The following is a 121896-nucleotide window of genomic DNA, read 5'->3' on the forward strand; positions in this document are numbered from 1 at the left end:
TTGGGAGAAGTCTCCAGAGCACTCTCCTTGAAAGCTTCCAGGAGACTCAGCGGCAGGCAGGTGGGGAGGTCTGCCACCACCCTGTTCCGCTTCCCCTTGGGGTCCTGCAAGGGGCTGGCCGGCACCCCCCAGAAGGGGTCGGTGTCCCCCAGCATCACCTCTGCCAGGCTCTCCTTGCAGCAGCTGCCCTCCACCACGTACTCAGAGAGGTCGGGGAGCTCCTGGAGGAAGGCGGTCCAGCCAGGGCTGTCAGAGATGTCGGAGGCAGTGTCAAGCCAGGCCAGCATTTGGTTGTCGGTGGTGTCCTCTGCCTGCTCAGGAAAGGCCATGGAGAAGGCGGATGGCCACTGCTGGGGCAGATGCACGGGCTTCCCTGGAGCTGGCCCTGCAGCTGAGAAACTCCAGGCGCCTCCTCCAGCCTCCAGGCTTCCTCCCTCCAAGCAATTCCAGGGGCTCCTCCTGGGCTTCCTCTGAGATGTCTTGGGGCTGCCCCGAGCCAGCTCTGTCCTGAGGGCGAAGCTGGGCAGTCTGGCAGCAGGACACGGGGGGGACGCTCCTTTTATCCTGCCCCGCAGCATTGTGACTGCTGCGTTGCCGGGTGTGGGCACTGTGACATGGGGCCCCCCCTGCGCAGCCCCGCCTGCCGCAGCCCTGCCTGCCGCCCCTCTGCCCAGCATCCTTCGGAGGAAGGCCTTTGGGGGGCTGGCCCCAAGGCATCCCCGTATGCCCAGGAGGCCCAGGGGGCTCTCCCTGCCCTTGGTGGCCATGCGCTGGGCACAGCTGCTGGGCGGTCCCGACGCCTCCTCTGCCCCTCAGCTCCCAGGGACAAAGCCAGTGCTGCTGCTCTTCTCTCCGGCCAGGGCAGAAACCCACCGTGTGGCCCAGTGACCCCCCTACCCGCCGTGCCCTCTCTGCGCCAGAGCCAGCGGCCATGAGGCTATGCAGTGGGGAGGACGGGGGACTTGATCTGGGGGAGACAAACCCTTGCCCAGAGGCGCAGCAAGGCTGGTTTCGGCAGCCGCAGCCCGAGCGGAACCGGAGCCAGAGGCTGGGCTGGACGGTGCCAACGGAGCGCCATGGAAACAGCAGAGGCTTTGGAAAAGGAGGGAGCGGGGGTTACCCTGGGGTGGTGGAGATGTTGCTCCTTTTCAGGCCCAGAACACCGGGGTCCGTGCCCAAAGCACGGCGAGGCAAATGGCGACGCTTCCCAACTGTAAAGGCAGCCCCTGGCTGCTGGGGCTGTCACATCCCCTTTTCCCCATGAAACCAAGTTGCGCAGGCAGCCATCTTTATGGGGTGAAAAACATGTTCAGCTGCAGAGCTCATTTGTGACTGTAACCTTTCCGAGATTTTTTTTTCAATTCCTAAAAGAAACTGTGAAAAACAATCTTCTGGCACACGTGTTGCCAATCGGCAGTGGGTAAGAAAAACTCCTCTACACACAGTGAGATCAGTAGAGACGTCCTTTATTAACGATGCGCACCGGGGACATGGGATCCTTCCCCAAGATGTCCGCCTGCACGTTGCAGTCAACAAATATTTATACATTAAATTCATACAGATTCAGTCTATACAATGCATATTCAATTTCATCCTCTCAATGATTGGTTCTTCTTCTCTCGCTTCTGATGCAAATTAGCACGCAGCCTCTGTCGTGGTCTTCTATTGTTCCCTTGTGAGTAGGGGGTATAATTTGGGTAGGTGGTCCGTGAGTCGGAGGTCTCAACCACTCCTCAAATTGACCGTGTTTGGTCAAGGAACATGTCCTTGGCTCGTAGGCTCTTGGCTTGTACCTCCTTTGGTCACGATTCAAAGATTGGAGCTCCCACCCACCACCCCTGGGCAGCGGGAACCATCATAAATCCTGTCTAGCAGACACCTTGGACTGCAACACGTTATCCTTGTTTCTAACCACTAACAGATCATTGGTTAATAAACACCTTAGGTCAGGGACTTTATGCTAGCAGCATTGGCAATACAAATTTTATTTTACATTTGATCATTTATTCCATTTGAGACTTATTTTCCCAAAATAATCATTAGTCTCTCCTACTAATATCCACTAATTCAGATTCTTGATATTCAAATCAAGACGGGAAAAGTAAGGGGATTTCCAAGCAGTATCACTGGTGCACGGCAGGTTTCAAGTTTCTCTGGTTTTTAAACTGTAACCACCTGGTGAGGTTTCTGTGGTTACGAGGCTCAAAACACACACTTCTAACATCCTAAATCTGGGGATTTCTGCAGCACCATCAGCTGTGCTCTCCTGCAGGGCACTCTCAGGACCATCACACCTGGAGTGAGAACAGGACCTGCTCCAAGTTCAGTTTGTGCCAACTCTGCAAAACAAGCTGCGTGACCGGCTGAGGGGATACAGGGGACATGCAGAGGGGGGTATGGGGGCTAATGTTTGAATGTGCTGTCCACTCGTCACTCATAGCCAGGAGGATGAGGGACGAGGCTACTGCCTGTCTACACGTGGGAGAAGATGCTTACCTAATATTGTTGATTTATTAATTGATTTATAAAATTTCTTGAGTTTATTTTGATTCTTGTAGCTTCTGCACGGGTGTGTTTCTGGAGGTCTAAATACTTGGACTCAGTGCCTGTGAACTGGATGTGGTGAAATCTGGTATTTTCAGATCTGATGGCTGAGTTTCCTGGATTTCTGGATGGGAGTTCAAGTTGACTGTGTTTATCCTTGTGGAGGAGGGGTTGCTTGGGTTTTTGGAAAGGCATGGTGCTGGCTGTTTTTATTCCTAGCAGCCTCTGTCTGATAGGGGGCCAGATAGAAAATATACTTTGTACCTGAACATATATTAATAGGGAGCTATATAGAAAATGCTAAAACTATTGAAACTTGCTTTCTCTAGAACTAACACGCATGTAAGTAAACAATTAATCACTAACGCCTGCAAGCCGCCTGAGGAGGAGGCCGGAATGCTTGAGAAAGAAGCTGATAAGGGAAACAGAAAGGACAGAAACAAGGACATAATTCATGGCTCAAAGGTGTCAAAGGCAGGAGGAGCTAAGGGCTAAGGAGGGCTCGCTAACATCCATCTCTAAACAAGAACAAAGAGGAGATAGCCAGGTGTGCACACAAGGACAGACCAGGCTGAAACCGGTCTGGGACTGCAAGCTCAGCCAAATTAGAGATTCCAGGGGAGAGGCGAGGAGTACACAGCGAGGAAGACCTATGGCCTTCATCCCTGAAGACCCCTGCCCAGAACCACCAGGAGGAACTGTGCAAGCGCCCCGAGGAGGAGCCCGAGGCGGAGATTATGGAAATGGAGTGACAGGAAGGAACTGCCTTTTCGGGGACAGATCATGAATATGTACAGGCGTTTCGAAATAGGTGATGTTTTAACTGTATAAATCCTGGACAAGCGGCCACGGTGGGTATGCCCGTGTGTGGTGGAGCGATCCCCCGTGCATCTGCGCGCAATAAACACACCAACTGTGTAACCTTGCAGGTTGTAGAGTCTTTTCTGCACGTCATGTGTCACTTTCCTTATTATCATTTAAAAAAAAACCAAACCCAAACAGGACTTGCTTATTGATGATCATGAAAGGGACTTAGCCCGGCATTGGCTACGAGCTGCCGTTCAGGACTGCCAGGAACTGCCCCCCCAAGCCCCTCCCAGCTGTGAGTGAGCGCAGGTCTCACTGCTGCAAGCTGGGTTGCCCCTGGGGTAACAATGCACGGGCCCAGTGAGGGCAGAGCTCACTTGCCCTGAGGAGGAGCAGGGGGACAAGGGGAAGGAAGCCAGTGCCTTCTGCCGGGCGAGAGGGTGGCATTTCCCAGCACCCACTGCACTGGAGAGCTGGAGCAGACACTGGCAGCAGCACTGAGCTTGCAGGTACTGCAGGAGTTCAGAAGACAGGTCAGCTTCAAAGTGCCCGTGAGGTGGAAGAAGGGTCTGAGCTGAGATGTGCTGTGCTTCCTCCCCCGTTGCTGAGAAGCTCGGAGCATGAACCTGTCCCCCCGTCTCCCCTGTCCTGGCTCATGTACATAGAAGAGAGGTTGGCAGAGCAGACTTTGGGGGCTGCTAATGCTGCTGCCTCTGAACTCCGAGGGGGAGAGAAAATCAGATGAGGAGGGAAGAAGAATGGCCTGAGGCGAACTGCAGAGGAAGTCAAGCACCAAGTAAACCAACAGCCCCACTCTTAAAGCCAGCCCTCTGCTGTGTTTCACCACGGCAGGGATTCCAACAGCACAACCTTTTACCTTGAAGATTCTTTTTTCTTAGATGACTAAAATAAGGTAATCTACCTCAGCTGTTTGATGGATTTTTCACTGACAGCTGAGGATTTGAAACCCTCCTCTAAACTACAGAGCACTGAACTAATAAACTGCTGCTTGAAAGTGGAAATGGGAAAAAGATTAGAAAAGGCTCCGATCGATTAACACTGTGTTGTAGCGCGGTGCTCGACTGCCTTGAGTCATCCATGCCAAGGTGTGAGGCAATGGATGAAGGTTCACAAAGCCTGAATGCTGCCTACAGCAAGGAATCACAGAACTAATTCAGCTCTTTACAAGGTGCTTGTGCCTGGGGCAGCGACAGCCCCAGACGAGCGCTCGCTTGGGGGGGGGGGGGGGGGCAGGAGTTTGGGGAGCACAAGGGGGACCCAGCATTCCCATGTCCTGGAGGTACCTACAAACCGGACGGAGCAGCCGCTCAGAACGGGGATTTATTCCCACCCCACGCAGCCAGCACTCCACCAGAGTGCAGTACAGCTCGGGGTCAGCTGGGAATATCACACTCCACGGCTTGGCCCAAGAATGCCCAAGTTTCACCATCGATCCTTTGGGCACGATGACCCCACTCACAGAGGGGGAACCGGCCCACGCCCGGTGCCCCGACCCTGCAACCACTCACCGACGGGTGAGGGCTTGCTCACGGACAGAATCTGCGGGGTCTCCACTCACCTAAGGCCCCCGGGGGGTGAGGGCCCTCAGCCCCGGGCAGCGTCCTCGGGCACGTCCCAGCCCCCGGGAGAGTCCCTGGCCGCAGCCCTGCTGCTCCCCGGAGGCCCGGAGTGGCTCCCAGCACCTCTTGGTTGGGCTCCGGCTGCGCCCCCTCGGCTCGGGCTGGGGTCAGCTCTCATGTGCTGGGGCCAAGTGCCAAAACCGTGAGGTAAACGCCATGATCAGATCTTACCGGCTGAACTCCGATCGTTGTCTTTGGCAAGTCCCTGTCAATGTTGGCTCTTTGCCAGGGCGGGTGCATCTGCCACAACCCACCCATGACCACAGCCGTTACTCAACTGGTTTCCTGGGAGCGGTTGTGCAGCCACCTCTTGCCTCCAGCGTTAAAAGCGAGCGTGACCTCGGGGAGCTTTCGTGCTCGCTGTGGATCGTCATTCCTCAATTATCCTTCTGTCCAACACGGACAGAACAAGTTTCAAGGGGGTGCACTCTACCGTTAACAGGTTTCAGTACTGCACGCCTACTCTGGCTTATTACAATACAAATTACAATAATCATAACTGCAGTCACCTAGTAAAATCCAAACATTCCAAAACTTTCCCCGACCCATTAGTCCCTGGTACAGCAACAACTGCCTCCCAGCCTTTTACCACTTTCTTCATTTCGTTGCTCTGATCCCGAGGTGGCATCGATACATCTCGGATGTGGATGCAGCCCTGTTCCACACACTCCTTCTCCTTTGGTCACACAGCATTGTGTTCCACTGAGCACCACACTCGGCTGTTGCCCTGGGAATGTTGAAACGCAGGGTAGTGCCATTCCAGTCCCCACCCCACGGTGTCATGAGCAGGTAGGAAGGAATAAGTTCATCGCTCAGGTGAATCCCACTGGCATTTTTGCCACCACATGGTCATCCAGGTCCTGGTTGTCACCATGGCCAGCAGGGACACCAGGGCAATCGCTGTCCCTGTAAGACAACACGGCTGGCCTCAGCTTGGAAACTGGGCTTCAGGGTTAGAAGTCAGGGATTATCCACCGGCACCAATACGGTGGATTTCCCACTCCCATCCAGGGCTTCCCAGGCAAATATGCCTCTGGGTTTCGCCAGGGTCATGGGCACAATGCCGAGGGAGGGCAGCCTCACCACTACAGGTTGGCCCACGTATGTCCACAGTGTCCCTTTTATCATCTGGTACAGGGGCGATGCCCATTAATGGTCCCATAGGACAAAACGCTCAAATTTTGGGGTTTCCATGACGCCCCCAGCGGTTCTTGTCAATAAAGACCGCCTGTGGTGGCTGTACATCCCAGTTACGGTGTCAGACATCGGCACATCTTTCAATCAAACCACGGGTTCACTCGCCTGCATGGTCAGCCTGAGTATGAGACCGTGGATGAACACCCACCTGATGCCCTCCCCTCGAGCCCAGTGCTGCACCGCTGTGGCCATAAAGTGTGGCCCATTGTCACTTCGGATGCACTCAGGAGTGGGTAAAATACTAAACCACTTTCTCTGTGCTTGCCCTGCCTGGTCTCCAGAGGCAGTTCTAACAGCTGTAGCCACGGTCAGTCCACACACCACCTCCACTGCTACCAAGAGAGATCCCTTTCCATGCGATGGCTGCAAAGGACTAGTACAACCATCTCTTCTTTTACGGAAATCATAAAAACCAGGTCCTTACCACCCAAAGCGGCCACCCACCAACAGGCGGCCGCCTGTATTGCTGTTACCATTGAGGGTACCCTCGGGATGGAGCTGTCAGGGACGGGCTATTACCAGTCAGTTTGCTATAACCATTAATTTGACACCACCATCCATCAGGCTTACGGACTGGCCAGACTGGAGCGTTACGGGGTGAATGGGTGCAGCTTATGGTCTTTCTCTTCTCCAGGTCTCCAGTCCCTTTGGTGATGCCCTGCTTGGCTGCGGCTGGCAGCGGACCCTGAGCCGTGCCGGGCACGTTCGACTGCGGCAGCGCAGGAGCGAGCTGCAGGGGCCTGATCCACCCCCAGCTCCCGAAACCCCAACGCTGAGAAAAAATGTGGATTAGAAGGAGAGATGTTAATGCCATGTGCGGAGGAAAAGGAGAAAAAGGAAAAGAAACATCTGCCTGGATGTTGGGGGGTGACGAACAAGAGGATGGGCAGTTGCGAGTCCCTTCTTCTCCTCCCCCATGTGACCCCAGTCCAAAGGGGAAGAGAGGCAGGAAAACCCAGACAGAGCAGAAAGGACAGAGAAGAAATGGGGAGTTCGGGGCTGTTTCAAGCGGCACTAGAGGGCACTCAGCACACACACACCCCCCCCACAGGTGCCGCTGAGCCAGGCTGCCGGGGTGGACGCTGCGGCATCTTTGTTTCTCCCATTCCTGCACCCCCAAAATCTGGTTATAGTCCCACCTGCACCCCCAAGTCCAGTTAAATCCCCCACCCTGCACCCCTAAATATGGTTAACTCCACAACTTGCACCCCCAAACCAGGGTGTATCTCTCATCCTGCACCCCCACATCCATGGGTGCCTTGGTGCTGGGGGACCACCCAGGCAGGGTGAGACACAAAAGATGACGCGGAGGCCACGGCCTCGCAGGACGCAGCGTTTATTGTTGGCAGGGGAAACTGAGGCACGGGGACGTGGACAGACCTGTGTCCCACCCCCTGCCACCCCAGCCCGGGGGATGCACCCGTGCCTCAGCAGGCAGGGCCACTGCCCCCTTGGGTTAAATAGCTTAAAAAACAACCAACCAAACCAAAACAAGCCCAAACAAAAAAAAAAAAAAAAAAAAAGGAGATTTTAAGGGAAATAAAAGGGTGAGAAGCCCCAGAGCTCAGTGGGGACCAAGGCCGGGGCTCCCAGGAGCCTTGCAGGGGAAACTGAGGCACGCGGCGGTGTCACGGCCAGCACCCCACGGGATGCGGCACCACACCTTCCCTGAAAGCCTGTTTAGTGTTAAACTGGGCAGACCGGAGGCTGCTGGCTGGACCTCCTCAGAACTAGCCCTTGGGGTGGGGTCTGCCCCACGGTCAAGGGGAAACTGAGGCACGGGGTGGGAGGAAAAGTCAGTCCCTCATCCCTGCAAATGGGATCCTACTTTGCTGTCAGCAGGGGAAACTGAGGCACGGACTCATCCTCCACCTCTCCAAGGTGCCCCAAACCAGCTCTCAACTGGAGAAACTGAGGCACGGACCTACTGGTGCTCCCCCCCCAAAACCCCAGCCCTGCTCAGCAGGGGAAACCAAGTCACGGATCCACCTCCCCCTCCCCTCCCCGCCCCCTCCCCCAACAACTCCAGCAGCCCCACTTCTCCCAGTCGCGCCTTGGAGTGCTCCCCCCAGCCCCGGCTGGTTTTGGGGCTCGGGTGGGGGTGACCCCTCGCCGCGGAGGGCCGGGCCGGCGGCTGCCACTCGCCGTAACGCCCCCGCCCGCCCCCCGAACACCCCCGGCCCGGCCGCGTTGGGCGGGGGCAGGTTCGGGCCGCGGAGGCGAGCGGAGAGGCGGGGCGGGGGCCGCAGAAGGGGCGGTGCCGGCGGCGGGGGCGGTGGTCGCGGCAGAGGGTCTGGGCAGGGCGGGGCAGGGCCCGCACCGGGCGCTCGGGGGCGGCTTCTTCGCCCCGCGACGGCCCGCGGCCACCTCCGCGCGTGCCAGGCGCCGCCGGAGGGCACCGGCGGGACCGGGGGGGGGGGGGGGGGCGGGGGGGCTGGTGGTTGCCCCCCCCGGCGCGGTTTCTCCTCCCTCACGAGCGGGGGGCAAGTGCCAAACGGGCTACTGAGCCCTGCGATCAGGCTTTTGCAGCCGAGGCCGGTTGGTGGGGGGTTGGCCGCGCTGGGATGACCTGATCTCCGCCACACTTTGGCAACCCCTGGCCGCTGCCGGGGCTTTTCAGGGCAGGGCCACGAGCCACAGCGGGGGATCGGTGAAACCCCCCACTCGATCGCTCTTCCCTTCCGACCAAAGCTCCGGTCATACCGCCGTGTGGGGGGCTGCTCCAGGCGCAGTGATTTGCCACAGGAGAGTAAAATTATTTTGGACGTTGATACAACGGGGAGGAGTCGGTCCAGCTCGGCAGTCAGGAGCGCTGACCAGGATGATGCTGGACTCCCAGTTCATGGGCAGCGTGTGAGCAACCACGCTCAGCTCAGGGTGGGCACTTGCATCATTTAAAGGTCAGGCTCGCTGAAACACTTCCCTGAACTGAAGCCGCACTGGGTTGTGCCCTAAAAACCCCCGGGACCGCCCAGCTGCACCAACCCCAGGCGTCTCCACCGGCACGCCGTTCCTTGCAGGCTGGCCCGCTCCTGCCAGCGCAAGCCCCGATCCCTGCTGGCTCCTCGGGACGAGGCGGGTCACCCCGCTGCCGCCAGCAGCACCTGCCCCAGCAGCGGGGCCATGTGCCCAAACCTGGTGTTTCCCCGGCCATGGAAGTGCAGCTGGAGTGAGGGCCGAGGGCCAGCGGGGACTGCCAGCGCTCACGACACCCCTCTCGTCCGAAGGGTCTTTGCTGGGGCAGTGCTGAGGGACAGGCTCTACTTAGACCATGCACAAGGTGTATTTATTTTTAATCAACTTCCTTGCTGACAGGTGCACACTTCAGTGAGAAAAGATCATTAAACAGCTTTCTGTACCACGGAAGTCTAACCATGCAAAAGAAAGATTATTCTGTTTTTCCCGGAAGAAAACATAAACTCCGAAAACAAGTCTCAGCACTGAAAGCAAATTATTAATTTAATAGCACTGTAAAACCAGATCACAAAACCACACATGCAAGACATACGATTAGGATGTCTAACTTGGAGCCTCTTTCCCTTGAGAATCAAGACAAAAACAATTTCACTGGAACGGATGGGTTATTTCTGTTACAGCAGCAGTATTTGGACAAGGCAGGTGTTACCATTCTTACAGCTACAAAAGCAGGGCCCTTCAGGCTTGACAGCTCCCCACTACTGTTAAGGCCAGAGGACAAGTTCATAGAAACCTCTAAATTGGGCATTACAAGAACTAAAAACCCTCAGATGTGTGATTTTCCCCCTATGCCTATGCAGAAGAATCAAAGCCCAGACAGTGACCATCAGAAACAGCAACCGCATTAAACAAGACTTCGTGAGGAATTTGTGAAGTAAAATTCTTCACCTTTTTTTTTTTTTTTTTTTCTTTTGGCAGTATACAAAGAGCCAAACCAAACCAAACCTCAACAGACTTATTTTGAGACCTGACTCTAAGACCTTAAAGTAAAATCAATTATTTTTTCCATTCTCTTTTTTTTTCTTCTTTATTTTAATTTTGCAAGCAAAGGCCTGTAACGTTACACGAACAATCCCTTTTCGATGTGACATCACGTGGCTATGTACTTCCCAGACTAATGCTCAGGAGCAACCACAGCTCAAACACCACCCCGGGGTTTTGTTGGGTTGGTTTGTTTTCAAAAACATTTTATATTCCTCTCCGGTAAGAAAACAACAACAACTTGCCTGGGGTCCTGTGATCAAAACCCCCAAAATTCTGCCAGTGACACAGGGCTCGGAGCCAGGTATTCATCTGATGGCTGTTCCTGTCTCTTCCCTCGTCACTCCCTGCAACTGGAAGGAAAGGAGAACACTACTTGTGTTCCTGATCCCTTCACCACTCCTCCCAAGACCCTGAAGTCTCTCTTGATTGCCCTTGGACTTCTGGTTACAACTTCATCGCTGCCTACCTGGAAAATCAATCCCGGATAATGTACAGGGTACTAACGGATAGGCACACCCTAGGCCATCCCCCCCCCCCCCCCCCCCCCCCAATACTTATAGTCACGCGAATTGGTGGGGTGAATTTCTGTTAGGCCATGATGCTGAATTTAAAGCAATCACTTAGACGTAAAATACAACTGTAACAGGCAGAAAATGTTCACCTCACTCTACAATGTTCCAGTAATTTAACCTTTGAAAGACAAGGAAGAGATAAATCACCATTGTTCCACCAAGTGAAAATCCAATGACCTATTTTCTGATGATACAAGGTAAGCACCAGACTGCAGTACTGTAATTCTTAAAGTTATCTTTTCAGGGAAACGGTCAGTATTTCTCCGCCCTCACTGAAGAGGGTATTTCAAGCAAGAGTTCATGCAGACAGCTGCAGTGCACAACCATCTGCATCAACAACTCAGCAGCCTTTTGCCACCTTACCCACTGTTTTCTATCACCTAAAACTGTTAGCTGTCCCGCCCTTTTCACCAGCAGGGCGGGACTGCAACATTTCCTGACTGCAACAGATCCAAGACGTTCACAAAACGTACCTCCTCAGGGGACACCACATGGGTGACTCTGACAGGAAAGGGATCTCCTGGAACAGGTAGCGGTGGCAACAGGTACGAAGGCAAACCAGGAACGTCTTCTTCGAGTAGCTCCTAGACCAAGAGAGGTTTTGGTCAGGCATCATGTTTAGTAACAAAATGGAAACTAGCTTTGGGATGATTCCTGGCACAAAGGAGTTATCTGAGAATGTAACCAGCATGTCTTTGACGAAAAAGATATTAATCAACATTTCCAACAAAAACTTAAGCTAAAAGATAACAGAAGAGAACTAGTTAATTAACACTTTTAAAATAGAAAGCATCTATCTTTGAAATGGTCCTAACACACTGTCTTGCTAACTTGGCTGCTGTTAATTCAAAGTGCACTGAATATGGCATTCCCTTTAAAGAGAGAAAATATTTAGAAAGAAAAACAAAGATAACAGCAATTTACCTGCACGGATTAACCCGAATGCCGTGCCCAAGGCTACTGCAGTTTGCCAGAGCAAGCTATCCCTTACGAGAAAGGCAAAGGATAATTTGACTCCTTAGCCGCCAGCATCATCCCACGTTCAAAACAGATCACAGACTTTGCAGGGTACAGATACCCATTGTCTGGGCAGCACAGCACGCTCCGGTCTGTCGTCTTCTAGACCCTCATATTGTACAGGTTCAGCTCTACGTGCCGTGCGCTCACTTGGCTCAGGACAAAATCAACCTTGGCACATTCCATTATGCCTTTAAAGTAAGGATGGATAGCACATAGCTCAGCTGGACCATAGCTCCGGGGTACAGCTCCTGTCCTCTCTCGTACTTTAATGTCATACGTAACAAAAGGCACAACTTCTCTGAAATAATTTTATTTTTTACACATCTACTTGAACAGTTTTCATTCTGCCCAAAACAAAAAGTGGAAGCAATCAGATACCGATAACTGCAAAATAAAACAGCTTAAAAACCCCAACAAACCCATCTTGATAAATACCGGTAAAGAAAGGACATCTAACTAGATCACAGACACACACAAAGTGCCAGATTTCTGCCAAACCACCAGGAATATTGTGACGGGCCACCTGACTGCACCTGGCTCTGAAGATTCCTCTGAAATTCCTGCTTGTTCCCAACAGAGCACTGCACATCGCCCAGCCGGGCACCTTGGTCACCTCTCGTGCGCGTCTTTGAAAGAAAAACTGCCCTCGCAGCTCTGCTGTTGTGTTACCAGCCCTTCCTCGCTGCCAGCAGGGTGCTTACTGCCAGATCTGCCACACCGGGGCGTGGACAGCCCAGTTGCAAACACTGACCCTAAAAAGGTGTCCTGCCAAGACCTCTCAAGGAGCTACCCGTTTCAAACGGCTGTCCCTCTGCCTTTCCGCCTTTGTGCCTGTTCTTGAAACACCTGAAAAGGCCTCACATTCCTTAATGCATCTTTGAAGCCACAGCCAACCCCCTGAATGTTTAATAGATAATTCACACATCACCTAACACTGCACACTTAATAAGGCAACACAGGAGCGCTTTTCAGCACGAGGAATTCAATCCAAAGAAAGCAAAGGGCAGGCTGCAGGGCAGCGTGTCACCTCGTACCTCCTTCACCACACGCAAAGCTTTGGTCATGAGCAGCCTACATGAGCCCAGCCAGTAGGCTGAGGCATTAAAGACGTCTTTAGGGTGAGGAAGATCGAAGTGACAGTCCGGCAAGTCTCAGATTCTGTACTTCCCCGACACGGACAGGGTACCGTAGACTTCCCTCTCCTGTTGACAAAAGGAAAGCAGAAAGGGCTTTCTACCCAGGTGTCTGCAGAACGCCTTTCCACTGGACTTGTTGCGAACATCCGCCACAGAACAGGTCTTCTTGGTGTCACAGATGGCGGGACCCACGACCCACACAGCTGGCCTTCAGCATACGGCCACAGTCACGTGACAGCCCCGTCCTTCATCCAGGCCTGGCCTGATAAATTTCTAACAAGGAAACAACAGCTCAGGGGATCGGGCAGGTCTTTCAGTCGTACAGATCACCGGTTCCAGAGGGAATTAACTGCCTGTGTAAAAGTGGGGAACAGGGACAGGAGGAATAAGCCTTCCTGCAAGCCGCAGGGCCCAACCACCTCGCAGTCCCAGTGCTGGGATCTGCAACGCTGCCGGCAGTGCTGCAACACCAACTGCAGCATCTGCTCTCCTACCGTGGAAGTCCACGTGGAATCAGAGGAGAAGGAACCAGCCCTTTGCACGCTGCTGCTTCTGCCTAAAGGGTTCTCCCTCTGCCTGAGGAGACGCTGGTCCCTCCTAGAACGGCTGGTGGCTGAACAGCTCCTGGTGAGGCTGGAAGCGCTCAGACGACTACAAGTCAGTCCCATCACAAACGGCTGTGCGTCAAGTCTGTTCAGCACGGCCTTGGCTGTCATTCAGAAGGCAGGGGCTCACTGAATGAACGTGCCCAGGGTGTCAACAGCAGTTTGAAGCGCAGCTCTCCTCCGACCCGAGCTGACGGACTGTTCCAAAAGCCAGCATTGCCATTTCCAGGGGCAGATTACAAGGGACCAGGCTGGCCAAGGGCTCGCTCAGATCATGAGCTTAAAACCTGCAGACCTCAAGTACCTCCCTATGGAGGGGCTGACAGGCAGCGCGGTTAAATACAAAAACAGGCTGTAGGAGGAACTGGGGACTTATTTTGGCTCAGACGCTTGGAAAGGGTTTGTCGTCAACTGCTGTAGAAAAAGTAATTCTAGAAATGATGGTTAGCTAAACCTCAGCTCAGAACAGAGATTAAAAACTTGTCTGTCAAATGAAGCAAGGTCACAGTCCCCCAGGCCTGAATCTAGGAGCACAAGGCAGCACCTGCACCTACGCGTATGCACACAAAGACACGTTCACGTGCACACGTTCACCCAGAACGAGACTCGCTGCCGTGAGCTCACCATGCCCGGGGTTCTGGGGTGCTCTCCAACACCCTACTGCCTGCCAGGGAATCTCCTGGCTAATGACTAAGCTGGGATGGTGCTACGGTAACAAAGACCAGCTCCTGAACTCGCCTGTCAGCTCAGCAGAAGCGCATCTCGCAGACAGGAACACACTCTGAAGCAAGACACCGGTGTAGCGGGCTCTGCATAAGCAGCTCATTACCACTGTTAACAGCACGACAACACTCCCAGAACAGACCACAGTCCTTACCAGGTTACCTACCCGAAAACACGCATGTGAAGCAAGGAAGTAAAGTTACTATAAAATAATAACATGGGTAATGGCTGTACTTTACATAGTAACGGTATCCTTCAGCCAACGCAGCGTAGCAGCTGGCTTGTGAGGATGGAGGGCTGCTGAGCCTCTCTGCAGCTAAACCCAGAGCTGATCGCGGCTGAACATTCTCAGAGCTGCAGGCTTCCCCCTTCTGCTGTTCCCGAGGCTCTGCTCCCGGAACCAGCTCGAGCTCTGGACGCCTTGCCCTTTTCTGGTCCACAAATGAACACCTCCAACACTCATTTTCTTACACATTCTTCTGAACCGCTTATTTCTGGATCGGGTCTGCTTAACGCTACATGCCTTGCGGAGAGCATTCCGGGCTTTCCGAACGCTCCTTGCTTACAACCGCCTTACGCAGCTTGGTGGCTGTTTTCCAAATTTCATTTTTGTTCTAAGGGTACAATCCCATTTCAAGACAGTTTGCAGAAAGTCGCGTGTCACGTGCTGACTTTACCAAAACGCAACAAGAGACTGATTCACCATTGGGGTTTCACCGTTACTCAGTTCTAACGCACGCTGAGAGATTCTTCTAACTGCATCACTGCCATGCACGCCACGATTACATCAGCAGTGACAGCAGCGTCCTCTGAAGGGGAAAACGATCCTCTGAAGCAGAGACGAGCAACTGAGCAGTCTTTTTAATGTCAGAGGGACAGCAGCAAGAGACACACCTACACACACAAAAAAGCTCACCAGCTTTGTTATGTCCTGACCCTCTTCAGCAACACAGAACTTCTGACGTGCCATGAAGGAAGAAAGCGACGTTCCACCAAAACACAGGCTGACGGACAATTTGCCCCACGGGTTATCTGGTAATTCCTACTTACACAGGACAAAGTAAGATTAGAACAGGCACAGTGTGACTGAGGTTTTAGAAACAGCGACCCGGAAGTTCCAACCTGTCAGTCCTACGCGCGCCCCACTCATTCGCCAACAGGATGAAACCCCCAAGGATGGTCGTTAACATCAGGTAACGACACAAATGGGAACGTGCCCGTCCCTGGAACGGCAGCCCCGACCACTCGGTCCAACACCTAAACACCATCCCACGTTCGCTCACTCAGCGATAAACCCTTCTCTTCCACAATATACCATTAGAAATTAAATTATCTGAAACTGCAGGTTTTCAGACAATACAGATTATCTGTTTCCCTGTAGTGTCATACGTTAATTTAAGCATGTCCATACTCGATTACGCCCAATTTTAATAACTTAAAATTGAATTGACAAGAATTTATGCTGTTGGTAGGTAGGTTGCTTGTCAGAACGACAACACAGAATACAAACAGCACCATAAAGCATTTTTGACCTCTAAAGGACGCATTTCAGGCCTGAAAATTATAACAAAGGTAAAGTCACGGGAGAAAACTTTAGTTTGGGATTTTGACCTGTCTACGCAACACATTTACTGCTGTACTCCTTCACCTATTATTCCTGATGCAAGTTAAAAGGAAATTAAAGCAAGATAACAGAAAGTAAGCCTCATTCCACACCCGTGAATACATTAAGCTACCTGAACATGGATTTCAACCTCCTCATGTGTAAGTAGTTCTTGAAGGCAATCCACTGCACCTTGCTGCCAAAAGCTGCCGATCTGTTGGGTGAAAGCAAGAAATCGCCACACGTTAAGACGCTGACACTAAGCCCCACACCATCCTCAACACAGGGGCATGAAAATAGGCGACTATCATTGAAAAACTTGGTTGAAAACACCCATCACTGGTTTGAGTTGTCTACAACAGTTTAAACGTTACCTGCTCTTTGGGACACTAAAACTTTCCGTGTGACAAAGCCCACCAGCCAGTTCAGATGTTGAAGTGGCTTAGAAAGAGATGCTGCTTGCCAAGGCTGACCTTTACCCCAGGCATAACAAGGTCTGTGCGCACAATCACCCAAAGCCGAACCCAAAGACACAGAATTACACTCGGAGATAACAGACAACAGGAAACACAGGACACTTTAAAGACTTCTGTGTTTCCCTGCAATATCTGTCTGCGGCCCAACCCACAGGCCGATAAGCCTGTCTGTCTGAATCTATCCGTTGAACTGCTCCCAGCAATAAAAAGGTTTTCTTTAAGAACAAGTTCAAAAGTGACCCAGTCGTTTCAGTAATTCACCTTTACTAAATGCACCATTCAAATGGGACTAAGGTGTGATGACACCCGAGAACGTTGTTTACATACCAATTACCGACTAACAAAACCCCTAAACCACTCACTCCCATGAGCTGAGCAGCGGTAACAGAGGGTTTCCCTCACAGCTACCTGCAGAATGACAGAAACGTTTTTGCAGGACTTGAAGACTGACAATTTTCTGGCTATTCTGCATTAAGAAATCCAGGCCCCCCTTCTTCTCGCTGCTACTGCAAAACAAACTACCACTCCTGAGTATCATCCTGCCAACTACCGCAGCGTCCCCTCTCACAAAGATTTAATTCCAAGGACAGCTGCTTCTGAAGCACGGTCACTTCATAAAGTAATCCAGCAGCTCCTGGTAAAAGCCTCCCTTGCTGAAACCATCCTCCAGCTGTTCTCCCCATCCTTGCAGGCAAGAAAACACGCCAGCAACTAGCCTCAACCTTGGTGGGACTCAACAGCGTATCAGTTTGAGTAACTACCAGCTAAAACCTCTTCCAAGTCACCGTTGCTCACCGGTACTGTCTTGTGGAGCTCACAGGGTATGCAAAACGCAGGAACACCAGCATACAGTGCGGCTGGATACAGAAGACACGGAATAACCCTCTCCATGTAACCATGGTCTATGTACTGCACCTATAGGAAAAGAAAAGCTTTCCTGAAATAATTCAGTCAAGTTTACTCAGAGAACGCGTTCATTGACAGCATTCACTTCTCTGGGGGAAGAAATAACGGTCTGCTGAGAGCAGGTGATGTGATGAGGTGGAAATGAAGGAAAGGATTAAAAAACCGCTATGGCAGGTCAGAAGTTCACTTTCCAAACTTGTCTTGCAAGAGACCCCACGTGTTGTGCAATAACCCACAGCAGTTTAGAAGTGAAAGACATAAAGAATGCGTGAACCAGGCTGGAGTCAGACTTGCAAATCTACGTTGAAAGAGGGCAAGCAGACTCAAGAGTTTAGGTAGGATTAACTGCTCATTCGAAAAAGGAGCTCTGTACCTGTGCAGCAGAAAGCATTCAAAACACACAGCCAGCCCCGACTCTCTGGGTGGGGGGAAGCTAAACCCAAGTATTTTCAAAGCGTTCCACACATGGTAACAACAACAGCAAAAGAAGAAAAAACCTGCAAGGGATTACTTACAGGGGATCAAGGGGAGCTTTTTACTTAAGAACATTTATCATCACCAGGAAAACTAGGGGAAAGATCGTGACAACTGAGATAGGTACGTAGAATTCATCTTTAACAGAAACGTTAACATCCGGACAGTTACCACACTTTTAAGCAGAATGAGCATCTGGAAAGTCAGGTCAGCTGAATGAAAAAAAGGTGTGATCATAAACTGACGGTAGACGACTGGATTATTTGCCTTTTTTTTTTTTTTTTTAAAACCATACACGTGCGCCTGTTCATACGCACATGCCCCCTCCCCCCATATAATCAAACTTACCTGGAGATAGGCACTGCTGAGTCCTACAACTCTACCTCGATACCACATGGCATCTGGTCCTCTTACAACACAAGCTTCTCCCTTTGCCCAGCAGTAGGGTCGCAGAAGACCAAGGCACTGGAAGTTACTTCGTATGTCAGTCATCAATTGGTTTAGTGCCGTTTCTGGGGGTGGGGGGAGGAGTAAAAAAAATCAATTCAAAACAGTCTATAACATAGTAGTGCAAATGATTTCAATCACCAAATCCCAGCAGATTCAGGTGAAGACCTGTATAAACAGAAACCACACGTGCTGCTCCAAAGAATATTTTCCAACACTGACACAATCTGTATGTTCGACGTCCAGCATATGCAAACACGCTACTGCTCAAAACAAAAAGCAAACTGCATTTCCAATTGGGAAGCCATTAGTATTTCTGGACTCTCATCTCAGAGAAGGAGAGTCTGTAAATTTTGCAATCGACACCTTGACAGCACTAGTACAAGAGCCTCTCCATGAGCAATGCAACAGATTGCCAGAGACAGCAGCAGAACACCATGAACCACCACCAAACACACATCCAGACGACCCTCTGGAAACCGGGAAACTGGTTACTGAGCTCACGCGGAAAGGGGAAAGTCCAGCAGTAGCTGAGAACCAGGCTAACTCCCAAGCATCTTTAGGCCTGCACCTTCCTCAACAGCGGCAAAACGTACCACCAGCTCCGTGTTCCAAAGCCAAGCACTCGTGGCTGCACCCCAGACTGCCCAGAGAAACATTGTCAAACACATTTGACATTTTTGTCTGCTGCCTGAGCAGCAGTTGCTGATCCTGGGAAGGGAATGCCAGGCCTGTGAGGTCATTGTGCCCCGGACAGAGCAAGGACGAGAGCTGAGCAACTTGTTCATCTGGCAGAAAACAGCAAAAGGATAAGAGATGCTGGTATCTGCTTCTCCCTTCTAGAAACCTTGTGGGGGGAGATAACAGCCAAAGGAGGGAGCCTTGCCGGAGGCAAGAGGGCTCTGTTTGTCTCACGAGTGCTGTGCTGTTCTCCGGTGCCAGGGACGAGCCTGAGAACCGTAATCAAGAAGGATCGATCAGCATCGATGGAGCCAAGAAGAGGCGGAGATACAGAGGAGGAGCAAGGGCTGCTGCTGGGCATAAAAAAGGGCTCCTCAGCACCCGAACTTTGGAAGCTCCCCCCACCAAGGGTCATGACGATCGTTAGGACCGGCAGGATGCTGCCTGGACCTGGGACCATAGGGACGCCTTGGACCCGTGGTGGTAGCTATCCATCTCTGTCCTCTTTTCACTTTACTTTCTCCTTTCCTTTCACCCTCTTTCCCTATCGCACACTACTTTATGGGCAAACAATAAAGTATGCTGGTGACTGGCTAATTATTTGAAAGAGCTCCAGGCCATATTTATTACTTCCTTACCAAGCAGCCAGCAGACACCTCATATAAAACGAGAACAACAGAAAGCAGGTCAGGGAGTTTCATCTCCCGAACCAGGACTCTTTGTCTGGGAAGACATTCTGCTCTACAAGCAGAGGAAGAATGACGTGTTACACACAGATAATTACTGTTTGATCCCCAAACTGCACAAGTAAAACACAGTTGAATTATTGATGAAATGAGCCTTCAGTGTACATGAAAGCATAAAGCGTAAATATTGCCTGAACTGCCAGAAGTTGAGCTGTCTGAAAAATACCAAAAAACATGGGGAAACGGGAGACTGAACCTCCCCCCCTTCTGTCTGCTCGTAATGCAGCAAAAGAGAAACCACAAGATCAAGTTGGTATTCAGCTGCTCGGCCAACAGGAAGGGAAAGTGCCTGTCACAGACCCCTGATAGCGTCACCTTGACAAAAGCTCCTCCACTGGGTGACACTGGGGTATCATCTCTAATCTGGTACAGTCAGTCAGGAAGGGCTCTGAGAGATGCACGGCCAGATTGGAATGCATCCTGTCTGATAGAGAGGAAAATGAAATATGAAGACAATTCATTCATTTACAGCCCGAGCAAGGAAACCCACCAACTCACATTAAATGCTGGTAACACCAGCAAGGATACAGTCACAATTATAATCTCAGCCATAAACAAACATACTGTCATTCAAAATTTCTTAGCGACGTACAATTACAAATAACATGTTATAATGACCCATGAGATTTCCAATCAACAGAATCGCTGTTAAGCTCCATCAGAGAGGCCACACAGAGTAACTCATTGTATCTTTCCATTTTGCATAGTTAAGACCAGAATGAACTACAACTGTTAAAAGAGAACAACAATCATTTATTAACATACAGCCGAATAATACCAGTCCAGTTTGGAAAACAGGGAGTACATTTATGTGACATTCTAAGTTACTCTGAAGCAATAGGAAAAACCGGCCTCACCACAAGAATGGGACAGCCCTACACACATGGACATACAGAGTTGATTTTTTTTTTAACAGAACAGAGTCTAATTCTGTGTTTAATTAAAAATACCTATTGATGTGCATAGGTATATGTGTGTGCACACACACACCCACAGGGTAGACTTTTATCATCTCTATTGTGTAGCAGAAAATGGTGCTATTCACACCTGCCCATGGTTTCCAATGACACCCAAGGGTTCTCAGTACCTCTGAAAAGATGCTAAAGTCTCCAGGGAATTCAAGTTTGTGAGAAAAGATGAACCACTTACTTCCCTAAGCTTTCAACCTGTCCCAGGCAGGCTGAAAACCAGTAGCTGTGCGCTATCCCACCGGAGGGCTCTAACGGCTGGAAGGCTCACACGAGAACAGCACTGCCGCAGGAGCGGGATTCTGGCTCCAGTACTGAGGGAGCACGTTGCAGGGCTTTCCCTTGAGCTCGCTGCTGGATGCTGGGTGTCCCAGGAACACAATTCGTTGGCTTTGCAATACGCAGCACCAGGGACTCCACACGATACTGCACAACAGGTTGGATACAGTCACTGTAATTTCAGAAATGCAGAGTAAACACGGCTGTATCCAACTGTGCGAGTACACACTCACATTTCCTGAACTTAAAGCACAGACAACCAGTTTTCCAAAATAAACAGCCACACTCTCACTTTTAAGGTACATTTTCTATCACATACAGTGGAACTTTTCCATGTGTTTCCTCATCATTTAGCCCTAATAACTGAAAATCAAGTACTTCTAATTTTTACCTATGGAAAAATAAACACCCAACAGGCTGCAACAACATGTGCGGATGGCCATGCTGCAGTCAGGGAACAAGCGTTTACTGAACTGTATTTTTGTTGGACTTGCAGAACACTGAAGAAAACACAGTATAACATGCAGCTGGTGACCATTTTCCCGGTCATCATTGCAGGAATGAGGCACTGCATTATGATTTCAACATCTGGGAAAACAGAGAAATGACACGGGAGCTGTGTCAGCTGGTAATTGTGCCTCCAAGCTTTTAACCGTGAGGAGTAACTAGAACGTGCTTTGCAGCAAGAGAACTAAGGGAAGAATCCAAGTTAGCCCAGTTCAAAAGTCTGCTGCTTTGCTCTGGGTATCGTGCTTTCTGCCTGAGGATGCCACAAGTAGTATAGGAAGCATAAAAACCCAAAAGTTTAAGAACTGTCACCTTGTTCGAGACATCACAAAATGTTGCATGTGGAGGTAGCAACATGAGAAAAACCAGCCCTATTTATTTATTATTCAATGCTTTAGTAAGGCTTTAAAAGCACTGATAGCCAGGTATTCACTGTGTCTATTCACAAGAAAAACCAAAGTAGCTGAAAATTACACACATGGATGGCAAAGGACTGAAAATCCCAAAATATCAAAGAACAGCCCCATGTAATCCTGATTCTGTTCTTTGTAAGCAACTCAATCACGGCTCCAAAGCCCTCTGCCTGACGCACTACATATTCAAGTATTGTACTGAATGGCTTCGGTCTAATTTCTTTAACTCTGACGTTATCAATGAACTCAGAGAACCAACAGCTTTAACCAGACCCTGCTACCTCACAAACAGGTTGGGGTTTGAAAGTGTAGCTCTGCAGCAGCATGAGCTGCTGCTGCTGCCTTGCACTAAGTTGTGTCCAGTGCTGAGCTCAGGTGTGTGATGAGGTGCTCAGGGACTGGATCTGGCAAGAGCGAGGGGTTTGGGTTGGTTTTGTTTTCTTTTTTCTAGTGTTCAGCAAGTTCTTCAGTCATCTGACTAATAATCCCTAGGTCTATGACCATCTCCCTCTTAGATTTGTTTAGTCTACTATGGAATATTCAAGATAGCTTAATAAAATAAAAGAAAAAAACACCTTTGAAAAAGGTCTTGTAAAACTTTCAACACTGAGGAAGAGCTGAAAACTTGTTTTTAGTTTTGATTCCATTAATTTCTACTACGTGGAAATGACTCAGGTATTCCTTCTTGTCATTGAAGACAACAGAATGAGTTAAAAAAATTTCAACAAAACAAGGAACAAAATCTGAAATACAAACTAGTTGGATAAACCTATTTTAATGCAGGTTTATTAAATGCAATTCTTCTGTCACAGAACAGATTGACAGAACAGTCGAGGTTGGAAGGAGCTTCTGGAGGCCATCTAGTCCAACCTCCCTGCTCAAAGCCTATGACCTCGTCTAGTCTTTCAGTTGGCTTTGGATTTTTTAAATTTGACTCCAGTTTCTACACAAAGGTATGTTTCACAAATTCATTTTCACAAACATATGATTTTTGTGTATAGGAACTGATGTGTTTTGCTAACCCGTTGGAGCACGGGTGGAAGGAGCCATCCCCCGTGCTGCCCGGCACCGTAATACAGAATCCCTGCTTAATAACACTGAGTTGTCAGTGAGTTTTCTTTGAGTCAGTTACAGCACTGCTTCAGCAAATGCTTCCCAGGCTCTGGAGGTGAAGTGGCCTCATGAAAAACTCAGTTTGGGTAAACATCAAGATTTTAACTATGCAGAGGCAAATTAAGCTTCAAAACACACATTTAAAGAGATACACAGACGCACAAGTCAGCAGAGCGTGTGATTCTGTGATTTTTCTGAACACAAATGGCACTAAACACATGACTAAAACTTTCTTAAAACATATACTTAAACCAAAAAATGGCCCAAGTTTCAGATGCTCAAATGCCTACAACTTCTACAGCCTAAACTTAAGAACATAATAGGTGTAGAACAAGGCTTGAATTTTCCAAATTTGCCAGAAGTAGGGAGGTACTGAGAAGCTACTATAAGCTGTCTTAAAACAAGAATTTTCACCATAGTGAAAAAAACCCCACTGAAACGCAAAATCCAAACCAGTCTGTTTTTTTTTATGGGGTTCTTTTGGTTGGTTGGTTGGTTTTGGTTGTGGTTTTTGGGTTTGGTTCATTTGTTGGCTGCATTTTTAAATGACAATCAAGTTGAGGACATCAATACCAAGTACAAAAAAAACCCCGCAAACCACCCCCTCTCCCCACTCCCTCTCCCGTAAGTAGAAGTAGGATGAGTTGCCTCCTCTTGTTGTCCCACAAATCCAACTCTTCTACAATCCTTTCCTCCATGTATCTAAAGTATAAAACGAGCTCGATCTTGTTTAAAAAGCAGTGACCATCGAGACAGAACACAAAGGCTTACAGCACCGTCAAGACTCAACGGTTGAAACCGTTTCCTCAGTTGCAAGTCGTGCCATCCCCTTACCACTATGTACCTCCCAGAAACAGTACTTTCCCCTTCTCTCACAGAGGAAAATAAATTCTAGATTGGAAGGTAAAAAAGAACGGGGGGCGGGGGGGGTGTTTGAAGCGGGTAAGCAGAAGCCTCAGCTCTGACCACGGAGGCGAACATGAGGTTTATCACTCACGACGCTGCTCCTGGATCCCACGCTGCCACCGGGAAGGCGAACTCACCCGGGAAAGTCGAGTTTCAGATTGATTTCTGCCCGAGGGAAGGAACCGCAGGGAGATCCTGCCTACGTCAGCTCCCCAGCCACATCCCCCACGGCGCCACACGAGCCTCCCCAGCTCGCGCGCTCCGTTTTGAGATGAAAAACAGCTAAAAAGGAGCTACAAGGCGCTGGCCCAAGGGCACCTCCTACCTGCCAGCTCTGCAGCCTCGTCAGAGGGGGGGGTCAGGCCCCAAGCCCCGGCAGTGGCCGATGACCCTGTGCCCGATCGCGGCTTTGTCTCGGAGCCGCGCGTGCCTCCCGCCCGCCGCCCCGCGAGCGCGTTCATCGCCGCAGCGGGGACCGAAGGCGGAAGCAACCGGCGGGACGCTCGCAGCCCCGGGACCGTTGTCCCGCAGGCGCCGGCACGGCGGGAGACGCGGCCCGGACGCGCCCGCCCTCCCCCGGGCAGCGGAGGGGCCGCCCCGGCCCCGCCCCCCGACCCCCCCCGCCCCGGGCCGCCCTCCCCGCGCCGCGCCGGCGCCTGCGCTCTTGCGCCGCTCGCACTTGCGGTGAGAGCCCGGGGGAAGAGGCGCTGCCGGGGCCGCCTCGCCGTCCGGCGGCGGGGCCGGCGCTGCGGCTGCCGCGACACCAGCCCCGGCCCGGGCCGAGGGAGCTGCAGCCCCGCGGCCGGGAGGCCTCTCCCGGCGGGAGCGCCGCTGCGGGGCCCCGGAGGGGAGCGAGGTAACGCGGCGTCCGCCCGCGGGGCCTCCGGTCCCGCTCTCTGCGTCCCTGCCGCCGGGCCCGCTCCCCTTCCCTGGCCGCCCCGTGCCTTCGGAGAGCCGCCTGCCGGGGACGGCCGCGGCGGGGTGGAGGTGAGAGGGTTTCATCTCGGCGCTGCCGGGGGGGGAGGCAGGGAGGGAAGTGCTTGACGGCCCTTGCCGTAACTGCAGACCGTGGGGGCTGGGAGCTGAACTGGGAAGCCGCAGCTTTCGGGACTTGTCACCTTGGCCGTGACGCCGTACTCGAGGTCACCTCGCCGGGAAGCGAGGGAGGGCAGAGCTGAATCGTTGGACTCGGAGATGCGGTTGTGTTTAACTGAAGCAAAATGACAATCAATGCCCCTGGTTGTGCTTTCTTACAGCACACAGTGGGTTTTCCTTAGGAGAACCCTCGCTGTTGAAAGCTGTGGGAACGGAGCCGATAGTTTTGAATTCAGGTGGCGTCTTAAGTGGCAAATAAGTATGTTCCATGGGAAGATAATGTTCTAGCTTTTGGCTTTGTAGGTGAGGTAAAAATTTCAGCTGTTGAGCTGCAGCAGGCACAGTTCTCTGTAGCTTCAGTAATGCCAGTGTCAGTAACCCTTGCTGCTTGTCGGCGTGAGTTTTGAGGGGAGATGGTATTTTACTTGGTATGAAGGACTCAACACCGTTTTACTGTCTGCAGTCCCAATTTGATGCTCTGTTGACCATTCGCAGTGTGTTCAGAAGCGTTCTTAGCCTCACCTTCCTTCAGAGAAGTCCTCTCTGATGTCTCTGGTGTACCTACTGTTCTACAGTTTCCCAAACCTCAACCCAAATCAAAAGGCAGTACCTAGGAATTGTTCCCTTTTGGGTGGAGTTTCTAAACAGTTTTGTGTAGGTGCCTCCAGCAAAGAAGATAAAAATAGCCATTTCAGTTTCTAGGTGCTTTGCCTGAAGTTTCTGCAAAGCTTTAAGCTCGCTCACATCAATCAGTGAGGCTTTAGAATTATCTCTTGTTTTGTTTTGTGGTTTTGTTTGGATTTTTTTAAACACAACTTTTCCTGTGTCCCTTGAAACAACTCTCCTGGTAGAGGTGGAGGGGGAAGGACTGGGAAAAGTCATGGCTCAGGGGTGACGTAGCCAGGCACGCTGCTGGATGCAAACTCTAACGGACTGAGGCCCGTGGACTGCAATTAGACAGCCCAAACTGCTACAGCCCCCAAAGGTGTTCCTGGTGCTTCTGAGTGTGGCTGTGCTCGAGGCAGGAGTGTTCGGCCTTCCTGTGAACCGCCAGTTGAGCCCTGTGTTTGAGGGTGCTGTAACACTGGGTAGTATGATGACTTGGGGAACTTTTCTGCCCAGTTAGAATCCCACAACTTTGCAAAGGCATTAACTTTTGTAATTACGTCTTTTTTTACGAGGTGCTTGGTGGAGGAGGAGAAGCTGAGCCTGGAAAGCTGTGGCTGAGCAACCCCGAGGCGATACTTACGGACTGGTCCCACGTGTGGGATTGGAGAGACGGGAGCAGGTCAGTTAACAAACACCTCCATCTCGGGGGGACATGAAACAAGCTTTTTTTGGCAATGAAGGGGGAGAGGAATGGCTAGCTTCATCTAACTAGAGACAGGCTGATTCAAAGTGTGAAAGTCTCCTCGAAAACAAAGAACCCTGAAGTAGTGGAGAACTTGCTGTGCTTCAGAAGGTTTGGTTAAAATTTAGGCACTCACGAATAAGAACCTCTAAATACCTGTAGCCTGTGCACGTAAATACAATGTAGGCAGAGAAGTTTCTTGGAAAAGCTTTAGACCTCTACCGTGCTTTACCAGTTCAGCAGTGTCAGCAACTGGGGATTTTAAAAGCTCTGATTCTCAGATCAGAGTTCACGGTACAGGTTTCTGGGTGTGCGCTGTGTGTTTTATTCTGGCAGAAGAACAGGCCTGTATGCTGTGACCCCTGCGGTACCTTGTGGGTGTAGCTATCAGTACACCTTCAAGGTGAAGAGTGTGTGTATGTCCAGAGAACCCAGTTATTTCCAGGCCCACCTAGTTTCCTGGAGGATGGTGAGGACTGTGCAAGGACTGAGCTGTGAACGGAAGGAGTTTGCCATCAGCTGAAGTAAAGGTCTGCGGGGTTGTTTTGTGATTAGGAAAGATAATTGGCTGCTGGTCTTCCAGTTCCTCGAGCCCCTTGCTTCTGTCAGGAAAAAGGGCAGCTCTCTGGTACAAGACCAGTTGTGCTGGTGGGTTGCTGGGGAGGTGTTCAAACCAGGGCTCGCTTGCCAAGGGCAACGTCAGGTGGTGAAGAGGGAGACCCCCGGGTCCGAGTTGCCGGGGCCAGGAGCAGCAGTCGGTCTCTGCCCAGACTTCTGGAATGCCGTGGGGACAGGTTTGCTCGTGCCAGGCTGGGGTCTGTTAGATACAGCCTGGGCTCAGCCACGGGGAGTGGAATTTCGGGGTGGGATTACTGTGCAGCACAGGGGGGCACAAATTCCTGTGTTTTCATCTCCCCCTTTAGCGTAAGACTTAAGTTTTTATACGGTGCTGACTCAGCAGCCTATTTCAGCAGCTTAGAATTAGGAAAGGTTGTTTCACAATTAAAGCCACTGAATTTCGTGCTGCTAGTCAGAAGCTGGAGATGTGAAGTAATTCGAATTCAGATGTTTCATGTGGCTGTAAATGATTCCTGGGTTGTCACCTGGGGGGTCAGTCTGTGGGCGCGGGGGTGGAGGCGGCACAGCAGGAGGTGTGTTCCTGCGGGGCGGGTGGCGAAGGGGTGAGCGTGCGAGGGGAGACCTCTGGGCGTAGTCACAAGGGAGACTTGTGCAGGACGTGCAAAGTGGGGGTTTTATGGTGGTCCTACGCTAGCGTGGTACAAACTGCCTACAACGGCGGGCACTGGTGCTGCGCTGCAGAAGGGAACGTCCTAACCCCTGGCCCGTGTTGCCCCCGAGACTTCCTCAGGTCACATCCCACTTCTTCGTTGCCCCTTCCCCATGGGCTCAGGGTTACAGTCTTCCCGTGTCTCAAGTGTGTTTCTGACCGTCAGAACAAATTTCTAACGGGTTTAATATTTAGGAAAATGAATGTAATACTTATTGTAGTTTACTCATGCATTAATTACCGAGTTGGAAAAAAAGCCGTGTTCTTTGAGATGTGAGCCGTGTTCAGCGTCCTTGTTGTGATCCATTTTATACTCACGTTGTGTAATGCTGACCTTGGGGATGAAGGTATTTCTGCGTGTTTTATTGACTTACATCTTGAAAGTGAGGTGTTGATATGTACATTAGATGTTAGGCAAGACAAAAACATAATAAAAAAGCACAGTAATGGTATCTTTCCTCTCACCCAGTTATTATGGTAGAGCAGGTTTTTTTTGTTGGGGTTTTTGTTGTTGTTGGTGGTGGGTTGGGTTTTTTTGTATTTAGAATGGTCTGTCTGTTCCTGTTTAGACACAGAGGCATGTGAGATGTTAAAGCTGTTGTGACCTGATGCATCTACAGCTCCAAATTAAGTGGATGAGTGGGTTAATTGATACAATATTGAAACAGAGGAGCCTATTTTATTGTAGTTCTGATTTTGCATACATACGAGATATGATGTAATAATATTTATGCAATGCATGCGTAACTATTCATTATTAAAAACTGTAGAGCCTGAGGTTGTCTGGCAGGTATCAGGCTTTCTGTGTGTGTGAGGTTAACTCCTTCAGGCTCATTTTCTTTTAAGAAAATGTTTAGGCTCTGCCATATCACGAATGCGGCATCACAAAGTAAAGAGTGAAGTAGTTTAGTTGTCCAGCTGTTAGAAACACAGTAGGAAATCCCTGGCTTCTCAAGCCGTAAACTGTGATATGAGTTTGCATAATACAGGCGTTTCTAATTTGTCTTGGTTAGAGAAGACACTTCACTATAGTCTGCAAAGGAAGTGTGATTTGGCCATTTTCTATCTGTTTCCACGTGAAACTTTTTAATGGCTTTTTTTGCTTTCTATACCTTTAGTGATGATTGCTAATAAGTTTCAAGAACTTCTTATTACATCTGTGTTATTTTTTTTTTTTTTTAAAAGAGATAAATGTAATTCTGTCTCTTTTCAGAGGTCTTGGACCCACGCAGTCATTGTCAGAAGTCCTGTAGGTGACTTCAGAGAGGCACCTATCCAATTATTTGCTTGAGGGTTGAAATACAGAAGGAAATCAAGTGTAATCGCCTGTGTCTACGCTGACATTTTCTTTGAGGAGAAAGAAATAGCAGAAACAACTTCTAACCTGCTGTACAAGAGAGCGGAGTGTCCTTCCTGTTTGGCTCGCAGGCAGCGCGATGCTTGTCTTCCCTGGAGTTGGTAGGGATCAGAACGACCCTTTCTCACGGGGTCTGACGTGCGTGTCTTGCCTGCAGGAAGGCGCTCAGCTGCCGGGCTGCCTGCCTGCCAGCCACCCACCCTGCCTGTACAGGCTGCTGCTCCTGTGGCGTGGGGAGCTCTGCACCAGCCTCCGTCTGTGTCAGGCTGGGTGTCCAGGCTGGGCAGCTCCTGGGGAGTCAGGGTCAGCCCAGGCTCCTCGTTCCACCTGCGCAGTGAAGGGGCGGATGGGCACGTGGAAGCGGCTGATGCGGAGGTTCAGAAGCCGAACGTCCAGCAGCGCTGCAGCTCGTGGCTAGTGCCAGCTGTGGGCGCTGGCTCTGAAGCTGCCTACCTAGTCTTTCTGCCTCTTCTTCTGGAGGGGTTGTGCTCAGCGAGGTGTATGAACAAGGCCTGCCAGTGTTCTTCTCTCTGAGGGCTTTTGTGTGCTCCTGTGCTCAGCCATCGGTTTGTAAAGGTTTGCTGGTACAATCTAGGAAGTTAAAGTGGTTTGTGCTGTGGTGGTTGGGGGAAGTGAAACCCTGACATTTAATTGAAAATGGTGAAAGGATCAGCTCCTCGAATGGACCGTGCTGGCACTAAGGTTTGACAACTTCTGTAGGTCTTTTGAAGGAGAAATCTCGTTGCATTTGGCAAGACTATGGGCGTCCTCTCTTGATGTCCTGCATCTTTACGTAGTAAGAGCTTGAAAGGCAAGGCATCAAACTTTTGTTTGAACCCAAAAATCCGCCTACGATTTTCTGTTGTTCTGTAAAATACAGAGAGTAAAATTTTGACTACAGCAGCAAAGTGAAGTGAAGCACCACTAGAATTCATGTTTGAATGCATCTTAGCTGGTTGAGCCGTTTTATTCCATTTTAGCCCTTCGGTGCTTGGAGCAGACTGGCTTGTCTGTTGACACAGTGACTTGGACAAAAGTGTAATTTCAGAAATGCTGTAACGCTGCCGTGGTGGTAATACAATGAAAGCAGAGTTAAATTCATGCTTTGAGGTGTAAGGTTGTCGGTATTATTTGATGCGGTAGCCTTTGTATCTCTAAAGGAGTCTCACAATGTTGCTGCTTATATATAGAAACAATAGCTTGTAATTCACTAGACAATGCTGAACTATGAAACAAAATTTCGTTACCTTCTAAGGCAGTATTTCCTTTCAACACACAAAAAAAACCCTTTGAGAAATTGCAAGGCCTGTTTATTAGAGTAAAATCATAATGAAAATGGGGTTTTCTGTTTACATACGGCCTTTTGTTTAATTAGTGATTCTTGAATTGTTCTTGTTGCTAACTTGGGGTGTATGGAGGTATCAAAGTTTTGATTTATTTCCTGCCAGCTCTTGGCCATTTCAAGCTCTTGAGTCTTTCCTCAAGATTTCCGTGACTGCTTCAAAATGAGTATGTGACTGTTCAGTTGGGCGTTTCTGTCAGGTGCTTATTCAATTGCAGGAAGACAGAACCAAGCTGTAAATCCAGCCGTAAAGAAATCAGGGGGAGACTAGATGTCATGTTAGGGGAGACATTAATAAACGAGCCGACGTTGCTAAATTATTGCTTTGCTTAACAAGCCTGAGTGCAAAGCAGCTGAGGACACTGAGAGTAAACAGCATACAAGATACCTGTTGGTGTGTGGTGAGTGTTGTAAAACAGATAGGTGAAGTGTTTTTAAAAATCAGAATTCTGATTTGAGGCTGCCACGTGACAAATTTTACAGAAATAGGTACATGTTTTAAAATTGCATTTGAAGGGTGTTAGCCTGAGAAATGTGTGTTCAGTTGACAGGAGGGCCTTTGGAGAAGGCAGATTAGGAATTTACCTAAGAGAAAGCAACGTGTAATTTGAGGAATATTATAACTGCTGTCCTTAACTGCCACCTTATGTATTTGTCTCTTTTTGAAGGGTTTTGTGTTTTACATTATGAAATCACTGATCCAAGAATGAATCTTACTTCAGGGCAGCACAAACACTCAGCCGAAGAGGAGGATGTTCTGAAGTCACTCTTGCGTGCTTTTGATGGCGAGTTTTTCTGAGGCTAGGTCTGATTCAGAGTAGGGGTTTGCAGTCAGCAAAATCTGAATGCATTTCAGGTAGGGGTCTAAGTTTGGTGGCTTCTCCTTGGTTTTCTGAGAGGGGAAAAAAGCAGAGGCAAGTGCTCCAGCTCTAATCCGGCTCCCTTCTAGCAGCAGTAGCTCTGGTCTGGCTCAGTGAGGGGGCCTGCTTCTCTTCTTTCCTCTGTTCTTCCCTTCCCTCCCCTGGCTGGGCTGTGTATCTGATGCCATCCAAGTGTCTGTCTCTCCTCCACTGCTGCTCACTTGAGAAGGAACGAGCTCATGGCAGGAACTCACTGCTTTCTACACTCAGCGCGGGAGTAACTTTTTGTTTCCCACAGTGCTCGTGCCCCGTAGCCTCCTTGGTTCACTGTCCCAGTGCTCACGGCCCGGCATCGTTCCAGTTGCCGTCACTTCCCGTGTTCCGTTTTTCAGAAGTGGGCACTTCTTGTCACCAGCCTTCCAGTCCCTTCTGCGGTTTCATAGGGAGGGGCTGAGGCTGCAAAGCGGATACAGGCATTGTGGTGCGGCTTATGCCTCTGCCTTCCTTTCTCACACCCTCTCCCAAACTACCCTAGCGTCCAGCTCCGGACAGGGGGTTATTCTGCGGGCTGCAGCGTGGCCTCGCAGATTGTCGGCATCGTACAGTGTAGCTCCGCTTCCAGCACACCATTTCTGCGCCTCGCACGGGCAGGCTTCTCGTGCTTCTGAAGAGCTCTTTGGAAAATAGCCTCCTGTCCTTTTGTTTCTCTTTTTTCTCCAGAGGTTTATAGCTTCTGTGAGCTGTGAATAGGGCTGGAGTAGGACTGAGGAATTGGAGACCGTGTAGTTATTCTGAGATTGTTTTCAGTGTTGGAATTTTGTCAGTGATGAGATGGGAGGTCATTAGCCTCTACCTTCCCTGGTTCTTAAAAGGATGTGTTGTCTGGTGTGTCGTGGGGGTGTTTTTTGGAGAACCTTCTCCTTTTTTGAGGCGTTTGTTCCATACTTTGTATAGATTGCCTGCTGAGTTGTTTGAGCAATGAGAGGCTGCCTGAATAGACTGCGAGATTCAGCTCTGCTGGCATGAAACTCCTTCAGTAGCAAATTTAGTACCCATCTGTGGTACCGTATATACAGCTTGCTTTAGTTCTGTTTCTTGAATAAACCTTAAAATACTGTGAGAAAATCGATGTTCTAGAATGCAGATATTGCTTTCATAACCGTTCTTCGGTTTGCCACTGTGGGTCACCTCTTGATCAAGTCACTGAATATAGTTGTGCTTTTGTAATTCAACCAAAAAACCACATGTATAACTGACACTGCATGCTTAGAACTCCATCAGCTGCAGACTTCAAAGCGTTTCACAAAGTAGCTGCATCTATACTGGGTCTAACATATAACTTGGGACTGATGTTTATGATCAGTGCCCCTGGAAGCAGGCTAACAGCTTATGTCTCTCAGCCACAACTTCCAGTTCTGTCACATACTTCTTAAGGGTGCTCTTTGGCTGCTTGTTGAAACATCTTCTTTTTCAGGGTGTAAAGTGAACCTCCTCAAAATAACATGCTGGCCTGAAAACAGTTGTCTGTCTTATGTTGTCTCTCTCTGTACAGCCTGTTTGTGTGTCCGGGTGAACACAGTCGCATCCAAATGGTGTGGAAAGGTTGCCAAGTAGCTGTCTTGAAGTTGATGACCCTGCAGCTGTAAAAGTTACTGGCAGGTTTTGGCACTGTTAGTGAAAACTGATTTAGATTTGAAAAGCAGAAGAAAAGAAAGAGATTAACTCCAGAGACCATGTCAGCTTGGGTTTGTTCCTCAGTGACAGGTTCTTTTCCTGAAACTTGCAGAGAAAGTAGGAGCAGACCCTGCTTATTTCCATCCCAGTTGTGCCTCTGTGCTGTTTGCTGCCTAAACCAGTGTGTGCTACAGCAAGGCTGTATGTCCTGTTTCAGGTGCAATATCAGTACGCGGTACCCAGTGGGAATGTTGAAAGGGCTGTGGGATGTTGCAGCTAATCCATAATGCTTGGCATTGCTCCTCAGGGGAGGTTTGCAATACAAGTTTTCTGAGTTGTGTATGATGAGATGTACAATGAGTCTTTCCTTTTGTGTTTGAAACTGCCGAGGTGGGTTTCTGTGTAGCACAGTTCTGGTTAAGCAGTGGGAACTGGAAACTGATTCGGGCCTCACTTCTGCGGGTCCTGCCTTCAGATCAGTAATGAACACGTTTTTATTGCTGCCACCCCTATTATATTTGTCATCCAGTGGAGGAGGTTGTTTTCTGGAGTTCTCGATACAGCAGCTTTTGTATTTGCTTTTAAAAAGCTGTATATTTAACCTAGCTAAAATGTTACAAAAGACTTTCATCACAGATGGATCTTGCTTCATGTTCTTGTGTGGTTTTATCCGTTGACCGTTAAGCATTCACATTTGTAAGCAGTGAAACCCAGTGTAGTGTCTCTAGGAAACTGAGAGAGATTACAGGCAGTTTCTTACATTGAGGTAAAATGAAGCTGGTTTTATAAATACTTGGTATCAACTATTTTGACTTCTGGGCTGTTTGAATTAGCTTTGTAGTACTGAGGCTTAATCATCTTTACTGTTAGGTGTAAATTGCAGCAGGAAAACCAACCCAGTTCTGCTGTGAGTATTATCTGTTCCTCTGTTTCCTACCACAGAAGTGGGTTTTTTACCCTCAGATTAATGTTCAGGTTGGAAGGGACCTCTAGAGATCATTTAGTTAGTCCAAGCGCCCTGCTCCCATCAGGGTCACCTAGACCAGCTCCAGGGATGGAAACGCCACAACCTGTCTGGGTAAGTTCCAGTGTTTGACCACCCTCATAGAAAAACAAAACAAACAGCAAGAGGGGGAAAAAAAAAAAAATAAAAGAAAGAAAGAAACCAAACCCACCCCAAACTTCCTTTTTAAGTTTCTTGTGTTTCCAGTTGTGCCTGTTGCCTCTTGTCCGTTCACTGGGCACCACTTGGGTGAGTCAGACCCACTCTTTTTTACTGCTTCCCATCAGGTTTTTATACGCATCAATAAGATTCTTTCCCGCCACCCCCAGTCCTTCTTGAGGCTACAAAATCCTGGCTCACACAGCCTTCCCTTGTATGTCCGATGCTCCAAGCCCTTAATTAAGGGCTCCAGTATGTCCGTGTTTGCCTTGTACTGGGGAGCCTAGACCTGAGCCCAGCACTCCAGATGTGTCTCACCAGTGCTGAGCAGAGGGAAAGGGTCACGTCCCCCGACCTGCTGGTGCTCTTCCTAATGCAGCCCGGGACACTGTTGGCCGCCTTTGTGGCCGAGGTGCGTTGCTGGCTGCTTCACCCAGGACCCCGGGTCCTGTTCTGCAGAGCTGCTTTCCAGACAGTCTGCCTCCAGCCCGCAGTGAGGGACGGGGTTATTCCTCCCCACGTGAGGACTTTGCATTTCCCCTTGTAGGGCTTCAGGAGATTCCTCTCTGCCCGTTTCTCCGGCCTGCCGAGGTCCTGCTGAATGTCAGCACCACCCTCTGGTGTGTAAGGCACTCCTCCAAATGTTATCATCTGCAGACCTGCTGAGGGTACACCTGTTCGCTGTCCAGGCCGTTAATGAAGGTGTTCAGCAATATTGGCCTCAGTGTTGACCTCTGGAGCACCACTAGTGACTGGCCTCTGTGTTGCATTACCGCAAGGCTGCTTCTCCTCACTTCAGTTTCATTTCTCTCTCCGCTGCATAACAGCCAAATCTGGTTTAGAGCTCTCCAGGGTGTGTTTTGTTGTTACCTCTTCCTTTTTTTAACATGCCGTCCTCTGGGGTGAACGTGTACGCGCTGCATTTCATTTCTGATTACAGCAAGGCTTGTTCTGTAGCTTTTAGAAAACTTTTATGTAGATATCTTGGGTATGGTATGACTAAAGTAATAGTGACAAATCCTGAGTCTGTATTTTCTGATTTTTGATGGTATGTATTACCTGAACAGAAAACACAGGAATGATCTAAAATAACTGAATATAAGTCGTCATTTGACTAAGAAGGTGTTCTGTACCAGAAATACAGTTTTAAATTGTCCCATGTTTTCTTTACTTCAGAAGAGTGGCATATGTTGTGCATAAAGTAATTTAACTTGCCATGGTAATTCAGGTCATTCTTTATTATGTTTTTTTTTTAATGGATGCTTCTTAAGGAATTTGTGCATTCACATGTATGTTTGTGAACCTGCAATGCCCATGCAGAGATGGATTTAGTACCTTTACAGTCTAGATTTCTGGTTTGAGTCTGGTGCTTGAAACACCCCCAAAACCCACCAACAAAACCGCCCACCATAGGATAGATGGGAAGAACAGACTAAAGCTCTGCTAAGGATTTAGAGGTTGTGCCAGCATGTCAGGTTTTGGTGAGCTTGTGTTCTTATGCCAGCAGTTGGAAAACTAATCAAGGAAATAAATAGTCATTTTTAACCACAGCTATATTAAAGATGAAAGACTTAAGAACAGAAACGAGTTGGTTTAGACAGTGTAATGGTGAATAGTCCTCACTCCAAAAGAATTCTGTTCTCTATAAAAGGAGGAATTAAAAGGTGTAGGAAGAGTGATATGTTACGAAAACAGATGGCATGGCAATATTGTTAGTCGTCATTTTGAAGTGAAATTTTGTAGGAGGGATTGCCCGAGTGGACAAACAGGAGGAGGGGAGGATGTGTTGAAAGGAAGGCTGGGAGTGGAAAGGGAGATGCAGAGCATGTGAGGTGAGCTGGGGGGGAGGGTAGGGGGGGCTGGAGGAAGAGAGTGCTGAGAGCCAGGGCTGCAGAAAATGCTGAGTGGGAGTTGCAACAACAGGGACCAGTGATCCAAGGTGCTCCCTTTTGGTTTCGCTTGCTTTGGTTCACGGGGCTGACTCATCCCCTGGAATTTCTTATCTCCAGACTTGTGGAAGTAGATGAAGTGTTAGGTGAGGTTGATTGCTCTGTGCAGTGGGAGAGGAGAGAAGGAGAACAAAGTCCCCCTGGCTGAGAAGTGTCCAAGAGGTGTTGAACATAGTGGAGAACTACAGTGTTCTCGTGAGCACTGTGCAGTTTGTGAGCACGTTTTGTGTTGCCTGCTTTCGTGAAAATTTGGGTGGTTATATTTAGGTTAAGGGATGTGAAAATGTAAATAAAATGGATTCCAAATATCTAGTGTTCATCTTCCCCGTGTATCAGCAGAAATAAACTAAAACCAGCCAGACTTCAAGCCTGACTGCAGGGTGGTGCGTGCACAAGAAAATACTTTTGCTGGCGGAGAAAGCTTGGTGGAGCTGCCTAATCTAGGTGCCTATGTGGCAGATTTAAAAAACAGAACAAAACACAAACACAGTGAGAAACAGGTCACTTCTTCAACTGATCATCTCTTCTTTAGGCTCAGGAGGCTTTCTGTAGCCTGTTTGTTTGTCATGTTCTTCAGTTGCTTCCATAAATACCTTACTTGTTTTGTGGGAGCTTGAGTTGTTGAAAGAAAACCTTAGCAACATCTGATTCTTTCCAAGATAGTCTTTGGCTTTTTCAGAATGTCATTCTCTTGTGGAAACCACTAGCAATGCGATATTTTAATTTTATTAATAATCTGGTTTCTGTCAATAGTCATCTGTCTCGTAGTAAACCATTTAATTTCACTGGATGTTTGAATTCTGTAGTTTCTAAAGGTTGAGCGGTTCCATTTTTTTACTTGTAGTACCCTCATGACCAGGGACTTGGTATTTTGATAGCAGAACATTGACGGCGAGAGGCCGAAGCTTATACATTTGACAATAAAATTGTGGAGATAAAATGGTGATGGAAAAGTAACAGTAGATCAGAGTGGCGTTGGCCAAAGACCCTTTAGTAAGAAGTCGGTTTAGGAGAAACCTTGGCGACTAAGATAGCAGCATAATGCTTTTATTATCTGAAGATAGATAACTTGGTGTAGAAGGGTCAGGAGAAGCACAAGTAATGCTTAAAACTGAGTAGATCAAAACTTTGGCCGTTTTTACAGCTGCTTTGCAGCAGCCATCAGTTGAAACTGGAAGCTTGGTCATACAGTTGAATCTGCACCTGCCTCGAAGGTGGATGGCTGAGTTTTCAAATCCAGTAGCTTGCATTATTTTTCTTTTATGTTTCGTTAATAATCCTAGATGTTTCGTGGTGTGCAATAGTGAACAGGAGTTTCCTAGTGCGAGGGTTTGAGGCAGCAGCCGTCACACGGCGTAAATGTTGCTTTCTGAAGCCGTCTGATTTCATTGGGCTTGTTTGGACAAAGGCACGGTGTGGCTATTTGTGAGTGCCTTTAGACTAGAAAGTCACTTAGAATTGTGGGGCAGGGGGAAGCAGAGGGGAAAGCCTGATGCGATTTATTTGCTGAGCTGAGGAGGGCTGGGGGGTGTTTTGGTTCAGGTTTTTTCTTCTGGAGGTCGACTCAGTCTGTTGTCCTCAAATGACTGAGTTCTTTGTTAGCACTAATGGAGGTTTGAGTTGTTCTGGAGCTGAAAGTAGTTTACTGTTTCAGAGTATTTTGTGATCTGCCTGTGGATGCTGCGATGAGTAACTAAAGAAGGGCAGGGGATTTTCTACCAGTTATGTGTCCTGAAATACTGCACACACTGAAGCTCTGCAGAGGAATTCTGCTGTTTCAGCTCCTCAAACCAGGGTACTGCTAGCACTAGAGGTAGTGTATTCATGTGAGGATTATGTTCTGGAGTTGTCTGTGTTAACAGAGACCTTGATCCCTGGCTATTGACCAGTAGCAGCCACAATAACAGGATGAATGTGTCCAAAATGTCACATTTAAATATTTTTGTTAGCTTGCCGTTGTTGTAGGAAATCATGTATTAGATCTATCTTTTTGTTTTAAGACAGTTTCTTAATAGTTGAGACATGATTCAAATTTCAAGGGGCAATCCTTCCGTTGGGTGCAAGGAAGTTTGTCAGGAGATGATCTGCCTGGTCTGGCTCCATAACATCGAGAACGTGGTTTTTCAAAAGTATAGAATGATCACAATTCCTATAAAATCAGTGTATGTCTGGCTGCCTCCAGGAGTTCCACCCTTAATCCTTTTTTCCTAGAAATACGCTACAAATGTTTTTAGTTAGAAACAATAATTGGAGCCCTGCATTTTTCTAATGCATAATTGTCAAGGAGAGTTACTTATTTGTAGGAGAGAAGCAGCAGAACCCACGGTCTCATTTGTGAGTCGTGTATGGGCTTAAGTTTTTAGTTCTTCAGGATGGTAACTTTTAAGTGATTGCTGTTGTTCATGCAGTCATAACTTCAGGGTTTTGTCTCCCCCACAACTCCCCAGTTCATGTCCTGAACAGAGTTTTGTACCTCAAGACCTGAAAACCTCCTAATAGCAAGAGTAATCAAAAGGCTTGCCGTGTCAAACCCCTGCCCTTTTAAGCAATATCTCTGTTGTTGGGTGCTTTTACTGGAGTTATTTGAAATTGGATTAAACTCTCTCCAGAGGATGATTCCTTCACGTTGGCCTTTCCAGACTGTGTTCAGATTGAAAGCTGAGAATTGTGTGCAGAACCTTTGCAAAGGCTCTTGATTTTTTTCTTGCTTTTAATTCTACTCCTGCAAAGAAATTGTTTTCAGTGTTTATCGCCCATACAGACTGCCTGACTGCATTTGTGTCTGAGTGCCACGTATGCAGTTAGCGAATGATTTTAAAAAATTTAAAATATTTGAGCAATTCTTAATTTGGTATTTTAGATGTGGAATATAGAGCGAGGGATTGGATGACCTGTACAGGGTCGCGAGGGGTTTGAAGGGGGGTTCGTCCTCCTTTTCTTGCCTTTAGGTGCCTTAATCACAAGACCATCATTTAAGATAACAGTGTGCAGCAGTGCTTCTAAGAAACCCTCACCAGATCTGTGCCTTTGTGCTGTAACGCTGTGTGCAGATTTGTACAGCTAAACTGATGGGCAATAGGCTGGAAACAGGCGCTGTAGAATTGCATTGAAAAGTCATCAAACCAAAGGTGTTATTAAAAGGTTGTATTTTGAGGGCAGCCAAAGATGTCCGTGTTCATCAATTTCAGCTTGATTTCGTTAAAGTTTATGCTTTTTTCATCATGTGTTAAGAACAACTTTGAGTATTCTGTACTGGTAAATGATTTCCAAGACTCACAGCATAGCATTTTGGTTTTTGAAGATTAAAGTTTTGACTGTGCTGTGTCTTGTAATGGTTTTGAACCGTATTCAGATACAAGTCTGCATACGTGCTGGTGCACTTCCACTTTCTGCAAGAACTGTTGGAAGGAGAGTCCCTGACACAGCTTAGCTCACACAGTTCCTTTCTTTTTTTTTTAAAAAAAAAAGCGCCAAACAAAGCCAAGCCAAACCCTGGACAGGGAAACTTGGCAGACAGTCATACTGGAAAATAATAAACAGGCCTCTGCCAGGAGTGTTTGAATTTGTTACATTTGTCTGGTCGGGACTCGTAGCTGCTTAGAAATCTCTGAATAGCAACAGAGGAGGCAGAGGAACAATTTTTCTACAGGCATAGGGTTGAAATGATTCTTATTTGGAAGTCTGCCTTTGTCATCAAAGAGCTAGAAATATAGTGGGTTTTTCTCTTAAAGGTGGTTTTTGTTTTGGTTTGGTTTTTTTTTCTGAAGAAATGAAAATGAAGTTTGCTGGAGCATTCATTTTAGAACAGGACAGTGCAGAAACACCCCGGTGACACTGCTGAATGAGTTTCTGACCAAAGCCACGACAAAATAAATAGCCTGACCTGTGGTTTTAGATCTCAAGGTCTTCTGGTGGTTTCGATGGCAATTCTTTTCTGCTTTTCCTAGAAATAAAGGAATTCTTTGTCTCTTAAAGGGCTAGAGCCCCAGGGATTTGAATGGCCAGCTTCTCTGTAGAGTTGCACAAGCCTTAGTCTTACTTTCCTTCAATAGGAGGTTTTCAGGTGGTTGTCCCAGCCACAGCCATCACTATTAATACTATGCTGTGGCGGTCACCTGTGTGAGAAGTTCCTGTTGGTTTGTGCTTTGCTCTCAATGCACTTTGTGTTTATTTTACTTTTGATATACTCAAGTTAATTGGCCAGGACTTGCAATAATCAGTCAAGTGTTGGCCTTAACTATGCAAAATACTTTTAAAGCACAGATTTTTATTCCTGGTTACAGTCTGTTTATTTCAGTTGTCCCAAGTGTTGGAATGACCACTGGAAGAGTAAGTGTTGACTGAAGAGCAGTCTGATGGTTAGGGTGTGAGAGTTCAGATTTTGGTTTTTCCATCAATTTCTACTGAGGCTTTGGAAAATGCTTCTAATATCGATACAAATGTCAAATGAAGTAAAGTCCTAATTTATAATTTGGCACAGTGCTGCACTGGTAATCTGATCTGAATGATTTGAATCTACTTTATAGCATTTTCCCTTCTTGGTCTAATTACAAATGAAAAATAGATCCTTTTCTTCATCGTCCTGAACTTTGCTCTCAATACTTCCAGGTTCTTTTGTTCTGGATGCCTGAACAAGTTTGTGTGTGTCAGTTCTTTCTTAAACTCATTGTTAGTAACCTCATCGTTATTGTTCAAAGGATTGAATGAAACCTTTCTCTCAAAAGGACCGGGAGCCAGGACAGCAAAATAATAAAATTGGCTAGAACAAAAGTGATGCCATTAGTACTGGAAATAAAATGCAAATACTTCCAAATCTGAAACACGAGAACGGGAATAGTTGTGTTCTGTGGTACTGGTGTTCACAGAGAGTTTTCCAGTCTCAAACTAGAGCCTCTAGTTAAGTAGTACTCTGACTGCTTTACAAAACTGAGTGTGTCCTGACAACCTTTTTATTTTGAGAGACAGTTGCAACTTTATAGTTCAAGAGCCCCAAAACATTTTACTAGTTAGTGATCTTTGTGGACTGTGAGTTCACTGCAGCGATAACTCTCCAACCGACCTCGGGGACAAAAAACTTGGAGGTATGATTTGTCAGTGTACTTCTGAACTTGTACAACTTCTTGATCTGTCTCCTGACACTGGATGATTAGCATGAAGTTGTTGCACGGCTTCAGAAAGACAGCCTGTCTTTTCAGTTCTTGGAAATGTCAGTGATAGTTTCTGAGGAAGACTTAAGTGCTCTTTTGAGCTGTGTCTTCACTAAGCAATGAGCAGTAGGGCTGTTGCAAAGTGTATCACACCATTGACGTTAACACCCTGCGTGCTTTCGGATCTGGTCACGTCCAGTGACTTTAGGAAAAGTCATAGCTTGGAGTTCAAGTGCATTCCTTACTCAAGCTTGTCATGACGGGGCACGTAAGCTGACATAATGTGCCGGTAAAAGCTCTTAGAGCATCTCACTACAAAAAGTAGAATATACCACTAGAGGCACATGGCTGAACAAAACCAGTATGGAAGGTGCAGAATCACTGAATGGTGTTTTACAAGGTTCACCTGGGTCTTCAGATTTGGTTGTTAATCTTTGGAGTTCTCCATAGGGTAACCAGCTGCAAGGGTATCTAAACACACGGGTATAAAGCAAAGTCTGTTTTGAAAGAGATCGAGACAATCACTTCTCTGACAATGAACAGGAAAATATATTCAGTAGCTTCTAGTCCTCTCTTTTTTTCTTTTAGGGCTAGCTTCTACTATGCCAGTAGCTGTAGCATGGGAAAACAATGGTTTGGGCAGATTACCATTTGTGTATTCTGCCATCAGCGGAAAAAAAAAGACCTAATTAATGCTTATTTCTGTAAGCCCTTGGGTAAAAAGCAATAAAACCACTACAGAAAACCAACTAGTAGGGAATAAACTGGCTTCAAATGTTTACTTTGTAATAGCTTCATCAAAAGTTATATTCATATGCATAAAATGCATGAAACTACCTCTCATGGCTAATCTATAGTGTTATCCCCAAGTTTTACCTGTTACTGTGATAAGGAGACTTTGTCCTGTTCACTTACAAAGTGTAGAGTGTCCTGGGAGTTAAACAGATTGTATTTTGTTTAGTTTTATCCCCTCTCCATTGCACCTTCCTTTGGCAACTATTTAGTCCAAAAAGTCTCCAGTGTGCTTTATGGTTTTTGGTTTTTTCCAGATTTGTACTACCCCGGCTTTTGTACAGAAACCCTTAGTCCCCATGGACCTTTGAGTAACGCAGTGAGATGTCTGTGTTTTGTTTGGATGTTGTTATTTCAGGTGTCAGGTTGTACTGAGGAGCTTAATGAAGTCCTCTGGGTATCTTAAATGTAGGAAGTCCTCTGTTCTTTATTAAAGCTCTGTTATTAAATATGGAGCCTTTAAACAGATAACAGATAAAAAGCGAGGACTTACTTTGATCCGACTAAATGATGATGATGGTGGTTATTATTTTTTTTCTCAGTGCATTGGAAATGCAAGTTCTCTTCCATTCTTTAAGCAGTCCTGTTGCTTTTGATGATCCATTCCACTCAAAGGCTTAATACAGTAAGATTTGAAATATTTGTAGTGAACTTGTGTAGCTATTTGATTCCTTTTTCTGAACATGGTGATCAGTAGCCATAAATTTTCACAACCTGAATCAATGAAGTTCTGTTGGTGGAACTTTGTGTGCAGATTTGTGTAATACATGCTGTTCCTTGCCATCTTCAATTTAAGCAGGATTTTGTGTAAAGCCAAACTTCTTAGAATAATAGCAGCAATCCCAGGGGACATAAAAGAAAGTATCTTGGGAACAGAGGTAGACCTGTGTTTTTGATTTTGTTTTCAAATGAGAACCAGTTCTGTAGTTGTAGTTGCCAGGAAACATTCAACACCAAAACCAAGTCAATCCAGTAATACACTGTCTGCTTGAGCTGTCAGAGAGCTTAAAACAATAGCTCTGAGGTATGAACTGACCCATTCTTAAAACTGTGCCAGTAGTGATCATAGAATCATGGAATCATTAGGCTGGAGTAGACCTCTAAGATCATCAAGTCCAACCGTTGACCTAACACCACCATGCGCACTAAACCATGTCTAGAAGCACTACATCAACACGATTTTGAACACCTCCAAGGCTGGTGACTCCACCACTTCCCTCGGCAGCCTGTCCCAATGCTGGATAACCCTTTCGGTAAAGAAATTTATCCTGATGTCCAATCTAAACCTCCCTGGAGCAACATAGAAGAATCATTTTGGTTGGAAAAGACCTTTAAGATCATCAGGTCCAACCGTTATCCTAACACTACCAAGCCCACCACTAAACCAGGACCCTGAGCACCACATGGGTGCGTCTTTGAACACCTCCAGGGATGGTGACTCCACCACCTCCCTGGGCAGCCTGTTCCAATGTCTGACCACTCTTTCAGTAAAGAAAATTTTCCTCATGTCCAACCTAAACCTCCCCTGGCACAACTTGAGGACATTTCCTCTTGTCCTATGGCTTGTCACTTCGGACAAGAGACCGACCCCACCTCACTCCAGCCTCCTTTCAGGCAGTTGCAGAGAGCAGTAAGGTCTCCCCTCAGCCTCCTCTTCTCCAGACTAAACCACCCCAGCTCCCTCAGCTGCTCCCCATCAGACCTGCTCTCCAGAGCCCTCACCAGCTTTGCTGCCCTTCTCTGGACACGCTCCAGCACCTCCGTGTCTGTCTTGTCCTGAGGGGCCCAAAACCACACCCAGCATTCGAGGGGCAGCCTCACCAGTGCCCAGTACAGGGGCACGATCACCTCCCTGCTCCTGCTGGCCACCCCATGGCTGACACAGGCCAGGATGCTGTTGGCCGCCTTGCCCACCTGGGCACACTGCCGGCTCACGTTCAGCCGCCTGTCGACCAGCACCCCCAGGTCCCTCTCTGCCGGGCAGCTTCCCAGCCACTCCTCCCCAGCCTGTAGTGCTGCTGGGGGTTGTTGTGGCCGAAGTGCAGGACCCAGCACTTGACCTTGTTGCAACTCGTGGAACTGGCCTTGGCCCAGCAATCCAGCCTGTCCAGATCCCTCTGTAGAGCTTCCCTGCCCTCCAGCAGATCGACACTCCCACCCAACGTGGTGTCATCTGCAAGCTCCCTGCGGGAGCACTCAATCCCCTCATCCAGCTCATCCATCAAGATGTGACACCAGAGCGGTCCCAATGCTGAGCCCTGGGGGACACCCCTTGTGACCGGCCGCCAGCTGGATTGAACTCCCTTCACCACCACTCTCTGTGCTTGGCCATCCAGCCAGTTTTTAGCCCAGCTTGGAGTGATGATCGGAAATGTCCAAGTACTTTACTGTGTCACTGTTCATTGAGATAGAAAGTAGGACCATATCTATATACATCTTGCATTCTGAAAAATGTAGAGCCCAGACAGGCTGATAGAGTCAATAAAATGAGTAAAAGAACAGGTGTAGGTGGATATTAAACTAAACAGCTGCAAAGTCTTAGATTTGGAATTGTTTTTTCTGAAGTAAGTATTGTAAAACTTTAGACTCACTGCTATAATTATTGTCAATTCAGGATGCTTCAGTTGCAGGGCGTACACATGTTAATTGGTGATGTTTAATAGTATTTATTGCCTTGAAGGAAAACTACCTTCACTTACCTTTTCTTTTGCTTCTTTGTTGTTGGGCTTAAGGTTAACTGTGATTGGATGGCTTGAACACTTGTCAGAATACCTTTGTGTAGAAACTGAAGTCAAATAAAAAAATCCAAAGCCAACTGAAAGACTAGACGAGGTCATAGGCTTTGAGCAGGGAGGTTGGACTAGATGGTCTCCAGAAGTTCCTTCCAACCTCGACTGTTCTGTCAATCTGTTCTGTGACAGAAGAACTGCATTTAATAAACCTGCCTTAACATAGGTTTATCCCAGTAATTTGTATTTCAGACTTTGTTCCTTGTTTTGTTGAAATTTTTTAACTCATTCTGTTTGTGATAAGTAGAGACACGGACAATTTAAAGTGTCAAAATCCAGTGCGAATTTTATTATATTAGCAAGAGAACAAGAGCAAAGGCAGCGCTGGGCGGCCGGGGAGTCTGCGCTCCGCCAACGGCTCGCGCCTTCCCGCCTCGTGTAAGCACATTATATACAGTCTCATTTCCTGCATTCGCGATGTCGCAATCAGGGCGATACTCTGCGCATGTTCCTTCTGTTGCTGGGGGGTCTTTCTCTGCCTCCTGGTGGTCGTAAGGATGAAGGCTGAAGGTCTTCCTCGTTGCCCTGTGGGTGAACTTATGCAAGAATGTGATTACTCAACCCCCTCAGCTAAGGGTCCTGTTTACTTTGCCGGATGTCCTTCGGTTGGGCTATCAAGCCTTGTGGGCACATAAATCTTCCATCCATACCTTCCCATACAGGTTTAATGAACAAAGCACAATATGTTACTTATTACACCGACCATCCACCCTCATGTCTCTGCTGATAACAGCAAAGGAAGAGGTAGATACTGGGGCAATTTGAGAGAGGACCCCCTCCCCAAAAGGAAGGCAATCCTAAATACACCCCAAGCTTTAGGGAGCCAGCCCTATAATAAAATAAAGTTAAAATGAACTAAAATAAAGTTAAAATGAACTCTTTCGCATTCCGCCAGCCCCCAGCCGGCAGCACACCGAGCGCCTCGGGGCTCCGGTGGGAAGGGAAGACAAAGAGCGGGATAAAAGAAAATGGATGCGTCCCCGGGGTGCTGGGCAGCGTCCCGGGTGCCTCGTCCCCGCAGCTCCCCCCGCCCGGACTCCAGCCCTCGGCGCCGTTACCTGCTGCCCCGCACCGGGGCTGGCGCCGCCAGGGCGGCCGGGACGCCGCGGGCCCCCCCCCGGGCCCGGCGGGCTGAGGTAGTGCGGGCCGAGCGCCCCCCCCCACAGCCCCCCCCATCTCCACGAGCCGAGGTGGTGCGGCCCGCGTTCCTCCCCCCCCCCCCCCCCCCCCCCACTCCACGGGCTGAGGTGGTGCGGCCCGGAGCGCTCACGTGACCGGGTGTTGATGCGTCGCCTGGCAACGGGAACACGGGAACATGGCGCAGACGGCGGCGGGTGAGTGCGGGGCTGGGCCGCGGCCGGGCCTTGAACCGCCCGGCCCTCGGCCGCCCGGCCTCCCCGGCCCCGCGGGTGCCCGTGCCCAGCCCCGCGGCGGCCTGCAGCTGGCGGGCCCCGGGGAGCCGGGCTGGTTCTCACTCTTCCCTCCGCTCTGGTTGCAGGCACAGGCCATCCCCAGCCCAGCAATATGGAGGAGGCCGCCGGTGCCGCAGCAGAGGGCTCTGGGGTGGAATCCGGCTCCGCTGCGCGGGATATCGTCCGAGTTCCGTCGCCTCTTGCTATGGAGGTGATTTCCTTCAGAACGTTCGCGGGGCAGCATGATGTTCCTACGCTCTCCTTGCAGAGTGATGGCTTCGTGGAAGCAGTTTCGATAGGGAGAAGTAAAACAAGGGAGCGGTTGTTGAAGTCTTGCCCTGCCTATTAAAAAACCCAAGTTAAATGTAGTTGTAGTTCTGTGTGTCAGCAGCGTCCTGAAGCATGTGCTTCTCACTCAGCTCCCAGATGGCTGTAGGCATGTTAAACGGGAGGTTGCCCCCATCTCACAGACACACGTACGGGGGCTGTGTTCGAGGTTGGTGGTGATAAGTTTTTTTTGTCTGTTGGTACTGCACGATATTTGAATTTGGCAAATGATGGTACGGGATAAAACAGTGTCTCTTTAAAAAGAAGATAATAGTTTGGCTACGTGTAGCACCAGCTGGAGGACTAAAATCCCTAAGGGCATTTTATTAAAAAATAGACGTGAGCCAGAGACACATCTGAAATTAAAAGTGGTGTGTAGAATTTTTGTCAGGATCTTTACCATCTTCATGCTGCCTGGGTGACTGTTTTTGTGAACGAGATTAAACTTCAAAATTAAACTCCCATGACAGAAAGCAGTTGTTACAGCACCGTAGCATGAGCATTAAACCAAATGCACAACCTGCTGTAACGCTGCTGTTCTGCTTTTTGCCTGTGTGTGTGCTAGGCAGTAGAGGCGGAGAATGGGAGCGACAGTGAAGAAGAAGGGTCCGTTCCTCTGCAGGACCAAAAAGAGACATTTCCACCAGCAGAAAGAGGAGCTACAGAGCTGTTTGTTAGTTCTGCAGAGGTGAGACACTAATAACACACACAATCTTATTCACAGAAGGCATGGCCGGTATTTGTAACTTCAAATTCTCCTGGGGCGGTTTTGTTGCTGCCAACACAAACCCGACCAGAACTGAACAGAGAGAAGCTAACTGGTCAGGCACAAAGTCTACAAAAGCTGTGACAGAGCTGGAGAGGTTCCTCTGTTGTGCTGCATGTGGGTAAAGGTGGTTTTTGAATCGGCAGAGGCACAGCTTTGCCAGTGTATCTGTGGGCTGAGTTTAGAACAAGGCCCTCTTGCCGATTCTGTGTCTGCATCGTTCTTGTCTCGTGATGACAGAAACAAGCAGATTGTCAGGGCAGACTGAAAAGCTGTTTCAGGTGGTGGATTTTACGTTTCAGAAAAAATCCCCTGAGACTTTCTTGGACAAAGTCGAATTAGACAGTTGTCCTCCTGCGTTGGGTGACATGGAGCAGCCAGTAACCGAGAGAGAAAACCCTCCCCTTCCTTCAGGAGCTCCTCAGCAGGTGTCTGCGTGGTCAGCGGAGCGGAACAGCTGCACAGAGTCAGGTATCCTTCAGTCCCTTGCTAACAGTACAACACTCCGTACCACCCGTCAAGCACAGTTTCTAGTTTTCTCCCTTTCTCGTCATTGTTAGTCCAACTGGAGGCACAACGCTTTGAAATCTAAGCATTTTCTTTGTCTTTTTCTTCTCTTTTTTTTTTTTTTTTTCCTTGGGGGGTGGGGTCCAGGTGACATTGGAGAACCCATTTCTCTCTGCTCAGAGACTGCCTTTGAGCAGTTGGATCAGCTCACCAGTGAGCATGGTGACCAAAGGCGGGAACAGGCATGCCAGCAGCGTGGAGCTGAGGGGCACGAAATGAGTGGAAGAAGTGAAGAAACCGTAGAAGAAACAGAGCTGGTTGTCTTGGATCTAGAACATGTGAGAAGTCCTCCAATCTTGTCGTTCTTCTTCGCAGACCTGCTGTTTTTATTTGTATGAAATACACAAGGTAGATTGTCAGCAGCGGCTCAGCCATAGGCTGAAACCACGTGTTTAAAACAGGCTTTTGCAGAAGTACTGACTCCTGAGCGTGTCTGCTCCCTCAGGGTTAACCCCAAACGGGAGGCTCAGGAGGGAGCCGCGTAGTGGGTAAATCTGATACTCCTCAGTGCTCCTGAAAGAGAAGTTCTGTCAGCAAGAGCGAGCGGATGGGCTCTCAGAGGCAGCTCTTCTGATGTGTTTCTGACTTTCAGATATCCTCAGTAGTGGCTTTCTGCTGTCAACAAATACCCACTGTGTAACTCCTCTCACTCGTTACAGTGAGCGTAGCTAAAGGAAGAATGCAAGGGTCTGTGGCAGAAAATACGCTGTGTTATTTAACAGCGGGGGTAGCAGTAAGGTTTCTTCATAATTTCTTTACACAAGTACGTTGACTTGTATCAATGTCATACTTCTTGACAGCCTCTGATGAGAAGATTCCAGGCTGCCCTGAAGAGTCACCTCACTAAGCAGATGGAAAAAGTGAGCCTAGAGCTTCAGGAACTGGTACGTGGCATTCTTACTTTGCCTTCCCGCAGCAGCCCACCCCTGCCCGAGCTGAAGCCAGGTAACTGGTTTCCTCTTGTGTTTGCAGAGGGCAGCAGCGAAGAAGGGGCAAGCAGAGAGGGAAGAGCTTGGGCTGGTTCTTTACGGAGCGCAGCAGCAGCTGGCCCGCCTGCAGCTGGAACTGGAGAAGAGCCACGACCGCCGTTCTCAGGTGGCCACAGCACGTCAGCAGCTGGAGGAGGAGCTGGAGGGCCTCAGGCTTACTTACAAGCAAATGTGTCAGAACACACACGATGAACGCCAGAAAGGTGACCGAGGCAGCCCTTGCCAGGTTTCCTGGCTCTAGTACTGTGTGGAGAAAGGGATTTATTTGAATCCAAGTCAAGCATTGGATTGAAAAATACAGTAACATTGATCAGGAATCAGGCACTCGCTGAAACCTTTCACAGGTATTCCTGGTTGTTTCTAAGACCGTGTGGCTACCTTGTACTTCTAAGAAGGTCTTTAGGACTAAAACTGTTCCGGGCAGATGGGCTGCTCTGTGACTTAGAAGGAGGAAGATCCTGTCGCTCTGTTACGTTTGCCTGTGTCTCTGTAAGGGTGTGACGAGATCGCAAAGGTGGGTCGTGAGGGGCACCCGGGAGCCTGAGAGTGCCATCCGTGTGGGAACCCGTCCCAGCCAAAGAAATGGACTTGACTCATGCTGGTTGTGCTGCAGGCCTGTGGGTAGGGGACAGGAAAACAACTGTGATGGCGAGGGTAGCTCAGCGTAGGATAAACTGCCTAGAAAGGTTTGGCAGGTTGCTGAAAAAAATAGAGAAGCGTTCAACACACTGAGAAAGAGACAGTTCTGTTTTGGGGCAGAGGAGTGGAGTCACAGCCTCCTGAGGCCGCCCCTTCTTTGATCTCCTGGGCTTCTGAGTGCTGGGAAGCAATGAATTGCTTACCAAGATATTAGCTGTGCTTGTGGAGCTGTACTCCAAAGCCGATGCAAATTCACATTTCAGGGGGGCTGATTTGGCTGGTCAGTGTGCGAATTTGGCTTTGGGTGTTTCTGTGTTTCTTTCCCTTTTACCTCTGTTTAAAGTGTGTCTTACAAACATACTTTTCTGTAAATATTTTTCCCCCTGCCTCCCCAGTCTCTGCAATGCAGACCCAGGTTGAAAACTTGGCCTTGCACCTCTTCTACGTGCAGAACACGGACCATATGCACCATAATATTTTACTAACGAAACGGTCGACAAAGAGGGCTGAGCTGGAGAAGGCCCAAGCTGACGTGGAAAAGAAAAAACAGGTATCAAGTAAAACTCTCTTCTTTCAAATAAATAAATGAATTCAGGTGACAGCTAGCGGCGAGTCTCGGGGGACGTGCTGCCTTGGCAGAAGGAAGGCTGTAGTGAATATACAGACACCATGGAAGGTGCGTGGGGATATTTTCCCCAAATAATTGAAAATGAGAAGAATCCCCACCACCAAGATAGTGGCATGTACTGAACAGAATTTTTTTATGAGCCTTATAATAGGAAGTAGTAATCAGTAGTGATCACTCTTCACGCAGGCAACAGGGGTGTGGGGGCAGAAAGATATTTAGCAAAGAAGTATCATATGTTGAAGTCTGGAGAATTGCTCTGAGTCCCAAGGAAGAGCGAACTTGGAAGGTGAACTGAGCGGTCGGTGTGCTGGAGCTCCCTCTGCTGCCTCCTGCTTGCAGCAGGACACCAACTAATTACTGTTGATGCAGAATTGCGGGCAAACGGTTGAGATGGAATGGGTTTAGATGGTTTTTAACAAAGGATTTTAAACCATAAATTATCAAGATTCCCAGCTGCTGGAGAGGTGGCGCAATGTAACCCATGCTGGCAGGGATGACTGCTGCTTCAGATCTGAAGGACCAATTTCCTACTGTGGGTGGAACGATAAAAACCAGCAAAGAAGGTTTTGTTCTCTTGAAAATTGTCACTGCTGCATTCAGGAGTCGTTTGGATAGGAATGGAAGAGTTTCAGTAGGAATCAAAGCTAACTGAATTCATTTTCAGCCCAAGTTATTGCTGTAGAATTTAGTTGGTTAAGCCTGAGATTATGTTACTCATCCTGAGCTGTTTGGCTCTGCCTCTCTAGGATCTTCTGGTAGACCGCTTGACCCGGAAAGCCTACGAGCTGCAGGAACAGATTGCTCTGTTCGAAGCTCAGTTTGTGGCTCAGGCAGAGGACACAAAAGTAACTCGGCAAGCAGCAAATGAGGTAGGAGAATGCTTTTTTTTTGCTTCTGGTTAATATTTCCCTCTGGAAGGACCGACCCCGTTGGCTCATGCTCACGTGGTAGCTACAGTGTAGGACAGAGTTGTATGATCAGTTCCTGTTTGGAGGAATGAAGACTTTTTTGTTTTGGTTTGTTTTGTCTTTCCCTTTGTCCTCAAGAATTGCCTATAAATCACTTCCTCCCCCACCCTCTCTGCATTTTTTTCCTTGCAGACCTATGCTCTGTGGTCGGGGGTGACCATAAACCAGAGGCACGTTAGCTGAAGCTGTTCCTGCCCAGCGTATTATGAACACACACCAAAAAAAGGCATTGTAACGTGAATTTGGTTTCCCAGCCTAGTATAGATTTATCCTGTCTACACATCCTCTCTCCCCCAGGCTTGTATGGAGGTTCAGGCTATTAACATGGAGAAAAAGCGACTGATGAACCACTGGAATAGCAGCTTGGCGGGAATGAAGCAGAGAGATGAGGCCTATATCGCCACCCAAGCGCTGCTGAGGTACGGTATCTGAGAACAGTCCCAGGAGAGACCTCACACGGGTTGGACGGGAGGGCTGCTGAAAGGGGCAGTGCGTCTCCAGTTTATTGCTGCGCGTGCAGGATATGTCAAGCAGAACAAGTTTGCTGCTCTGAAGCACGTAGTAAGGTTAAAGGATAGGAAGCACAGTTCTTCGTCACTATTCTGTATCCAAAACACAACTCTCCCCCCAAATGTGTGGGGTTTTTAAAGCTGTTTAGAGTTTTTCTGTTCATATTTTAGTCCTTTAGAAGAGTTCCTTCACCTTTGCAACATCTCTCAATCCAAAGAGCTAGACTTCAAGAGGGATTTTACCTGTCGCTCTCAGTTAGGGTTTTGTGATGCCTTCAGAAATCATCAGGAAAACCGTCCTGTTGTTGCCAAAGGAAGCGCTTATTTGCTCTGGAGTCAGCCTGGCTGATTCCCTGCAATGTGCTTTGATGGTGGCATCCTGGTAAGAGTGGGGGGTGGGGACAGGACTGAAAGCGGGAATTAATTTTCCTACGTACGTTTGCTTTTCAGTCTTCTGTCTCCATCCATCTTCTGATGACTCTGCACTGTCACAGCAGGGTGGCCTTTGTAAAGATCTTCCTCCTTGGTCTGTTGTCGCTGCAGTAGCGTGTTTGAAAAGAGGAATTTGTAGATGACTGTTCAGCGCGTGAGTCTACCCCTGTGGTGATTTTCCATCCTCTTTGCCTCTCCAGCAAGTACAGACATGACCTCAAGTCCCTAGAAACGGACATCCATGGCTGTAGGAAGTCAATCAGGAAGGAGGAGGAGAAGAATGAGTTGCTTGTCGCCATCCTGAGCCGTTCACAGAACGATGCCAAGATGACAAAGAAGCTGATTGCCCAGTGCCTTTCCAGGCAGGAGGCCTTGAAGGTGGAATCTGGCACCTACGCTCGCGTTCTCCACGAGACAGAGCAGGCCCTCAACAGGACCAGGATGGTGAGGAGAGTTACTTGGAAGAAGAACCTTTCAAATCAGACACAGATGTTTAATCCCCTTCCCCAAACAGTTGTAGTGACCCTGTCTCCTGTCTTTCCTGCGTTTAGGATCAAGCTGCTTGTCTGAATCAGTTGCTGTCCATCAGTAAGGACATAGAGAAAGGAACTGATGCCAAAGTGCAGATGGAGAACGAAATCATGGCAAAGCTTCAGGACCAGATGGTGTCCAGCAAAGCCACAAAGCACTTCTCGCAGCTGGCTGCAAAGCTCCGTAGGAGAAAAACAGACCTGGTGTGTTATCTCTTCCGTTTGGGAGGGCGGGGGAAGGAAACCGCCCTGAGCGGTGTTTCTCAAGTGTGTTTCGTCCGTGCCTTCGTTCTGCTTTTCAGATCTGCAGTTGAAGGTCTGCTGAGTTTGTGACTTCAGTTTGGTTCTTCCAGTGCTCTTATTGTGGGATTCTGGTGTACGCGAGAGGGTTTGGCCAAAAAGGCCTTGACACATAATGTACTGTTCTTTCTTTACTTAAAAAACGGGACAGAACGATGAATTCTGGGAGTTTTTACCATAAAGTAGTACCAGTTCTTATGTATTGGAGGAAGACAGTGGATATGTAGTACTGCTGTACTCCACATTGAACTAACCTGTATCTCTGTCCGGCATCATGGAATGCGATACAGGCCTGCTCTCGTTCCTGAGTGAGGATTACAGCCCAAGGAGCAATCGAACCAGACCCACAGTTCTTTGTGGCACGATCAGTTGCTCTCTTTGGGAGTGTGTAACTGGAACAGATAGAAAAACTAGAAGATCCAGCGTAGTGTTTGTGGTGTTGAGTTGTGTGGGCTGGCACTAACAAGGCACCCACACCTCTGTATTTCTGCGGGTTACTTCAGCCTGGCCCTGGGATTTTTAAATCGGGGGCATTATCTTGAGCAAGAGGAAGAGTTCCAGGGCTGGCTTCCGTTGTGAGAGAGGGGCCCCCCGCCCCCTTCCCACAGGCACACCAACAAGCGGACACTCGCGTTGTCTCCCATCAGCACCTGCGGTGCACGGCTGGATGTAGCCAGAGAGTCGTGGCCGCTGGCGGCGCGGGGGCAGCAGAAGTCACCCGGCTGCATTCGCGCTGCGCTCAACAGGCACCCGCCTTTCTGGCTGCTGCGGTGGTGGTTCGGTGAGGGACGTGTTTGTCGGGTGCGGTGGAGAATGTCCTGCTCCGGTGAGCCGGGCAGCTGGAGACACCCAGGCAGGGCAGGTAACTGCAGAGGTGATGAGCGCGGCCTCTTAAAGGCTTTGGGATGTTTGGGCTCCTTCATGCTCTTCAGCAGCCTTATGGCAGAGGTAAATGTTGGTATCTCCGTCAGGAGATGGAGAAACAAAGGTACAGAGCGGGTAAGTGGCTGGCTGGCAGCTTGTGGCACAGACCTGGGAGGAGAATCTAAATCCCCTGACTCCTGTGCCTCGGGAAGCGGGCGTTCCAAATCAGTGGGCTGCTGCTGGTGACAGTAATTTGTTTTCTGTCTGTTGGCGTTCCTAGGAGCTGCATTTTTCCAAGGTTGAGAATGATGTGGCCCAGGTTATTCTGAATGGAACTCATACCAGCTGCAGGCTGACAGTTCTCCAAAACACACTTTGTCAGCTGGACAAGGAAGTGAAAAATACCCGTGACCTGATCAGCTGCAGGGAAAGCGAGATTGCAAGGTGCAGTCTCCTGACCGAGAACAGGCAAGCGGTGCTCAGCCAGTACAACAAGAGGTTGGAGAAGATTCTTGCGCGGCAGGGGGTATGTACATTCCCATTTCAGTCCCAGGCTTGATTTTATTCTTTGTGGTGACCACAGGTGCCCCTGATAAATGTAACTGTGTAAGTGCTGAGTAGTTAAAACTTTCAGGCATCAGTATAGAGGTTTAAAAGCTGCACTAGTTAATGTAAATGTTTACGTCTGTCAAACAGCTCTTAGTGCACGGGGGGGAGGAGCTGGCATGAGGGAATTGTGAAATGAGGGTGTGCCCAGCACAGATTTCTGCAGGGAGTTGTCTGCGCCCGATGAAAACGTTGAATGACATCAATACTCTGGGAGTAACTAGGGTCTCATCAGAAAACCTGCAAATCCTGACAAGGGGCGAATGGAGCAGGCGGGGTGATGTAGATCACTTGGTGCTTGGCCCCATTCAGCTGATAGATACCCAGGTCTGCCCCTGGCACCGTGAGCTGCAAGACCTTTATAGAGCCCAATGCAAGAATGAGTGCTGTGGCAGACTCTTGGACACCCAGGTGTGCCTGTTGTAGGAGCTTAGGAGGCCCCTCTCGCCCCAGAGCCTGAGAGCTGTTCGGGCTTCCCTTGCATTTGTTCCCGTGAGGTCAGGAATGATTGGTCCCATCCAGCTCCTGGGAAATAGAGGCACAAAGGAAGTAACAGTATAGCTGAAGTATTCGGTAGGCATCTCAGCAGCTGGACTGGCCTTCTGCAAAAAGTGCTTCAGCAGCTTCTGCCTGATTAATCCCCAACCTTGCCCTCATCCAGGGTCAAGAACTGGGGCCACTGGAAATGGAGATCAACAAGCTGTCCAAGCAGATAGAAGAATATCACTCTGAGGTGATGACGCTACAAAAGCACTGGCTCAATCAGCAGCAAGAGCTGGTCAAGTTAACACACCAACGGGAGGAACAAGTAGCCTCCCTGGACACGTTAAAGAAACGGATCACAGTAATGCAGCAGAAGAAAGTGCGCAGGGAAAGTAGGTCATTCCCCAACTCTTTTTAAAACGTTCAGCTGTGAATGGAGGAAAAAGGGAGCGAGGGCTTACGGACGGGTGAGCCAGACCTTCACCAGAGAATGCGCCGTGCTCCTACGTCCGTGTGAGCAGTAACGCAGGCGGCCCCAGCACTGCTCTGGGGCTACGAGCCAGGCACCTCTGCTGCTCTGCCTGGCGTTATTCCCTGTCCCGACTGATCCCGCTGCCTTAACGGGCACAACCGAACCGAAGTGGCCGTGTCACGTGCTACACTTCTTAAATAACGTTTGCAAGTAGTTGGTGGGTAAATGTCCCCACCACGATGGCGCTTCCCTTGGCTCAAACCAGCTCTTTTCCACAGCAGTCTCCTTCAAAACCGTATTTGGGTTTTGGGCTTGTGGAAAAACGGTTTGGCTGGGTACGTGGGACGCAGGTGGCTCTGCAGGCAGCGTTGTCTGGTCTGATGGCAGTCTGTCACGCCTTGCCTGTGTTCCACCTGCTGCTTGTGGGAATTTTAAGACTTTTTTTTTTTTTTTTTTTCTGTTCACCTGTAGATGAAATTCAGCAGGAAACAAAAGAGCAGAAAGACATCGAACGTCACATGAGGAACATGTCCAATGACTTGATAAAGCTGAATGTGTTGATCAACAAGAACAGCAGCAGCTTCGAGGAGCTGCAACATGGCAACACGATCACCGAGAACGAGTTTGTGCGCTCTCTCAAGGTACAGACATCTCATTTCCAGGTCTCAGCCTCCCGTGCAGATCGGAGGCAGACAGTGACCGTGTAAATCTTTCTTAGTCTGACCACGTTGTGTTGTCTGACAATGTTATGCTTCCCAAACCTAGGCAGCAGAAAAAGAGTCGGTTGAGATGCAGGAGAAGCACAGTCAGCTGACTGAGGAGAAGGAAAGACTCCTAAACAGCCTGGTGGAAGCAGAGTAGGTACCAGAGAGGTTCTTGCTTTGTGCCACCCTCTTTGAATGTAGGTGTCCATGTCACCTTTCCTCTCTGCTCGTCGAACTGAACCAGCAACAGCAAATGTGCTTCTGTCCTTCTCGGAGAAGATGAAAGGAGTTTCATGGATTTTGGGGCGCAGAAGCTGAAAGGTGCTTTAGCTGTCTCTGCAAGCAGCGAGAGCCGTGAGGATGTCGGCTTTAACAGTTCCAGCAGGCTCGTGCTGGACGTTGCTGAGATCTGTATGGGGTGACTCTGCCTGCGCTCTCCTCCGCCAGTCACTCGGAGCGAGCGTGCTGCGCTGGGCAGCTCACTGGGGTCCACCAGCCCCCGGCAGCCTGGGCACGCTTGTTGTTAGTCACCGTGCCACCACCGTGCCACGTTGTGGATGGCGGAGCTCCCTGTCTGGTTCCACGCTGCTCCTGGCTGCCCTTTTACGTGTCCCACGTGCAAACCCTCAGGTTCTGCTGAACCTTCAGCTCCATGTTCAGGACTGAGCTCGGGAGCGTGCTGCCACGTGTGCACAGGGAGCGAGCGTCCTCTCGGGCGCTGACAAAGGTGCCGCTTTCCCTTTCTGTCACTGAAGGCATCAAATCCTGCTGTGGGAGAAGAAGATCCAGCTGACGAGAGAGATGCGTGCGGCGGTGGAGTCTGAGTCAGGGCACGGCGAGCTCCACGCCATGAGAACAGAGATTCACAGGATGCAGGTGAGCCCCGGGGGAGGAGCACTGGGGAGGGGAAGCTGCACACGATGGATTCAGCTTCGGCGTTGCTGAAGGCAGGAGATGAGAAATGGGCTGGGGAAGCAGCATTGCCAGGCCACAGCAATGTTGGAAATCGTACACCCTCCAGCTGGGCCGAATGAAATACATCCAGCGTGCGTGCTCTTCGTGCCTTCCTTGCGCCTGCCGTGTAATGGGCTGCAGCAGAGTCTAGAGACACCTGAGCAATCTATTTAAAACATAATATGTTTGCCACCTTATGCCGTGACCCCAATTTATAAGCAAAGGAATGTTGATGACTAAATATTGCATCATCTTAATCACTGGTTAGGGAAGCCTTCTGTCTTCTGGCAAAGCAACTCTTCCCTTTTGTTCCCAGGTTACTTTACTCTTCTGCTTTTCCTATTGCTAAGGAGTTCCAGTGAAACCTTTTGAAGATTACTTTAGACGAGTTGATAATCCAGCCCTTTGCTTTCCAGATCCACACAGGGCAAGCCGGGTTTGGGTTTAGAGCAAATTTGGCTTGCCAACGCTCACGTGTCACGTATGTCTGGTTTATGTAGAGGGGATGTGCCGCACAGAATCGGTTCGGTGCCGTTTGTGAACATTTGTTACTTTCAGCCTATTTCATATCTTGACACACGGCAGGTCCGCTATGGCCAGCTGATGAAGCAGCAGGAGAAGATGATTCGTGATATGGAGGCATCTGTTTCTCGCAGAGAGGTGATAGCGCTTCGTGGAGAGGGTCAGAACAAAAGAGACAAGAAGCTTGTCCCCAAGAGCGTCTTCCACTGCAAGAAACAGGAGCTGAGAAAGAAGATCAGCAAAGCCCAGAAGGTGAGCGAGCAGAGCAGGGCTGCAGGAGTTCACCGGGGCTGTAAGGAGCACCAGGGTGGGCTGAGCGCAGACACGCGGGGTGTCGGGACACGGACGGGACAGGCTTTGGAGGCTCCTTAAAAAACCCCACAGGAGAGTTCTGGGGAGATGGCTGGGAGTGCAGCTGGACGAAGAACCACACTCTGCCCTTTCCTCCTCTTCCGTTTGCCAGAACGTTCAGGACTGCAACGCAACCCTCCTGGAGCTGGAGAGCGCCCAGGCGTCCCTCGGTGCCGCCTTCTTGGAAAAGCAGCGAGAACTGCGCAGGCTGGAGGCTGAGTGCGACGGCCTCGATGCAGACGCAGAAGCTCGTTGGAACAGGAAGCGACGGGTGAGCGGCTCCGCTCCCTGGAGCTCGCGAGCCCAACGGGACCGGCTGCTTTCTCCTGGTGCCGGCTCCCCATCTCCCTGTCTCGCCACCATCCTGAACTGAGTGTGCTTGGCATTTTAGCGGCACTTTAAGTTAACTGAGCACACCTTGAGGGCTCATGGGGGTCCTGAATTGGGGCTGCAGTTGTACTCTTAGCGAGGCAGCATTCACCTGGAGACATCAGCCTGAAGGACATGGTTTGTGTCTTGAAAATACCCGGTCACAGCTCTCCTCTGTGAGCGCTTTCTGGCTGCTCATATGTTACAGATTTGAGAGCCAGCTGAAGGTCTTGAATGGCCTCCTGCAAAGGTTGTAAGTTGGTCAAACTATATCCTGGCGAGGGTTGCCCTGTGCATGCAGGTATTTCTCTGGTTTATGGAATTCTGTGATGAACATTTAATTTTTTTTTTTTTTTTTTCTATTAGCTGACGTGTGGATGTGGTGCTTAGGGACACGGTTTAATGGTGGACTTGGCAGCGTTAGGTTCATGGTTGGACTCAATGATCTTAAAGGTCTCTTCCAACCTAACCACTTCTCTGGCTGTACCCGTTAGCAGCTGTTCTGCCGGTACAAGGGGGACTTGATAGCCCTGTCCCTCTTCAGAAGCCCTTCCCTTTCAGAATGTGATGGTTCCAGTACCGGTGACAAAAGTCACCTGCCTTTCTTAGTGCTTTTCTCTCTGCGGCCTGCTGTCAAAGCAATTTCTGTTGTTGCTTTCCTCAGAACCTTTTGGAGATCGTGTCCTACCAGACTCGCCGGAAGCACCTGCAGGCGCTGAAGGAAGGGACGTACACTCCCCTGTGCCGCACGGAGCAAGCCTGGAGAAATGAGCACCAGAAACTGCGCCACCGGCTCCAGACCATCGATGCCATCGTCCAGCAGATCCAGCAGGACCATCCCCAGCACTACCGGACTCTCCAGTGGCTCAGACAGTGCTTGGGCTCCAGGCTGGGCTCGCAGGAAGCCTGACTGCCACCAACCCCATCCATGTAACCCTCAGCTCTTGTTCTGCTGGAGCCTGCAGGCTTTGTAAATAAACAAATATCTAAAAACTAAGTCTGTGTAGCAGGTAGTGGTCACCAAAGCTGTAGCAGTGCAACTGATTTTTGTTTCCTTGGCTGCACAAGGGTGGCTTCATCCCTCCCCCTGGCCTGGGGCGCTGGGGGCAGCCGCCCCCTTCCCCTCCGGGCCCCCCCTCTCTCACCGCCTTTCCCTGCAGCTCCGGGAGGCGGAAGGCCCCGGCCCCGGCGGGAGAAGGCGCCCGCCCGCTCCCGGGGCCGGTCCCGCCCCGCAGACGCCTCCGTGCCGTGGGGCCGGTCCCGCCGCGCCTGCTGGGAGGCCGGGCCGGGCCGGCGGGGCCATGGCGGGGCCGGGGCTCCCGGCCGCGCTGCTGCTGCTGGCGCTGCTGGGCTCCGCCGCGGCGGGCAGCCCCGGGGCCGCCGGCTGCCAGGTGCCCCCGGGCGAACGCTTCGACTGCGGCCCCGAGCGGCTGCTGTCGCGGGCGGACTGCGAGGAGCGGGGCTGCTGCTACGCACCCGCCGGCTCCGGCTCCAGCCCCGGCTCCGGCTCCAGCCCCGGCCCGCCCTGGTGCTTCTTCCCCAGCGGCTACCGGAGCTACCGGGCGGAGAACCTGACGGCCACCGCCACCGGCTCCGCCACCCGGCTCCGCCGCGTCGCCGCCAGCTTCCTGCCGGGGGCCGTGGGCAGCTGGCGGCTGGACGTGGCGCTGGAGACCCCCACCCGCCTCCGCTTCACGGTGCGAGCCGGCCCCGGGACCGGTGCCCCGGTGCTCCGGACCCCCCGCTGACACCCCCCCCCTCCCTTCTGTCCCCGCAGCTGCGGGACCCGGCCCGGCAGCGGTACGAGGTGCCCCTGGCCACACCGCAGGCGAGCGGCCGAGCCGCCTCCCCGCTCTACGGGCTGCAGATCAACCAGGATCCCTTCGGCCTCGTCGTCTGCCGGCAGCGCGACGGGCAGGTCCTGTAAGTGCCCGTCCTGCCCCGAGCCTTCCCGAAGGGATTCGGTCTGGAAGCGGGTCCTGGCCCCAACCCCAGCGGTGCGTGGGACGGAGCAGGGATGCGGCAGGGGATGGCGGTGACAGCAGCGGGGTGGCGGTCAGCGGCTGCGGGGGCTTTGCTTTGAGCCCCTCTGCGGTTCGGTGCCTGGGAAGGGAAGCAGGAGTCCCAGAGATCAGTCGAAACCCGGCTGCTGGGCACCGCTGGGGCTGTTTGCCGGAGTCTCCCTTTCTCTCCAACAGGCCGAACACCACCGTCGCGCCCCTCTTCTTCGCAGACCAGTTCCTGCAGATCTCCACCTCTTTGCCCTCCTATTTCATTTCTGGGCTGGGGGAGCACCAGACGCCGCTGGTCCTCGACACGGCGTGGACCAGGGTCACCCTCTGGAATCGGGATATGGCGCCTGTGGTACGGAGCGGGGCTGAGGGAGAGGGAGGTGGCTCATCTGCGCCTGTGGGGGTGGCCCTGCAACCTCTGACATCTTGTTTGGGGCTGGGGAAAGGCATCGGTGGCTGTGGAGCTCTGGGACCTGGCCTCAGCCCTGGGCAAGCCCGTGGGACCGTTGTCCCCAAGTCAGGCTTTGTCCCCCCTGGGGCTCTTGTTTGGCTCAGAAGCCGCTTTCCCTGACACGGTCCAGGGCTCTTGTTTGGGGCAGAGCTCTGCTGACTCAGGCAGTGTCTGGGGCTGCAAGCCCTGGCTTTGCACCCCGAGCCGTGACGGTGCTTCTGGCCAGTGGCAGGCAGGTGGGTGGGTGGGTGCTGTGCTGGGGCCTCCAACGGAGCCTCACCCGCACTGCGCTGTGCTCTACTCCAGCCCCAGGTCAACCTCTACGGCTCCCACCCTTTCTACCTGGTGATGGAGGACAGCGGTTCGGCTCACGGCGTCTTTCTGCTGAACAGCAACGCGATGGGTGAGTCCCACGGAGGTGCTGGGCATGGGCTTGGCCCACGTCCCCATCCTCAGCTTGTTCCTCCGGCGCTCGTGCTTCACCAGATGTGCTCCTGCAGCCCAGCCCGGCCCTGACCTGGCGCACGACGGGTGGGATCCTGGACTTCTATGTCTTCCTGGGCCCTGACCCCAAGAGCGTGGTGCGGCAGTACCTGGACGTCATCGGTAGGGCCGAGCTGCGGGCGGGGGGCACGGGTGCTCCTGGGATGGCTCTGCTGGGATGCTGCGTGGCCCGTCTGAGGTGAGGGCTGGGGCTGCCCCTGAGGTGAGTGAGGCCCTTGGGTGGGTGACGGGGTGTCTTCTGCCTGGTGGCTGCCCGGGGGTGGTGGGTGGGAGCTCCAAGCCGGAGCTGGGCTGGCTGGGGCATCCCCGGGGTGACCTGAGGGCTGGGCAGGGGAAGGAGAAGGAGACAGACCCCCCAGCACAGGCACTGGGCACCCCGACTCCCAGAGCCCCCCTGATCCCCCCCCAGCCCCGCTCCCCCCCTGCAGCTGCCCCGTCCCCAGCCCCTCCCCTGAGGCCTGTCCCGCAGCCCCAGGCTGCCCCGCGGCCTGTCCTGGCAGCGGCGAGCGGGGCCTCGGGCAGGCCCAGGGCTCTGTTAACCCAGGGGCCTTCAGCAGCAGTGCGGGGAAGGAGCGGGGTCTGCAGGAGCGGCTGCAGCAGGAGGGGCTCCGGCCTGGGGCCGGCTGTGACAGTCAGGGTTCTTTCCCTCTGCCAGAGGCCGTGCCAGGGGCTCGGTGGTCTGTTCCTGCCCTGGGGATGTCGTCAGCTGCATCCAGCTCAGGCTGAAGCTGAAGAGATGGGCAAAAGGAAAAGCGGCTGGAGAAGGACACGAAGGGGATCCGGCTGCGAGCTGCCCCCAGCTGCAGACAAGAGACAGCCGGCCTCTCCATGTGAGGAAGGGTCCCTGTGAGTAGTCCTGAGCAGAGCTGGTCACCAACATGCACTGCGGGGTCTGTGTGTGTAACCAAACACGGTACAGCCATGTAGTGTGTGTGTGTGCGCACGTGAGGCTGTGTATGTAGGAAGCCTCATATTGTAAGAGCTGAGAGAGGCAGAGACAGAAGAGTCTGAAGAGTAAAATCCTCCCAGCAGCACCAAGAGCGGGAGCTGCAGTGAGTCCTGGGCCCTTGCGTTATACTCAGATCTGAATTTTGATTTCATTGGTAATTAATTGTTTTGAATGAACAACTAACATCTTATAGTTAATTATTTCCTGATTCAATTAATTTACATTATGGTAAGGAGTAGACAAAACCTCACTTATGCTAAGAGACAGCAGATGCAGGCCTTAGGAAGATGGCCAAAGCTGAAGCTGCTGTGGATTGGGAAACTGTACAGAACACAGAACGAGGAGGGAGGGAGGCAGGTACAAGGGGTGAAATTGTACGTTCTCAGCTAGTTATCTTATGTGATGAAACCATTGAAACAAAGGAATATTGCTGTGAAGACTCTCCCATCCTCCCCATCCTAATTTGTATATCAGAGATTTTGATCAGTAAAATAACGAATGACTAGATTAGGAAAGGACTGTTAAGAAAGTTATAGAATAGGGCGGACCAATCATTGTAACTGTCAAAATTAATAGCGGGCATAAGATACATGCTTATGTTAAAATCTGTTAAAGATCCTGACTTTGCAGAAAAAGGGTATAAGATGTTGAATTTTTGATGTAACTTTGAAGCCTGTCGGGTGGAGCTGTCCCTGTGCTTCCCAGCGCTGCAATAAAGACGTGCCGGCTTATCTGCAAGTGTGTAGATAAATTTGTCGTGATTGCGACCCTCCGTCCACACTTGGGGCCGTGTCACCCCTCTTGTGCTCCGGGTGCCTCCCTGTGCCTGTGCCCTCCCACCTTCCATCACTGGCGTCACTCTTTTGCTTCCCTGTACCTTTCTTCTTCTGTCTGTTCTTGTCCCCTGCTCCCTGTTCGTCCCTCTCTGGTTTCCAAGCCCCTCTCTTGTTCTGCTATTCTACCTGCCCCTTTGGTTTTTCTTGCTCTCCCTCTGTCCTGCTCCCTGCCCCTCTTTTTTCCTTCCTCTGTCTCTGTCCTGCAGCGCATGGCTGGTTTTTTGTTCACTGCCTCTTTGTCCCGATCTGCATCCCTCCTTGTTGTTCACAGTCTCTCTGGCTTCTTGCCTGCGCTGCTTTTTCTCTCTCTGCCTGCATGTCCCACTCCCTGCCCCTGTCCTCCTCTCTCTCCTTCATCGAATTGTAGAATGTATTGGGTTGGAAGCGACCTCTAAAGGCCATCTAGTCCAAACCCCCTACAACAAGCAGGGACATCTCTAACGAGGTCAGGTTGCTCAGAGCCCCATCAGGCCTGACCTTGAATGGCTCCAGGGACGGGGCTTCCAATACCTCTCTGGCAACCTCTTCCAGTGACCCAGCACCCTCATATTAAAGAACTTTTTCCTAATGTCCAACCGAAATCTACACTTTTCTAGCTCAAAACCACTACCTCTCGTCCTATTGCTACAAACCCTTGCGAATTGTTCTTCCCTGCCTTCTTAGAGGCCCCCTTCAGGTATTGCAAGGTTGCTACCAGGTCCTCCTGGAGCCTTCTCTTCTCCAGGCTGAACAACCCCAACTCTCTCAGCCTGTCTTCATAGGGGTGTCAGACCTTGGTGGCACCAAACTGATCTCAAAGACAACAGGAGTTTGAAGATAAGAGAATGGTAAATGTCTGATTTCCTAGGTCAAGTTAGGAGGGACATCATTTACTTCACTGCAGTTCCTTTGTTGTTGTTTTGTATCTTAAGACCCAGCTTCTTTCCCCAAAGGGGTGCTAGCTTTGTGGAGGTACCACCTAGCACACTTTTCTGTGCAGGACTGGAATTAAACAAATATCCTGACTGTGTTTTTCAGCTCTTTGCAGACTGAGTAAAAGAACCCTGATTGGGGGGACAATAGGACTTACAGTGCTAATACCCCCCCCCCCCCCCCCCGCTTTTTGGAAAGCACATAGAAGAAAGTGTGACAAAGGAGCTCATAGAGAGGAGGGGGGAAGAAAACCCACCAGATGACTAAGAGCTATGTCTGTAGTTGGATAAAGCTGCTCAGAGAGAGAGAGACATCCATCTTCCCTGCATGGGAGAGTCAGGGCAACGACTAGAAATGAGGAGCTGTAATCAGGTGTCCTTTTTCAACCCCAGTGTCGAAGCTGTCCTTTGAGCATTTCCTAATCCCACTGCAGCTGAAGTGGGTCAGGTACCTCAAAAGCATCTCTTGACTGACCCAGCTGATCTCTGCACTTGTCCACATGTGAAGGGGGAAAATACCCGCTCTGAGTAATGGCCTCATTAATGCCTTTAGCCTTAGGGTCTGGGTATGGACTCTGACAAGCAGGAGGAGTTGAATAGACCTTCTGATGGGTCTCCCCCTGTTGCTGCTAGTGTTTCTGTAGGGATCCTTCATCTGTTAAGTACAGTTCTTGCCTCCTGTCCCACTCCTCCCTCTCTGCTGGTTTCAGCTGGTAGTGAAAAGTCGGGGGTTTTCTCCATTTTTTCACTTTGTAAAGCAAGGGGTTTATGGTGTAAAAAAAAAAAGCTAATGCTGCCTTTAATTGAATAGTCACCTCCCCTGTTGGTCTGTTGTGCTTCTGACTGCAAATGAGCCTCAACACGCAGGACAAGTGGAGGGTGGGAGGTGAAAATGATGCCTTGCTGTAGCTGGAGTTCCAGGGCAGTAACCTGGGCGGCCTCCAAACCAGGTGCCTGGTGTCGTGCTCTGCCTAACGGGGCAGTGAGCTGGCTGAGCCAGATCTGAACACCCTCTACAACCAGAGCTTGGCTTGGGCTGCTTTGTATGCTGACTGGTTTAGATAAAACAGACGTGTGTACAGCTGAGCCTCTGGACTATAAAAACTGAACACCGTGTTAAGAGCAGGAGGCTCTCCCAGCAGCATTCCCTGCAGATTGGTTCATGTTCTCCCACTCTTCCATAAACAAACCCAAGGTAATACTGAATTTACTGCATGAGCTGTGTTTAACAGACTGCTTTGTTATTTCTCCTTCCACTAGAAGGCCCTTCCAGAATCAGCAACAGCACAGCAAATACATTGAACGAAAAGAAGCCGGTGTTAAACTGTCTTGTTTAGTGTCATCAGGAAGCTGATGGGAATATCCTTAAGTCAAAACTGGTATGGAACTGGAAATGGGTCCAAAACCTCTGCTGTGTGGCCCTTAGTAGGGTTGAAACCTTTTCATTTCCTGGTGATTAGTTCTAGCTGTCCAGAGCAATGCAAATCAGTTGTGTTAAGTTGGTAGCAACTTGGATCTTTTCTTCTATCCCCAAATGTTTTTCAAAAGAGGTAGTTGTGGCTTCTAAATTGGGTCAAGTTATCTAAAAATCATCAGCAGGATTTTTTTTCTCATTTCTGTTAGTGCTGGGTAAAAGAGTAGAAGTTGATTTGGAAACCTGTAAGCTGAAGGGTGTTTCCCAATAAGTTTCTTTTTTTGCTTTTGTGGAGTCTTCAGCATTTTATTTTCTCCTACAGTACTTGTAGGCTGCAGAAGCAGCCCCGGAGGCACTATGGAATTACATGTGCAATTAGCTTGGCTCCTGCTAAGGATATAGATTGCCGTCATACTCAGAAGCTGGTTGAAGCGATGAAGCCACGTGGGGTATTTGAAGACGAGGAAGAACTGAATCGCAGGTCTAACAAGGCTGTAAAACTTGTTCACCTCTTCATTTTTTTAGGACAAACGGATGAGTTTTCTTTACAGGCTGGTTGTTCCTGGAAAACTGAGTAACTTGGTCAAAGAATGGATGTCAGACCTTGGTGAGAGCAAGGGAAGGATTTTTTATACGTTCTTCTGGAAAGAGCTGAAGCCTTTTGATTTCTTTTCAAGGCCGTACTACTGGGCTTTATGCTAAAGCTCAACTTTTGACTTTCTTCTCAAGTATTGAGTGGAGCCGCTGTAACTGTCATTGAAATAAGGTCTAAAAGATACCTCAGATGAAGATCTTGAAGTCTTTGGGGCCCCGAATCAGTCTGTGAAGTGGCTCCATCAGTTGACTTGTAGCAGTTCACAAAGCTGGAACAAGGTGTTGTGGGGGAGGTAGATGGTAAATGGGCACTGATTTGCCCCAAACAGCCTGCAGCACCCAGTCTGCTTCGACATTGTGACAGGAGACTTGCCTTTTGTATAGCTTCTTCGTGTGTGCCTGCTGCAGGGAAGACCAACAATAGGTCTTATTTTGGGTAAAGTAATGAAAGGAATGCTACATTGGGGTGGGGGTGGGGGTTGGGGGGTGTGCTTTTGGGTTTTTTGAGTTGCAAGCACTCACTGCAGAAAACCAGCATCAGTCTGTTAGACTAACCACTGGGTACGGGCCTGAGAAGACACTTTATGGAGGCTGTTCTGGTAATGGTGGTGATGGGAGCCTCGGTGGAGTTGACAGCACTTGTGTTTCCTTTCAGCAGAGTGCTTTACCTGAGGAGAGTTGAGAGCAGAAGGAAATGACTTGTGTTCTTCTGGTTGTTTGATCCAGCCTTGTTCTTCCTTCATTAAACCGCCTGTAATTGCCGTGCTATGGAATCAATTAGTGCTGTGTGTGAGCTGGTGGCTCCGTGAAGGCGCTGTAGAGCATTCAGCCTAAAGCAATGCAGGGGCAGCAGGCCCACCCCAGCTCAGATGCCCCTTTCCGCTGAGGAGGTACATCCATGTGACGATTACTGGGTGAACAGTCTCAGTTCCGTTGAAGCTGCTCTAGACTGAGCTGCGGATGGGAGCAGTCTGACCTTCAGCCATCCGGTTGCCCAGCAGGGTTGAGATTAATGGAGGAGAAAGAAAAGGACAAGGCTGCTGGGGAAGGACAGGAGGAGCAGAGCAGGAAGGAGGATGGGAGGACAGCATGAGTGACAGTGGCAGGGAGAGGGGATGGAGGAAAGAAGAGAATGAGATGAAGAGGAGGCAAGCAAACAGGAGGGCGCAAGCGTGGGGTCAAACCCTTTCTTTCTCTCTGGAGAAAAGCTGCTACTTAGCTGAGTCATGGTTTTCTGCCAAACAACTGCTCTTTTAACGTAGTAATGATGGTGATGCTGCAGACCGTGGAAGACAGAAAACTCTTTCCTTGTTCTCTTTGGTCTATAAGAGTTGCTGAGGTAGTGTGGGTGGCCCTTGTGGCTAACTGCTGTGCGGCAGGAGTGTATTGTGAGGGGTGTTTGTGAGAAGATCCAACAGGAATGCCCAGTATAAACCCCTTGAATCCACTCAGTCATTGCTTCAAGAGAGTCATGCCTTTTCGTCTCCTTTTGCCAGCTTACATAACCCAGAAGTGATGTGAGTTGCAGGGCACAGAGAGAAGTGTCCGAGTTTTTAGACTGGGGAGGGGTGAGGGTGTTGCAAGGAGATGTTGAGTTCTGTATTTAATTTATGGTTTATCAGCATTTGGATGACGGATGTTCTATCCCCAGTCTGGTAGGCAGAGGTCTGTGAAGCAGATGAGGCAAATCTTAGGGAATGAGCTGGTGGAAGACTTGCCCGCTGGCAGGAGAGGCCTAGAATGGACAAGTGCTGCTTTTGATGGAACGTTTCCTGGAATGCCTTATTTCGTTTCTAGATTTGGCTGTTGCTTTGAACTGAATTTGATGATCCTTTAAATCTAACTTTCACTGCATTTGCTTGGAAATGCTGAGGTAGGAGAAGCCAGTTTTGTTATCTCCAGTCAAAAGTTATATGTGCTGAATGGAGATGATGTCTTGTAACTGGCAACATCTATCCTGAAAATTAAACAACATCGTCGTAGAGATAAAAGAAGGAGAAAAGCCTTTGCCTTTGTATTTGATCTATTGCTGCCATCTTTCCTGCATGCTGACTGAAAATAATTCATCTCTTCACATTGTGTAGGGGTGTGCAGTACAGACCAAAGGTGACAGTTAATTATTTAATGAGGGTAAATGCAACAATGCAGAGAAAGGATTAGAAACATCCAAAGTACTCTAGACTGTAATTCTGAAGAGAAGAGCAGAGCATCTTCCAACTGAAGGAGGCTGTAAGGCAGGAGAAGAAAGGCACAGCAAGAGAGGCCTTGTGGAGCTAGTGTCTGTGAGCAAAGACAGACCCAGGCTGGGAGGGTGCTGGTCCATAGCGAGTTCAGGCTTTGGATGAGACCCCTAGGTAAACTTGGGCAGCTGTCAGACATAATAGTAAAACATCAGAGAAAACTGTTAATTAAAAGTCCATGAGCATGGTAGTGCTTTATGTTAGAAGACTGATGTGCCAGGAAATAGATTTCGCAAAGCTCCATCCTGGTTGATAAGGGTGGATGGGGACACGTGCTTTTGAAGTCAGACACACGCAAAGTTGTCTTCGTCCAGCTCTTCTTGCTGTGCATAGCGTGGCTGTCCCTGGCGCTGCACGGAGGGAATACGGAAGGCAAAGACAGGACCTGAACAACTGCTCCTTCCTCTCCTGCTGATGTGTTACTATGGCACGTGTATTCGTTTTCGTGTTGTCATCGATAGACAGTGATACACGGGCCTTTGGAGATCCCGATAGAGAGTCCCACTGTGAGAGGCACAGTATAAACCTCTCGTCTATCTCTGGGTTTCTCACAACTGTTAGCGTGAAGTCACGTCACATCAGATCTATAGAGAAGCCTGCTCAGCACCACGGTGAGGATATGTCGACCAGACACACCTTAAACTGGTAAGGAGGGCAGCCGAGGTGAGGGGGGATCCTGGGGGGCAGAGTACTTGCTTGAAAGATGTGAGAGGATGTGACTGTTTTGTGTTCTACATGAGCGCTTTAAGCGTGACTGAGTTCCTGAGTTTGTGTTAATAGCTCTCGCATACTGCAAGTGAGCGCTGTAAGACAGGAATTTGCTCTCGACAGCTCCCTCCAAGGAAGTTGTAGTGAGGCTGGTGTTGGTCTCTTCTCCCAAGTAACTAATGACAGGACAAGAGGTAATGGCCAGGGCAGACTGGCTATTAGGAAAAATTTCTTTACTGAAAGTGTGGTCAGACATTGGCCCAGGCTGCCCAGGGAGGTGTTGGAGTCACCATCCCTGGAGGTGTTCAAAAGACGTATAGATGTGGTGCTTAGGGACCTAGTTTAGGGGTGGGCTTGGTCGTGTTAGGTTAATGGTTGGACCTGATGATCTTAAAGGTCTTTTCCGACCAAAACGCTTCTCTGATTCTATAACATTTTTTCGGTCATTTTTCCAGTGAAAAGACAAATGTATTTGGTAGAATGGCAGTTCCCCTCTCGGCTGTTACAGAGGTACCACTGGCACTAGAGAAGATCCTACAGACAGCTCTGTGCTGTTATTATTCAGCCACGTGGTAGTTAGTCTTGGAGAATGCTGGTTCTGCAGGGAAGCCCAATATGTGAGGTACCCACCAGCAGGATAGATGTTTGCATGTGGGTTTATGCCGTGTTTATCTGGGTGTTTGGGAGTTGTCCAGAACTGGCATTATTGTGACCATTTCTCAGAGAAATAAATCTCTGTTGAACATGGGTTCTTGATGCATCAGAGGGAAGGCAGCTTCTCTCAGCCTTTGTTCCACTCACGCTTTATCAGGGTCACTAAAAGTGGGCTGAAGTGAGATTTGTCAATCGTAAAAGGCTCAGGAGATGGATGACCACAAGCGATGTTACTTTTGAGAGTTGTTAAACTAGGAGGGAGGTGAGAAACGGACGCAGACGCAGACTGACTGACTTCCAAGCCAGTCAAACCCTAGATTGGGGTGGCACCAAGTCTAAGTTTAAATGTTCTTCAGGTGGAGTTTTTCATTCAGTAAGGCCTGCAATTGGCTGGTAGGTGTTGGCTGTGCAGGTATATGGGGAAAATGACAGGCTTTCCAATTCAGGAAATTGCACTGGAGATTTAAAGCAATTGTTCATCCATATAGTTTGAACGCAGAGCTGCGGCTTTCAGAGATTGGATCAATTCTGAAATTCCACCCTCCCTCGTAAGGTGTCCGAGACTTCAGCCAAGGCTTTGGCACTTTCTGCCTGTTTTCCCAGTCCCTGGTTTCTGCATCTTTACAGGAGAGAACCTAGAGAGCTACAGGAGCTCGCAAAAGAGGCGTCCTTAGCAGCAGTGGCGGAACTCAGTGTTAGGATTTTGAGAATTTAAATGCAGATTCTTAAGCCCGCAGGGTTCCCTGGTAGGCTGCAAATGAATTGTATCAGGATGGGGTTTAGCTTTTAGTCAGACAGCAGTGATCATTTCAGCAAGATGGGTTTGCGTTATTAAGCATTCAAAATCCAGTGTAAAGCTCCTAAAATACACAGTATTGTCCACAAATACAGAACCGTCTGGTTGTGCCTGCACTGAATCCCCAGGAAAACAAGTGAAGCCTTAAATCATTATGCCATGAAGAGCAGAGTTGATTTAACGATGAGTTTCATGCCCTTTTTTTCCTATCACAGTCCTAACTTTCTTTTGATTGTAAAGTTAATCCTGGTTTTAGCTGTGTATTTTGGTAGAGAAGAGAATGATTGCATCTAGTGTAGAAGCTACTAACTTGAATGGTAAGGTGTCAACCAAAATTTGTGAAAGTAATCTTAGAGGTAGCATGGGAGCTTGGTCAAGATGTGTGAGGCTGCGGCTGTTCAGTATTCTAAATGCTCCTTCTTTCCACTTGACATCTGCAGGGCACTCCAGAGCAGTGGGCCAGGCTGGTCCAGACCTCCAGCGTAACAAAACTGGAGCAGAAGAAGAACCCACAAGCTTTTCTAGCTGTTGTCAAATTCAGACTGGGTACAGGGTATACTTGTTTTGTGCGTTTTATGAGTTATTGTGGGATCCTTTGAGCAATGTGTTCGTGTTCCAGAGGAAGAGAATTTTTTGGGATGCTTTGTGACACAGCACATTTTTCAGGGCTGCTGTCATGATGTCACGGGAACGTTGGCCCAGAGGAGAAGGAAGGTGTCAGTGCCCAGAGCAGCCTTTGTAGCACGCTCCTTCCAGGAGGGTGTGACGAGAGTGCCCTTTTGTCCCCTTGGTTGGGCCCCGTCTGCAGACTTGTAGTGTAGCACTGCAAAGATGAAGGAGCAAGTCTGTGGTGTGCTCTTCAGTGTTCTTTTGCCTTTGGCCCATTCCTTCTGGTTTTTGCTAGACAAAGTGTGGCTGATGACGGATCTAGCAGGTAAGCAGAGGGGTTTACTAGGTGCAGGATATCTGGCTTCTGTATCGATGTGTCCTTTTGCTGTTCCTTAATAACCAAGTTGATTTTCCAACAAAAATACCATTAAGGTACCGATAGTGCAGAGGAGGCCACAAAGGTGGTGAGGGGGCTGGAGCACCTGCCCTGTGAGGACAGTCTGAGAGAGTTGGTGTTGTTCAGCCTGGAGAAGAGAAGGCTCCGGGGAGACCTTCTCGTGCCCTTCCAGTGCTTAAAGGGGGGCTACAGGCAAGGTGGGGAGGGACTCTTTGTCAGGGAGTGCCGTGATAGGACGAAGGGTAACGGTTTGAAACTGAACGAGGGGAGATTTCAATGCGATCTTGGGAAGAAATTCTTTCCTGGGAGGGTGGTGAGACACTGGAAGAGGTTGCCCAGAGAAGCTGTGGCTGCCCCCTCCCTGGCAGGGTTCAAGGCCAGGCTGGATGGGGCTGGGAGCAACCTGGTCTGGGGGAAGGTGTCCCTGCCCACAGCAGGGGGTTGGAACGAGATGGTCTTTAAGGTCCCTTCCAGCCCAAACCATTCTACGAAAAGAAGCTGCTTTAGCTCTTGGGCAGAGCAGAAGCATTGACTGTTAAAGAGCAATTTGCATTTTCTTCATCAAGTTTCTGTTTATTTTATTGGCTGGCAAAACCGAGCAAAACATAGACACCAGAAACTCTAGAAAAAGAGTAGCCTAGTATATTGTCCTGCTGTCTTGCTTGCTATGTAAAATAGCTGTGGCTGCTGGAGGGCTGTTGTGAAAGAGAAATGCTATCTGTTTGGATTTACTTGTTTTGTGGGGTTCCCCCCATCAGGCAGTTTTATAACGGCATCTGGTTAATTCTCCCTTGCACGTTGCAGGTGAAAGCGCCCATGGATACCCAGAAGCCTGTCCTTCAGTGAGTGTGAAAGGAACCTCTTCCTTCCATGGCGTTTCAGAACTGTGGAGCAGGCTCTGAGCTTTGCCTTTGGTGACAGAGTGCCAGCCTCGTAGGCTGAACGAAAATACCTTTTAGTGTCTATGCAGCGGCAGTAAAGGGGTCACTGGCTGTTCTCTAATTTTCTGTTCAAGAACTTTTAGACAGATGAAAGTCTGGTTCTGCAGACAGAAGATCGCTTGCTGTTCTTGGGCATGGTGGAATATATCATTCACAACAGTATTCAGTACTGTCTAATTAATCCATTTTAATTTTTAACAACTTAGTGTCGATTTCTGTTACTTGTTATGATTTCTCCTTAGTACAGCTGGATGTGGAGCTGAATATAGATAAGGTTAGAATTGATACGTAAGTGACTGGAACCATTGCAAGAAAGTTTGAAATAATCCTCCACTCTAATGAATACTGGATTGCATAGCAATCCCAGAGATGTAGTCATGCCCTCCCCGTGAATATTGACCAGCTTTAGTAGTGTTGATGTGAGTGGACTGAATAGCAAATGACTGAACGGGGATTTGGCCTTTATTTTCGAGTATCAAGCACCTTAATTTGAGGTTTGGGATTACACAGCAGAGAGCGTGTCTAACAAAATGAAAGTCATCTTTGAATAGTCACACTTCAGATTTTCAATTGATGCCACTTTCATCATCTTGCTAAAACACACCTTTAAAAGGAAGTTTGGGGTTCAGCAGAGCACCATAAGCCTTCCCCATGGCTTTTCCCGTGGGTACGGGTGCATTGGCGGATGCTGTGGCAGTTTGCTCTAGCAGACGTAGGCAGTGGTGAGACAGTCCAGACGGGAGCTTTCAAAAGTTACCGACTCAGAGAATGCTGGTTGGATGTCACAGTGCAGGGAAAAGCAGACTCAAGTGTGGTGTGATTATCAAACCTCCCAAGTGCCAGAATGGGGACTGTCACTCACGCTGCTGTCTGTCTGTCCACAGAGCACAAAACCAGCCTCACAACCCCCACCAGCTCCCTCTGTTTCTGAAGGAGAGGATGAAGGTGATGAAGAAGAGGAAGAGGACAACAAACCTCCCTCTGTTATCGCCCCGTGGCCTGAACATACAAAATCAGGAAGTCCCAGCTTTGGTCAGCACTGCAGCGGGTGTCATTCAGAGCTACATGTTTCGGATCAGACAGCATTTGCCGTCCACGGATGAACGGGCTGGAGTCCTACCGTGACCCAGTGCTTCACCCACGTCACCGACACCAGGAAAGTGTGCCTTGAACTTTCCCATGTAGTCATGAGTTTCCTGTGATTCTGAGAGGGACCGTGTGTTCATCAGTATCAGATAAGAGGCAGCACTGTGTCTGTTAATGCCAGCGGTGTCAACGTGAGCAGCTTTGTCCAAAGTGCCTGTATGGGCTCTCTGGCATCAGCGGAGAGAGCGGTCATCAGACACAGTCCACCCCCTTGCGGGATCCTTAGGAGAAAGTGTCCCCTGGAGGTAGCCGTCGCTCTCCGCAGGCTGTACAAGTAGGTAAATGAAGAGCTTAGGCTGCCCCCTTAGCTTTTCCATGGCTGCAGTTTGGTGAGGAGAATCCTGCACAGCTCTGCCTTGTGAAGAGAAGGGAGGTCTCTGAAGGACTGGAACGCAGTTCCTCGTGGCCACTCCCTACGGCTTGAAATCCTGATGAGAAGTCAGTTCCACCGTTGTGATCAGAAAAGGGAGATGCTTCCTGCTTCTGTTCAGACACTTGCGTAGCAGCTAAAGAGTCGTGTCGTTACCCGAGAAAACACACGAGCATCAAGGCACAAGGCTCTGGGGCCCTGGACAGACCTATTTCTGTATCCTTGCACCACAGTAAATTCATTGTTTGAGGCATCTTTTCAGAAAATCAATGAAAATTGAAAATGAAACTGACCATGAACTTGTGTAAAGCCAGCCTTTCACTTTTGTCTGTTGAGATTGAGAAGGGGAGAGCAAACCCAAACATTTTAAGAGCCCTGGATGGGGCAGACAGCATCTTCCTAAGGGTTTGCATTTGAAACACAGTCTCAGGGGCATCTCTGCAAGCTGCTTTTCTGACGCAAAATACTTTCTCGTCACAGACCTACACCCGCTCTGTAATTGAACCTGCGGCTGCACCAGCACCAGCTGAAGGAGCCACCACTCGCCAGCCTGAAAACTCAAATGCTTTGTACAGAGACACGGACCGGTGGCGAAAGAAACCCGAAATGAGCGATGAGGAGATCCTAGAGAAACTGAGTATGTGTTCTGTATTTCTTGTCTGATAAAGCAGTGTGTGCTCTACGCATGTCTCGGGGTTACAGGTGCTCAGTGTTCATCCTCAGTTCAGTGTCGCAGCGTCCCGACTCCCTACACGAACTGTGACTGTGCTGAAGAGGAAGCGAGAGAGCGCTCTGGGTGTTCCTTGTGCCGCCGAGGGCAGCTGTGACGCGGTTGGATTTGCCTGAGCTGCCTTCTCCGCTGAAGGCAGAAGCAGAGATTGTTTCTGGTTGAGCAGAAGGCTGTGACCTCCTGACTGGCCTAGCGAACGCCTGTGTGCTAATGGCCAAATGGACCAGAAGATTTGGGTTCCTGAGTGATCTTTAGACTCCTGATTCTCGGCAGTCATTGGAGCCAAATATACTTTGCAGAAATCTGTTGGGCTGTTGGTTTGGGATTGTTTTGCTTTGTGGTTTTGTTGGGTTTGGTTTCTTTTTTAACCCATAGACAACCACAGCACTAAGCTGATTCTTTCAGCCTCAAGGAGCTCTCCTGCCCCAGATACTCCATTGGTGACATTTTTATGCCTGCTGTTACTACTACTGCTTCTACTAATAGATGGGAGTTCATTTTCATAAGAATTCTCTGTTTTTGTCAGAGAGAACTCCTTTGAAAGAACATCAGTTGGCACTGTGGATAGAGAGGAGGAGGTGTTTTCAATGTGCCCCAACAGAAAAAAGAAAAAACTTTTATAACAATCCTTGTTTTATTTCTTAGCTTTATGCTTCTAAAGATGTACCCGAGACACATCTGCGTGGCTCGATCAGGTAAAACTGCACTGCAGGCGTGTCTCAGGAGGCAGCCTGCAGCACATCCACTGTATATCCTTCCGATACGGGGCACTTTGTCATAGCTCATTCCCAGCCAGTTCATACCATTAGAATCCTGACCGTTGGCCCCAACCCCTGGCTAGGCCCTACTCTAGGAAAAGACACCAAGCCCTTTGTGATTCTGCAGTACAAGAGCTTAATCTGCTTCTTGCACTTCATAACGGCCAGTGCTGTGTTCTCAGATGGAAACTTGTTGGGTCCATAGCATAGCCCAGTTTACTCTGTGTCTGCTGTTGACTGTTAGGACAGCAAGTGGATGGAGCTACACCTCCTCGTGTGTGATCTCAAAGCCAACACCATTCTGTCTGTAACGGGGACAACAGCTTGTAAAGGGGTGCAGTCTGGCTGTGGCTTCTTCACAGCGGCTGTCAGTGCTCGTCCTTGTGCCGTACCACCCTTTCTGTCGCACCTGCCCTGCCACTGATGGCTGGTGTGACTGCAGAGGCTGAAGCCTTCCTCAGCTGGGAGATTTCAGCTGCTCCTGTAGAGTTCTCTGCACCCTTAGCAGGTTGACAGGACTCTCAAGAACTGAATCTCAGTGCCATGAGGGAGTATCCAAGGGCTCAGTTCAATAGCTTTAGCTGAGGGCACAATGAAGTAAATTCCAGGGCAGAGGGTTCCTTGCAGGTATGTTAGCTTATAAAGGGAGGAATTAGAGCGTCTTCAACAGAGGCTAAATGTTTGAGGCAGGCTTTGCAAAACAGTGTTAACAGGGGGTGTAGCCGGTGGTGGGGTTGCCCCGTCATCTTGCCGTGCTGGCAGGCAGGATTCCTGGCTAGGCATCCAGTCAGATGCCCATGTGGATGCTGAAGCCCTCTGCTCCAGAGAAAAGGCCTGGACAGGGGAGGGAGGTGTTTGTTCCTACTTCCAGTGAATGGTGCATCACCCGGTTTTGCTTTGGATGCACAGGTGAACAAAGAAGCCTGTGTTTGTGTTGGTGATACAGGAATATTGCCAGAAGGGTCAAACAAAATACACTGTGAAACACTGAAAGTCTTCCTCCTGAACTAAGATTCTTCAAGTATTTCAGTGATGTACGTTGCAAGTGAAACCTTGAGAAGTCATTTGCATTGAGCGATCACCTTCGTTGTTTGTATTTTATCTGGGAAACTACCGGACCAGAGAAAGCAGTATGTTTTTTTTCAGTTATTCCTTCAGATTAGTGTAGCAGATCTTGGCTCTTTCACTCAACACAAACATGGCACCCTAATGACTGCTTGCTCTCCTCGCTGTTCAGACCACCTGCAACTCCGAGTGGGCCAGAAGCCGTCAGGCAGCACACGCTTCCCTGTTGGCCTTCAGTGGCAGCTGAGCTTTTTTCTATGTAGCTCCCTATTAATATTTTCGATATATCTTCTGTTATAAAATATATTTTCTATATGTCCCTCTATCAATTCCCCCCTTTTCTGTTAAGTGAATTCTTTTACTTGGCTATTCTGGTTGGTATAATGCTTCGTACATTGAAGTTATTCTTCTAACTATACGCCAAACCCACATATATAGGGTCCCTACTAGAAATAATAAAATAGCGGTAGCTATCAACAACACTACTATTGGATGCATTAGGACGTTGAAAAAGTCCAGTGTCTGAAGGTGACCACCCAAAAAGTGTATCCCACCATTTGTGTTCTCCATCCTTTTTGACCCTTTTCAAGACCCTACTTATCTCATTTGCCTCATGATGAACAGTTATTAGAGTTTCCTGTCCATTATTCTTGGCTTCCTCTAATATCTGCATTAAGTCTGGGTGTTTCAACAACCTTTTTGTCACTGCTAAATCCATCCCTGTAGGTGTGGGTTCTAGTTCAGAAATCAGTGTATAGTTTGATCTCAGGATTTGATGAGAAACCACAGGAGCAAAGTAGCTAAAGTCACATCCTGTGATGGTGGTAAAATTACAAATACAGAAGTTCGAGTGATTCCTGGTGTCTATTTCTACTCCTTCTACAGACACAAAGCGACATGTTGTTCTTAAACAAGCACAACCGTTTCCTGCATAGACAACAAGATTTCAATGGTAATCTTATTTCACCACGTGCCCAGACCCAGGTTACAAAGACAGGTTGTGTTAGAGTAAAATTATGCCAACAATCCAAGATACTGCACGGCTTTCTATTTGTTGTGTTTGTTATTATATTGGATACAGCTATCTGGTTTGCCCTTTTGTAGGAAGTTCCGTTAATTCCTCGGCATCCTACGCTTATGTTTTGACCCAGCATTCCCTGCAGTTGAGGCATCATTCTCTGAAGGTCTGTGCTCCAATAATTTTTGGGCTACACTTCATTTTTATGCATAACCACGTGGCAAGGCTTAAGCTTTTTCTATCAGAGAGCGATCCCATATCCCCAGTATATTCAATATGAGCTTGGGTCCATGGCCATTCTGGGGTGTTACTGTTCAGCCCTTGGGTTACGATAACTACAAATACAACAATTTTCCTGACTAAATCTTGGCAGGCCGAGTTACTAAACACTTCTGGGTGCAATATACTCATTTCGCTTGGCAAAGCTTTAGTTTCAGTTCATCCTCACCCTGTGTTACTTTCCAAGGAGTTTTAGGAGCTTTCTTCACTCAGGAGTGGTGAATCCAGGCGCTTTGTTCCCTGATCTTGATTGCTGTGAAAGAGGTAAGAAGCACTTGGTATGGTCCCTCCCACTGTGGCTCCACAGTTTTCTCTGTAAGAGACTTAACATACACCTAGTCTCCAGGTTGTATGTTATGCACTGACCCATCCAAACCCCTGCATCGGGTTCCAAACACCTGTTTTTCAAATTTACGAAGCTGTTTCCCTAATGCCACCATATAGGAAGTCATCAGTTCTTCACCAATTTGTGAAGAGGTTCCCTTTTGTACCCCATAGGGTCGCCCATATAGGATTTCAAATGGGCTTAGCCCTTCTTTAGCTCGGGGTCTAGTTCGTATCCGTAGCATTGCTAGGGGTAGAGATTGTGGCCAGGCCCAATTGGTTTCTTGTCCTAATGTAACAATCTGTTGTTTAATCTGGTGATTCATTTTCTCCACCTGGCCACTGGATTGTGGCCGGTATGGAGTGTGTAGTTGCCAATCTGTCCCTAGATGGTGGTTTATTTTTGGCACAACTTTGGAGATGAAGTGCGGCCCTCTATCTGAGGACATCACCGCTGGGACTCCAAACCTGGGTATGATTTCTTGTAGCAACACCTTGGTCACCTCTCGAGCTTTAGCTGTTCTGCATGGGAAGGCTTCTGGCCAGCCTGAAAAGGTATCAGTTGGTACAAGCAAGTATTTATACCCCCCTTTTCTAGGAAGTTCTGATAAATCAATTTGCCAATGTTGTCCCGGACAATTCCCTTTCCCAATTTGGCCCATTTCTGGTTTGGGGACAATTTTTGGATTAGTCTGGAGGCAAAGGTCACCTTGCTGAGTCACTTGTCTGACAGTGGTGTATAAATTTCGAGCCGTCACATGTCTGATAAGGTATTTGTGTAATGCCTCCACCCCCCAGTGTCCCTTCTTGTGTTCCTCCCGGACCAATGGCCAAACCATATAAGAGGGGACTATGAGTTTCCCATGTGATGTTATGGCCCAGCCGTCCTCATTGTATGTTCCTTCCAAATCTGTGATTAACTTTCGATCCTCCTTAGTGTATTCTGGCTTACCTTCTAGGGTTATCTGTCCATCTGGGACTAGTGCTCCCTCTACCTTTACCATTTCTTTAACTGCCTGTTTTGCCTCTCTGTCCGCCAGTTCATTTCCCCTTTCCAATTCAGTGCTCACTTTCTGGTGTGCCCTGATGTGCATAATTGCCACTTTTTCAGGAAGTTGGATTGCATTCAAAAGTCTTAAAATTTCCTTTGCGTGCTTGATAGTCTTTCCTTGGGAGTTCAACAGTCCTTGCTCCTTCCAAATTGCTCCGTGGGCATGTACCACTCCAAAGGCGTATTTAGAATCAGTCCAAATATTCACAGCCTTTCCTTCGGCCCTCTCCAGGGCCCGAGTGAGGGCTATGATCTCGGCCTTTTGTGCTGACGTGTCAGCCGGTAGTGGTCCAGATTCTATTACCTTTTTAGCAGTGGTGATGGCGTACCCAGAATGTCATTTTCCGCCCAGGATATAGCTGCTCCCATCTGTGAACCAGTGCTCTGCCCCATCCATGGGGGTATCCTTTAGGTCCATGTGGCTAGAGTACGTGGCCTCAATCGTCTCGAGGCAGTCGTGGTCCACTGGTTCTCCAGTCTTCCCACTAAGAAATGAAGCTGGGTTGACAATGTTAGTGGTCACAATCTCAACATCATCCTGCTCGACCATGATAGCTTGATATTTCAGGAATCTCTGTGGGGAGAGCCAATGTCCCCCTTTCACTTCAAGGACTGTAGACACTGTGTGAGATAGGAAACCAGTCATTTTCTGACCCAGGGTAGACTTCTGAGGTTCCTGGACATTCAGGATGACTGCTGCTACCGCCCTTAGGCAGCCAGGCCACCTTTTGGCAGCAGCATCCAGTTGTTTGGAGAAGTACGCCACAGCTCATCTGTATGGTCCCAGGTCTTGTGCCAGTACTCCTAACGCTATTCCCTGCTTTTCATGGGAAAACAGGAGAAATGGTCTACTCACATCAGGGAGTCCCAGTGCAGGTGCTGACATCAGGGCCTTCTTCAGCTGATGGAATGCCCGATCTGACTCAGCATCCCATTGGAGGTGACTTTGACTGGATTTTATCAGGGAATACAGTGGTTTGGCCAGCAGGCCATAGTCATGTATCCAGAGCCGGCACCACGCCGTCATTCCCAGGAAGGTCCGCAGTTCTTTTACAGTCTGTGGCCGAGGGGTCTGGCATAGGGCTTCTTTCCGGGTTTGCCCCAAGGACCGTTGTCCTGCACTGATCTTATACCCTAAGTATGTAACCTGCTGCAAAGTCACTTGTGCCTTGTTTGGGACACTCAGTACCCCTGAAGCCCAAGAAAAGTTAATAAACTTACAGTCCAGGTGACACAGGCTTCTCTGGGTTTAGTTGCAATGAGGATGTCATCCACGTATTGTAGTATTTTTCCTTCTTCCGATGGTGGTTCCCATAATCCCAAATCTTTTGCTAGTTGGTTCCCAAAGATGGTAGGGCTGTTCTTGAAACCTTGTGGCAACACCGTCCTTGTGAGCTGGGTCTTCCGACCGCTCTTAGGGTTTTCCCACTTGAATGCAAAACTTTTCTGACTGGCTTCATGGAGAGGGAGGCAAAAGAAGGCTTTACTTCTAAAACTGTAAACCAAATTAAATCAGGAGTTAAGGTGATTAGCAAGGTATATGGATTGGCAACCCCGGGGTATAGAACCTCTGTTATTTTGTTAATGGCCCTCAGATCTTGGACTACTCGATAGGACCCATCTGGTTTTCGGACCGGGAGAATGGGGGTATTGAACTCCAATTCACATTCCCTCAATAAGCCCAATTCTAGGAATCGCTCTATTTTCGGTTGAATCCTTTCCCTGTCTTCTTTCTTTAATGGGTATTGTTTGATTCTTACCGCTCTCTGTCCATCCTTCAAATTTATTATTATTGGTTGGGCATTCTTGGCACGCCCTGGGGCATCAGTCACCCAAACCCCGGGGCAGACCTGATTAATGATCTCCTCGTCGATTTGTCCTTCTATGGGAATATTCACCAAAGACAAGCTCATTATTTGTACATATTGATCATCATTTACCTCCAGAGTAATCTCACCCTTTTTGAATTTTATCGTGGCCTCCAGCTGTTCCAATAGGTCTTTTCCCAACAGGGAATTCGGTGAATTTGGCATAGACAAAAATTTATGGATGTCTACCTGCTTGACCAGTTTATATTTTAATGGTTCCAAAAAACAAGCTTTTTCACTCTGGCCAGTTGCTCCCTTTACCATGACATAGTCATTTCCTAAAGGCATTAAAGCTTGATTCAAAACTGAGTATGTTGCCCCCGTATCAACTAGAAACTCCTTTTTTTTTTTTTTTTTTTTCTTTGTTTTTCTCCTCATTTCGTTGTAATCAATGGATCCTCTAATCAGTCCATTACATGTGCGATCGTTTTTCTTGGGTTATCCCGCCACCTATTGTTCCCCTGACGCTGTCGCTCCGGACATTCCCTTTTCCAGAGACCCGTTTTTTTACATATAGCACATTGATCCCTGCTCAGGGGCGCCGGTCCACGTCTCATCCTGGATTTAGGTTTCCATTCTCTCTCTTCTCTAACTACTGCCACCAATTTGCCTAGACTCTGCTTATAATTGTCCTCTCTGTTGCTAAACACCCTCCAAGCCTCTTCCAATAACACTTCCAAGTTTCGACTATTTGGTGGACGTAATTTTTGTCATTTGCGTCTGATATCATTCTGAGATTGTCCTAGAAATAGGGATACCAGATGTTGTATTCCCACTGCTGACCCGGGGTCCAGTGGTGTATGACAACACATCGTGTCCCTTAGTCTATCGAGAAATTTGGAAGGCGACTCAGAGGGACCTTGTTTCACTGCATATAGCACTGCTCGATTTATAGGGTTTGGAATTGCCTTCTCCATTCCTTCCTTAGGCCGTTTTGCCCCATCTTCCAGCTTATAAAGCGGCCACCATTGATTGCAATACTTAATCAACTTTTTCTTCTTTTCTGTGCCCCCTTGTCCTGCTCTGTCTTTCCAATGTGTCAGAACACATCCTAAAGGGGATTTTTCATGAGGTTTACTCTTTCCTCCCCCCATCTTTTGTTTTTCAAACCCGAACCCTTCGCTTATCTTTTCCTTCCTTCTCCGCACAACTCTACTTTCCACGGACCAACATTACTACTTATCAATATCCACGTGTTACACAGACGTATCAAGGATGGGCACGGCACTCCTTATTCATACTTCAAGTTATTACACTTGCTTCGCTCTTCTCCGGCCGCCTCAGTCGCCCCAGCTCGGAACCGCGGATAGAGCTCCTCACTCACTTCATACGTCTCACTCACGCATACACTCAGAATGTCCGGACAGTTTTGATAGTAACGACAGGAATTGTAATTGCAGGAAGCTTCAACTAACATATAAAGACATTCACAAACGACTCATGTTGATCCCCAGGCAAATCATACAATTACCTCCCCTTTTGTTGCCAGGTGATGGAGTCCACCTACTCATCCAGGGCACGGGCAAACCGACTTCCCTGGACAAGAGTCATAACCAATATCCCCTGGCAAGATTGTGGGGTTTAAGTTTAGTTATTTAGCCTTCCCAGTGAACACCCTTCTAAGCAGCTGCAAATATTGGAAAGATGACATGATCGTGAGAGGCCCGCTTACCCTTCTCCTGCTTCTTATGTACCAGTCATTAGCAGGTCCGTCCTGGCTCCCGATGTTGGGATGCAGCGGCAACCTCGGATTTGCTCGATCTGCTGCCAAGATCGCTAGCGGCCGCCCTATCAGTCAGCAAATCCCCCTGTTACCATGCAGGGTACCCTCCTCCCATACGGGGACTATGCTGCACGCCAGATGTCTCTGCTCGATTTACCAGCTGCCCCTGCCACGCGTACAACTTACAGGCCCCTCTCACAAAACATACCGTTTGATCCGCGGCTTCAGGAGGTTGTTGTCTGCTCCCGCGGTGAGCAGCTGGCAGCGGAGGCTCCTCCGAGGAAAGTGCTTGGGGTGCGCCCAGGGGCGTCCGCTCCCCAGGCGATCCCACAGCCGAGCAGAGAGCCTTCTGGCTGGCTCGCCAAAACTGATGTAGGGAAAAGACTTTACAACCCGAAAGGTTACACAGTAGGTGTGTTTATTGCGCGCAGATGCACAGGGGATCGCTCCACCACAAACGTGCATCCCCACTGTGGCTGCTTCTCCAGTATTTATCCAGTTAAAACATCACCTATTTCGAAACGCCTAGACATATTCATGACCTGTCCCCAAAAAGGCCATTTCTTCCTGTCACTTGTCATTTCCATAATCTCTGCCTCGGGCTCCTCCTCGGGGCGCTTGCGCAGTTCCTCTTGGTGGTCCTGGGCAGGGGTCTTCAGGGATGAAGGCTGTAGTTCTTCCTCGCTCTGTACTCCTCCCCTCTCCCCTGGAAGCTCTAATTTGGCTGAGCTTGCAGTCCCAGACTGGTTTCAGCCTGGTCTGTCCCTGTGTGCACATCTGGCTGTCTCCTTTTTGTTCTTGGTTAGAGATGGATGTTAGCGAGCCCTCCTTAGCCCTTAGCTCCTCCTGCCTTTGACGCCTTTGAGTCATGAATTAGGTCCTTGTTTCTGTCTTTTCTGTTTCCCTTATCAGCTTCTTTCTTGAGCAGTTTGCAGGGGTTAGTGACTAATTGCCTACTTGCATGCGTGTTAGTTCTGGGATGCAAGTTTTAATAGTTTTAGCTTTGTTTTCCTAGGTAGCTCCCTATTAATATTTTCGATATATCTTGGGTTATAAAATATATTTTCTATGTGGCCCCCTATCACCAGCTGTCTTTTCCATGAGGTAATTTAGCTGTGCCTGTTCATCTCAGTGCCCTTGTTTTCTTCTTTCAGCTACCTGGTCGGTGATGAGCTCCGGGTGGTGATGGAATACATGGCCGGAGGTGCTTTAACCGAAGATGTTACCCAGTTTTGTATGGAGGAAGGGCAGATGGCAGCTGTCTGTAGGGAGGTGAGGGATCCCGCGTGTGCTTCCTCTTCCTTGGACGGGATGGTACTGGTGAACAGGTGGCAAGAACAGGAGGGATTTCATCTTGAGAGCTTTGTTTCTGCCTTGCTTTATGATATGGAGAAGAAAGGGCACCTTAAGTGAACTGCCTGACAGTGTCACTGCACTTTCTGTACTCTGTGATTACACTCTTAAACACCGTTATTGCATTACATTTTTTTACTTTTTTTTTTTTAAGTTTGACTCTTCTCAACTTTTCCTCTTTAAACACGTGCCTGGAGCATGTCTGTACTGCATTCCTTGCCTGTAAAAGCAAACATGCTGGTGGCAGAATTTTAAAAGAACAGCAAGGCAAAGGAGAGACTCATTTGTCAGAGTCTCAGCTTAAAAGGATAGCATTCCACCCAAAATGGTGTTTGCTCCTGAAAAATGACTAAGGTGCTATTTCCAAATCTGCTGTAGAGCCTGACAATAAAGTCTTTGTCCTGCAACCTCCCACCCAACAGTGATCTACTTCACACGGAAGGAAGGGACTTTCTCATTTCTGGCAAACAATACTTTGTCATATGGATGGACATGGCACACTGATTGCGGCAGCAGCCGTCCTGCCTGTGCTTTCAGGGGCTAGTCTGTGACAGTAATGGACATTTCTCTTCCCAAACCTGATATGCCTTCGTTTGGAAAGTTGTTACTTTAATAGTGTTGAAGCAGCAAGCTATTCCTCTTGACAGTGCAATATTCAGGCATTGCTCGCAATTCATCTGGAAATTCAATGTTTTAGAGGCGTTTCATTCTTGAGTGATGAAATCTGGTCATTAATTTTTACCCTCATGTTTCCTTTTTACCTATCAGTGCCTTCAAGCCCTGGATTTCCTTCATTCAAAGCAAGTGATTCACAGGGACATCAAAAGCGACAACATTCTGCTTGCAGTGGATGGGACTGTCAAATTGGGTAGGTATTCTTGGTCAGCCACAGCCTTCCCAGACTGTGGCATGGGGCTGCTTTTGACTGACAGCCAGTTCCCCAGAAGGGATTCCTGTGGCAGTGCGCTGACCACTGCTGCCAGCTCCGAGCACAGTTCCAACCTACAGAGAGGCACAGAAAGGAGAAAGGTGTGAAGAGTGTCTTGGGTTTGTGTGTGGCCCTTCCAGAGGGAGGGAGTTACAGTCTAACGGTTCAAGTCAACAAAAGCCACTGCAGGGAACTTGAGGGGTGGGTTTTAAGTGGCCAATTCAACAATATTTCCGTGGCTACAGCACTGAGCAAACAGAGCACGGCCGCTTTTCCAGATAGATTCCACACCGTGTTCTCGGGCATAGAGTGGGGATTTCTTTTGCTTGCTTTCCTAATTCGAGCTGCCTTTAACACCACTTGTTTTCCTCCTCAGCTGATTTTGGCATCTGTGCTCGGCTCAGCCCTGAGCAGAGTCGACGGAGCACAGTGGTCGGGTCTCCATACTGGCTGGCACCAGAAGTGGTGAGGAAAGAAGCCTATGGCCCCAAGGTGGACATCTGGTCCCTTGGGGTCGTGGCAATAGAGATGGCGGAAGGACAGCCTCCTTCTATTGATGAAGATCCTCTCAGGGTAGGGTGTACATAAAATCAGATACCAGTGTCTTTCAAATCTATCCCGTTAATCCCCCGTGAGGCAAAACCCCAGCCACATCAGCTGGAACCAGTTCCCCCATGGCCCGCTTCTAAAGCTGTCACTGCAGCACAGCAGCATCTCCTGTAGCTTTGGTGACGTCAAGGGGAAGACTTCCAAAGAGACGTGACTTGTAGCCAGGTCAGAGATGTGCCATCTCTGCCTTCAACTGGGTTTGAAATACCTTGTATGCTTTTTGAAATCTCTTTGAGCTGTATCTCTGAGTGACAGCGATTTTTCAGCGGCAAGTTTCTCCAGTTGGCGACTTTTTCTGAAAAGCATTCCAGCTGTGTCTGCAGGCAGAGAAGTCTTTTCAAACTCGGATCAGTGCCGATGGCTCACCTGAGCCTTTCAGGTAAGCAGTGTCGCTGCTTGTAGAAATGCCATAATTACTCATTAGCAAATGACTTTCTAAAAATGGGTTTTAGCACAGAAACTTGGAGTAAACAAATGTATTTTTAATGTTTTGAGGTTTTCCGATTCATCCTCATTCCTTAAAATGAAATGACCAGCTCTTATCCCAAATGAGTGTGTGATAGTGAAGGCGTGTATACCACGATAAAACCTCATGACTGGTAGCTGGAACAAAGTTAGGTGCTGCACAGTTAATTCCTGATTGGGATGCAGGAATGTATGAGGAAATTAATTGTGACCATGTGTATAGACAGATCGTTTGTGTTGAGGCTGGAATTGAAATAGAGCATGACGTGTAGCTTTTCCCATAGCAATAAGGCTGTGCTCTCTCTGGTCTATGGCACCCAGACTGTGTGCTGCAGGCTGAGAGAAGAAACAGCAGAAGGGTCAAGACATACCCCCAGGCAGGCTACTTAAGAAAGGAATACAACAACTACACTAGTGTCAGTCCTCCGCTCTGCTTGAACAAAGATTCCTGAGTTTTCTTGGAAGGCTTGTTTTGGTTTGGTAGGTGCCCGGGGTTGTTGGTTCCAGTGCACACAGGAGGAGCGGTGTGCACTGTGCCACCTCCTGAGGGGGGAGAAGAAGTAAAGAGGTTTGGGTTCAGCCTGATGCTGAGTCAGCTGAGTGCACCGCAGCTGGCAAGGTGGCAGTAGGCCTGTGTCCCTGGTTTGCAGGCTGAAAATTCCCAGCTTCCTTAACCTCAAAGGTTGCTTAGGGCTCTTGGAGAAGCCTCGGGTCAACTGTGAGGCAGGGAACTGGATTTTTTCTCTCTGATCAAATTCACATTCAGCCATTCCTGCCCTTGCCCAGATTATTTGAGATGCTCTTTTTCTCCCTACATGCCTCATCTGCTGTGGGAGTTGAGATCAGCTTGAGCACTCAGAGCTTCACGGTGTCTTCAGGTGCCTGAGTAAAACTGCAGGAGGTTAAAATCAGGCACCTGGAGTTGGTCCCACCTGTGTTCACTTCCTGGGCTCTTGGGCAGGGGCTGTTGCCCCTGAGCTGGGAACAGTGAACAGCTTGTGATGGACCGCCTGAAGTTCCCCAGTTCCCAGCTGGTTTTATGAAAGTGAATCAGCCCCAACAGGGACAGGATCCTTCTGCTGTTGTGTGTGGAATCACAGAGTGCAGCGAGAGCTCTCAGCTGCATCCAAACAGGAGAGCTGATAAGCAAGACCCGTCTTTACAGGTCAGGTTTTTAGCTGATGGCACACAGTAGCTGTTGGGTTTAATAGTCACATTTAGACCCCATCCAGGGAGTTCTGCGAAGCCTGGAAACCAAAGGATGTTCTTTCACATTTTCGTGAATGCTTGTTTTAACAGTGCAAGGCACGCAGCAGCTTCCGTTCCTGACAGGAGTTGAAATACCTACATGTACTCTAAGGGCATTAAAGGATCATTGATCAAAGAGTTAACACCAGTCTGAATGTAGATATGATTGTTGTTTTCCACGTGTAGAGCAAATGCATCCCCTGTAGCTCACGTTCTTTCCAGCCGATGCAGAACTCACAGGAATGAACCATTTTCCAGCCAAGAGTGGCCTGGATATTTCTGTGACAGTGTTTGTTTTCTCTCACTGGGATTTCCTTCCACCAGGCATATGTCTGGGGCCTGAGGGACAAATATTGGTGCGATAAATGTCCTTTGAAACGCTGGTTGGACCTCCCCAGTTTCAGTTTTAAAAATACCCAACAAACCAAATCCTAGGCATTCCTGTTTCACAGCCAGGCGAATGTAGCCGGAATAAAATTCCCAAGGCTGCCATGGGTGCTGTGTTCCTTTACCGCAGGAGAAGGGACGTCCCTGGGGCAGCACCATTTAACCGCAGTGAGGACAGGCCCTCCGGCTCACCGCTGTGCCCGGTGCCTGAGGGCAGCTGCAGAGGGATGGGACAGGACTGATTTTGTGACACTTCTGTTGTGGGAAAAGTAGAGAAACTTCCTTTTATTGTTTTTCCTCTAGGATAGTTCATTTGCCTTTTTAGGCCTGGAATTTTTCCTCTGTGTTTAAGAGGATAAGAGCAAAGTCCCTTTGGCCACCGTCTCTTTAAACGCCAGTAGCGCAGAGCTGTTCTTGTCATGGCGGACATTTGTATGGAAGACTCCTAGGCCTATTTCTATTATTATTGCTGTATATTTGGGACATATTCTGCAAGTTTAGGTTCAAACAGTTCAAAACATTTGTCTTGCCGTTCTGAAGAACGTCTTACAAAAGCAGAATGAACTCATCTGTCCAGCTTCGCAGCGTGTTAGACCTTGATTCCAAGTGAACTGCCCCGGATAATGCTCGCCCCATGTTTTGCAAAATTACGTTCTAATTCCTTGGCATGAGGTCTGTCAGGAAGACTTGCTGATCTGGAATTTGGAGACTGCTCAAAGACAGAGTTGCGGGTGGCTCCTGTCTGCCCAGTTATGTGTTTTCTTCATAGTATATTTGTGCACACAGCTAACGTGTCTGTGTTGAAAATGAGGTTCCAAATGTTTCTGTTTAGCCAAGGAATAAGCTGATGGATCTACTTTTTTATCCTCTAGTTACCATTTTTATCTAGAACAGAGGGAAAATCTGGACTACCTTTGTTTTAAGGAAGCTGTACTTTAGGGAGCAGTGAGCACTGCAGGGATGCATTTTATGTCCGAATCCTTTGAAATAATACAGCTGGACCAAGTTCACTCTTTAAAATAGCCAGGAAAGCTGGTGTCGATGCACAGAGAAGCCAAATGTGCTTTTGCTGATGGAGTTCCTCCTAACTAGGTCAGCCACTGCAATCAGCTGTCGAGGCAAGATCACATTGATGTTGGAGTAGCTGTGGCTGCATCAGAGGTTTTTTGTAGGTAGAGAAAAATCATCTCTAACCCTCTGCCAGGGAGGAAACTGGCACTGGAGGCTGGACCTTAAAAAATGGGCTCTCTGTGAGCAGTTCTGGGTAAGAAAGAAACAGGTGGAGTCTTGTGTTTCTTGTCACTCTAGGCGATGGATCTGATAGCGACCAACGGGACACCAGAGCTGCAGAACCCCGAGCAACTGTGTGCTGAGTTTCGGGCCTTTTGGAGCTGCTGCCTGGAGGTGGACGTGGGCAGGCGAGGGTCTGCCCAGGACCTTCTGCAGGTAAAACACGAAGCGGCTGCATGTGAAACAGCTGCGCTGTGTCCTGGTTTTGTCATCAGCTGAACTCGAAGGCATCAGATGGAGCCCCCTCGTGTTAGTCTCCACTCTGGTTGCTTTTCAGCTGAAAAATCAGTGGAATCCTACAGTGGTTTGGGCTGGAAGGGACCATTAGAGGCCATCCAGTCCAGCCCCCCTGCAGTGAGCAGGGACATCTTTAGCTGCATCAGGTTGCTCAGAGACGCATCCAGCCTGACCTTGGATGTCTCCAGGGATGGGGCTTCTGCCACCTCTCTGGGCAGCCTGTGCCTGTGTTTCACCACCCTCAGCGTAAAAAATTTCTTCCTTATATCTAGTCCGAATCTGGCCTCTTTAGTTTAAAACCGTTACCCCTTGTCCTATTGCAACAGGCCCTGCTAAAAAGTCTGTCCCCATCTTTCTTCTAGGCCCCCTTTAAGCACTGGAAGGGTGCTAGAAGGTCTTCCCGGAGCCTTCTCTTCTCCAGGCTGAACAACCCCAACTCGCTCAGCTTGTGCTCACAGGGGAGGTGTTCCATCCCTCTGGTCATTTTCGTGGCCCTCTTTTGTGTTTTGATAGGAAGTTCAGGTTTACAGGGTGGCAAAATAACTGCAGTGGAACGATAGCAGGTGCAGAGGCCTGAAATGGGGTTGGGGACTGGTGTATGCCGAGAGATGAGCAGGGAGGAACGCAGTGAAGTCAGTCCCGGCCAAGCGGAAAGAGGTTTGGCGGTGGGAAGGAAGGGGCTGCAGGTGCTCCCTGTGAGCATCAGAGGGGCCCCGGCTTGTCCCTCCTGCCCCACTTGTAGAGGTTTCTGCCAGCGAAACGGGGATGGCTGAGCAGGACTTGTCACAGCTCCTTCTGTTGCCTGGCATAGTCGAGTAGATGAAAACTGCTGCAGGTTTGGTGCTAGGTTTTGTGGCAGATAGGGGGTGGCACCGTGTGCCCCTTGGCTGTCCCTGCTGTGAAGGTGCCAGCCAGCGCAGGAGGGGCAGGACATGGGGTGGTAGACACTGCTGTCCCTGCAACCCAGATCTGAGTGCATCAGCGCTCTGTCACTTGTCTCCCTGCTCTTCTCTCGACCTCAGTGGCCTTCAGAAGAACACGTGGGCCTAAATATTGCTGGGATAAACATTTCCTAGAGGTACTGGAGTTCCTTGAGGTGTGGCTTGTGCCCCTCATCTTTTCTGAGCACTAAAAGAGCCCGTGTCTGTAGCAAACAGGAACCTAAGTGAGCATTTTGAGGTTCCTGAGAGGAACAAGGCCCTGGGACAGCAAGCAGCATTCCCAGAGCACTGGCAGGGCAAAATTGCCAGCAAGCTGAAGACACCTTGATAAATGGATTAATCGAATGATGGGCCATGTTGGCCTGGGATAGCAAGGGACTGGAATTGCAGACGCAGGTGCAGGTGGTCCCCTAAGTCCCATTTCTGCATATTCCTGGTAACCAGCAGAACACTGCTTGAGCCCGTCAGTAACTGAGTTTGGAAAGTAATGGTTCATTTCTTTTTTTTTTTTCCTTTGGGCAGCATCCATTTTTAAAGAAAGCCCAGCCTCTGCCGCTGCCAGCCACGGGGCCTGCACGCCCTCATCCCACAGGCAGAGTGTTCAGCAGGGGTTTGTCAGGGCTGTCCGATCCCAGCTTCCGCCTCCCCTCCTGCTTGGAAACCCCCCCTATTGCTGACACCCCCACCTCCACCCCCCCTTGAGAGGCCACCGTGCCCCACGCCCAGAAACGGCGGCTCTGTGACATCAACCCCAGGGCCAAGGCCATCAGAGGCAGCGAGACTGCTGCGGGCAGTACGTTGGCGGCTGCGCTGGAGGCAACCAGACCTCGTTCTTGCAGCTGACACGTGCCGCTGGCAGCAATGAAAGTGCTCGCCCTCCTCGTCCTGCTGGCCGTGTGCCGGCCTGCGCACGGCATGTGGGACAGCTGTGGGTAAGTGGGCCGAGGTTCTGGGAGGGAGCTCGGGCAGCCCTTGACGGGCTTCACTCGAGGGGGCCCGCGCGGCCCCTGTGGCCACTCCACAGCTTCCCAAACTCCCTGTGGGAGCCTCAGCTCCTTGCCAGCACCCAGGCTGCTGGCACAACCCGTCTACGGGGCTACAGCGGACAGAGGGCTGGAGGCACAGCCACGGGGTTCCCTGGCCCTGCCGTCCGTGCAGCCCCTCGGGGGGAGGGAAGACGGCTGACCTTCAGCCTCAACAGCAGCACAGCCGTCCAGCAGCACACTCATGAGTTTCTTCTTACACCAGGACCTGCGGGCTCCGGCCCATGGCGGCTAGCTACGGCATGTCGCGCGTCGTGGGTGGCTCGGGTGCCCAGCCAGGGGCCTGGCCCTGGATCGTCAGCATCCAGAGCCCCTGGGGCCACATGTGCGGAGGGTCCCTCATCAGCCCGCAGTGGGTCCTCACAGCAGCCCACTGCTTCAACGCGGCCAGGTAAGGAGGAGCAGGGAAGGGGGCTATCCCCACAGCACCAGCAGGCGCCCCGTCCGCAGCCCCACGAGCTCCTGCCATCCCGCTGCCTTGCAGTATGCCTGGTGCCAGGGCACTGGTGAGCCCAGCTGAGAGACTGCTCCACAGAAGGCTGGGCTCGTGCCACCGCTTCCTAGCAGCCTCCAGCTCCACGTTCCTGGTGCCCAAGGCATGCTAGGGCAGTGGCACCCTCCGCAGCGCTGCTTTCCTCCCTGCCTTGGGAAGCAGAAGGCAGGGAACCGTGGGGCTGCTGCAGCATGTGGCTCCGCTCCCTCTGAGGCCTCTCTGCATCTGCCTTCCAGGTACCTCACCATGTGGCGTGTGGTGATCGGGGCCACCCACTTGGGTCAGCTGGGCCCTGAGACCCAAGTGCGCGGTATTTATCGGCTGATACTTCATGAACACTACGATAACGTCACGGAGAGGAACGACATCGCCTTGCTGGAACTGGACCAGCCTGTCCAGTGCGGCTACTACGTACAGCTGGCCTGCGTGCCCGACGCCTCACTGAGAGTGTCAGAGCTGACGAGCTGCTACGTCAGCGGTTGGGGTGCCACCATGGCAAGATGTGAGTTCCCAAAGAGTATTCGTGTGCCGAGGGTAAGCTCGGCACGCTGGGGAGGCGGGCTGGGCTTCTGGGCAGCGGCGGCGGCAAAAACCAGAGTCGGGCTGTGGGGACGTACGGCCACGGAGAGATGGGCCCGAGCCATCAGCCAAAGCGAGAGGGAAGGGCAAGCCCGGCACAAGGCCTCTGCAGGGGCAAAGGCGGGCCCTAGGGAAGGGCTTCGCCCACACAGGGGAGGAGAAGTGGGAACAGAAGGGCTGCTGGCTGCTAACTCCTTCCTGTGCTCACAGCTGCAGGATCGACTGCTGTCCTGCAGGAGGCCCAGGTCCACCTCATCGATGTCAAGGTCTGCAACAGCAGCCGCTGGTACAGAGGGGCCGTCCACCCCCACAACCTGTGTGCCGGCTATCCGCAGGGCGGTATCGACACCTGCCAGGTAGGAGCGTGCTCCGCGCCAGCCCCCAGCAGCACAGGCAGCCCTGTCGCCAGCGCCCAAACGTCCCCCGGCGCGTGTTGCGCCTGCCAAGTCGCCCTCCTGCCGCTGGGTCCCCACCGCTGTCGGGGCTTGCCTTCCCTTCCCCGTCTGCAGGCCCTTGCCCAGCACCCCTCTTGTCCCAGAGCCCCGGCACTCTGCCCAGAAAGGCTACCCAGTGCTCTTGCCCCAGCCCAGAGGTCCGGATCCCAGTCCTGGAACGTCCCCCTTCCACACCTCCAGGATCAGCGGGCAGAGAGGAGAGAGCGCCCTACCTTGCAGGCCCACCACCCCCTCCCAGACAAGGTCCTGCAGGCTCCAGCACCTGAGCAGAGCCTTTCTGGGCACGGGGTACAGCTCTGGCAGGTGCCAGGAGAGAGAAGGAGCCAGCCACAGTGCTGACAGGGGCCACCCAACACCACCAGAACCCTCTGACTCTCCTCCGCTCCGCTGCAGGGTGACAGCGGTGGTCCTCTCGTCTGCCAAGACAAGCACGCCGACTACTTCTGGCTCGTGGGGGTGACCAGCTGGGGGATAGGCTGCGCGAGAGCCAGGCGGCCCGGAGTCTACACCTCCACGCAGCACTTTTACAACTGGATCCTGGTACAGATGGGACTGCACCCAGCAGTCCGGGCTGCTCCAACGGCGCGGGCATGGAGTCATTTTCTCACCGCCTCCACCCCCGTGCAGAGGCCAAGGCCGATCCCAACACAGTCGGGCACGTTTAGCTCCTGCCCATTCCCACTCCAGAAGCTGGTGGAGTTCTTTACTCGGGTGCAGGAGCTCCTGCAGGTGCTAAGGGGGAAAAAGGCTTGAGCAGCAAGAGGAAGAGGATCCAGTGCAGGCTGCAGAGTAGCACCACCCTTTCCTCCTGGGGCAATGCCTGCTGAGATCCAAAGGCAGCCTCAGTGCCAGTGGCCTGCTCGGTCCTGCCCACGCTCCTCTCAGGGCACACACAACTGCTGCTCTTGACTTAGTTCTTGAAATAAAGTTGACCATTTTCACAGCTAACCAGGCTTCAGTCCAGTCTCCTGTGCAAGGCAAGGACTTCCACGCCCAGCACCTGCAGAACGAGGCTGCAGGCAGACAAGTCGGTCACACGGGCAAAGAGTCACTCCAAAAGCTGAAACCGTGCCCGGTCTGAGACGAGGGTGCTCAGAGCCACCGTGGGGTGGAGAAGACTGGCTAGAGGGAGGCTAGCAAGAGGAGAGGAGGAAATGATGTGACACGCAGCCAGCGTTGGGGGTATGCCTTAAGGCACGCAAGCTGAAGATTAGGGCCTGCCGGGAGCCTTCGCTTACTGAACACACCGTGGGAAACGCCTGAGCATGCCAAGAGCTATTGCTGTCTGTAGCAAAGCGAGTGCGAAGCTGACGGGAGTCAGAGTGCCATGAGGAAGAGCTGGATTTCACAGGTAGTTAAGGGGGATTGGTGTGGGAGGTGGCCACACTTGACAGATAACTGAAGGAAGAGCTGGGGTGGTTTTGGGGAGAGAAGTCTGGCAGGGACAGCAGTACCCAGGAAAAAACTGCATCGGTAATGCCGTGGAAGTCCGAGGTGACCCAGCTAACAGTGCCTGAAACAGCAAACCTGTGGACGGCTGTGGCAAACCTGGGAGCAAGGGGGAAAAAATACCCGCGGGGAGGTCCCTTGCTTGGGAGGAGACAGGGGGCGGAGAAAGAGGGGAGTCAAGGCATTTGAGGGGCATGTATAGGCATGGAAAAAGGAGGGGAGGGGGGGATCAAGGAGCCAACCCCACAGAGGCAAACTGCTGGTTGGTGTGCTTGTTTGACTGAGCCCTGCAGGTGATCACCGCAGTGCGTCCTACCTCCTCTTGGAGAGCGATTCCCACTCCTTCGTGTGCGGCCCCACTCTGCACCCAGGGCACGGGTGGGTCCAGAGGGCTGGCGGCCAGCAAGGGCAGAAGGGAACACAGGCCACGGCGACCCAGCGGTGGGCAAGAGCGAGTGTCTCGGGCCAGCTACTGTTCGGAGCGCTGTGTGTTTGTGCAATTCACTAGGGAAACCAGAAGCTGGACTAGCTCACGAGCAAAGGAGAGAGACCCTTGCAGTCGTGCAGATGGCCTGTGGTTGCAGCCCACCCGCTTTGTTGAGCTGCCCGGTGGTGCCGATCCTGGGGAAGGCTCAAGAAACGGCGGCTGCCTGTACCTGCAGTGGAGTGTGCACAGCGGGAGCCAGCGGTGGTTTGTGCGGCTGTTGAACGGGTTTGGGCTTTCAATGTGCCCAGCCCGGTACGCCTGGTTCCTTTCTCCTTGCAGGTTGTATTCAGAGCTGTAATGCTATTTTTTAAAAAAAGCAAAAGCAACCAGCAAACAAAAAAAAAGCTGGGCAATTCCACCCTGCAACTGGTTGTCTCCCCCAGGCCCTGGCCACCCTGCCAGGCGACATTCACCACCACCAGCAGGGTGCAGGAGCGGGCCCGGGGCAGGGCTTTCACAGGCCGCCCCTATTTTGAGGCTCCTGGCCGTGCAGTTCCTGGGCAGTGCTCAAGCAATGGCAGCAGTGCCCACAGCCGGTATTTTTGATCTTTCTCCCTTTCTCCCAGGCTCTGGCTCCCTGGTTTCCAGCTGTTCTCTTTCTGCCTTAAAGCCTGTTGTGCTGCTTCTCTTCCCCTTCCTCACTCTGGCTCCTTGTCCCCATCTTTTTTAGCCTCCTCTCTGCCTGCCCGGGCCCCTCGTGCTCCCCCTGCTCCCCCACCCCGGCGGCCACCGTTGCTCGGTCCCTCTCTGCCGCCCTGCCCCACACTCCCCCTCCCGCTGGCCCTCAGGCTCTGGGGGATGTTTCCCGCCCTGCTCTTGGCTTGGGGGAGGGGGCATGGGGCCCGCGGGGGCGGGGCGGAGCCGGGGGAAGTGTCCCTGCAGGGGCAGGCAGCAGGAAGAGGCCCCGGGGCATGCTGGGAGCTGTAGTCCTGGGGCAGGGGCTGGTGCCGGGAGGTGCAGGCTCTGCTCCAGCCATGGCCCGTCTGAGGTGAGGGCTGGGGCTGCCCCTGAGGTGAGCCAGGCCCTTGCACGGGGGAGGGGGTGTCTCCTGCCTGCTGGCTGCCCGGGGGTGGTGGGTGGGAGCTCCAAGCCGGAGTCGGGTCAGTTGGGGCATCCCCGGGGGTGACCTGAGAGCTGGGGAGGGGAAGGAGAAGGGAGACAGACCCCCCAGCACAGGCACTGGGCACGCCGACTCTCAGAGCCCCCCTGAGCCCCCCCAGCCCCGCTCCCCCCCTGCAGCTGCCCCGTCCCCAGCCCCTCCCCTGAGGCCTGTCCCGCAGCCCCAGGCTGCCCCACGGCCTGTCCTGGCAGCGGCGAGCGGGGCCTCGGGCAGGCCCAGGGCTCTGTTAACCCAGGGGCCTTCAGCAGCAGTGCGGGGAAGGAGCGGGGTCTGCAGGAGCGGCTGCAGCAGGAGGGGCTCTAGCCTGGGGCCTGCTGTGACAGTCACGGTTCTTTCCTCTGCCAGAGGCTGTGCCAGGGCTCGGTGGTCTGTTCCTGCCCTGGGGATGTCGTCAGCTGCATCCAGCTCAGGCTGAAGCTGAGGAGATGGGCAAAAGGAAAAGCGGCTGGAGAAGGACACGAAGGGGATCCGGCTGCGAGCTGCCCCCAGCTGCAGACAAGAGACAGCCGGCCTCTCGGCGTGAGGAAGGGTCCCTGTGAGTAGTCCTCAGCAGAGCTGGTCACCAACATGCACCGCGGGGTCTGTGTGCGTAACCAAAGCACGGTATAGCTGTGGGGGCGGGGTGTGTGTGTGTGCGCAGTGAGGCTGTGTATGTAGGAAGCCTCATATTGTAAGAGCTGAGAGAGGCAGAGACAGAAGTGTCTCAACAGTAAAATCCTCCCAGCAGCACCAAGAGCGGGAGCGGCAGTGAGTCCTGGGCCCTTGTGTTATAATCAGATCTGAATTTTGAATTTCACTGATAATTAATTGTTTTGAATAAACAACTAATTTCTTATAGTTAATTATTTCCTGATTCAAATAATTTACATTATGGTAAGGAGTAGACAAAACCTCACTTATGCTAAGAGACAGCAGATGCAGGCCTTAGGAAGATGGCCAAAGCTGAAGCTGCTGTGGATTGGGAAACTGTACAGAACACAGAACGAGGAGGGAGGGAGGCAGGTACAAGGGGTGAAATTGTACGTTCTCAGCTAGTTCTCTTATGTGATGAAACCATCGAAACAAAGGAATGTTGCTGTGAAAACTCTCCCGTCCTCCCCATCCTAATTTGTATATCAGAGATTTTGATCAGTAAAATAACCAATGATTAGATTAGGAAAGGACTATTAAGAAAGTTATAGAATAGGGCGGACCAATCATTGTAACTGTCAAAATTAATAGCGGGCATAAGATGCATGCTTATGTTAAAATCTGTTAAAGATCCTGACTTTGCAGAAAAAGGGTATAAGATGTTGAATTTTTGATGTAACTTTGAAGCCCGTCGGGTGGAGCTGTCCCCGTGCTTCCCAGCGCTGCAATAAAGATGTGCCGGCTTATCTGCAAGTGTGTAGATAAATTTGTTGTGATTGCGACCCTCCGTCCACACTTGGGGCCGTGTCACCCCTCTTGTGCTCCGGGTGCCTCCCTGTGCCTGTGCCCTCCCACCTTCCATCACTGGCGTCACTCTTTTGCTTCCCTGTACCTTTCTTCTTCTGTCTGTTCTTGTCCCCTGCTCCCTCTTCGTCCCTCTCTGCTTTCCAAGCCCCTCTCTTGTTCTGCTATTCTACCTGCCCCTTTGGTTTTCCTTGCTCTCCCTCTGTCCTGCTCCCTGCCCCTCTTTTTTCCTTCCTCTGTCTCTGTCCTGCAGCGCATGGCTGGTTTTTCATTCACTGCCTCTTTGTCCCAATCTGCATTCCTCCTTGTTGTTCCCAGTCTCTCTGGCTTCTTGCCTGAGATGCTTTTTCTCTCTTGTTTGTAACAGGAGACGCTGTTCTCTAAAAACATAACGGCATTCTTTTGGCAAGCCGCTGAAACGCTGAGAAGATCCCCTCCTGGGAACACTGTGCAATATTCTTCCTGTCTGCAAGTGGCACCTGTTCATCAGAATGGATTCCAGAACCCAAGGGGCAGTTAACCTCCAGAAGTCTTAAACCTTCTGGGGAATCGCACAGACTATTTCTTGCTAAGAAGATGAAGGCTCTGTTGTTCCAGCTGTCCTTAGTGTTTCGAGACAACAAGCACTTGCACTGGTACTTGTTCTTTTCTGATCTGCGGCTCCTGTGAATGTTTCTCCAAGTTCTTGGTTTCCTGTCCGGGTGACTCTCCAGAGGACTGTAAAAATCAGTCTTCGTGGAGACTCTCTGTGCTGCGGAGCTGCCTGTATCGTTGTTGTCACCCAGCTGCCTACAAACGGCTCCCAACCCCAGACAGTGGGGCGGCATTTCTGATCTGCTGGAAGGGGGTGTCTCCATTTTTAATGTTGTTTCTTTCAGGGAGCACTGTGAGCGTGGCAGATCCTAAGCAGAAATACACTCGATTTGAACAAGTCGGGCAAGGGTAAGTCCAGTCACAGCTACTTACACAAAATCACGGGCCAGGTATTTTGCTGGTGTGATATCAAGCGTGAAGTTGGGCAAGCTCCAAACGTGTTCAGACCCTGGGTTTAGATTCTGCTGTCTCTCAGTACTGATCAGAATTGGTGCCTGTGGTCAGAAGGCGTCGTCAAAGAGCACTTGATGCTGGCAACGTCTTGTCTGCAGCGAGGGGCAGGACCTGGAAGATCTACTGTCCCTCAAGTTTGTGGCACCCGTTTGCTTGTTTTCTTAGGGGAAATCATTTTTGTGTGTCTCAAAATAATACGGCCACGCTAAAGAAAGGAGAAAAATCTTTATTGCCTGAAAGAGCAGCTTAGAACCTGATAGCTGTCAGATAAATAACACTTCTCAAGAACATTTCTTTCCACTCTTTTGCTTTAAAAAAGTATTTAGTGATCAGGATTATAACGGCATAGTTTAGAAACTGCAACCAGAGATTAAATATTCAGCTCTCTTTTCTGGCAGAGGTAGTGAAAAACAACCATTCAGTAATACATGCAGTGTCGATGCACTGTCCTTTCCTCAGATGGCTGGCACGTGTGTTCAGGGCTCTCAGAACGACTGCGTGGTGTTGCCTGAGTTTTGCAGATAGATCCAAAGAAGAGATCTGAGAAGGCACAGCTAGACTGTGTGCGTGTTACATTCTCCGGAAAAAACCCACACAAACACACCGCAGGAAAAAAAAAAGGGACAAAATAAAACCCAACAGCACAAAACTGGAGAAAAAGGGAAAAGAATGAAATCTATTATTTTCCAGTCTGTGTAGGCACCCCGCCTTTCAGTTTTGGACTGAAAGAATTTAGTATGAACTCTGGAGATTTGCATCAGCCCTTTTTCTTCCTGTTGGACCTAAGTTTTCACTTGGGTAGCCTGCATGGCAGGGGGCTGGTGGACTGCTGCACTGTGCGCTGCTGGCTGAAGGAGTGGAGGAACCAAGGTGTTTTAGAAACACTACAGGCAGCAGAGAGCTCCTGTCAGGGCTTTCACTTCCAGGGTCTAAACCACTTCTCGTGTCTTTGCTGCTCTTTTGTTTCTAGGGCGTCTGGAACTGTCTATACCACACTCGACATCAGCACGGGACAAGAGGTGGGTGTCAACAGCCCCAGCAGATTTGGCAGGGGTTCAGCGATTTCTGCCCCGGTGCGAACAGCGAATGAGCTTTCGGATCGCCAGGAGATCTTTACTGCAAAGGCTGTTCCTCTGAAGCGCAGCCTGGCGTCAGCCTGCAATGTACCTTGTCTGCTGTCTTCAGCTTTTCAGGGACAGCTCTTTAAGGGCACCGTGGTTCTGTGCCTCAGGAACTGAACGCTTCCTGTGGCTATCCGCTTTCCAGCAGCCATTGCACCGAGGGGTTGATTAATGCCTGAAAAGGTGCCTGCGAATTCCTGGGGGGAGGTCCTGGTCTCCCTGGCATCAGGAAGAGCCTTGGTGCTTTCTGTGCTTGGGCTGATGCTTCACCCATCGCTTCCAAGGCCCATCGTAAGAGAACTGGTTTTTTACTTACTGTGTCTTGAGGACAGGTTGGTGCTCTCCACAGTGCTGTTGGTCCCCGGCTGCTACCATGTTACATCATCCCTGACTGGGCATTTGAATGGAGAGAAATCTGTAAAGAAATCGCAGCAAGCCTTTGGGCCTGCTAAAAACTATAGTTTTTACTGCCAATGTGAATGTGTTGGTTTAGAAATTGTTACATCTCTGTTCCCCACTGTGCATGAAGTTGTGCTCTTACAGAGAATGTTGGTCTCGATATACAATTTAACTCTGTACATTTACAGCATGTAAAACTGCCTGTGGACCTGGCCATAGATTGGTTAGTAATACAGATCGTAAAATCTGAAGATCTGTCACAGTGAGAGGCCTCAGGAGAACCCCAGGGGTGGTCACAGATTCCCCTGTTGCTGTGAGGAATAAATAGCTTCGTTACGTCACTTAATTTTGGACACACTTTGTCCTTATTAACAACCAGCAAGAACGCAAGGAGGGCACTTTCTCCTTTCAGAGAAGGCCACACTAGCTCTGTCTTAGTTACTGAATATATTGATGCATCCACTCGCTGCTGAAGGCTGCCGTCATTCAGTCCCAATTTACCTTAACCACAGCTTCAGGCAGTAATACTGTTTAGCATTTTTTCCATCAGGTGTTTCATCTCCAAAGTGCAAGACCTAATGAAGGAGAGATCGTGTTTAGGGCTCAGTTTTGTGCTTTAGTCATCCTGAAGCTGGTTGACACACACCTGACAGATGAGAAGACGTATCTCAAGACCAAAGCTCTCTCCAAAAGAATACAGCCGAGTTTAGGTCCAGTGTCGGTGACAGCCTGTTACAGCCCGTGGAGTGGTTGCAGTGAAGTGGGGGCCGGGGGGTTGAGAAGCAGCTCTTGAAGGAGAGTTAACACTGACAGTCCCTGTAGTGGCCCCTTTAAAGTGGCATCTTAACGTTTTTGAATATGGGCAAACACTGCCTGCAAATCTGGCTGGAAAACCAGGCCCGAGAGCGGAGGGGTGCTCTCTTTTGGGCCATGTCAAGAGCAGGACTGGGCAGAGGGGGAGGCTGGCCAGACTACGGGGGAGCAAGAGGCAGACTTGAAATAGCCCCGGGGCGTCGTCTCCCCAGCGGGCGCGTGTCGGGTAGGGGGGCTCTTCTGGGGTGGGTTTGTAGGAGCCCTTGGCCGGAGCTGAGCTGGAAGGCAGGGAGGGAAGCAGGGCTGAGCCCAGAGGGACGGGGCTGGCAGAAGCGGGCTCACGAGGAGGCCAGGACGAAAAGCTCGAGCAGGGCCCATGGCTGCCTGGGGGAAGGTGGCACTGGGTGCAGGAGCCAGGCTGAGGCAGAGGCAGGCTGGCTACAGCGGTTCAGAGCAAAAGTGGTCATATTAGTGATAATTAGACAAGGTGGTGTCTTAGAGAATCCCTTTGCTCTTTGGGGCTACAGCTTCAGCTTTCTGATTTATCATTCCTGGCTGTCAACAGATACATCTGAATCTCACGGGTAGTGTCTCATCCACCTGCAGTGCTGCACTTTACAGCTGCTCTGAGACAGAGGTCTGCAAGGGATCTAAAAGCCCTAAGCTCTGCTTATGACCCTGGGTGTATCCATAAAATACTGATGAATGGATTATTGTTTTTTAACCCGGAAAATAATTGCAAATCTAAACTGTGCTAAAGAATGGCATTCAGAGTTGCAAAATAAAAATTCAAGGCATTAGGAAGTGCTAGGGTCGTACTTTTTGTGTAACCTTAGTAATCTTTTTAGTACAGCATTTGCCACGTAACGTGCATTTGTGTTTTGTTTCAGTTATGCAGTCAAGAACACCAGCAATTGCTGAAATAATGATCAAAAATCACGATTGCTAAAGCATTACCAGCTGGTTTTATGTTTTCACAGCAATAAAATCACTTCCTGCTTGAAAGCGTGCATGAATAATAATACCGTGATACACTAAGGCCATTTGAAAAGAACGTAGATAGACCTAAAAATGGTAGACCATTTTGACAGATTTACAAGGCAAAATGTATTTGGCCATGTGTCCTGCAAGCAGCACCCAAGCTAGCAAAGAAATAGGGCGTTGTAGTGTGAGTTACTGACCTCTTACGTCTAATAACAAGACAGCTTGGCAGAGGTGTCATTCCAAACCCACTCCCTTCGTGTTCATTCTGATCTCGTACCACAGACTGCTCAAATGAATGGTTTTTAATGTCATTTCAGGTGGCCATAAAACAAATGAATCTCCAACAACAGCACAAAAAGGAACGAGCTCTTAACGAAAGCCTGGTGATGAGGGAAAATAGGAATCCAAATATTGTTAACTGTTTAGACAGGTAAGTAGTTCTGGTACTATCACATGAATGTTCATTTACGTACTGCAAGCCAAAGATTAAAAAACTTCTGGTCTCTGGCAGAAGATTGACCTCTTCATTATTTATCTACTCATATACAATTTCTGGGAGAAGATTGTGTTTTGTCTGCGTTAATCTTTTCTGGCATATATAGTTTGAAGACTGTTTTTAAAAATGTGCATCAGCCATGTCTTACTAAAACAACAGCCCATGAGTTCACTACCTCTGTGTTGTTTTGTTGTTGGGGTTTTTTTGTTCCTTTTTTTTTTAAATTGATCATATTTTCTCTGTCTTATGATAAGTGCTGATAAGTCCTCATAGAAATTATTTCCGTTGGGCTGTTCCCACTATTTTCCATTACTGTGGATGCCAGGAAGACTAGGTTCTTGTTTCCAGAAACACATCATTTGCCAGTTTTAAATTTTTTTTTCCTCTCTCTGTGTGTTTTTTATGTAAGGTTTTCCAAACTGTGGACCAATTTCTGTCCTCAGTGGTACACACCCTCCTACCATGGATGTCTATGAAAGTTGTGTTGCCTTGTTTCTGGAGTTAATCCTGGAATCTTTGCGTTAAGATGATGAACCAGATGATGTGCTATGTCCTGGTTCCAGATTTATCTTTGCTGTTGGTAAACTGCATTTTTCACTTGCTTGCCATCTAAGACATGTAATTTTTCACTCGCATGCCTTTCTCATTTAGGCTGCACAGATTCTAAGTCCTGTATAGCCTAGAAGGAACGTCTAGTCATTTTATTCTGTCTTCGTTTGAAAATGACCTGGAAACAAAAGCCACCAGCAGTCTTTTCCATGAGGTAATTTAGCTGTGCCTGTTCATCTCAGTGCCCTTGTTTTCTTCTTTCAGCCACCTGGTCGGTGATGAGCTCCGGGTGGTGATGGAATACATGGCTGGTGGCTGTTTAAGAGATGTTGTTACCCAGTTTTGTATGGATGAAGAGCAGATGGCAGCTGTCTGCAGGGAGGTGAGGGATCCCGCGTGTGCTTCCTCTTCCTTGGACAGGATGGTACTGGTGAACAGGTGGTAAGAACATGAGGGATTTCATCTTGAGAGCTTTGTTTCTGCGTTGCTTTATGATATGGAGAAGAAAGGGCACCTTAAGTGAACTGCCTGCCAGTATCGCTGCACTTACTGTCCTCTGTCATTACACTCTGAAACACTGTTACTGTGTTATCTTTTCTTTTTTTTTTTTTCTGTTTTTACTCTTCTCAGCTCTACCTCTTTAAACACGTGCCTGGAGCATGTCTGTACTGCATTCCTTGCCTGTAAAAGCAAACATGCTGGTGGCAGATTTTTAAAAGAACAGCAAAGAAAAATAGAGACTCATTTGTCAGAGTCCTCAGCTTAAAAGGATAGCATTCGACCCAAAATGGCATTTGCTTCTGAAAAATGACTAAGGTGCTATTTCCAAACCTGCTATAGAGCCTGACAATAAAATCTTTGTCCTGCAACCTCCCACCCAACAGTGATCCACTTCAAACCGAAGGAAGGGACTTTCTCATTTTTGGCAAAACATAGTTTGTCATACGGATGGAGATAGCACACTGATTGGGCAGCAGCCATCCTGCCTGTGCTTTCAGGGGCTAGTCTGTGACAGTAATGGACATTTCTCTTTCCAAACCTGATAAGCCTTTATTTGGAAAGTTATTACTTTAATAGTAAGTTGAAGCACCAAGCTATTCCTCTGGACAGCGCAATATTTGGGCGTTACTCACAATTAATCTAGAAATTAAATCTTTTAGAGGCATTTCCTTTCTTGTGTGGTGAAATCAGGTCATTAATTTTTACCCTCATGTTTGTTTTTTACGTATCAGTGCCTTCAAGCCCTGGATTTCCTTCATTTAAAGCAAGTGATTCACAGGGACATCAAAAGCAACAGCATTCTACTTGGCATGGACAGGTCTGTCAAATTGGGTGGGTATTCCTGGTCAGGCACAGCCGTCCCAGGCTGTGGCACGGGGCTGCTTTTGACTGATGGCCAGTTCCCCAAAAGGGATGCCTGTGGCAGTGCGCTGACCACTGCTGCCAGCTCCGAGGACAGTTCCAACATGCAGAGAGGCACAGAAAGGAAAAAGGTGTCAAGAGTGGCTTTGGTTTGTGTGTGGCCCTTCCAGAGGGAGGCAGTTACAGTCTAACGGTTCAAGTCAATAAAAGCCACTGCAGAAAACTTGAGGGGTGTTATTAAGTGGCCAAATCAGTATTTCCGTGGCTACAGCACTGAGTAAACAGAGCATGGCAGCTTTTCCAGATAGATTCCACACCGTGTTCTCAGGTATAGAGTGGGGATTTCTTTTGCTCGCCTTCCTAATTCAAGCTGCCTTTAACACCACTTGTTTTTCTCCTCAGCTGATTTTGGCTTCTGTGCTCGGCTCAGCCCTGAGCAGAGTCGACGGAGCACAATGCTCAGGACTCCATACTGGATGGCACCAGAAGTGATGAGAAAAGAAGCCTATGGCCCCAAGGTGGACATCTGGTCGCCTGGGGTCATGGCTATAGAGATGGTGGATGGAGAACCTCCTTACTTTAGTGAAGATCCTCTCAGGGTAAGGTGCACATAAAATCAGATACCAGTGTCTTTCAAATCTATCCCGTGTTTAGTCCCCCATGAGACAAAACCCGAGCCGCATCAGCTGGAACTAGTTCCCCCATGGGCCACTTCTAAAGCTGTCAGGGAGCGCAGCAGCATCTACTGTAGCTTTGGTGACGTCAAGGGGAGAACCTCCAAAGAGCAGTGACTTGTATCCAGTTCAGAAACATGCCATTTCTGCCTTCAACGGGGCTTGAAATACCTCATATGTTTTTTGAACTCTCTTTGAGCTGTATCTCTGAGTGACAGCGATTTTTCAGCGGCAAGTTTCTCCAGTTGGCGACTTTTTCTGAAAAGCATTCCAGCTGTGTCTGCAGGCAGAGAAGTCTTTTCAAACGGGTCAGTGCCGATGGCTCACCTGAGCCTTTCAGGAGGTGTCACTGCTTATAGAAATGCCATAATTACTCATTAGCAAATAACTTCCTGAAAATGTGTTTTAGCACAGAAACTTGTAGTAAATGAATGTATTTTTAATGATTTGAAGTTTTCAGCTTCATCCTCATTTCTTAACATGAAATGACCAGCTCTTATCCCAAATGGGTGTGTAATAGTGGAGGAATGTATATAAAGATAAAACCTCATGACTGGTAGCTGGAACAAACTTAGATGCTGCACAGTTAATTCCTGATAGGGATGCAGGAATTTATGAGGAAATTAATTGTGACCCATGTGTATAGACACAGAATTTTTGTTAAGGCTGGAATTAAAATAGAGCATGATGCGTAGCTTTTCTCACAGCAGTAAGACTGCACTCTCCCTACTCTACAGCACCCAGAGTGCGTGCTGCAGGCTGAGAGAAGAAACAGCAGAAGGATCAGGACATACCCCCTGGCAGGCTACTTAAGAAAGGAATACAACAGCTACACCAGTGTCAATCCTCCACTCTGAACAAAGGTTCCTGAGTTTTCTTGGAAGACTTCTTTTGGTTTGGTAGGTGCCCCAAGGTTTTTCGTTCCAGTGCACACAGAAGGAGCAGCGTGCGCTGTGCCACCTCGTGAGGGGGGAGAAGAAGCAAACAGGTTTGGGTTCAGCCTGATGCTGAGTCAGCTGAGTGCAGCACAGCTGGCAGGGTGGCAGTAGGCCTGTGTCCCTGGTTTGGAGGCTGAAAATTCCAAGCTTCATTAACCTCAACTGTTAATTAGGGCTCCTCGAGAAGCTTCAGGTCGACTGTGAGGAAGGGAACTGGATTTCTTATCTCTGATCAAATTCACATTCAGCGATTCCTGCCCTTGCCCAGATTATTTGAGATGCTCTTTTTCTTCATACATGCCTCGTCTGCTGCGGGAGTTGAGATCAGCTTGAGCACTTGGAGCTTCAAGGCATCTTCAGGTGTCTGAGTCAACCTGCAGGAGGTTAAAATCAGGCACCTGGAGTTGGTCCCGTCTGTGTTCACTTCCTGGGCTCTTGGGCAATGTCAGCAGTCTCCAAATTCCAGATCAGCAAGTCTTCCTGACAGACCTCAGGCCAAGGAATTAGAACAGAATTTTGCAAAACATGGGGCGAGCATTATCCGGGGCAGTTCACTTGGAACCAAGGTCTCACATGCTGAGAAGCTGGACAGATGAGTTCATTCTGCTTTTGTAAGACGTTCTTTAGAAACGCAAGACAAACGTTTTGAACTGTCTCTGTGGAAGGTCTGTTGTTGGAGAAGAAGTACTGAGGTAACCAGCTGTGACAGCCACAGACAGAAGGGTTGGGAAGCCTGCTGGGGGAGATGGGGCTGATAAGGAGATGACAGGGCTGCATTTAGTTTGTTGGCTTTTTGGAAGGCTAATCCGTGGGCTGTGTTTGTGAAAAACAGTCATTACTCTCTCGTGAATAACTCTTGAATAGGGATGAGAATAAGAAGATTGCTGTGTAGAAAATTTTGATTCCGAAAGGGAATTTCTGAATTTGCTTTTTTCAGGAGGAAGTAAGTGGATTTTCGTCTCTTAGCTCAGAAATACGACTAAGTCCTAGGAAGACTTTTCTTTACTGGTCACGCTTTTCAGTCAGGTTTTTGTCAAGTGAAGGAGCTTTATTGAAACCTGAACAGCAGAGTTGTTTTGTCACTGTCACTGGGGTGTTTTATTGTGTGGCAGCTGCAAACAAGCAGCCGTGTGACTTTACTGTAAGTGTCTAAAGTTGGTGGCTTGCCTAATGTGGATTTTTGTGGTCACTCGCTCACTGCCCCCTCCTTGGTTGGACTGGGGAGAAAACAGAAGAAAGAGGAGCAAGAAATCTCATGGGTCAACTTGACAGAAGACAGGGAAGTTGCTTACCAACTACTATTGTGGGCAAAACAGACTCAATTTACCTTAGTTTATTGCTAATTAGCATAAATCCTTCAAGATTGGTGCAAGCATTGTACCCAAACAGTTACAGCAGCCCCCTCTCCCTTTCCCAGCGCAAGTTTGCTCTAAGCCCCTCTCCTCCCCTGATGCCCCGGCTCCCCTCAGTCCCTTCGGTGAGGCCATGGGCAGGGCAGGGGCTGGGGCCAGGACCAGCCGTTTCTCCCCGCTGCTCCTTCCTCCGTGCTCTTTGCTTCCCGTGCTTCAGCGTGGGCCCTCCGCAGGCCTCGGTCCCTTCAGGAGCGTGCCTCTGCCCCCCCAATACCCTCTGCTCTCCTGACCTTGGTTCCTTCTCCCTCTGTTCCCTCTGTTCTGTTCCCTCCTCTCTCTCCCTGGCGTTTCTGCCCTTCAGGAAAGGAGAGGTGCCACCGGCTCCCGTTAGGATTACTCTTCCGTGTTTAAGGTTGTTGTTGGGGGATGCCCAGGCCAGCCCTGAACTGGTAGAAGAGACTCTAAGCGGGAGAGCACAGCTCCGCTGAAGCTGGCTTGCTGGCCAGCAAACCTTAGTCACCTCGCTCTTGCGTTGGGATAGGAAGTAGTCCATGCAGAATTCCGGGGAGCAACCTTGGAGCCTGAAGTTCATTCCAAACAGATGGTTTTTGCTGATGGGTGTGCAGTGATACTGCTGTACTGGAGTTACTAGAGAGGGTGTTGGAGGACTCGTAACGTGTGCTTCACTTGGGAGAGCTCTCTGTGGCACGTTGCCTCTGTCCGTTTCCCAGTTCAGGCTGGTTGGACACACGGCAAGCGTTGCCTGTGAGCTTTGGTGTTCCTTTCTTCCCTGGTTCTACAAGGCGGCTGTTTTACCCGTTGGTTTCCAAACGCCTGCCCCAGGCAGGTTTGCAGAAATAACTGTGGGGCAGTGGGCAGTGGGCAGTGGGTGAGTCAAAGCTTCAGGGAATTTCTCTCTGCCAGAGCAGTTTGTTTCCTTCCCGTGAAGGAAGGCATAGACGGGTGGTAGATCTCCGAGAACAGAGCTTCTTCCTGGCGGCCCAGCAGTGCCCACAGTTAAACTCACGCTTGCCGTCTCCTTTGGTCAGCGGTGGTTACCAGAAGCCAGTTCTTTTGTGTTCACAGGTTTTTGTTGGAGCTGCAGTCTCTTACGGCTCTAGCTGGCGCAGCTCACACAGGCTTGTCCTGAGCCGGGCTGTGGCTCAAAGTACCTACCAGCCACCTCTGGGTTGCTGCTGGGCTTTATTCTATCCGGTTCAGGCCATTTAAACAAGTTTTCGTCAAGGTGTTGCATGACCAGACTTCACTCGGGACTCTGCTGAGGACAGTGCTGGCACCGGTTGCGGTGCGTTTGTATGCTCAGGGACCGCTAGAAAGGTAAATGTTTGGCTGACGTTCATCATCTTCACGTCTGGAAGGAATACTTACACATCTTAGAAGCAGAATGTTGCAGCTTTCACTCGGAGACAACACTGATCTCCCAGAAGCTTGATGTCGGTCATTTGATGTCTTTTAAGCCAGATGCAAACGTGAATGTTCAGCAGCCCGTTTGTGTCAGGCTTGCTTTTCTGCTGGCAGCCTGGACTGTGTAGTGCTGCCATCTCTCAGCAGAACGTGCAAGGATGCCTTCTGAAGGGGAATAAAAGCAAGGTACTCTCCCAAGTGTTTCAGCACTTAGAAATGATTTTGCCTTTTTTTGTCTGCTTTTCTAAGTTACTTGTTCTTTGCTCTTCTCCGCGTTGAGTGATTCCCGTCATGTTGAACTGTTGATTGAGCTCTTTTTTGTGTTGTCTCAAATGGCTTTCAACTTCCCGTTCCAATGACTTTATGCTCTTTACAGGTGCCCTGAAAGTACTGGTGTAAGGCCAAATGAAATATGGGATGTTCCTCTAGAAATTCCTGAAGCCTCGGAAGCTTTAAATCCTAGAGATGTGGAGTGCGTGGACGGAGGAGATTTCAAATCCCTTTCTAAGCAGGAGCTACAAGCGAGAATTAGTCATGTTGTATCTCCCAGTAAAATCTTTCTACAGTGGCTGTCATCAGAAAGGACACTGAAAAGGTACTGAAATCCAAATGAATTTTCTCAAAGCATTCTTAGGACAAATTGGTGAAGTGTAGTTAGAGCAAACTCTGGTGCTGTGGGCTCCCCTGGCTTTGTTGGGGAAAGTCTAGGGCCAGAAGGCAGATTGGCACTATGTTGTGTTTTATTAAATATTTGGGATTCCAAATTAAGCACATGTCGAACTCCTATTTCTGGTCAGTTCTAGTGTAGTAAATGTTGGGGCCTGATAAATGCCACACTGTCCAGAAAGAGATGAAATCTTTCTGCTCTTTCTTTTCTCCTCCACGTTCCCGTGTTAGAAATCTTGCTAAAGAATCCCGGTATCTTGCATTGTAGAGCTTCAGTCAAGTTCGTTCTTTCCAGGTGCTTCTAATAGGCTGTTAGGAAAGTCTGAAGGCCTTTTCTAGACATGGTGTATCCATCCGCCTGCCTTTGGCAGGTGTTTAGGTACGGCATGTGTTTGGGAGCTCCACTTCAGGTATTTCTAACATGTCATGAAGAAAAACAACCATACTGTGTGTCTGTTAAACAGTCACTGAGACTGTCCTGTGTGCTAGTTGGGCAGTGGTGGGCTAAATACCCCTTCATTCGCCGGACAAAACTGGGCCACTAGAAACGTGGTTTCCTTGAATGTTAGTTTGCAGGAGAAGATGACCACCACCTACAGAGAATCCCAGCCCCAGCCCGTGAAGTGGGAACGTGGCACGCACTGTGCTGTTTACAGCTGTGAGGTGAAACAGTGGCAGAGAGGTCGAGTAAGCAGGACTGTGCCTGACAGCTGTGCAGAGGTAAGCCTCTTGCCGGGGGAGGGTTCGTGCTTTGATTTCTAAAGGTTGTAAGCGTGCGCTGATTGAAATAATGTCAAATCTCTGCTGCTTACTTCTGTGTTAATACAGTCTCATCCAGCCTCCTGCTTTTGTCGAGAGGTCGGGTTCTGTTGTGCGTTGCTGCAGACAAGCTTTCTGTCTGATCAAAGCGCAGGTGCCTGTAGCAGGGGCCCGGCCGTGGCGGAGGGCTCAGGAGGTTGACTGTGCGGGTGTTTACGCGATGCTTTGCACCATGGCAGATTCCCAAGCTGCAGCCTAATGGTTTAGCTTAGATTCCAGCTGCGTGAGCCTGAGGGTCCCAGTAGTTCACGCTTCATCCAAAGTAAACGAGGGAGCCAACTGAAGGGAGAGCAGCACCCCAGCGCCCATGCCGTCCTGCTGTTGCTTGGGCCCTAAACGGGCGGTGACGCCCTGGGCCGAGCAGGGGTAACGTTTTCCCCGGGAGCTTCTCCCACAGGGCAGCTTTAAACAGGCGTGTTGTTGCGCTCATTTGAAAAGAGGGAGGAGCACCAGAAGAGGCGTTTTGTGAATAGATAACCACTTGCCTCAAAAGTCAGAGTGGCTTTTTAATCCTGCAGATAATCCAGGGCTGGATTGCCATGGGTTCTCTCCACCCTCATCAGCTGATGCCCGTGGGTGGTGGTAGTTGGGAGCAGCGGTGCGACCTTCTCTACTTGTGGTTTGTGTCGCCTGCTTTCTGAGGCAAAGAGCCCTCGAGCAGCTCTTTAACCACCTCGGAGTGAAAAGCGGGGGGTGGAGAGGAGCTGTTCCGCCGTTCCTGGGTTTACAAACTGAAATGCACCCGCGTAACTGGAGCACAGGAGAAGAACTTTTCTTACTCAAGTCACAGGCCCTGTAAAGTTGTTGGACCCCCTTTGAGCATGTTTGTGTGTGTTTTGTCCTCTCGGCCCGCTGCGGTGGTCACCGGTGTTGTGTGAGGAAGTACTTCAGCACAAAGGCCACTCAGTGAATCCTGGTACTGTTTGTTTGAATTTTGTTCACCTCTTCAGGCATGCTTTGAATTCTGTTCCTTACAGCAAAGAGTGAGAGGGGGGTTTTGTTCTGTTCTGTTGTGTTTCTTATCTGTAACAGGTAATGCTTTATGATTTTGGAGCTGAAAAAACAGTGGATATCAGCTGTCTAAGAAGACTCGAGGAAAATCTGAAGATCATTAGGCCATTGGCAACAGAATGTTCCTTGGCAGATATAAGGTAGCCTTTGCTTATACGGAGTAGCAGTCTTAGACACCTAATAATGCCATAACTTAGTATTTTTCTGTGTTAGCACTGATTATTTGGGATTTGGATGGGCTTTGCTTTTTGAATAAAGAAGAAACGGGATGGCAGCTGTGATTTGCTCTATAAAAAGGTTTTTTTTTTCCGAAGGGTTGAGCTACTTACCAGTAAAGCAGAAACGGGGCTATAGAAAGCAAGAAAGCATACTTATAGGATGAATTCTAAAATAGTCGGCAGATGGTAGAGGTTTTTCTGACTGCACTGAGTGCTTTTTTCCTTGTCTCAGAGTTTGAGATGAATCTGGTCTCGTGAAAACATGCAGGAGGTCAGAGAACCGGGGTATCGTCCCGTGCCTTTGTTTATGTGCCGTCTGTGCTGTGAAGAAAAAATAATCATGTTTGTAAAACCTGTTCTCTGAATGAATATAAAAAGCCAATTTGCAGATGACATATGGATTTTCCTTTGTTCTGTTCAGACAGGCGTCATCCTTCTGGACCTCCTGATGCTCCTCATTTTGAAGTTTTGGGGTTAGATTTTTGAATTCTTCCTGTCGTGTAGATCCAGAGATGAATAACCATTTCTTTTTCCTGTTGACTGTAATGGAAACTGTCTTTTTTCCCCCTGACAGTTCAGGCAGTTTCAAAAAACATTCAAAAGCCGAGTAAAGGGCAGGGTTTGTGGTTAAGCTCAGGAGATGCCAACTTCTCTTGTACTAAAGGGATCGTGATTGTTCTGTGTCAGACCAGCAGGTGGAAGCCCGCAGTGGACAGCAACAGCATGCGAGTGTTTATCCTCTTACCTAGCTGGGGCACGAGTCAAAGTGATCCTACAGGTTTGTAACCAAACCCAGCAGGATTTGTAAACTTTCTGTCAGGTTGTCTCTTAATTTTTTATTTCTTTTTTCTGAATGTTGTTACTCTTCAAAAAGTCCTGAATGGAGTTTGCTTAGATGGTGGTGTTTGCTGTGGGGAGAAAGGTGGTGTTTGCTGTGGGGAGAAAGGTGGTGTTTGCTGTGGGGAGAAAGGTGGTGTTTGCTGTGGGGAGAAAGGTGGTGTTTGCTGTGGGGAGAAAGGGGCTTTTTCTGTTTTCTGCTTTACTCTCGTTATTCCCTGGTGCGTTAGAGCAGTTTGGCCCCCGGGGCGGAAAGAACAGAGTCTGAGCTACATTTAGTTACTGAAGAATAATATTTACATCTTTGGGATCACTGGATGCTGACAGCTTTTATGGACAGGTGAGCAAGATGCTCACGTTCTTGAGGAGAACAGTCTCAGCAGCCACTCTATTAGCTTTCAAGTTTGCTCGGAAATGGAAAGAACGAGTCCGATGCTGTACGAGCATCGTTAGTCACTGAGTGCTTGCACCGGTAAAACAAAACGGAATTATTGTGGGGGTTGATGGATTCAGTGTCCGTTGGCAGCTGCCAGCGAGGCTTTACAGTGTGTCTGGAAGTGACAGCACTGGTGAGCACAGGTGGTTACAAGTGGGCTTAAAGCTCCTGCTGGAGGAAAACTGGTGTTTGGCAGCTCATGCAAGTGACAGAGCTGAGGGACTAAGCAAGGGTTTGTGCTGTGATTTGGTTTTTTTTTTTTAAATGACCTGTTTAGAACAGGTGGTAAAACGATGGGAACTGTGACACAGATCAAATGGTTTTTGTCTTCTGATGTGGGCACCAGTTGTTCAACGACGTCTGACTGGCGGCCAGTACCAGTACAATGGAAAACGCCGGTAGTTAGCGGAGCTGCACAGTGTAATATGTTGTCGATCTCTCTCATTTTCTCCAGGAAAGGGATGTGGCTGGTGCATTGCCTGTGAAAATTCTTTGCAAAGATGAAACAGGAGAATTGATTGATATTGCAGAGCAGCTTGTTGAAAAGGGTTTGGCTTTTCAAAACAGGAGGTTTGGATACTTTCCTTTTTATGTTCTTTCTGACTCTCATATTCGCATTGTGATAAGCTAATGAGTAAACCAGAAGTTTGCACTGTCCTCTACAGCACATGTGGCAGCTGAACTCCATCTGCAGTGAACTACTTGGATTATAACGTTCGTAGTTGTACCCAGTGCACGTTTCAGTTCTCTCAGTTGGTAGATGAGATGTTGGGCAGTATTTTAACAAGCATTTGCCATCTTGGTGTGTTTGGGTTTTGACTTCTGTTATTTTGTTCTTTTGCACTTTTCAAGTTCTTTGCCAGTTAATGTGTTGATATGCTTTGATTGAATCTGCTAGAACTCATAAAGCTGGTGTGGCTCGCTCAGTCTCCAAGGAACATCTTAAAGTACATTTAGAGCAAGGGAACACACGACTGGACGGCTGCGGTTCAGAAACGGCACGTGTGAAAACCAGCGCTGCTCTGGAGGACCACATCGCTGTTTCAGAGAGTGAAGAACAGTCGTGTAAAACACGTGTGTCACAGTGTCGTTCAGGAATGGGTGAAATCTATAAACCCCCCTTTATACCTGAAGCGAAGACTTTTCAAGCTGTAGTGAGTTGCGTTGGATGCGATGGAACTATTTATATAATACCCAAATCCTCCGGTAAGGTTCCAGAGAAGAAAATACGTTTGTGCCTGTGAATCTGCTGGCTTGGGTGCACCGGAACATGGCAGCTCTGTGTGCTGGTGTGCGCGTCCTGTGCCAGAGCCCGGCTCTGGAAGGTTCCTGCTGGGGAGGATTGCTGTTGGGAGGCGATGAGGCCTTTGGCAGGGGGGGCGAGGGGTGCATGCCCGTGCACCCCCTGCGCTGCAGCGGTGGGGAGAGCTCCGGCAGCTCCCTGGCAGAGGAAACCCTGATCCCCGGAGGAGTTGCCGTGCCCTGACACCCACCCCAACGGGCTCTCCCCTCCTTCCGCCCACCCTAGAAATCCAGGAGGCCCAAGTGCTTCGACAGGCGGGTTACTCACCTCTTCTCTGGGCGGTCTGGGGTGCGGCAGCGAGTGCTTGGCTTTGGAACGCGGAGCTGGTGGTACGTTTTGCCGCTGTTGAGGAAGGTGCAGGCCTAAAGATGCTTGGGAGTTAGCCTGGTTCTCAGCTACTGCTGGACTTTCCCCTTTCCGTGTGAGCTCAGTACCCAGTTTCCCGGTTTCCAGAGGGTCGTCTGGACGTGTGTTTGGTGGTGGTTCATGGTGTCCTGCTGCTGTCTCTGGCAATCTGTTGCATTGCTCATGGAGAGGCTCTTGTACTAGTGCTGTCAAGGTGTCGATTGCAAAATTTACAGACTCTCCTTCTCTGAGATGAGAGTCCAGAAATACTAATGGCTTCCCAATTGGAAATGCAGTTTGCTTTTTGTTTTGAGCAGTAGCGTGTTTGCATATGCTGGACGTCGAACATACAGATTGTGTTAGTGTTGGAAAATATTCTTTGGAGCAGCACGTGTGGTTTCTGTTTATACATGTCTTCACCTGAATCTGCTGGGGTTTGGTGACTGAAATCATTTGCACTACTATGTTATAGACTGTTTTGAATTGATTTTTTTTATTCCTCCCCCCACCCCCAGAAACGGCACTAAACCAATTGATGACTGACATACAAAGTAACTTCCAGTGCCTTGGTCTTCTGCAACCCTACTGCTGGGCAAAGGGAGAAGCTTGTGTTGTAAGAGGACCAGATGCCATGTGGTATCGAGGTAGAGTTGTAGGACTCAGCAGTGCCTATCTCCAGGTAAGTTTGATTATATGGGGGGAGGGGGCATGTGCGTATGAACAGGCGCACGTGTATGTTTTTTAAAAAAAAAAAAAAGGCAAATAATCCAGTCGTCTGCCGTCAGTTTATGATCACACCTTTTTTTCATTCAGCTGACCTGACTTTCCAGATGCTCATTCTGCTTAAAAGTGTGGTAACTGTCCGGATGTTAACGTTTCTGTTAAAGATGAATTCTACGTACCTATCTCAGTTGTCACGATCTTTCCCATAGTTTTCCTGGTGATGATAAATGTTCTTAAGTAAAAAGCTCCCCTTGATCCCCTGTAAGTAATCCCTTGCAGGTTTTTTCTTCTTTTGCTATTGGTGTTACCATGTGTGGAACGCTTTGAAAATACTTGGGTTTAGCTTCCCCCCACCCAGAGAGTCGGGGCTGGCTGTGTGTTTTGAATGCTTTCTGCTGCACAGGTACAGAGCTCCTTTTTCGAATGAGCAGTTAATCCTACCTAAACTCTTGAGTCTGCTTGCCCTCTTTCAACGTAGATTTGCAAGTCTGACTCCAGCCTGGTTCACGCATTCTTTATGTCTTTCACTTCTAAACTGCTGTGGGTTATTGCACAACACGTGGGGTCTCTTGCAAGACAAGTTTGGAAAGTGAACTTCTGACCTGCCATAGCGGTTTTTTAATCCTTTCCTTCATTTCCACCTCATCACATCACCTGCTCTCAGCAGACCGTTATTTCTTCCCCCAGAGAAGTGAATGCTGTCAATGAACGCGTTCTCTGAGTAAACTTGACTGAATTATTTCAGGAAAGCTTTTCTCTTCCTATAGGTACAGTACATAGACCATGGTTACATGGAGAGGGTTATTCCGTGTCTTCTGTATCCAGCCGCGCTGTATGCTGGTGTTCCTGCGTTTTGCATACCCTGTGAGCTCCACAAGACAGTACCGGTGAGCAACGGTGACTTGGAAGAGGTTTTAGCTGGTAGTTACTGAAACTGGTACGCTGTTGAGTCCCACCAAGGTTGAGGCTAGTTGCTGGCGTGTTTTCTTGCCTGCGAGGATGGGGAGAACAGCTGGAGGATGGTTTCAGCAAGGGAGGCTTTTACCAGGAGCTGCTGGATTACTTTATGAAGTGACCGTGCTTCAGGAGCAGCTGTCCTTGGAATTAAATCTTTGTGAGAGGGGACGCTGCGGTAGTTGGCAGGATGATACTCAGGAGTGGTAGTTTGTTTTGCAGTAGCAGCGAGAAGAAGGGGGGCCTGGATTTCTTAATGCAAAATAGCCAGAAAATTGTCAGTCTTCAAGTCCTGCAAAAGCGTTTCTGTCATTCTGCAGGTAGCTGTGAGGGAAACCCTCTGTTACCGCTGCTCAACTCATGGGAGTGAGTGGTTTAGGGGTTTTGTTAGTCGGTAATTGGTACGTAAACAACGTTCTCGGGTGTCATCACACCTTAGTCCCATTTGAATGGTGCATTTAGTAAAGGTGAATTACTGAAACGACTGGGTCACTTTTGAACTTGTTCTTAAAGAAAACCTTTTTATTGCTGGGAGCAGTTCAACGGATAGATTTAGACAGACAGGCCTATCGGCCTACGGGTTGGGACGCAGACAGATATTGCAGGGAAACACAGAAGTCTTTAAAGTGTCCTGTGTTTCCTGTTGTCTGTTATCTCCGAGTGTAATTCTGTGTCTTTGGGTTCTGCTTTGGGTGATTGTGCGCACAGACCTTGTTATGCCTGGGGTAAAGGTCAGCCTTGGCAAGCAGCGTCTCTTTCTAAGCCACTTCAACGTCTGAACTGGCTGGTGGGCTTTGTCACACGGAAAGTTTTAGTGTCCCAAAGAGCAGGTAACGTTTAAACTGTTGTAGACAAATCAAACCAGTGATGGGTGTTTTCAACCAAGTTTTTCAATGATAGTCGCCTATTTTCATGCCCCTGTGTTGAGGATGGTGTGGGGCTTAGTGTCAGCGTCTTAACGTGTGGCGATTTTCTTGCTTTCACCCAACAGATCGGCAGTTTTTGGCAGCAAGGTGCAGTGGATTGCCTTCAAGAACTACTTACACATGAGGAGGTTGAAATCCATGTTCAGGTAGCTTAATGTATTCACGGGTGTGGAATGAGGCTTACTTTCTGTTATCTTGCTTTAATTTCCTTTTAACTTGCATCAGGAATAATAGGTGAAGGAGTACAGCAGTAAATGTGTTGCGTAGACAGATCAAAATCCCAAACTAAAGTTTTCTCCCGTGACTTTACCTTTGTTATAGTTTTCAGGCCCGAAATGCGTCCTTTAGAGGTCAAAAATGCTTTATGGTGCTGTTTGTATTCTGTGTTGTCATTCTGACAAGCAACCTACCTACCACAGCATAAATTCTTGTCAATTCAATTTTAAGTTATTAAAATTGGGCGTAATCGAGTATGGACATGCTTAAATTAATGTATGACACTACAGGGAAACAGATAATCTGTATTGTCTGAAAACCTGCAATTTCAGATAATTTAATTTCTAATGGTATATTGTGGAAGAGAAGGGTTTATCGCTGAGTGAGCGAACGTGGGATGGTGTTTCAGTGTTGGACCGAGTGGTCAGGGCTGCCGTTCCAGGGACGGGCACGTTCCCATTTGTGTCGTTACCTGACGTTAACGACCATCCTTGGGGGTTTCGTCCTGTTGGCGAATGAGTGGGGCGCACGTAGGACTGACAGGTTGGAACTTCCGGGTCGCTGTTTCTAAAACCTCAGTCACACTGTGCCTGTTCTAATCTTACTTTGTCCTGTGTAAGTAGGAATTACCAGATAACCCGTGGGGCAAATTGTCCGTCAGCCTGTGTTTTGGTGGAACGTCGCTTTCTTCCTTCATGGCACGTCAGAAGTTCTGTGTTGCTGAAGAGGGTCAGGACATAACAAAGCTGGTGAGCTTTTTTGTGTGTGTAGGTGTGTCTCTTGCTGCTGTCCCTCTGACATTAAAAAGACTGCTCAGTTGCTCGTCTCTGCTTCAGAGGATCTTTTTCCCCTTCAGAGGACGCTGCTGTCACTGCTGATGTAATCGTGGCGTGCATGGCAGTGATGCAGTTAGAAGAATCTCTCAGCGTGCGTTAGAACTGAGTAACGGTGAAACCCCAATGGTGAATCAGTCTCTTGTTGCGTTTTGGTAAAGTCAGCATGTGACACGCGACTTTCTGCAAACTGTCTTGAAATGGGATTGTACCCTTAGAACAAAAATGAAATTTGGAAAACAGCCACCAAGCTGCGTAAGGCGGTTGTAAGCAAGGAGCGTTCGGAAAGCCCGGAATGCTCTCCGCAAGGCATGTAGCATTAAGCAGACCCGATCCAGAAATAAGCGGTTCAGAAGAATGTGTAAGAAAATGGGTGTTGGAGGTGTTCATTTGTGGACCAGAAAAGGAGCAAGGCGTCCAGAGCTCGAGCTGGTTCCGGGAGCCGAGCCTCGGGAACAGCAGAAGGGGGAAGCCTGCAGCTCTGAGAATGTTCAGCCACGATCAGCTCTGGGTTTAGCTGCAGAGAGGCTCAGCAGCCCTCCATCCTCACAAGCCAGCTGCTGCGCTGCGTTGGCTGAAGGATACCGTTACTATGTAAAGTACAGCCATTACCCATGTTATTATTTTATAGTAACTTTACTTCCTTGCTTCACATGCGTGTTTTTGGGTAGGTAACCTGGTAAGGACTGTGGTCTGTTCTGGGAGTGTTGTCGTGCTGTTAACAGTGGTAATGAGCTGCTTATGCAGAGCCCGCTACACCGGTGTCTTGCTTCAGAGTGTGTTCCTGTCTGCGAGATGCGCTTCTGCTGAGCTGACAGGCGAGTTCAGGAGCTGGTCTTTGTTACCGTAGCACCATCCCAGCTTAGTCATTAGCCAGGAGATTCCCTGGCAGGCAGTAGGGTGTTGGAGAGCACCCCAGAACCCCGGGCGTGGTGAGCTCACGGCAGCGAGTCTCGTTCTGGGTGAACGTGTGCACGTGAACGTGTCTTCGTGTGCATACGCGTAGGTGCAGGTGCTGCCTTGTGCTCCTAGATTCAGGCCTGGGGGACTGTGACCTTGCTTCATTTGACAGACGAGTTTTTAATCTCTTTGTTCTGAGCTGAGGTTTAACTAACCGTCATTTCTAGAATTACTTTTTCTACAGCAGTTGACGACAAACCCTTTCCAAGCGTCTGAGCCAAAATAAGTCCCCAGTTCCTCCTACGGCCTGTTTTTGTATTTAACCGCGCTGCCTGTCAGCCCCTCCGTAGGGAGGTACTTGAGGTCTGCAGGTTTTAAGCTCATGATCTGAGCGAGCCCTTGGCCAGCCTGGTCCCTTGTAATCTGCCCCTGGAAATGGCAATGCTGGCTTTTGGAACAGTCCGTCAGCTCGGGTCGGAGGAGAGCTGCGCTTCAAACTGCTGTTGACACCCTGGGCACGTTCATTCAGTGAGCCCCTGCCTTCTGAATGACAGCCAAGGCCGTGCTGAACAGACTTGACGCACAGCCGTTTGTGATGGGACTGACTTGTAGTCGTCTGAGCGCTTCCAGCCTCACCAGGAGCTGTTCAGCCACCAGCCGTTCTAGGAGGGACCAGCGTCTCCTCAGGCAGAGGGAGAACCCTTTAGGCAGAAGCAGCAGCGTGCAAAGGGCCGGTTCCTTCTCCTCTGATTCCACGTGGGCTTCCATGGAAGGGAGAGCAGATGCTGCAGTTGGTGTTGCAGCACTGCCGGCAGCATTGCAGATCCCAGCACTGGGACTGCGAGGTGGTTGGGCCCTGCGGCTTGCAGGAAGGCTTATTCCTCCTGTCCCTGTTCCCCACTTTTACACAGGCAGTTAATTCCCTCTGGAACCGGTGATCTGTACGACTGAAAGACCTGCCCGATCCCCTGAGCTGTTGTTTCCTTGTTAGAAATTTATCAGGCCAGGCCTGGATGAAGGACGGGGCTGTCACGTGACTGTGGCCGTATGCTGAAGGCCAGCTGTGTGGGTCGTGGGTCCCGCCATCTGTGACACCAAGAAGACCTGTTCTGTGGCTGATGTTCGCAACAAGTCCAGTGGAAAGGCGTTCTGCAAACACCTGGGTAGAAAGCCCTTTCTGCTTTCCTTTTGTCAACAGGAGAGGGAAGTCTACGGTACCCTGTCCGTGTCGGGGAAGTACAGAATCTGAGACTTGCCGGACTGTCACTTCGATCTTCCTCACCCTAAAGACGTCTTTAATGCCTCAGCCTACTGGCTGGGCTCATGTAGGCTGCTCAAGGCCAAAGCTTTGCGTGTGGTGAAGGAGGTACGAGGTGACACGCTGCCCTGCAGCCTGCCCTTTGCTTTCTTTGGATTGAATTCCTCGTGCTGAAGAGCGCTCCTGTGTTGCCTTATTAAGTGTGCAGTGTTAGGTGATGTGTGAATTATCTATTAAACATTCAGGGGTTTGGCTGTGGCTTCAAAGATGCATTAAGGAATGTGAGGCCTTTTCAGGTGTTTCAAGAACAGGCACAAAGGCGGAAAGGCAGAGGGACAGCCGTTTGAAATGGGTAGCTCCTTGAGAGGTCTTGGCAGGACACTTTTTTAGGGTCAGTGTTTGCAACTGGGCTGTCCACGCCCCGATGTGGCAGATCTGGCAGTAAGCACCCTGCTGGCAGCGAGGAAGGGCTGGTAACACAACAGCAGAGCTGCGAGGGCAGTTTTTCTTTCAAAGACGCGCACGAGAGGTGACCAAGGTGCCCGGCTGGGCGATGTGCAGTGCTCTGTTGGGAACAAGCAGGAATTTCAGAGGAATCTTCAGAGCCAGGTGCAGTCAGGTGGCCCGTCACAATATTCCTGGTGGTTTGGCAGAAATCTGGCACTTTGTGTGTGTCTGTGATCTAGTTAGATGTCCTTTCTTTACCGGTATTTATCAAGATGGGTTTGTTGGGTTTTTTAAGCTGTTTTATTTTGCAGTTATCGGTATCTGATTGCTTCCACTTTTTGTTTTGGGCAGAAGTAGATGTGTGAAAAATAAATTATTTCAGAGAAATTGTGCCTTTTGTTACGTATGACATTAAAGTACGAGAGAGGACAGGAGCTGTACCCCGGAGCTATGGTCCAGCTGAGCTATGTGCTATCCATCCGTACTTTAAAGGCATAATGGAATGTGCCAAGGTTGATTTTGTCCTGAGCCAAGTGAGCGCACGGCACGTAGAGCTGAACCTGTACAATATGAGGGTCTAGAAGACGACAGACCGGAGCGTGCTGTGCTGCCCAGACAATGGGTATCTGTACCCTGCAAAGTCTGTGATCTGTTTTGAACGTGGGATGGTGCTGGCGGCTAAGGAGTCAAATTATCCTTTGCCTTTCTCGTAAGGGATAGCTTGCTCTGGCAAACTGCAGTAGCCTTGGGCACGGCATTCGGGTTAATCTGTGCAGGTAAATTGCTGTTATCTTCGTTTTTCTTTCTAAATATTTTCTCTCTTTAAAGGGAATGCCATATTCAGTGCACTTTTGAATTAACAGCAGCCAAGTTAGCAAGTCAGTGTGTTAGGACCATTTCAAAGATAGATGCTTTCTATTTTAAAAGTGTTAATTAACTAGTTCTCTTCTGTTATCTTTTAGCTTAAGTTTTTGTTGGAAATGTTGATTAATATCTTTTTGTCAAAGACATGCTGGTTACATTCTCAGATAACTCCTTTGTGCCAGGAATCATACCAAAGCTAGTTTCCATTTGTTACTAAACATGATGCCTGACCAAAACCTCTCTTGGTCTAGGAGCTACTCGAAGAAGACGTTCCTGGTTTGCCTTCGTACCTGTTGCCACCGCTACCTGGTCCAGGAGATCCCTTTCCTGTCAGAGTCACCCATGTGGTGTCCCCTGAGGAGGTACGTTTTGTGAACATCTTGGATCTGTTGCAGTCAGGAAATGTTGCAGTCCCGCCCTGCTGGTGAAAAGGGCGGGACAGCTAACAGTTTTAGGTGATAGAAAACAGTGGGTAAGGTGGCAAAAGGCTGCTGAGTTGTTGATGCAGATGGTTGTGCACTGCAGCTGTCTGCATGAACTCTTGCTTGAAATACCCTCTTCAGTGAGGGCGGAGAAATACTGACCGTTTCCCTGAAAAGGTAACTTTAAGAATTACAGTACTGCAGTCTGGTGCTTACCTTGTATCATCAGAAAATAGGTCATTGGATTTTCACTTGGTGGAACAATGGTGATTTATCTCTTCCTTGTCCTTCAAAGGTTAAATTACTGGAACATTGTAGAGTGAGGTGAACATTTTCTGCCTGTTACAGTTGTATTTTACGTCTAAGTGATTGCTTTAAATTCAGCACCATGGCCTAACAGAAATTCACCCCACCAATTCGTGTGACTATAAGTATTGGGGGGGGGGAGGGGGGATGGCCTAGGGTGTGCCTATCCGTTAGTACCCTGTACATTATCCGGGATTGATTTTCCAGGTAGGCAGCGATGAAGTTGTAACCAGAAGTCCAAGGGCAATCAAGAGAGACTTCAGGGTCTTGGGAGGAGTGGTGAAGGGATCAGGAACACAAGTAGTGTTCTCCTTTCCTTCCAGTTGCAGGGAGTGACGAGGGAAGAGACAGGAACAGCCATCAGATGAATACCTGGCTCCGAGCCCTGTGTCACTGGCAGAATTTTGGGGGTTTTGATCACAGGACCCCAGGCAAGTTGTTGTTGTTTTCTTACCGGAGAGGAAT

General features: G+C 49.5%; 3 protein-coding genes across 3 annotated transcripts; all 3 read left to right on the forward strand.

The window, feature by feature from the left end:
- Positions 1–47342: 47342 nt before the first annotated feature.
- Positions 47343–58918, forward strand: LOC147412703 (coiled-coil domain-containing protein 40-like). The gene is made up of 17 exons (XM_086481103.1): positions 47343–47505; positions 47689–47879; positions 48402–48485; positions 48574–48793; positions 49625–49779; positions 50604–50726; positions 51123–51244; positions 51967–52210; positions 52318–52500; positions 53741–53986; positions 54728–54941; positions 55493–55662; positions 55787–55878; positions 56481–56601; positions 57265–57453; positions 57665–57823; positions 58586–58918. The coding sequence occupies exons 1-17, from the start codon at positions 47403–47405 to the stop codon at positions 58829–58831; spliced, it is 2862 nt and encodes a 953-aa protein (XP_086337229.1). The 5' UTR covers positions 47343–47402; the 3' UTR covers positions 58832–58918.
- Positions 58919–59950: 1032 nt separating this feature from the next.
- Positions 59951–104212, forward strand: LOC147412704 (serine/threonine-protein kinase PAK 3-like). Its single transcript, XM_086481096.1, is given in 20 exon segments — positions 59951–59976; positions 60120–60285; positions 60691–60787; positions 60871–61066; positions 65321–65492; positions 68147–68204; positions 68294–68477; positions 69822–69888; positions 70431–70536; positions 70895–70924; positions 71801–71838; positions 72822–72952; positions 73933–74090; positions 97666–97729; positions 98805–98853; positions 101469–101581; positions 102461–102578; positions 103429–103528; positions 103961–104163; positions 104165–104212. Coding segments are annotated over 20 exon segments (2124 nt in total).
- On the forward strand, positions 78480–95673 carry LOC147412705 (serine/threonine-protein kinase PAK 3-like). Its single transcript, XM_086481106.1, has 7 exons — positions 78480–78520; positions 83424–83541; positions 84391–84490; positions 84927–85123; positions 88568–88705; positions 90250–90337; positions 95645–95673. Exons 1-7 carry the CDS (start codon positions 78480–78482, stop codon positions 95671–95673), a joined length of 711 nt encoding a protein of 236 aa, XP_086337232.1.
- Positions 104213–121896: the final 17684 nt, after the last annotated feature.

This window comes from Leptosomus discolor, unplaced genomic scaffold (genome assembly GCF_034619465.1).
Source record: "Leptosomus discolor isolate bLepDis1 unplaced genomic scaffold, bLepDis1.hap2 HAP2_SCAFFOLD_67, whole genome shotgun sequence".
In the NCBI taxonomy this organism is placed as follows: Eukaryota; Metazoa; Chordata; class Aves; order Leptosomiformes; family Leptosomidae; genus Leptosomus; species Leptosomus discolor.

Coding starts and splice junctions, on each gene's coding strand:
- LOC147412703 (XM_086481103.1), top strand. CDS start 47,403: ATGGAGCAGCCAGTAACCGAGAGAGAAAACCCTCCCCTTCCTTCAGGA. Junction 48,486..48,573: donor GCCTAGAGCTTCAGGAACTG/GTACGTGGCATT, acceptor TTGTGTTTGCAG/AGGGCAGCAGCGAAGAAGGG. Junction 52,211..52,317: donor CCCTCAACAGGACCAGGATG/GTGAGGAGAGTT, acceptor TCCTGCGTTTAG/GATCAAGCTGCTTGTCTGAA.
- LOC147412705 (XM_086481106.1), top strand. CDS start 78,480: ATGAGTTTCCCATGTGATGTTATGGCCCAGCCGTCCTCATT. Junction 83,542..84,390: donor TGGCAGCTGTCTGTAGGGAG/GTGAGGGATCCC, acceptor TTTACCTATCAG/TGCCTTCAAGCCCTGGATTT. Junction 84,491..84,926: donor GGATGGGACTGTCAAATTGG/GTAGGTATTCTT, acceptor TTTCCTCCTCAG/CTGATTTTGGCATCTGTGCT.